We start from the raw sequence: 144,179 nt of genomic DNA on the forward strand, positions 1-144,179 counted from the left end.
CAGAGAATCTCTTTATCTAAGGCAGAAGTAAAGCAGTAATACATACCCAAGGAGGGGAATGAGGGTGTGGGCATCCCCCTGAATGAGGAATGTGCCAGAGAGGTGATTTAAATCACTTATATAGGACAGTTCTTCAGGTCTTTGTCTTCCTTTGGCCACTTATCTTGTTTAGTCTTTCACACCTGACCAGTCCCAGGGCCCTCCTCTATCTGTATGCTCATCTTTTGGCCAAGATGAATTCCAAAGCAAGACATGGTAGAAAGGTTATCTAGACTTATTATGGCCTGGTGTCCCCTCCCTTTCTAATCCAGAGGGGGTCTCCCTGTGCATGTGTAGTTGGGGTCTCCCTGACCCAGAGGATGGGAAATATGTGATCTCTTGGTCTTTTCCCCAAGCAAGGCTTAGCCCCTCTTTTGATGCTGCCATTATCATTGTTTAACAAGTTCACAGAAGACAAGTGCCAGTTATTTGCCTTGTGCCTATACTCTCTTGAAGTATAGATAGGTGGCTGGTTTTAACTGTTTATCCTGGAGCCCACCTATCTCCTGCCTCAGGAAGTATAAACAAGAGATTAGTTGCACCTATCTCCAGCCTCAAGAAATGTAAACAAGAGGCTAGGTGTACCTATGTCCTGCCTCAAGAAGTGTAAACAAGAGGCCAGTTATAAATGTCTATCTTGGAGCTCACCTATCTCCTATCTCACTAGTGACTTTTTTCTTTTTTTCTTTTTCTTTTTTATTTGTGTGTTTTTAGGACCTCACCCATAGCATATGGAGGTTCCCAGGCTAGAGGTTGAATTGGAGCTGTAGCTGCTGGCCTATGCCACAGCCGCAGCAACACCATATTCAAGCAGAGTCTGCAACCTATAGCACAGCTCACAGCAACACCAGATCCTTAACCCACTGAGTGAGGCCAGGGATCGAATCTTTGTCCCCATAGATACTAGTCAGATTCGTTTCCGCTGAGCCACGATGGGAAATCCATTAGTGACTTTTTTTTTACTTGAAGTCTAAGGCATTCATAACATGCATGTTTGTATGCAAGTCACACCTGAGAACAAAATTAAAGTAATAATTTTAAAATCCACAGCTATAAAATTGAATTTCTGCTGATGATTTAAATCTGGAAGAAGCATTTTTTATAATAGCTAACAACTGGTTAACAAAGGGTAGCTCTAAATTTCGTCTTAGCAAATGTCAATGCCCTTCAGCCAAAACCCACCAGAAACCTGCAGCTGATGGAGTACTTGCTACAGCTCAGGAAAACAAATACTGTAGGAAAACATTGGCAGCTCAGTAAAAGAGTATTATAAAGATCCTATTATAGGATTTGGGCTTCGGTTGGGTAAATTTGAGAAGGGCCTAAGGAAGAAGAGGTTTGCTTTATCTTGGCTTCTGTCAGGAAACAGGGCAATTTTATGATTGGGTACCTACATAAATTGTAACTATAGAGATGGTAGACTGAAGCAGGGATAAAGCTGAAATTGGTAGTATTCACTCATTTAATATTATGTGTTGCACCGTGAACTTGTCTGACCTTGAAGTTCTATGAGACTGCATATTCCCACAGGAGGACAGCATGCTTAAAACTGTGTCAGATTAATTTGAAATAACATTGATACTTAGCTATGAACATGAGATCAACATCGGATCAGTTTCTCCAATGTGAGAAACTTTTTTTTTTCTTTCTTGTATTTTTAGGACCTCACCCACAGCATTTAGGACCTGGAGGTCCCAGGCTAGGGGTTAAATCGGAGCTATAGCTTCAGGCCCTGGCCACAGTCACAACAACTATCCGAGGCGAGTATGTGACCTACACCACAGCTCACAGCAATGCCCGATCCTTAACCCACTGAGCGAGGCCAGGGATCGAACCAGAATCCTCATGGATATTAGTCAGGTTCGTTAACTCCTAAGCCACGAGGGGAACTCTTTTTTTTTTTTTTTTTTTCCCCTCACAAATTAACAAATGCTTCTTTTCCTAGAGTAGTTCTGCTAGTAAAAAACGTGTTTGTTGGGAGTTCCTGCTGTGGCTCAGCAGTAACAAACCTAATATCTGCATCTGAGGACGCAGGTTTGATCCCTGGCCTCATTCAGTGGGTTAAGGATCCGGTGTTGCTATGAGCTGTGTGGTTTAGGCTGGCAGCTGCAGCTTCAATTCGACCCCTAACCTCGGAGCTTCCATATACTCCAGATGTGGCCCTGAAAAAAAAAAAAATTGTTGGCTATAATGCCAAAATTATAGGCACCAAGTGAAAAAAATACATTAATTGGACTTTATCAAAATTAAAAACGTGTATGCATCAAAGGACACTATCAGCAGAATGAAAAGGCAACCTACAGAATGGGAGAAAATACCTGCAAATAATGTATCTGCAGGAGTTAATATTCAGAATATATAAAGAACACCTACAACTCCGTGACTAAAAATATTTTTTATGAGCAAAGGACTTAAATATACCTTTCTGCATGGCCATAGCACATGAAAAAACGCTCAACATCACTAATTATTAGGGAAATGCAACTCAAAACTACAATGAAGAGTTCCTATTATGGCTCAGCAGTAACGAACCTGACTAGTATCAATGAGAATGAGTGTTCAATCCCTAACCTTGCTCAGTGGGTTAAGGATCTGGCATGGCCATAAGCTGCGGTGTAGGTCATAGAGGAGGCTCGGATCTGGTGTTGCTGTGGCTGTGGCATAGATTGGCAGCTGCAGCTCCAATTTGACCCGTAGCCTGGGAACCTCCATATGCTGCCCCTTCGGCCCTTAAAAAAAAGAGAGCGAGAAGAACTAGACAAGAGAGAATTTCCATGACATTCCACCTATTTTTTTCTTCTCTGTATTGGTTATACATTGCTGGATAATATGTATCCCCAAACCTAACGAATTAAAACATTTATTATCCCACAGTTTCTGTGGATCAGAAATTTAAAAGCAGCTTAGCCGAGTAGCTCTGGCTCACAGAACTCTCATGTAATTTCTCATGTAACTGAAAATCAGATGTCAACAAGGACTGCAGTCATCTGAAGGCTTAACTGAGGCTGGAGGATTAATTTCTTTTTCTTTTTTCTTTTTCTTTTTCTTTCTTTTTTTTTGTCTTTTGTGTTTTTAGGGCTGCACCCATGCATATGGAGGTTCCCAGGATAGGGGTCCAATTGGAGCTGTAGCTGCAGGCTTACACCACAGCCACAGCAATGCCAGATCCCAGCCTCCTTAGCGACCTACAGCACAGCTCATGGCAACGCCGGATCCTTAACCCACTGAGCAAGGCCAGGGATCGAACCTGCGTCCTCATGGATACTAATCAGGTTCATTTCCACTGAGCCACGAGGGGAACTCCTAGAGGGTTAACTTTCAAATGGCTCACTCACATGGCTGTTGGCAGAACAGTTTCTTTATGGCTTTTTCCAGGAAACCTATTTCTTGCTTCATGTTCCCCTCCGTAGACTGCTTGTCTTAATGACATGGCAGTGATTCCCCTAGAATGAGGTATTCTAGAGATACAGTAAGGAGGAAATTAAAATATCTTTTACAACCTAGTCTCCAAGATCACAAATTATCACTCTGCCTTAGTCACTGGAAGAAAGTCACATTATGGTATTGATGGACTTTTTTTTTTTTTTTTTTTTACAGTCATACCTGTAGCACATGTAAGTTACTAGGTTAGGGGTCAAATTGGAACTGCAGCTGCCGGCCTACACCACAGCCAAAAGGGATCCGAGCTGCCTCTGCAATCTATACACTTAACCCACTGAAGAAGGCCAGGGATCAAACCACATCCTCACAGATACTATTCAGATTAGTTTCTGATGCCCCACAACAAGAACTCCAGTTAATTTTACTTATTTAATTTTCTTGATTGATTGTATTTTTAGGGCCATGCTCTCACAGCTTATGGAAGCTCCTAGGCTAGGGGTCAAATCTGAGCAGTAGCCGCCCGCTTATGCCACAGTCACATCTGTAAACTGCACTGCAGCTTGTGGCAACACCGGTTCCTTACCCCACTGATGGAGGCCAGAGATCAAGAATCCCATACGAGTCGGGTTCTTTCTTTTCTTTTCTTTTTTGCTTTGTAGGGCCGTACCCGCGGCATATGGAGCTTCCAGGGCTAGGGGTTGAATCGGAGCTACGGCTGCCAGCCTACACCACAGCCACAGCAACACAGGATCCAAGCCATGTCTGTGACCTACACCACAGCTCATGGCAACACCAGATCCTTAACCCACTGAGCTAGGCCAGGGATCGAACCTGCATCCTCATGGATCCTAGTCGGTTTGTTAATCATTGAGCCGAGAAGGGAACTCCACTAGTCGGGTTCTTAACCCACAGAGCCACAACCAGAACTTGTGTGATGGTTAATTTTATATGTCATTTTGACTGGGCCAAGGAATACCCACATTAAATGTTATTTTTAGGTGTGTCCCTGAGGGTGTTTCTGGATTAGATTAGCATTTTAACTGGTGGACTCAGTACACTGCCCTCCCAAAAGTGGGTGGGCATTATCCAATCAATGGAGAGCCTTAATAGAACAAGAAGGCACAGGAAAGGGAAATTCACCCCTTTTGCTTCCTGCCTGGCTGCTTAAACTGGGAAATTGGTCTTCTAACCTTGGACTGGGATTTTTAGCATTAGCTCTCCTGGTTCTTAAACTTGGACTGGAATTACACGACCAGCTCTCCAGCTTGCAGACAGCAGATGGTGAGACTTCTCAGCCTTCATATCACGTGAGCAATCCATAGTAATTCTCTTCCTATATACATCCCGTTCCTTTCGTTTCTCTGGAGAACCCTAATATACACATATAATCAAATACTATGCAGACACTAGGAAGAACAAACTGTTTTTACATGCAACAATACTGATAATCTCATAGACACAACACTGAACAAAAAAGTCAGCCAGAAATGAGTATATATATATATACATAATTCCATTTATATAACTTTCCAAAATAGACAAAATATGTGCTAGTGGAGCTCTGAACAGAGGTTATCCTTGGTCTGGGTTGGAAAGGGTAGAGTGGCAGAATTATTGGGTGGGGAAGAATGGAGTGATAAATTATTGGGTGAGGGCTTGAGGGGATCTTCCAGGATGCTGATATTGCTTAATGTCTTTTTTTCTTTTCTTTTCTTTTCTTTTTTATATTTTTAGGGCTGTACCTGCTACATATGGAAGTTCCCAGGCTAGGGATCCAATCAGAGATGAGCCACCACCTATGCCACAGTCACAGCAATGCCAGATCCAAGACGCATCTGCGACCTACACCACAGCTCATGGCAATGCTAGATCTTTAACCCACTATGAGAGGCCAGGGATCAAACTCGAGTCCTCCTGGATATTAGTCGGGTTTGTTAACTGCTGAGCCATGACGGGTACTCCTCAATGTCTTAATCTACTAGAGATTACTCATGTATGTTCACTTTGTAAAAATGTATGGAGCTATACTTATGGTTTATGAATATATGTTAAACCTTCATTTTAAAATCCTTACCCTTAGGAGTTCTTATCATAGTTCAGCAGGTTAAGAACCCGACTAGTAGCCATGAGAATGTGGGTTTGGTCTCTGGCTTTGCTCAGTGGGTTAAGGATCTGGCATTGCCATGAATTGCAGTGAAGTTTGCAGCCACCGCTCGGATCTGGCATTGCTGTGGCTGTAGCATAGGCTGGCAGTTGCAGTTCCTATTCAACCCGTGGTCTGGGAACCAACCTATGATCTGGGTGTGGCCCTAAAAAGAAAAAAAAAATCCTTATCCTTAAAGAAAGCATGCAAGGATTTTCCTTGTGGCATAGTGGGTTAGGGATTCAGTGTTGTCACTGCAGTGCCTTGGGTCACCGCTATGGCATAGGTTTGATCCCTGATCTGGGAACTTCCACATTCGTGTGACATCACCTCTCAAAAAAAGAAAATATTGGTAACTAGTAACATCATAGCAATCTTGTGTCTGCTTATGGTGTAGAATGGTCACACAAACTAATTATGCAAATAATTACCTTTTAACGGGATATGTGGCCAAGTTAATTTTCCATCAAAATGTCTTTTCTTATTTCTGGACACATGCCAATGTTACATTTCTCAGTATCTTATAATTGGGTTTGGCCCTGTGATTAGGTTCTGATGGAATTAAAGCCAAAGTGGCTCAGGCTACTACTTCTTTCCTTTTCCTGTCATCTGAAACTCAATGTAATACATTCTAATCGTGCAATGTCAGGAGTTCCCACTGTGGTGCTATGGCACGAGTGGATTGGGATAAGCAGGCATCTTGGGAGCACTGCAACACAGGTTTGATCCCCACCTAGCACAGTGGTTAAGGATCCAACATGTGGCCAGCTGCGGCTTAGGTAGAAACTGTGGCTTGGATCTGATCCCTGGCCTGGGAGGGAATTCCATATGCCTCCAGGGGAGGGGTCCAAAAAGGAAAAAAAAAATTATGCAACATCAAAGCCCTAGAGTATATTGGAATTACATATAAGACACTCAAGGTCCTGACTGACTATATGAAGTAGAGCCTCTGACCTGGCCCTTTCACCTCAGATCTATTATGTAAGAAAGAAAGAAATTCTCTGTTCTTTAAGTCACCATATTGTTGGAGATAACAATACCTCCTTTTCCTTGCAACAGCTTCCTTCCTGGAACAATACATCCATGTCAAATCTATTTCAGAAAATTTGGGATCTCACAGACCAATGAAATTTCAACATATTTGGGCCCCAGCCAAGAACACTGATTTTTCATTTGTCCAAGCAGGACATCCACAGAAAGAAAAAAACTACCATATTCTATAAAATTTATTTCATAAAAGGATAAGACCACTAAGAAAAAATAACAATGAAAACAAATGAAACATTTCTTGGAGTTCCCATCGTGGCTCAGCAGAATGAATCTGACTAGTATCCATGAGGACAGAGGTTTGATACCTGGCCTCTCTCAGTGGTTTAAGGTTCTGGCGTTGCCGTGAACTGTGCTGTAGGTTGCAGATGCAGCTCAGATCTGGCGTTGCTGTGGCTGTGGCATAGGCCAGCAGCTACAGCCCTGATTGGACCCCTAGGCTGGGAACCTCCATATGCCGTTGGTGCGACCCTAAAGAGACAAAATAAAAACTTAAGAAAACAGTATTGAAAACTTTGTCATGGTTCAGCCCACCAATCCTTGAATTAATGTTTGTAATGCTGCTTCAAAACTTCTCTCAAGAATCTCCTAAAATCTGACCATATATTATATCTAAGTGCTTATTAATATTTTACTATAAAATAATTCTTGGAGTTTCTGCTATGGCACAACAGATTAAAGATCCTGTGGTTTTTTTCTGCCAGCTCAGTGCTTAAGGATCTAGCATTACTGCAGCTGCGGCAATAGGTCACAGCTGCAACTCAGATTCAATCCCTGGCCTGGGAATTTCCATATGCTTCAGGTACAACCCCAAAAAAAACCCCAAAAAATTCTTCAGTGACTTCATATATAAGTCTATTTCTATAGGCAAATGGTAGTATATCCTAGGACAAGATATAGTAACGTTTTCTTTGTGCACCTCAAAATGTTAACTTATAGTATAATGATCTGTAATATATCCTCAAAAATGTCTCTGGCTGAATGAATGAGAAAGAGGGAAAATACACCAATGTCACAGCAATGTCACTCCCACATTACCTCTACCGGTAAGTAGAAATCTAAAAATGTGTATATCATAGTTAAATGAAAATATATTCTGAAGGAAAATGAACAAAAATTAAACAAACCAATCCCAAAGAAATCTTAACATAATCCTTATAATAAATCAGATCTCCTCCCTCCCTTGGCCATGCCCGCAGCACGTGGAAGCTCCCTGGCCAGGGATCAAACCTTAGCCACAGTAGCAACCCCAGCCACTGCAGTGACAATGCCAGATCCTTAACCTGCTGTGCCACAAGGGAACTCCTAAATCAGATCTTTTAAGGTATTGTAGAATTGCCCTCCTCACTGCAAAGTGTAAAACCACACAACATACAAAGAGTATGTTGTTGCTCTCCTACAAGGAAGGCAATGGCTTAAAAGTGGCAGGGACCGTCCTCTCAGTTTTATAGTTACGTAAGGACCCTTAAGTGTACACCTGCCAAGCTGTTGTTGATAATTACTAATTTACCTAACGAAAATGAGTGAAAATTTTAAGCGATTATAACTTATGTTCTTTTCATACAATAATACAATCTAAGACTTCTTAGGGTGGTTCCTTTAAAAGACACCCACCTTCTATCTCCAGATTGCCAGACTGGATTGCCCGATTGATTGCCTTGATTGCCGATGACTTCACCAAAAAGCAGGGGGAATTAATTCTAACATAATCTAGAGATTCTTAATCTCTTAAAACGTTAAATAACAGTAGGTGTCCTACTTCCCCTAAAGAACATTGGATTTGGAGTCAGACGTGCTTTGGTATTTAGGAACCACTAAGCTTCAATTTCTTTACCCACTAAAATAATAACCTATACATAGGGACTGCAGGTTGGAACCCTGGTCTCATTCAGTGGGGTAAGGATCCTGTGCTGCCACTTGCTGCACAGGTCACAAACGTGGCTCCAATGCTGTATTGTGGTGGCTGTGGCAGAGGCCTCAGCTACAGATGCCATTCGACCTTTGGCTTGGGAACTTCCATATGCGGCAAACAAAAACAACAACAAAACAATAATAAAGAGGTCCAATGCTCTTTGTAATTTTCTTCTTTCCTCATGTAGTGTTTTGTTCACTTCCGTGTTTTTTTTTCCCCTTTTGGCCACACCCCCGAATGCAGAAGTTCCCGGGCCAGGGGCCGAACCTGGTCCACAGCAGCAACTCAAGCGCAGCAGTGACCATGCCAGGTCCTTAACCTGCAGAGCCACAGAGGAACTCCTCACTTTTTCTTTTCGTTTGTTTGTTTGTTTTCTTTTTAGGGCCTCAGTGCAGCATATGGAAGTTCTCAGGCTAGGGGTCAAATGTGAGCTACAGCTGCCGGCCTAGAACACAGCCACAGCAAAGTGCCAGATCCTAGACACACCTACGACCTACACAGCAGGTATTGGCAACTCCCCATCCTTAACCCAGTGAGCGCAGCCAGGGATAGAACCCGCATCCTCATGGATGCTAGTGGGGTTCTTTTCTGCTGAGCCACAGCGGGAACTCCCACTTCTGTTTTTTAAGACTTGTGTCATAGCCATTAACTGGAAGCTGACCTGGAAGCTTCTTGGAGATAGGGTCTCCTTCCCAATACCCTGGCAGAGGATCAATAAATGTTAATTAAAAGAGGCACTTCATTTCACCAACGAGGTGAACAATGATTGGTTACAAACATTCCCAGGCAGCTTACAAATAAAGCTTTAAGCTACCGATACACCAGGAATTTAACAAGCACCAAAATCCAAGAACTCTAGGGAGGGGGAGGTGACGCAGGCAAGGGATCACCAGGAGACGAGGTCCGCCGAGCCGTGACGTACTTCCGGCGCGACGCTTTCCCTCCACGCCGGGACTAGGTGGTGGGGGGAGGGAGGCGGTTAGTGGGCTTTAGCGCCTTTTCTGGAGGCGGTAGATTTGAAGCGCTTTAAAGAACCGGACCCCGGGAAGAGGAGACCATACTGGTGCAAGTAGGTGGCTGCGGGCCCATATTGTTTCGGTGGCGTCCTTTGCAGCAGTTCTGGCGTACGAGAGCGGGAAGGGCCCGAGGAGGGGCGGAGCCGCCGCGGTAGGCCCGGGTGGATTTAACTGTCTTCCCCTCGAGGTATCGAGGCTGCCAGGCTCCAGCAGAAGCCCTTAAGGACTGTGGCGGGGTCTTTGCAACTGTTGGGGCTGGAGGAGGCTTCCAGCCGCGCCTCTAGGGCCTGGAAAACGGCCCTCCTCCTGCCAGCCCCCGCCCTCTCGGCTCGGGCGCACACCTCCCTCCCTGACGCATTTTGCCGCACAAGCTATAATATGGCGGCAGCGACGGCGGCCTGAACTCTAGGGAGCCAGGGTGATTTTGATGCTTCATAATCGTAAGACTAAGCACGGATGCGGGGTAGGAGGGAGGATAGGTGGGGAAGCGGGAGGCGTTACCTGCCATCTTGTCAGATTAGGGTTGGAGACTGGCAGGCGAGGAGCCTGGATCACAGGGGTTAAGATTAGACTGAAGACAGGCTTTCCCCCTACTCCGACCTTTTCCTCTCACAGGGCTATCCTGCGTGGTGAAGTAGCACAGGCCACTTAGTTAAGCATTCTCCTGTTTCTCAAATCCAGGATGTTCCCTTCTCATCCCAGAGCTGACTCCAAGTTCTCCCACGTTTCTGAGGAGCTGTGAGCAGCGCAGGCCTTTCAGGCGATAATTACTCTTTAGAAGGAAAGCGATGGCTTAGAAGCTCCATATGCCTTGGAGGAAGTGTGAGAATTTGGCTCATCTTTAGTCTTTTAATGTGCTTAGTCGAGGTCTGCGGGAATGGAGAACTTTCAGTCATTTTGGAAATGTAATAGAAGCACCATTTTGTGCAGTGATTTCAGTTTCTTCCTATAACAATACTTTATGCAGGGCCAAGTTTTAGCAATAGTGATCATAAGTAAGTCCAAGGAACAATTTAATGTTGTGGAAATTAGGCTGTTGTTAATTTTCAGTAGCTAAAACCGGATAGAAAAGTATGTGAGTGTGTCTGTCTTATTACCATTTGGCAAAGAAGGGCCAGTAGTTTCCCGGTTTGTAACGATGAAGAGGGGGTGTGTAAAACATTTTTTAAATGGAGGCGTAAAGGTACAGATATCTAGAATGGCTGTTTCTCTCATTCGTATTTTTTGTGTATCTGAGAATTTCCCCGTTTAATCTCCCCCCCTTTAAAAATTGTTAACCCTTTGAGATGGGATTATTCCTATAAAAAATTAACGTACTTCTGCTTTAAACAGAGCTCATTTTACATTGTTTAACGTTTTATGATTCAGGATTATTGATACTCTAAGGTCTTAATGGGCCTTGTAGTAGGAGGCTGTGCTTTTTTTTTTTTTTTTTTAATTTTGTTTACTTTTTCAAGTTTTTGTATTTACAGGCTATTGTCAGTTGCCTTCCTCTGCTGTCAGGAGTATGCAGACTTACTAGGTTAGAAACTTTGGATTTGTTTCTGGCGCAGCTCTCTTTCTGAACTTCATTTTTTTTTTTTTTCCTTTCATGTATGAAATGATACTTTGATTTCAGACTATCATCAGCTGTGGGCTTCAAAAATAAATATTCAAGTTTGTTAAAATTCTGTGTAAAATAAGTTTTCAGTAAGAACTCAGCTGAGTGAAGTGAAGAGCATACATTACATTTATTGTGACTTATTAAAGGCCTTTCGTTTTTGGTGCTTGTTGCAGTATTGGTGGCCTCTAAGTAAAGTCTTTGTGCTTTTGATATTTTGCATATTTTAAATTAGATTTTCTGCCAGGCAGCATCCATTCTTTATGCAGAGGGAAACTGGTAGCCATTCATAGTAGGATGAAATAGTTCTATTAGTTATCAGGACACCATCTGCAATGCTTCAAGTGTTGCTCTTTTTCTTTAAGAAATACATGTTGATGTTTTCCCTTATTTTTTACTTATAGGATATTTCATTAGAATTATGTTACCTATTTTCTGTATCCTTATGTACTAAGGTATCTTGTTATATGTAGTTAGAATCCATATATAATTAATTCAAGTGATTTGAAGAGTTTGTTGCAAGTCTCTCTGCTAGAGAGTGATATTGCTCTTTTTTTTTCTTTGTCTTTATTATTTGCACCAAGTTTAATTTTCATTTAAGTGTCAATGGTTTTGACCTGTTTTAATGCATATGTGGTCTTCATAAGAGCTCCGTGTATTTTTATTTCTATAGGGCAGATCTTGCATCTTGAAGTTTACTACTGGCAGTATTATAAATACTCAGACAACTGCTGTAGCTGGGACTTTGTACTTTTACTGCCAGACAGGAAATCTTTTGCACTTTGTTTCAGTTTTAGTGGTGGCTTAAAATGACCACCAGCTTGTTCTCGAAATTTAACTACAGCCTACTTATAAATATAGGTATCAATTTTTGATACTAATTTTTTTTTTTTTTTTTGGTGATGCCCACTGCTTTTGGTAGTTTCAAGTGACATTGCCAAGTCTTTAATCTCTGTGCCACCAGGGGACTCTAAAATGGTTATTTTAAAAACAGGAACAGGGAGTTCCTGTCATGGCGCAGTGGTTACCGAATCTGACTAGGAACCATGAGGTTGAGGGTTCGATCCCTGGCCTTGCTCAGTGGGTTAAGGATCCAGCGTTGCTGTGAGCTGTGGTGTAGGTTGCAGACTCGGCTCGGATCCCGAGCTGCTGTGGCTCTGGCGTAGGCTGGCGGCTGCAGCTCCAATTGGACCCCTGGCCTGGGAACCTCCATATGCTGGGGGAGCAGCCCAAGAAATAGCAAAAAGACAAAAAAAATAAAATAAAATAAAAACAGGAACAGTTCTCTACCTTGTTGATTTTTAAATTGCACAACGCCTATTTGTTTATGTATTAAGCTATGTATTAATTGTGCTTAAGTTTTAGTTTAAAATTTATTCATAATTAAATCATTGTGATACTGTCATAAGGTGGAAAATTATGTAAGCCATTATTAGAATATTTGTTAATAAGCTAATTTCTCCGGTGAAGCTGTAGTCTTAACCAGAAAACTCTTGCTTTTTTCCACTTGTGACTTGGAGGCAGTCACTTCAGTTCTCTAGTCCTCTTGTTCTCAGCCTATAAAATCAGAAGATTGGACCAGATTATCTGTTTGCTTCAAACCTCAAAGGTTCATTTTTTTTTTTTTCCCCCCTTTTCTAGGGCCGTTCCCGAGGCATAGTGAGGTTCCCAGACTAGGGGTCTAATCGGAGCTGCAGCCGCCGGCCTATGCCAGAACTACAGCAGCGTGGGATCTGAGCTGTGTCTGCAACCTACACCATAGCTCAGTGCTGGATCCTTAACCCACTGAGCAAGGCCAGGGATCGAACCCGAAACCTCATGATTCCTACTTGGATTCGTTAACCACTGTGCGGTGACAGGAACTCCAAAGGTTCATGATTTTTATCTAAGAGTCACTTGGTTGAATATCACATTCCTAGGGTTATATGAGTTGCCCTCTGGAGAATGCGGGGTAAATTTAATCACTATAAGAGCTTAGATAGTTGCAGGTACAATATTAGGAATATTAGCAGAGATTTCCCAGTTAGTATATGATTTTTAATTTGGTACTAGCATAGTTGTAGTACATTTTTATATCTCTTAGGTTGTATGTACAAAAAGTTATTTAATACTGAACTTGGCAACAATACAGTTTTTCTCTTTAGTTTTAATTAGTTTAATTTTTTGTTTTTTTGTTTTTGTTTTTTTGGGGTTTTTTTGCTTTTTAGGGCTGCACTCAAAGCATATGAAGGTTCCCAGGCTAGGGGTCGAATCGGAGCTGCAGTTGCCGGCCTACACCACAGCCACAGCAATGCAGGATCCAAGCTGCACCTGCGACTTCCACCATAGCTCGTGACAACACCAGATCCTTAACGAGGCTGCAGTGGAACCTGTCAACTCATGGTTTCTAGCCAGATTCGTTTCCACTGGGCCACAACAGGAACTCCTAAAACATTTTTAAATGTTTTAATGTTTTTCCCACCATTTTTATCAAATTTTTTTTGTTTTGTTTTCTAGGAGCAAGAGGATTGTATCAGTTGTCCTTGATTTTTCCCTATTTAAAGGTAATGTGCATGTTTAGTTTCCTCATTATATAGACTTAACACAATTTTCTGTTTGGGTTGGCAGTCTATTTGGTTGTTAAAATAGAGGTTTTATTATGTAATGGCTAAACCTTTTATGTCTTTTCTAATTGCCTCACAAAGTACAATCTAATCTCTAAAAGAAAGAAATAAGAAATAATCTATGTGATTTGTGTCATGGAGGTAAATATTAAATTCAGACTATATTTCTCATTTATGTTCCACAGAGTTTTGGTTTGGGGTTTTTTTTTTTTTCCAGGTATTTGTTAAAAAATCTTTGTTCTTTTTAGTCTGTTTGCCTGAAACTGTATTTTATTCATAGATTGAAGTATTAAACCATGGGAATAAAGGTTCAGCGTCCTCGATGTTTTTTTGACATCGCCATTAATAATCAACCTGGTAAGGAAATTAATGTTCCTGTTTAACATTTATACATGAGTATTTAATATTTTAAATTAGTAAAGAAATTTAAACCGACTACCTTCTTTTTCAGCTGGAAGAGTTGTCTTTGAATTATTTTCTGATGTGTGCCCTAAAACATGCGAGAACTTTCGTTGTCTTTGTACAGGTTTGTTGACATTTTTAGTTGCTCTAATAGTAGTCCCATTTCACATCAGTTTGATTTAATTTTTTATTTAACATGTTTTAGATTTTTTCATACATATTACTGCCTTCCTTTAGTATGTTGAGTATGCAACATTGACCAGGATGTGGAAGTTATTCTTAGAAATATTAGTTGTGATGGATTACTACACTCATTAGAAAAGCATGAGTGCTTTAAAATGAATTTTTTAATTTTTTCAAATAGGCAAGAAATAGATTAATTAAGACAGGACGCTTGTGACAGATGCAAGCAGGCAGGCAAAGGGAATTTGCCTTAAATTTTTAAGAGGAGCGAAAATTCTGTAGTTTGAAGTCTGTAGGTTAAGAGAGGTATATTTTACTGAGCAAAAGCTTTCATCATTAAATATTTTTTAACTTTAAAAATGTTTATTTTAGGGAGTTCCTTTAGTGGCTCAGTGGTAATGAACCCGACTAGGATCCATGAGGATGTGGGTTCCATCCCTGGCCTGGCTCAGTGGGTTAAGGATCCGGCATTGTTGTAAGCTGTGGTGTAGGTCGCAGACAAGGCTCGGATCCCTACTTGGCTGTGGTGAAGGCCGGCAGCTATAGCTCCAGTTCGACCCCTGGCCTGGGAACTTGCGTATGCCGTGTATGCCGTGGGTGTAGCCCCAAAATGCAAAAAAAGAAATAAATAGAATAAAAATATTTATTTTAGGGCGTTCCCGTTGTGGCTCAGTGGTAACAAACTTGTCTAGGATCCATTAGGACTGGGATCCGTTAGGGTTCGATCCCTGGCCTTGCTAAGTGAGTTAAACATCTGATGTTGCCATGAGCTGTGGTGTAGATCACAGACATGGCTCAGATCCAGCGTTGCTATGGCTGTGGTGTTGGCCGGCGGCTACAGCTCCAATTCAGCCCCTAGCCTGGGAACTTCCATATGCCGCAGGTGCAGCCCTAAAAGACAAAAAAAGAAATGAAACTATTTATTTTACTTAAATTTTTCTTCCAGTTTCATTGAGATGTATTTGACATATAGCACTGTATAAGTTTGATATATAGCATATTGATTTTATTGACTTACATACATTTTAAAGGTATTATCACCAAAAGCTTAGTGAACATCTATCATCTCATATAGGTACAAAATTAAAGAAGTGGGGAACAATTTCTTTTTCCTTGTGATTTCATCATTAATTTTGCTTTAATACTATTTTCTTAATTTCTTTTCTATTGAATGGGCTACAATTTTTCTTCTCCTTAGGTGAAAAGGGGACAGGGAAATCAACTCAGAAGCCATTACATTATAAAAGTTGTCTCTTTCACAGAGTTGTCAAAGATTTTATGGTTCAAGGTGGTGACTTCAGTGAAGGTAAGACTTCGATTGCCACAAAAGAAAGAAATATATTTATTTTTTTGCTAAACACATGATCTCAAAGTTAGATAAGTCTCTCGGAGTACTAATCCAGTTTTCTTCTCAGCCCACTTATCTAGGTCAGAACAATTAGAAGTGCTCATAGGAATAGATAAAAAGAGAGAAACATAGGAAATAATTTCCTCTTTGATGTAATTAATTTTAGACATTTGCTTCTGGATAAAAAACAAAACACCATTCATCTTCTAGTCGCCTATCAGTGTTCATGTTTGATTTTGTCACAGCCAGTAATCCTTTACTACAATATAATTTTTACCTCTACTTATTGTAAAAACATTGAAACTGTATTTATAAAGACCCCTTGAAAAGGTATTAGTAATTTCTGTTAAAAGACCTACATAATCATTATTAGAGTCTGAACATTCTTGGGAGTTCCTGTTGTGGCTCAGTGGAAACGAATCTGACTAGCATCCATGAGGATGCAGGTTCCATCCCTGGCCTTGCTTAGTGGGTTAAGGATCCAGTGTTGCTGTGAGCTGTGGTGTAGGTCGAAGTCACGGCTTGGATCCCGAGTTGTTGTGGTTGTGGCATAGGCAAGCAGCTGTAGCTCCAATTAGACCCCTAGCCTTGGAACTTCCATGTGCCGTGGGTGCAGCCCTAAAAAGACAAAAAAAAGATTGTGAACATTCTTTTTTCTACGTGTCTTAAAAGGCTTTGTCACATTCTTATTGTTGCATCATAGGAAAAAGAAAGTAACTTGAAGTCTTGTCAGTATTGACTTTAAGTTAATTTCCATTATGATTTGCTAGAACCTTTGAGTACAGTTGATTCAAAGTCATTTGTGGGGAGTTCCTGTCATCGCTTAGCAGTAACGAACCCAGTTAGTATCCTTGAGGATGCAGTTTCGATCCCTGGCCCTGCTCAGTGAGTTAAAGGATCTGGCGTCATTGTGAGCTATAGTGTAGGTCACAGATGCGGCTTGGATCCCACATTGCTGTGGCTGTGGTGTAAGCTGGCAGCTACAGCTCCAATTTGATGACCCCTAGCCTGGGAACCTCCCTATGCTTCGGGTATGGCCCTAAGAAAGAGACAATAAATAAACCAGACCTAGGACCCACCTTCCCTGGGGAAAAAAAGTGTAAAAAACAACAACAACTAAAAAACAAAGTCATTTGTGTACCTGTTTTGTTAGAAGCGTTTTGTTTTGGTAACACCTTCAAGGAAATTACTGTTTTAACAGTTCTTATGATTTTTATTCTTAGGAAATGGACGAGGAGGGGAATCCATTTATGGAGGATTTTTTGAAGGTAAAAATGTTAACATTTAAATTCTTTTTAATGTTTTCTAGTATTTTATTAATTTGATCTTTTTTAATCAATAAGATTATTGATGTATTAATATCCAGCTACCTTCAACTAATCGGGAAGTTAATTTTCTTATGGAAAATTTTATGTGATAGACTTTTTATAAAAGTAGACATTTTTGTGTGTTTAGGACATTTGTACATCATATTATTTGAAGGTTTTCAATGATCTGTAATAAACTTACAGAATTGTAGTGTCATAATAGGAACTTCCATACCTTGATATTAATCTTTTTTCAAAGTGATTCACCTGTATTTCTTAGTAACAATATCAACATTTTTAGTGCATCCTTTTTTCTATGAGGATACATTTTTTTAATCCTTTTTATTCTAAATTTGGCTGTAATATTTTTCCCAAATCTAAGCTTTTCCTCTGGAATTTTTTATTGATGTGAAGATCGTTTTAAAAACTATAAATATGTGAGTGTGGAATCGATTTCATATTTCTCATCTTTCACATTTGAGAGTGAAATTTTGTTTCATGTTCCACTTGCTTTTTTCTCATTCTAATCCAAAATTGGAAGGCAAGTTGCTCTTTTTTCAGTGAGTGATATTGTGGCAGAGATTAAGTTAATAAGTGTCTTTTAGTACTAAGTATAATATTGAAAGGGGGTTGATATAGTATTTTGATTTTATAGCAAGAGATTGAAGATTAGAAATTTATCTGAAAAGATAGTAGAGGGAATTGGTTAATATTGGATTCTCTCTTCTATTAGCCTGACTTGTATCTAAATTTTGTCTGGCACTAAAGAGCACATGAGGGAGTTCCCGTCGTGGCACAGCAGAAACGAATCCGACTAGGAACCACGAGGTTGCGGATTCGATCCCTGGCCTTGCTCAGTGGGTTCAGGATCTGATGTTGCTGTGAGCTGTGGTGTAGATCGCAGACGCGGCTCAGATCCTCCATTGCTGTGGCTCTGGCATAGGCCCTCGGCTACAGCTCTGGTTAGACCCCTAGTGTGAGAACCTCCATGTGCTGAGGGTGCGGCCCTAAAAGGACAAAAAGACAAACAACAAAAAAAAAGAGCACACGATACGTACAGAAGGTAAAAAAGAAATGAAAATGAATTTTGGGGGGAGATTATACCCTTATGATAACTGAAAACTTTGCTTCTCTGTAGATGAGAGCTTTGCTGTTAAACACAATAAAGAATTTCTCTTATCAATGGCCAACAGAGGGAAGGATACAAATGGTTCGCAGTTCTTCATGTAAGAATTTATTATTCGATGATTTAAAATATCCCTTTTTTGGTTTGTCATTTCTCCGTGTGCCTGTCACTGATAACTAATAAATAGGAACGGGATCTATAAAGGAAGAATTTTTGAAGGAGGAAGAGCAAAGAATTGTTGAAAGGAGAGTTGAACCGTACTGGTAAAATTTTCAAATGATGAAGACTTTGTCAAGAAAACACAGGAGCCACCTTGAAGGAATGGGGTTCCCACAGGCCAAATTAGAACAAATTGAGCATTGATTATTTTGGAAATAAATAATGATGATATTCAGATTATCAAATAAAATAGAAATCCAGGAGTCCATTAAGATATAAATAATACATGAATAAATAACAAGGGAGAAAGAAAAGCTATTATTTAGTAGAATGCAGTTAATAAATGCAAAAAGAATTACAGGGTTAGAGATGTCCCTGTTTTGGAGTTGCTGTTATGGCTCAGTGGTTAACCAATCTGACTAGAACCATGAGGATGCAGGGTCGATCCCTGGCCTTGCTCAGTGGGTTGAAGATCCGGCATTGCTGTGACCTGTGGTATAGGTCACAGTTGGGGCTCGGATCCCGCCTTGCTGTGGCTGTGGCATAGGCCAGCTTCTACAGCTCCAATTAGACCCCTAGCCTGGGAACCTCCATATGCTGCGGGTACGGCCCTAGAAAAAGATAAGAAGACAAAAAGAAAAATGCCCCTGTTTTACAGTCTCTCAGCAATAATTGATTCAGGGAAGAATTATCTATGGATTATAAATTTAGAGTGTAAGTTTAACGAGGAACATAAAATTTCCATAGAGTACCTTTTCATAAATTATTTAATTACGAGGAGTAAAATAGTTATTCCTCATTATTCAAAGATTATATTTGTGAATTTGCCTACTCACTAAACTTATTTGTATCACAAAATCAATGCTGCTAAAGTTTGCTTAGCAGTTCTGACTACAAAAGATTGTTACCAGAGCTCTTGTCAGCAGGTCATATTTTTTATCATGTCCCATGAGTAAAGATTTGCTTTTCAACAACTGTAAATTTTTTTTTGGTCTCAGAAGAACTTAATCTGTAAGCACCATATGGATTAGCCTAGTGGGTTTTATTCTGTATTTGTAGCTCCTTCAACAGTGAAAAATCTATCTCCTATCATGTATAAGATTTCTACTCATTTGTTGAGTCCTTGATTAAAAAATTGCTATCCTATACCACTGTGAAAAGTAATTTATTAACTAGATTTCCCTATTTCTTTATAGTAATTTTTGGTTTTGGGGTGAGAGTATGTAGTTAAATTAACATGTTCAAAAATGACTTGGAGTTCCTATCGAGGCTCAGCAGAAACAAATCTGACTAGCATCCATGAGGACACAGGTTCGATCCCTGGCTTCGCTCAGTGGGTAAAGGATCTGGTATTGCCTTGAGCTGTGGTGTAGGTCACGGTCATGGCTTGGATCCCATGTTGCTATGGCTGTGGTATAGGCCAGCAGCTACAGCTCCGATGCAACGCCTGGCTTGGTAGCCTCCATGTGCTGCAGGTTCGGCTCTCTCTCTCTATGTATGTGACTTAGATTAGGAGTTCCTGTTGTAGCACACGGGGATAGGCAGAGTCTGCAGTACCAGGATGCAGTTTTGCTCCCTGGCCGGCACAGTGGGTCAAAGGATCCAGTGTTGTCAAAGTTGTGGCTTGGAACTCCATATGCTGTGAAGTGGCCAAAAAAAGAAAAAAATATTGACTTGGATTAGTATTTTACGGTGTAAATTTCTTATGGTTTTGTGTTTCAAACTATGTTAGATTCTTAGTTTCTGATCATATTTCGTTTGTTCTCCCTCTCTGGTTTATTTTTTGCCCTGCCCCCTTTTTAAAAAAATTTATGAAAGGTTAACATTATCCCAAGAGTAAGAGCAAAGAGAATGCTCTTGAAGTATCATTCCCACCTAACTCTTTTTATTTTGGGGGGGGCGGGGTTCTTTTTAGGGCCACACTTGTGGCATATGGAGGTTCCCAGGCTAGGGGTCAAATCAGAGCTGTAGCTGCCAGCCACAACCACAGCATTGCAGGATCTGAGCTGCATCTGTGACCTACACCGCAGCTCAGGGCAGTGCTAGATCCTTAACTTGCTGAGCAAGGCCAGGGATCAAACCTCATGGATGCTAGTCAGATTCACTTCCACTGAGCCACAACAGAAACTCTTTTATTTTCCGTTTTTCTTACACAGTGGATAGCATACTACAAATAATAATTTTAGCAAGTTCAAGTGATCAGAGCTGTTACAGTGAAAAAACAAAAGTGGGGAGTTCCCTTGTAGTGGGTTAAGGATCTGGAGTTGTCACTGCTATTGCTCGGTTGCTGCCATGATGCAGGTTCAATCCCTTGCCTGGAAATTTCCACATGGTGAGGTGTGGCCAAAAAGAAAAAAAAAATAACAGTTTATTAGTTTTAAAAATAAGGTAAACTTTTAGAGTTCCCGTCGTGGATCAGTGGTTAACAAACCCAACTAGTATCGACAAGGACTCAGGTACAATCCCTGGCCTTGCTCAGTGGGTTAGGAATCTGGCGTTGCAATGAGCTGTGGTGTAGGTTGCAGATGAGGCTTGGATCTTGGCGTTGTTGTGGCTGCAGCATAGGCTGGCAGCTACAGCTCTGCTTTGACCTCTAGCATGGGAACCTCCATATGCTGCAGGTGCGGCCCTAAGAAGACAAAAGACAAAAAAAAATAATAGTAATAAGGTAAACTTTTAAAAATACATGTATATGTTAGAATTTTTTTAGTAGTTGTGTGTTTCAACCAAAGTTTAGCTGAAATTGTGTTCCTACTTCCAAATTTCTTGATAAGACTTTTTCTTTTCTCAGCTGCACCTGTGGCATATGGAAGTTCGTGGGGCAGGGGTTCTATTGGAGCTGCAGCTTGTGGCCACACCAGATCCTTAAACCCTTAGCAAGGCCAGGGATCAAACTCATATCCTCAGAGACAATATCTGGTCCTTAGCCCACTGGGGCCACAGGAACTCCCAGTAAGTTTTTTTAAAATAATAAATCTTACACAATGCCTGTCTTCAGTCTGTTGTATCAACATATCTTTGTAACTACTCAAATAACAGCTTTCTTGACTACAAAGCTTTAAGCTTGATGTGGAGAAAAAAGGAATTTTTTTTTTAACTACTTTTTGATCATTTTGGGTTTTGTGCAAAGTTTTAATGCAGATCTTTTTTTTCAATGTGAAGTTTACTTCATGTTAAGGGTAACAAACTCCAAGGCCCATAGGTCTTAGACAAATAACATAAGGGAGTAAAGGCTGCTAGGATAGGAAAAACTAAACCATTAATCTTTATATTAGAGAAAAAGGCATACTCACCCTGATCAGTTAATTATTGCATGCAAGGTGCCACGTCTTCTGCTTTTGTAAGGGTCTGGAATCTCGACTTTTATATAGAAGCATCTAAATTTTTAAATGTTGGCAGCTAATATAAAATTTATAAACACCATATGGACCACTTTTGCTCAGGCTCAAGAGAACATGTGTGAGGGCATCACAATATGACCTGGACTTTAACTGTTTAAAATTTTAAGATTGAAAGCACTATTGTTCTCATTGTTGTGCAGTGGAAACAAATCTGACTAGTAATCATGAGGATGCGGGTTTGATCCCTGCACTCGCTCAGTGTGTTAAGGATCTAGCATTCCTGTGAGCTGTGGTGTAGGTCGCAGATGTGGCCCAGATCCCTCACTGCTGTGGCTATAGGCTGGCAGCTGTAGCCCCGATTTCATCCCTAGCCTGGGAGCTTCCTTATTCCGAGAGTGCAACCCTGAAAAAAAAAGGGAAGAAAAACACTGTCGTTAAACCCATAAACTAGTGGAATGATTTGATAAATTATGCCGGACGGTAGAACATTGTACAACCACGAATATTCAGTAAAAACCCAGTCAAGTGCAAAAAAAATCCACATGTAGAAATAACACGAAAATGTCAACTTTAATTTCATGTACGTTTTCAGCCATATTTTATCATCAACACTTTTTTGAAAATACGTTATGTGGAAAGCATCTTGCATTCAATTCTATTTAAGGTTAAGGTAAATGCCATTCTATTATGTTGAGAGAACATGATTTCTTTTTTTGCTACTTTGTTTCCAATGCAGTTATTTTCTTTTCCTTTTTAGAGATGCTAACTTTGTTTTTCTCTGACTTTGTTTTTATTCTTATCCGATGACTTCCAAAAGAACAACAAAACCAACTCCTCATTTAGATGGGTAAAGATTATTTTAATTTATTAAACAATCTACTTTAAATTTATGTTAAAATAAGAAGCTTTTATTTAATCATCTTTGCTTGACTTTTTAGGCATCATGTTGTTTTCGGGCAAGTGATTTCTGGCCAAGAAGTTGTGAGAGAGATAGAAAACCAGAAAACAGATGCAGCTAGCAAACCGTTTGCTGAGGTGCGGATACTCAGTTGTGGAGAGCTAATTCCCAAATCTAAAGGTAAAAAAAATTATATATTTCTGGTAACTCCTGTGCATACAAAACAGAGACACTTAAGAGTTCCTGTCGTGGTGCAGTGGTTAACGAATCCAACTGGGAACCATGAGGTTGTGGGTTCGATCCCTGGCCTTGCTCAGTGGGTTAAGGATCTGGCATTGCTCTGAGCCGTGGTATAGGTCGCAGACGTGGCTCGGATCCCGTGTTGCTGTGGCTCTGGTGTAGGCCGGTGGCTACAGCTCCGATTAGACCCCTAGCCTGGGAACCTCCATATGCTGAGGGAGTGGCTCAAGAAAAGACAAAAAGACAAAAAAAAAAACAACACAGAGACACTCTAATTAGTTGGCAGGAAATTTCCACTAAAGTGAATGTAAATAGGAAGTTTTTATGTTTTTTAAAATGTTTTATCTTACTTCATGCTTTGTTCGTTTATCATGAAACTGCGTGGCTTTCTTTGTCATTAATTTGCTGTAGTTCATTCTTCCACTTCCACTTTAATTTTTTGGTTTTTTTTTTAAGTGTTAGTGGTCTAAATAGCATGGTAAATAATTACTCTTCTAGGAAAAGAGATAGTAGAGGGAGGATGACAATTGAAGAGATTTAACCCAGACTAAGAGACTTTACACGAATAAATTATTTTTCCCTTCATGTATTGCTTAGATTCAGAAGTGTCTAGCATGTTTGAGAAACTTCTGTTACTTAGACAAGAACACTTGAAGTTAACATGACTAGTAGTTGGACATGAATTTACTGAAATGGTAAGAACTTGTTTTAAGTCTTCATGTTATATATGAAATATATAACATTTATTGTTTATTACACATATTGGGTCTGACACTCTGAAAGTAATAGGGTGAGATTACCTTCAGATCTGTGTAGAAAGCAAAAAAATATTAAACTGACCTATTCCTCTTCTTAATTGTCTAGGGAGTAATAAATAATATTAGTACTCATTCTTCATGGTTAACAAATGTGTGAGTCATCTATAATCTTTTCTGATCCTTACAAGAACTGTATAATAAATAATGTTTCCCTCATTTTACAGATATAGTCAAGGAGATTGTTATTTACCATATCAGGAAACTAGGCTTCAAGCCTAAGTTTGCTGGCTCCGGACCTAGAGCTTTTTCTCTTAGGTGTTGCTAACTCATTAAAGTCTTTAATATCCTTCTCAAAAGTGCCCTAAGTAGAACATTCTGTTCTCAAGTTGTAGGTATATCGATATGCTCTGTAACATTTAGAAATAACACATTTTGTTTTGTTCTAGTTTAAAAAGACACAGGATGGTCATGGAGAAGGCTTATTTTAAATTTTCTTTCTTTGCATTCTACTTTAATTGTGGTGATTTCATTTTCTTTTCTGTTATGGCACATATATACCTTGTAAACCACTGCAGGAATATTGCTGCAGTTCATAATGAGACTGTTTAATTAACTTCTTATGGGAGTTCCTGTTGTGGCACATTTGAATCCGACTAGTATCCATGAGAATACTGGTTCGATCTCTGGCCTTGCTCAGTGGGTTAAGGATCCGGAATTGCTGTGAGCTATGGTATAGGTCACAGACATGGCTTGGATCCGGCGTTGTGATTGTGGTGTATTATGGCAACTGTAGCTCCAATTCGAACCCTAGCCTAGGAACTTCCATGTGCCCCAGGTGTGACTCTAAAAAGATGAAAAAAACAAAAAAAACTGCTTATGTTCATGAGTCTGGCTATAAACATATTTACAAACAGCAGTTAAAACATATGCCTTCTGTTCATCATGATTCAGAAAGAATGAGGTGTTGCTGGGTATCTCACATTAAAAAAAAAAAAAAACACTTAAGAAGCAGTCTGTATTAATCCTTGCAAATTTTAGACCCTGAATCTTTAGCTATTTAATTCTTCAAAGTGTTGTGGGTACCATTGGAATGTTTTGGTTTAAGGCATTTATTTCTTCCCACATCACCTAGAAAAATCTTCATCTTTTATTCTGGACTTAAGTGTTCTTTGTTTTTTTCCTTATGTTTTATACACTTTAAGGATATCTCCTTATAAAAGTTAAGGATGCTGTGTGGTTTACATATTTAGAAAAAGATTGAGATAATTAAAAAGCTTACATCTTTAACCGTAAAAATTATCATAAGCCCTCTAATAAATTATTTGTAAAGATTCTTTTGGTACTGAATGGTAAGTGTTTGAATATTTGCTGAAAGGATGAGAAGGTGAATGAATGTCACTCTTTATGTATTATTATGTTTTGTAATGTATTTTCACCTGAAGTGATAAATGCTTATTTTGTCCATTCCCTTGTGGCCAGGAAGTTGTGCTGAAAGTTGATGTAGTGTTCTCGTGTGTGTTCCTCACACATGCTAAGGAAGCATACCTTGCCCTTATCAGTTAGGGAAGATTTGGCCCTTTGTTAGTGTCTGCCCAGGAGTTACTGAAAAGATCAGATTTTTTTTTCAAGCCATTCCTTCTATGCCTGTCCTGTTCTGAGTCACAGTGTGGAAAGAGGGAAAAATCTTTATGTTTGAAATCACACAGTTTGTCACTTGTTACCCTCTAGTCCTTCAGTTACTATTCAGAACATTGGTCAGAACGGATTTTGTCAGCATCTGTATTTTTTTTTTTTTTTAGGCAGAGCTGTGTCTTACATTGCATTTATAAGTTTGATGGCCTTATAGCTTTAAATTGGAAATAGCCAAAAAACTTTGTGCAGCACAGTGGTGTTCATCATCATTATATTTAAAACCTTGTTTGAGAGATAAACACCCCAGTGTAAAAGGAAATAAATACAGAATCTTTTTTTTCTTTTTCTAACTTCCTGAAAGAAAACAAAAAGACTTCTGAAGAGATCTGACTGTCTGGGCCCACCTGTATATGGTCTTGGTGAGTCTGGGCAATCTTCTTGGGCCTTTCTCCCTATGCTCTTGTGAGATTGGAAATTCTAATTTTTGTGGCTATTTATATGTGCCTGAAAAGGTTCAGAGTCAAGGGGAAGATCCTTCCAGCATATGCAGAGGTAGAACATTGGAGGAGGCTAATTAAAACTGCATCCCTGTAGAGGCTACCAAGGAGCAGAGTGGAGGATAGAATACCAACCATGAAACCACTACCTTGATAAGGTGCTTCCTGATTTTTTAGGAGTTAGCATGATCTCAGGTCATGCTGGTCTCTTCAGTGTTCATTGGAGTTGTTAAAGAGAGGTCTGTCCGCTTTAGCCTTGTAGCAAGAGATGGGGCCAATGATATTATGGAGTACATAGAAACATAAGTTCTTGGTTATGGCAACATGGCAATAAATACATAAGCAGAAGTCATGCATATATGTGTTAGAAAGCAGATTACTTGCAATACGGAAAGAAAAGCACAATAGAAGAAGCAACCTGAATCTTGTACTCAGGAGACAGTGGAAAAGCATATCAGGAACTCATTTGTATAGTGACATGATCTCATTTCAACATTCTTATTCTGGAATTAAGAGCCACAGTGATGGCACTTTTAATGGAAAATAACAGGATGTTAAACTTAGAAACTGATTAAAAGAGGAGACCCAGTAATTTAAAATGAAAATATCTAAAAGATATAGTTTTTAGTTTTTTTAGATACAGTTCTACTTATCCAAATCTTATTTTGATGATGGCCTAGAAATTTCCTTCAGTATAAAGATTTCACATCAAATTCATTGTTATAAGATTTATAGCTCTCAAAAAAACTACTAAGGCAACATTTTCTTACCTTATGTTTTTACAAGTAAAATGTTATGGAAGTGGAAGTATGTTTTTTCACCTAAACGTAATACTAGTAAAGTCAGTACCCAGTAGTATTACACCATATCCTAGCTTGCTCCCAGCAAAGGTCAGTGAACAAGGGTTGGGAAATTCTTTTACATTTTGATAAGAGAACTGTATAATCTAAGTAATCTAAAATAAACTGACCAGAAGTGGCCCAAGAGTAAAAAAGTGTTGCTCTTCGTAGTTCCTTTTTATACATTATGATTCCTAACTTGCATTGTGTTTTGCTTTTAGTACTGCTTCATTTTATCTTTAGCATAGTTATATGCTTGTACATGATACTTTGAAATAGATTTTATGTAAATGGTTTAGGCAGGAAGTAGGGGTTTTTGGACAATGGGATGAAAGCAATGTTTTCAGTCTTGGAGGTTTTTTTTTTTTTTTTTTGTCTTTTTGCTATTTCTTTGGGCCGCTCCCACGGCATATGGAGGTTCCCAGGCTAGGGGTCGAATTGGAGCTGTAGCCCCCGGCCTACGCCAGAGCCACAGCAACGTGGGATCCGAGCCGCATCTGCGACCTACACCACAGCTCACGGCAACGCCAGATCATTAACCCAGTGAGCAAGGGCAGGGACCGAACCCGCAACCTCATGGTTCCTAGTCGGATTCGTTAACCACTGTGCCACGATGGGAACTCCACAGTCTTGGAGCTTTTACAATATCTTCAGTTTTTAAATTTAATACATTTCTCTTGTTCAAAATTTAGAAAATGTTAAGGATCATCAGTGAAAAGTCTCTTTCCCATCTCTGTCCATCAGTTCCAATCCCCAAATTATGTATATCGTTCTACATGTATGAATGTTGATCATGCAAGGTGAATTCCTAGAAATAGAATTAACATTAAGAGTTGCCATTGTGGTGCAGCAGAAATGAATCCAGCTGGTATCCATGAGGATGCGGGTGGATCCCTGGCCTTGCTCAGTGGGTTGGGGTCCAGTGTTGCCATGAGATTGCAGACATGGCTTGGATCCCGAATTACTTTGGCTGTGGTGTAGGCTGGCAGCTGCAGCTCCGATTTGACCTCTAGCCTGAGAACTTATATATGCTGAGGGTGCAGCCCTAAAAAGCAAAAAAATAAAAAAAGAATTAACAGATTATAAGGGGTCATTCATTTGTAATGTCCGTAGACTCTGCCATTAAAATATAGGAAAATTAATTTCTCTATACTCTTTGCAAAGCCACATAATAGCAAACGCTAATCTTTGCTAGCCTTACAGTTTTTTTTTTAAGCTAGTATTAATCAGCGTATCTCTAAGGTATTTGATGTTACCACCTCTTTAGAAGCCATTTATTTTTTAAATTTTTTGTCTTTTCTAGGGTTGCTCCCAGGGCATATGGAGGTTCCCAGGCTAGGGGTCTAATCAGAGCTGTTGCCGACGGCCTACTCCAGGGCCACAGCAACGTGGGATCCAAGCCACGTCTGCAACCTACATCACAGCTCACAGCAATGCTGGATCCTTAACTCACTGAGCAAGGCCAGGGATGGAACCCATAACTTCATGGTTCCTAGTCAGATTCCTTTCCACTGAGCCACAATGGGAACTCCCCCTAGAAGCCATTTATTTTTATATGAACCTTTACTTTCCTATTTTTACCCATTCTGTTCTTCCTGTGTGAAATTCCAAGCCTAGTACTGTTGTTTCCTTTTGTTTGGAGAAATTCCTTTAGCCATTTTTTTAAGGGTAGGTCTGCTGGTAACAAACTTAGTTTTTTGAAAAGGTCTATTTCCCTTTTTTCGTGAGGTGTATTCTTTACTGCATTTAGAATTCTGGGTTGGCAGTTCTTTCAGCACATTAAAAAAAGTTTTAGGCCACTTCCTTCTCGCCTCTCTGGTTTTATTTAAATCATTCATTGTTGCCCTGTAAGTTTTAATTTTTCCTCAGCTGCTTTCGGTATTTTTTTTTCCTTTGCTTTTAGTTTTTAGAAGTTTGGTTTTTATGTCTTTGTGTGGATTACTTAGGGTTTATCTTGTTTGAGGTTTGCTTAACGTCTTAAATCTGTAGGTCTGTAGGGCCACATGGGGGAAATTTCATTTAAAAATTATTTTAGTTTCAAATTTTTCTCCGTCTAAGATTCTGGTAACACAGATAGTCGTTAGGTCATTTTTTAAAAAACTATTCTGCAGGTCTCTGAGGCTCTGCAGCTTTTTTTTTTTTTGGCCATGCCTTCAGCATGTGGAAGTTTCTAGGGTAAGGGAGGAACCATCCCTAGTTGAACAGCTTTACAGGGATACGCAAAAATTACACAAACATATACCTACTAAGCTACTGGTTTATCACTTGTGTTATGAACCACGTTTAAGCACAGTCTGCTACTAAAATTTTGCGTCTAATTTCATATCACCCCCCCCTTTCACTACTTTCTAGTAATTCACAAACTGCATTCACTTCCGCAAGCACTCCCCATGGCATTCTCAAAGTAAAGTGCCATATTTATTGTCAGTTATGTATTTCTAAACTATTTAACATGTGTAAAATAGTTCGGCTATTTTTATTAGTTTCCCATCCTCTTAATATGTCACTGATGAGGTTTTTGAACTTTGTGTCCCTAACCTCCCCTTTCCCATAAGCTATGTAGTTTTTACTATGCAGTTTTTTTCATAGTACAGTGATTTATGGAAGTGTGTATATTGTGTAACAGCAGAATTAACTGCTTCTCCAGAGCCTTTTCACTTTACTCTTATCCTTATTCACCGTACTCACCAATAAATCCATATACAATTTATGGTCAGTGTTTCTAAATTTATTATGACAATGTATTTTTTCAGATGCTGTATGCTATTAAATTCATGCTTCTTGGTCCTGCTTTCCAAATAGATAGTAAATTCTTTGAGGATAGTAGTTTCCTATGGAACTTCTCTATATACACACAATTCTTTCTCTTCATGTCCTGGCATTGTGTTGAATATATATCTATGTATTACTCAGTTAAATATACTTGTTGATCTGAGAAGGATAAAATTTCAGTCAGATTCACCATGTGCCTAAGTCTTTTTTTTTTTTTTTTGCCATTTCTTGGGCTGCTCCCGAGGCATATGAAGGTTCCCAGGCTGGGGGGTCGAATCGGAGCTGTAGCTGCTGGCCTATGCCAGAGCCACAGCAACGCCAGATCCAAGCTAGGTCTGCAACCTACACCACAGCTCACGGCAACACCAGATCCTTAACTCACTGAGCAAGGCCAGGGATCGAACCTGCAACCTCATGGTTCCTAGTCAGATTCGTTAACCACTGAGCCACAACGGGAACTACAAAATCATATTTTTAAATACAGGTTTATCCAGATTTTGAAACTCAAGCTACATTCTCTTAGAGCTAATATTGATATTGTCATGCATCTATTTTTTCCTTTTTCCTTTTCTATTTATTTAACTGCTATTTATCAGTCATTTTATCTTTTTTTTTTCTGAGCAGATTCACAGGAAAAAGGGGCATACATTTTACTCAAAAATGGTATTGACAAACATCAAAAGAGGAAACCTTTTCAACTTTAGGGCTTTCTAAAGTTCTCTTGGAATGCATCTTTCCTAAAATATAATTTATTTTCCTTTTATAGTTTATGTCTTCTGATATTTGGGCAGATTATTTTACCATAAAAATAGTTGTAAATCTTTTTCTGGCCTTCCATATTGTTGTGATATCTTGCTTCACTTAAATGCTTAGATGAAAGGTGATGTGAAAACTAGTTCATTGTGCCGCAAGAGAACTCTTTTTTTTGGTCCCTTCAACATTTATATCTTGTTCCCATTCTCCAGTGCAGCAGCATCTCATCAGTGCTTAGAACAACAGTTTTGACAGTGAACCGCAAGTCTTTGGTCAAATACATAGTAACTTCAGCCAGATTCTTACTGTACTGAATTGAGTTAAGAGTTTCAAGAGTAATTTGGCCAACTGCCAAATCCTTGGGTATTCCAGAGGCTAACAGAAAGATTACAAACCAGTTGTTAACCCTTTCAGTTAAGATCTGTAAACAGATAGCTGACAGTCCAAAGATGTATTTCTTTGTCCTCTCCAATTTTTTTAATTGTGGAAAATATTAACATACACAGAAGTGATTGAAATAGTATAACAAAACATCCATGTTCATTACCCAGCTTCCCAGCTTAAATAATTAATTCATGGCCAATCTCATGTTACCTATACTTGACCAGTTCTCCATTTCCTCTTTTTTTTTTTTTTTTTTTGTCTTTTCTAGGGCCAAACCCATGGCACATGGAGGTTCCCAGGCTAGGGGTCTAATCAGAGCTGTAGCTGCCTGCCTACGCCACAGCCACAGCAACTCAGGATCTGAGCCATGCCTGACACCTACACCATAGCTCACGGCAACGCCGGATCCTTAACCCACGGAGCAAGGCCAGGGATCGAACCCGAAATCTCATGGTTCCTAGTCAGATTTCGTTAACCACTGAGCCACGACAGGAACTCCTTCATTTTCTCTAATTTTGAAGCAAATTCTAGGCATGGTGGGGTTTTTTTGGTTTTTTTGTCTTTTTTTTTTTTTTGTCCTTTTAGGGCCAAACCCACGGCATGTGGAGGTTCCCAGGCTAGGGGTCAAATCAGAGCTGTAGCCGCTGGCCTATGCCAGCAACTCGGGATCTGAGCTGCATCTGAGACCTACAACCACAGTTCACGGCAATGCCCGGTCCTTAACCCACTGAGCGAGGCCAGGGATCAAACCTGCAACCCCATGATTCCTAGTTGGATTCGTTTCTGCTGCGCCACTGGAAACTCCTAGGCCTGGTGTTTTATTGATAAATATTTCATTATTTATCTCTAAAAGATGACTTTTTTTAATTAAATTTTTTTTAAGGGCCGCTCCTTTGGCATATGGAAGTTCTCAGACTAGGGGTCAAGTTGGAGCCTATGCCGGAGCCACAGCAATGCTAGATCAAAGCCATGTCTGGGACCTCCACTGCAGCTCACAGTAACATCAAATCCTTAACCCACGGAGTGGAGCCAGGGATCAAACCAGCATCCTCATGGATACTAGTTGGATTCGTTACCACTGAGCCACAGTGGGAACTCCCAAAGATGACTCTTTTAAAAAAATACTGTAATCATATGTAGACATATATATACATATATAGTCCCAAATATAAAAAATTCTTACAGTATTCAAATTTCTAATTTCATTAATGTTATTTATTTATTTTTTTGTCTTTTTAGGGCTACATCAGGGGCATATGGAGGTTCCCAGGCTATGGATCAAATTGGAGTTGTAGCCTCTGGCTACACCACAGCCACAGCAACGCCACATCTGAGCCTTGCCTGCGACCTACACCACAGCTCGAAGCAATGCCGGATCCTTAACCCACTGAGCAAGGCCAGGGGTCAAACCTGGGTTCTCACGGATGCTAGTCAGGTTCGTTTCCTCTGAGCCATGATGGGAATTCCTCATAGTGTTAATTTTTCGATGTTCGAATTTGAATCCAAACCAGGTTCCAGCATTTGAGTTGGTCTTGTAATTTTTTTTAAAAGATTCTCCCACTGTCTCCTTTTATGTTTTCTTGAGATTTATTTGTTGAACAAACTCAGTCATTTGTACTATAGTATTTCCATTATTGCATACACTAAAATTTACTGATTGCATCTTTGTGTCATGTAGTGTGTTCCTCCTATTCTCCTATTTCATATAATTTTGTAGTTAGGTCTAAAAAATTGATAAGGTACAGTTAGGATTTATTAAATTCCTTTTGATGGGTGTAAGAGTCACTTATGATGTGTTGTCTCTGTGCTCTGTAGGGCCATTGGTGGTCATTGCCTCATTAGGATTTGTAAAATAGTGATATTCTTTTTTGTTGTTGTTTTTTAGGGCCACACCCCCAGCATATGGAAGTTCCCAGGATAGGAGTCAAATGAGAGCTATAGCTGCTGGCCTATACCACAGCCACAGCAACACTAGATCCCAGCAACCTCTGTGACCGACGCTACAGCTCATGGCAGCACCGGATCCTTAACCCACTGAGTGAGGCCAGGGATTGAATCCACATCCTCATGGATACTGGTTGGATTCGTTTCCGCTGCACCACAAGGGCAACTCCCAAAATGGCAATATTCTAAATTCCTTCTTCATTTATTCCTGGAGTACTTTTAATAAAGAGCATCTTCCCTTCATCTACTATTTGGTTAGCCAGTGGTATAGTTCATATACAAAAAGGATAAATGCTATGTATTTTATTTACAATATCATTATGAACTGATGGATTTTAATATATTTGATGTGTTCCAGTTTCTTACAGTTACCCATATATCAGTATTGTCCCAGCTTTGTCCTAAATTCACTTACTCACTTTTTTTTTCTTTCTTTTTCGGCTACCTTGTGGCATATGGAGTTCTGGGGGTAGGGATCAGACCTGATCCGTAGTTGCAACCTAAGCTGCAGCTCTTGCAACACAGGGCTCCTCACCCACTGTGCCAGGCCTGGGATTGAACCTGCACTTCCAAGATGCTACTGATCGCATTACACTACAGCAGGAACTCACTTCTTTTTTAATTAAGGCATGGTTGACTTAAAATATTAGTTTCAGGTGCACAACAGTGATTTGATGTTTTTGTTTTTGTTTTGTCTTTTTGCCATTTCTCGGGCCACTCCCACGGCATATGGAGGTTCCAAGGCTAGGGGTCGAATTGGAGCTTTAGCTGCTGGCCTACGCCAGAGCCACAGCAACGCAGGATCCGAGCCCTGTCTTCTACCTACACCACAGCTCACGGCAATGCTGGATCCTTAACAACTTTATGGTTCCTAGTCAGATTCGTTAGCCACTGAGTCATGACGAGAACTCCCAATGTTTTTATACATTACAAAATGATAGCCATAAGTCTAGTTACTCTCTGTCATGATACAGAGTTATTACAGTGTAATTGACTATATTCCATATGCTCTATGCTACATGCCCATGACTTGATTTATAACTGGAAGTTTGAACCTCTTAATCTATAAACTTGTTTCCCACCCCTTTATCTTCCTCCCCTCTAGCAACCACTAGCTTCTTCTCTGTCTCTATGAGTTCTGTTTTGTTATATTTGGGGTTTTTTTTTTGTTTTTCAGATTCAACATGTAAGTGAAATTATACAGTATTTGTCTTTTTCTGTCTGACTTATTTTCACTTAGCCTCCAGTACTCTCTAGGTCCATCCATGTTGTCACAAGGAGTAGGAGGTTCTTCCTTTTCTACGGTTGAGTAATGCTCCATTGTGTGTGGAATGGAACCTGCATCTTTATCCATTCACCTATCAGTGGACACTTAGGTTGCTTCCATATCTTGCTATTCTAAATAATGCTATAGTAAATGTTGAGTTGCGTACACATCTTTTTTTTTTCTTCTCTTGGCTGCATCTACAGCATGTGGAAGTTCCTGGGCCAAGGATCCAACCTTTACCACAGCAGTGACCCTAGCTGTTGCTGTGATAACACCAGATCCTTAGCCTGCCGTGCCACAATTCCTGAATGTATCTTTTAGAAATTAGTGTTTTCATTTTCTTTGGGTAAATATCCAGAAGTAGAATTACCGGGGTGTATGGCACTGGTATTTTCAACTTTTTGAGGTGCCTCCATATTATTTCCCATATTGGCTGTGCCAATTTACATTCCCACGAACAGCACAAGAGTTCCCTTTTCTCCACATCCTCATCAACACTTGTTACGTGTGGTCTTTTTGATAATAGCCATTCTGACATGTGTGAGGTGATATCTCATTGTGGTTTTGATTTTCATTTCTCTGATGATTGGTGATATTGAGCTTTTTTTCATGTGCCTGTTGGCCATCTGTATGTCTTCTTTGGGAAAACGTCTGTTCACTCCTCTGCCCATTTTTTAATTGGATTGTTGAATTCACTTCTTTAAGTTCACCCTGGTTTGAATAGCAATACTGTTAGCTAGGTCAGGCTCTATCCAGTCTGTCAGTTTTCCCCAATTCCTGGTTCACTTCACTTATTTGTGTTAGTTTCCTGGTCCTTAAAGCATTTGTTTTGGGACCTCTTTTAAAATTAAACTTCCTTAACCCAAAATAAAATGTAAATTTGCAGTTATTCTTTGTAGAGACACCCCCCCCCCAGCAGATAGTTCTTAATCATTGGCAAATGACTACCACTACTCCTGGTTGTAAGTCTGCTCTTCAGGTAAGCTAAATTTCTTAATCAGTGGAGGAATGCTCAAGCTTTGAATAAGCCCAATGGATTTGTGGTTCTTAACTTTCCACATTGATGCAAAGTGTTTTTTCCTAGCACTTCCCTCACTTCAGTTCTATTTCCAATCATGGTAATGAGAGAAAAAGTTGAAAACTACAAAAAGATTAGAATCAAGGAATCTTGAATGTTACTTCTGTGCTTTTAAAAAACTCATTCAGGCGTTTCCTAAAATTAACATACTTTAGTATTTTAGACTTAACCTATTATTTCTCCAAAATTCTTTAGCTTAATAGATGTAACTCTGAGCCATGAATCTGCAGATCTGTATTCCAATCCTGACTCTTAACTCCTTTCCTGTACCCCTCAGTTCAAATAGCTGGATGAGCTAAGTGTTAAATACTGGACTTTAAGAATCTGCAGGGGTTCCCATCATGGTTCAGTGGTTAATGAATCTGACTAGGAACCATGAGGATGAAGGTTCGATCCCTGGCCTTGCTCAGTGGGTTAAGGATCTGGTGTTGCCGTGAGCTGTGGTGTAGGTTGCAGACGCGACTCGGATCCCGCATTGCTGTGGCCCTGGCATAGGCCGGTGGCTACAGCTCCGATTCGACCCCTGGCCTTGGAACCTCCATGTGCCTCGGGAGCGGCCCAAGAAATGGCAAAAGACCCCCCCCCCCAAAAAAAAAAGAATCTGCAAAAAATCTAAATTTCCACTTAAAGTATTTGTAAAAAGTGTTGACCAAACCAATTTGCTTTTTATTAAAGCTAAGAAAGAAGAAAAGAAAAGGCACAAATCCTCCTCCTCCTCCTCCTCCTCATCCAGTGAATCAGATAGCTCAAGTGATTCTCAGTCATCTTCTGATTCTTCTGATTCTGAAAGTGCTTCTGAGGAGAAATCAAAAAAGAGAAAGAAAAAACATAGGAAGAATTCTCGTAAACACAAGAAAGAAAAGAAGAAGCGAAAGAAAAGCAAGAAAAGGTATTAATTTACTTTTACAGTACTGGCTTTGTATTCTAATTCCCTGCTGTTTATATATAAATCCATTGGGATTTTCTATCAAATATATGGGAATATGAAAACAGAAATGGTTCATAACATGAAGTATAAGGCCATTCTGATATTCTGTAGTCCACAGATTAAATTTTAGCATATTTTAATTTTCAACAAAACCATTCGGTTACTTTTGTCTGAACTCATTGAACTAATGTTTTGGTTGTATAGGTTTGTATTTTAGGGCAGGAATATGAAATCAGTGTGAATTATAGGGAACCAGTGATTTTCCTTAATTTCTATAGCAGCCTCTTTTGCTATTTTTGTCTTCCCCGCCCCCATATTAGCATAAGGGTAGAAGGCAGATAACGTCAGCCTATTTACTTTCTTTTCTGTTTTTTTCTGAAATAATCTGTATATGCCCATTGCCTCTAACGCAGTTTCTTTGCTTACGTTTATTTTATTTTATTTTTTGTCTTTTCTCTTTTTTAGGGCCGCACCCACAGCATATGGAGGTTCCCAGATTAGGGGTCCAATCAGAGCTATAGCTGCCGGCCTACACCAGAGCTCACAGCAATGCTGGATCCTTAACCCACTGAGCGAGGCCAGGATTGAACCCGAATCTTCATGGATACCAGTTGGGTTGGTTAATGGCTGAGCCATGATGGGAACTCCCTTTGCTTATATATATATTTTTTTTTTGTCTTTTTGTCTTTTTGCCATTTCTAGGACCGCTCCCGCGGCATATGGAGGTTCCCAGGCTAGGGGTCCAATCGGAACTGTAGCCACCAGCCTACACCAGAGCCACAGCAACGAGGGATCCGAGCCACATCTGCAACCTACACCACAGCTCACTGCAAACGCCGGATCCTTAACCCACTGAGCAAGGGCAGGGACCGAACCCGAATCCTCATGGTTCCTAGTCCGATTCGTTAACCACTGCGCCACGATGGGAACTCCCATGCTTATATTTTAAAGAATTATAAATTTATCAGTGTTGCCCATGGAGTATTATATTTTGGTTCTATTTTGTTGGAAAATATTTTGAGAGTGTGATAACAGGGACATTTGGTTGGGGTTTTGGTTGGTTTTGTTTGTCAGAGGAACGAATATTTTCCCCATGTAATTGCATCTTTGATCAGTGATAGTAGACAGGGTGGTGTATATATTGTACATATTATATAGGAAAGAAATATCAACAGTTGGAAAATTGGGGTAGGTACATAGTAACCAAATGGAATTTTTTGTGTGTGTGTTTCTATTAAGCGCATCTAGTGAAAGTGAGGCTGAAAATCTTGAAGCACAACCCCAGTCTACTGTCCGTCCAGAGGAGATCCCTCCAATACCTGAAAACAGATTCCTGATGAGAAAAAGTCCTCCGAAAGCTGATGAAAAAGAAAGGAAAAATAGGGAGAGGGAGAGAGAAAGAGAGAGGTATGTGAATGTGTTTATTTTATAGCGTGGCCTACAACATTCTCTACCACAGAACTTTTCTTTTTCTCCTAAAACCATTTTTTGCTTTAAAATGAGATTTAATTGGTGACCTTGTCCAAGGTTGAAATTTTTTAATAGGGTAATGTTTAGCAAAGTTCCTTTTTGCTAATCACATAGGTGAAAAGATAAATTGATTTAATTAGACACATTTTGAGTAAAAGTTACTCTTAAAAAAAATAAGCACTGCAAGTGGCATTCCAAACAAGTGTTTTACTCTGTTAAATTTGTATATATGAAACTTTTAAGCAAATAAGAAAATGGGGGAAAATGTTATTTTCCTTACCTGGTTTATAATATTGTGGTAATGAAAATTGATAGCGTATTCAAGTACTTTGAAAACTTTTCTGTATAAATTCACATTACTATTAATTCTTTATGAATTATTTTAATAATTATGTCCAGAAATAGAAAAAGTAGATATATTTCTCTTATTTATGATCAGAAATATATTGTTAAAACATAAAAGTGATAAAATCTGAGCATTCCCCCTGTATTTTCACAATACAGTAAAAATATAAAAGTAAGTCTTAGTTACTTAAAACTTGAGGTAATTTTGATGGATTGGATTGAGTTTACTTTTCCTCAGTTATTAGGAAGGGATGTTTCTAAGGGAGTTAGATATTAAGGAGAAAATACTTGAACTACTTTTGAATGCTCTTTTTTTTTTTTCTTTTTTTCTCTTTATATAGCCATACTTGCAGCACATAGAAGTTCCTGGGTTAGGGGTTGAATTGGAGCCTCATCTGTGATCTGTGCTGCATGCCAGATCCCTAACCCACTGAGTGAGGCCAGGGATTGAACCTGCATTCTCACAGAGACAATGTTGGTTCCTTAACCCACTGAGCCAGAGCCAGAACTACTTGAATCACTTTCAAATATAACTTCATGGATTCTTTTGGAGGGGTGGGAGTGGCTCACAACCACAGCATGCGGAAGTTCCTGGGCCAGGGATCAAATGCATGCCACGGGAGCCACCCGAGCCACAGCAGTGACAATGCCAGATCCTTAACCTGCTGAGCCACCAGGGGAACTCCTACATGAATATTGTTAGTGCTAATTAAATATCATATCTTCCCTGGTAGCCTAGTGGGTTAAGGATTTGGTGTTGTCACTGCTGTGGCACAGGTTCAGTCCCTGGCTTGGGAACTTCCACATGCCACTGGCATGGTCAAAAAATAATATTAACTCATGTTATTTGAAAATAAATAGTTTCCCTTTTTGGTATAAAGCATGATAAACATTTTGCTAATTCAGACCATCTTGTCTTTGCTTAATTCACATTAATTATACTTCTCTATAGTTTTAGTACCAGTAAACAACTGCTTGTAGGAAAATAAGTTACTTTAGAATAAGATAGGTTTTTTTTTTTTTTTTTTTGCTATTTCTTTGGGCCGCTTCTGCGGCATATGGAGGTTCCCAGGCTAGGGGTCGAATCGGAGCTGTAGCCGCCGGCCTACGCCAGAGCCACAGCAACGCGCAATCCGAGCCGCATCTGCAACCTACACCACAGCTCACGGCAACGCCGGATCGTTAACCCACTGAGCAAGGCCAGGGACCGATCCCGCAACCTCATGGTTCCTAGTCGGATTCATTAACCACTGCGCCACGACGGGAACTCCAGAATAAGATAATTTTAAAATTGTTTTCTCAACAGCATGTAGTCAGAGTTCTTATGTTCCTTAGTACTATCAAGCTGGCTTCATGTTAGTAACGATCATGTAACAGTGTTCCTCAGCAGAACACAGTGATGTCTGAAGGTAGAATAGTTCTTCATCCTCACACATTACAAGCTAAAGCATTCCTGACTTGTGGCTAATAGGTACCAATAGCACCTCGCCTTTTTTCTAGTCATTGACAGTTGGAAAAAAATGCTCCTGTACTTCTCCAGATACCTACTAGGAAATGACAACATTCCTGATTGAGAACCACTGATTATATGTATGATTTTAAATTTATTAGTTTAGGTTAGTAAAACTATATTCTCCAGATTTATCTTTATAAAATTATATGTTTTAATTTTCCCTTTGCTTCCTTCTAGTAACCTACCTAACTCCCAGCCTGTTTCATACCAGAGGCGACTTTTAGTTACTAGGTCTGGCAGGAAAATTAAAGGAAGAGGACCAAGGGTAGGTAATTTTTTCCCGGAAATCCTAATAGTATTGCATTTATCTTAAGTTTTTTGCTTTTTAGGGCTGCACCCACAACATATGGAAGTTCCCGGGCCAGGGGTCCAATCGGAGCTGTAGCCTACGCCACAGTCACAGCAACAGGGGATCCGAGCCACAGCTGTGACCTGCACCGCAGCTCATGGCAATGCTGGATCCCCAACCCACTGAGCGAGGCCAGCTGTCAGCCTGCATCCTCATAGATACTAGTTGGGTTTGTTACTGCTGAGCCACAACAGAAACTCCTTAAATAATTTTAGAGTGTTTCCTAAGTACTGTTTTACACAAAAGTAGTTAAAATTTAGAATAGATGTGGATATTGAATGACATGTTCTCTTTTCATAGTAACTTCCTCTTTTTATAGTAACTTCTTTGTATTGGTTCTTCCACACTGAAAATCCATGGGATATTAATGGGTTTTATCTGTACATGGTGTAAAATGAGATTGAAGTCTTTCTTATGCCCCCTTGTTACTTCCTAACCACTCTTGTCTCTACTTTTGTTAAAAATTAACCTTATTCTTGGAGTTCTCTAGTGGCTCAGTGGGTTAAGGATCTAGTGTTGTCACTGCTGTGGCACAGGTTCAATCCCTGGCCCAGGAATTTATGCATGCCACGGGTGCAGCCCAAAAATATTAATGATAACCCTATTCTTTTTTTTTTTTTTTTTAATCATTTTGGCTGCCCTGAGGCACATGGAGTTCCCAAGCCAGGGATTGGATCTGAGCTGCAATCATGACCTAAGCCACAGTTGCAGCAATGCTGGATCCCTAACCCCCTGTGCCAGGCTGGGGATCAAACCTTCAACCCAGCATTTTTAAAGACTGTCGATTGTGCCACAGTGGGAACTCCATAACCCTATTCTTATATTTCATATTCTTTCTCTCTCTTCACTGGATTCTTACCAGAATTTAAATATCTTGTGTTTTAAAAACTTTTAACAAATATGACCATACTTAGTATATTATTTCTTTACTTCCTACTCATTTCTCAGGCATTTCAGTTTATCTTTTGCCATTCTGCTGAAAACAGTACTTGCTTTATGGTCTGCTCAATGTTAAAATCCAGTGGATCCTCTTCAGTCTTTCTTTTGTCTTTTTTTTTTTTTTTTTTTTTTTTTTTTTAGGGCCACACCCACAGCATATGGAGGTTCCCAGGCTAGGGGTCAAATTGGAGCTGTAGCTGCTGGCCTACACCACAGCCACAGCAATTCCAGATTCGAGTTGCATCTCTGACCTACACCGTAGCCCACAGCAACAGCAGATCCTTAACCTACTGAGCAAGGCCGGGGGTCGAACCTGCTTCCTCATGGATGCTAGTCAGATATGTTTCCCCTGAGCCACAACAGGAACTGAAGTCCTTTCAGTCTTTCTCTTACTTAACCTTCCTCTTTGTACTACCCTTTCCCCTTTGCTTCCATCATACCTTCTTCCTGTCTCTGGCCAATCTATCTTAAATTTCCAATGCTAATTCATACTCCTCTACCTGATGTTCAAATATTGTAGTACCTCAGGGTTCTAAGTCTTCTCACTCTGAGTATATGCTTTTTGCACAATCTCATCATTCTTTTAGCTTCGCTATGTACCTGTATTCTGATGACTGAAGGGTTTTTTGTTTTTTTGTTTTTGTCTTTTAAGGGCAGCACCCGTGGCACATGGAGGTTCCCAGGCTAGGGGTCGAATTGGAGCTGTAGCTGCCAGTCTGCCACAGCCACAGCAGTGCGGGATCTGAGCCATGTCTGCGACCTACACCACAGCTCACAGCAACACCAGGTTCTTTACCCACTGAGCGATGCCAGAGATAGTGAACTCTTGTTCTCGTGGGTACTAGTTGGGTTTGTTAACCATTGAGTCATGATGGGAACTCCTGATAACTCAGTTTTTCATCTGCTTTTCTGGCACTAAAGACTTATTCAGTGGCCATTCAGGTACCTAATAGGGACTTCAGAGTCAGCATATACTTACATGTTGAGCAAATCACTTCTTCTTCTGACCTGATGCTCCTTTTAGTGTTAGTTCCTAGACTCAGTTGACAGACACCACCACCTGGGCAGTTACTTACACCTGAAGCCCAAGAATCATTTTGTTTCTCCTGTTTCCTACCTTATATAACTTACCCACCACCAGTCCCATCAAACCTTCCAAATACTCTGAAATCTGTCTGCTTCTCCCAAGTTACACTCCCACCGTCCTTAGTTCAGTTCACCATTGTATATTCTCTGAACTGTAAATGGCTTCCTAATTATTCTCACGGAAGTTCTCAAACTTTGTTGCCTTAAGACCTCTTTACTCTTAAAAATGATTGAAGATTCAAAAGAGTTTTGGTTGATGTGGGTTTTATCTGTCAGTATTTACTCTTTTAGAAAATTAAACCCAAGAAATACTTAAAACAAGAATATGTAAGCACACATTTCATTAGCATTGAAAACAAAGATATCAAACCATGTCATGCCTCATTGATTTCCTAACTGAAAATTGGGAAAGAGGGCACACAAATATGAGGCATTTTTTCTTAACCTAGAAATATGTCCACTTTAATAAGTATTGTAATGCTTTTGTATTTTTATGTTAATTGTTTTCCCTCTATTTTTTTTTAAGCGTTATCGAACTCCTTCTAGATCCAGATCAAGGGATCGTTTCAGACGTAGTGAGACTCCTCCACATTGGAGGCAAGAGATGCAGAGAGCTCAAAGAATGAGGGTATCAAGTGGTGAAAGATGGATCAAAGGGGATAAGTAAGATTTAATTTTTATTTTAAATGTAGTAACAAAGTTTTTTTTTAACTATTGTACATAAAGTTACTTTATATAAAGCCATTTCAGTTGTTTCTGAATATCTTAAGGACAATAGAATATCTCGTCAGTTAATGATATACCATTCTTTTCCTAACAAAGTTTCCCCAAAAACTTTTTTCTTCGTTTTTTTTTTTCTTTTAGGAGTGAGTTAAATGAAGTAAAAGAAAATCAAAGAAGCCCAGTTAGAGTAAAAGAGAAAAAAATAACTGATCATAGGCATGTGTCTGAGAGTCCAAACAGAAAAACTGAAAAGGAAAAGAAAGTTAAAGACCATAAATCTAATAGCAAAGAGAGAGACATCAGAAGAAATTCAGAAAAAGATGATAAATATAAAAATAAGGTAAAGAAAAGGGCCAAATCGAAAAGTAGGAGTAAGAGCAAAGAGAAATCCAAAAGTAAAGAAAGGGATACAAAGCATATTAGACATGAAGAAAAGAGGATGAGGTCAAGGAGTAAAGAAAGGGATCATGAGAATGTTAAAGAAAAAGAAAAGGCTGATTCTAAAGCAAAAGATCAGGAAAGGAGTAGAAGTAAAGAGAAGTCCAAACAGTTAGAATCCAAAAGTAATGAGCACGATCATAATAAAAGCAAGGACAAGGACAGACGTGCACAGTCTAGGAGTAGAGAACGAGATGTAACTAAAGGCAAACACAGTTACAATAGCAGAACAAGGGAACGAAGCAGAAGTAGGGACAGGAGCAGAAGAGTGAGGTCTCGAAGTCATGACCGAGATCGCAGCAGAAGCAAGGAGTATCATAGATACAGAGAGCAGGAGTACAGGAGAAGAGGAAGGTCACGGAGCCGAGAGAGAAGAGCAACACCAGGACGATCAAGAAGTAAAGATAGAAGGAGGAGGAGGAGAGATTCTCGGAGCTCAGAAAGAGAAGAAAGTCAAAGCAGAAACAAAGAAAAATACAGAAACCAAGAAGGTAAAAGTTCACACAGAAAAGAAAATTCCGAAGGTGAGAAGAGAATGTACTCTAAAAATCGTGATCATAGTAGCTCAAATAGTAACAGGGAAAAAAAGGCTGATAGAGATCCAAGTCCATTCTCAAAAATGAAACAAAGTAGTCAGGACAATGAATTAAAGTTCTCTACTTTGAAAAATAAGGAGGATGAAAAGACCAGATCCTCAATGGAAGAAGAAAACCAAAAATCAAAGGGTCAAGAAAATGACCACACACATGATAAAAATAAAAAATTTGATCATGAATCAAGCCCTGGAACAGATGAAGACAAAAGTGGATGAGTGAGTTACATAAACTTATTTCCATTCTGTCTCAAATTTTAAGTTTTAGAGACTTGCTGATGAATCTCTTTTATGTTGTTTTCTTCTCTTCATTGTTTTGGGGTTATGTTTGTCTTTTTTTTTTTTTCAATGTGGACTTTATTGAGTTGATCTTTTGATAATCTGCAACCTGGATAATTTGTACTGCTAAAGTTTTAATAAACTTGAAATGAGAAAAACATTTTGGTGTAATATTGTGTGCTGTGTGTTTAACTATTTCATGTATGCATTTTTGTGTTGCAACAATCAGCTAATAGCAAACATGCTACACCCTAATTTGTCTGATCAGCCAGTTGGAAACAAGCATAACTGATTGTTGGAATACATTGTTACAAAAGCTTGTGTTACTCATGATTAAAATAACTTTGGAAGCCACTAGATAAAAGAAATCTTGTATAGGTTTTTCAATTACATTTATAATAGACGCTTGCAGCAGCAGCTTTTAAGTACATGGAAGTGGGACCCTAATAACTTGATATTAAGTCATCACTTTGATTTTATAGTAATTTGTGCTTTAAAATAAATATTTAGTTATTTATATTGTACTTCGTATGTTCTTCTTAGTTTTACTGGTAGCTTGTTTCATATTAATATTTTTCCTGCCTAGTTTTGTTTTATTTAACTGTCTATAAATATAGTTGAGTATTTTTTTTTCAGCTAATGTACTGATTGGGCCGGGCTTGCTGTTATACAGCATCTGACAAGAACTATACCTTGAAAATCAGATTGTAATTTTCAATTCTATGTTGCTTTTGGTCTGAAGAGATTAAATTGTTGCTTTGGGGGAATGTTTTATCATCATCATTACCCTTCTCTAAAATGAAAAAAATACTTTTCTCACTAAAACATACCGCTTGTGCAGATTTTTAAGTTAGATTCTAAAAATGGTTAGTATTGACATATTAACTTCTGAGATTTCTCTTTTTTGGCCACTGACCTATATACAGTGTTAACTGTGCATGGTTGTCATTTTTTTTTTTTTTTTTACTTGAACTGACTTCTTTAATTCTCATAGCTGTGAATTTCAAATGGCAAGAAAATGCATCTTTATATAAAGGCTGTAGCATGTTTATCACTCGGGTTTCTTTCTACTCTGGTGGCTTTATACCATAACTTATCATTATTTTAACTTGGCTTGTATAATATTGCCACGTAGAGTAGAGGTGAAAATTGTGAAATTTGATATCTTACAGAGTTAAACACTAAAGATATCCAAAGTTTATTTAGAATTTTGTGTTGCTTATTGCTATTTTAGGAATGTGTGGCCTTTTAAATATTAAACATCCAGTAAACACAAAACCTGCCTCATTTGAAAAGAAATTTCAGAATTCCAATTAGTAGTTGCCCCCTAGCGTGTTTTGTACTTTAATATTTGTCAATGTAGTGTCTACTCTGTTACCAGGTAACTCCCTGGTAGGCCCCATAGCTACTCAGTGCTATTTCTACTGAGCAAAAGCAGTGCTTATTAACATAATACTTAATAATGATTAATACACTAATGATACATTTGGCATTGTGGTAGCCATTTACATAATAGGGTAATAATTGTAAGATTGTTTAGTTTTTTTTTTTTTTTTTGTCTTTTTAGGGTTGCATTCGCAGCACATGGAAGTTCCCAGGTTTTCGTGGTTGAATTGGAGCTGCAGCTGCCAGCCTACACCACAGCCGCAGCAACAAGGGATCTGAGTCATGTCTGCGACCTACACCACAGCCCACAACAACGCCCGTTCCTTAACCCACTGAGCAGTGATCAAACCTAAGTCCTCATGAATACTAGTCAGGTTCGTTACAGCTGAGCCGTGATGGGAACTCCTGTTTAGAATATCTTGAAACAGGAGTTCCCGTCGTGACGCAGTGGACTAGGAACCATGAGGTTGCGGGTTCGATCCCTGCCCTTGCTCAGTGGGTTAACGATCCGGCGTTGTCGTGAGCTGTGGTGTAGGTCACAGACATGGCCTCGGATCTGGCATTGCTGTGGCTGTGGTGTAGGCAGGCAGTTGTAGCTCCGATTAGACCCATAGCCTGGGAACCACCGTATGCGCAGGTGCAGCCCTCAAAAGACAAAATGAAGGAAAAAAAGAGGATTTCTAGTAACCAATTATATTTTAAGAGAAAACTCATGCTAAGTAAACATACTTCTATGTTTTCTGATCCCCAAGCTTTACCTACTAAGAATTATAGACAAGTAACTATAGGGGGAAAAATTAGTAGTTTCTATAAATAGTATTCTGATGTGGTTATCAAAAAAGCAATTGCATACCCAGGATTTATAGGCCTTTAGAAAAATCTTTGTTTTTACAATAAAATAGATGGTGAAGGAGTTGAGTGAGAGATGACAATCAGCTAGATTTTATTTTAAGAATATAGATAACATTTAGAAATTGATCAGACAGCGTTAACTGAACTTCATCTGATTTTGGCATCTGATTAGCACACTGATCAAACATCCTTTCTTTTGATTACATTTTTAATAGTTGTGACACCTATAGTTTGTTCTTTGAAAAACTTTTCCTAAAAGTCAACTATTCTTCCCTGTCAAATTGATTTAATAGTTATGTTTGAGCTCATAGTTTACCTGAAAGTATCTTTGACTTAATATCCTCTTAAAGATATTTAAATTGGTTTGTTTTTATTGTTTGATTGGCAACATCTGAGAAATTTTTCATGACTATTATTTCATGTGAATTCTTTTTCTGGGTAAACCATATGCCACAGAAATTGGCACTGCAGAGAGATGAATGACACTGCAGAGAAGCGACTAGGTTGCTTTAAATTTTTTTTAGATTTATAGTTAGTGAGTTCATGGAGCATTGTAGTTTCTATGTTTCCTAATCAGATTCCTCACTGAAGTTTCAAAGAATTTGTCTTATAAATCTATCTTTGCACAAGTGTAACATTGATTCATATTAGCTTTGCCTAATGGCCTTTGATTCTTGTGCTCAGTGGAATATATTAAAGTGAAAAGTAAAGATTTCTTAATATGAGGGAAAGGAACACATTGGGCTTCTGGTATTTTGAATAATGGTATTCACTGACAATTCTAATTTATTTTCAAGTTAGTGTATGAAACAAATTAGTATGGTTTTTAGTAGTTAATTTTGCTTCACTCTAGGTGGCAGTTTTTTTTTTTTTTATCACATTTTGAACCTTTATAGTAGATTTCTGTAGAAACTTGTTTACTTTGACCAAAAGGTCTTTTAAATGTATACCACATAGTTGTTACAAAGACACATAAAATGGGTTATTTTTTTGTTTCCTTTGGTTGTATTTACTGTTAATTGTTCAGCTTAGTATTCATACATTTATAGCTGAATAGACTCCCCAAGGATTGTAGGTTTATAACCTAATTATTGTGAAAAGATGTTTTGTTACAGATACTTGTTTAAAAAATAAACTCCAGAAGTGGAACATTGGTTAATAGTGAGCTTTAACTACCTTTAAAAGGATTCAAGCAAATTTAAAACTCTGGCCTTTGGTATGACACAAGAAGTATTAAAGGAAAAGAAAAATCACATAAGTGTTAAAAATTCCATCAGCAGTTTTGGAGGATGGAGTTATTGAGGGATGCTGATTTTATGTACATGAGGGTGTGGTGGGATTGATTTGTGTGTCTGCCCCCTTTTTTTTTCAAGCAAATTTCTATACCAAAAGCACATGGTGTATATTTTGTTCTTTGTGTGTTTATAGTATTTAGAACAATAAATGAATTGGGGATTTGTTAATGGGGGTGTTAAGAGTTGTGGCTGCTCTCTTTGTGGAAGAGAAAAACAAAATGAAGTTAATGCACTTCTTTTCCTAGCTAAAGTCACTGTGATGTATATTTTTTTAATGAAATTTAGGAATAAAGCTGTTGTTGCAATTGTATAATTAGTTTCAAAATGCTGCTTCTCTTATTAGTTTAGTAACTGTTTTCTGCAAATTGCATTTTACAGAATTTAAACTCAAAACTGTATCAACTTTTATAGTTAAACATTGTATTAAATAAACTATACTATAATAAAGTTTGTTTTTGTATTTTTTTAATTATTGTATTAGCTTATTCAGCCTTTATTAAAAACTAAATAATGATAAATCCATTAAAATACTACTTTAATTTTACACATAGGGTTACAGAGTTTGTATTAGGAAAAAACTGAGCAATGAGTTTAACAGTGCTTATCTTCTTTAAGAATTTAGCCAGTAGTGACAATTTCCAGGTTTAGGAATAAGTTCTAGTGTAATTGTTTTAATCATAATGCTTCAGGTTGCAGTGTGTCTTTTGCCTTAGCAAACTTTTAAGGTTATACTTGGAATTTGCATTACTATCTACTGGAATGTTACCCTTTTGCTTTTTAATTCCTCCAAATTTCTCAGCATTGGGAACACTGTATTATATTCTGTGCCTGCCAGTTTTAATATAACACCATTGTAAAGCCATATAAATGTTAATTGAGTTTTGTAAAACAGATTGTCTAGTTTTTGGTTTCTTGTTTTAATTTAAATTAGACCTATTTAGGGAAAATGAACCTAGTTAACTTGAGAGTTAGTCGCTGAAAATATATATGCTTAAGTAAAAATGTTCTGACCATTCAGTGGTTTGTATGTTTTAGGTGATTATTAAACTCTCAAATTCTGGAGTGTTTTTAAATGTTTTATTTAGCCAAGAGAATATGTAAAATGTGAGTGCTTCATATGGACCGTGCCAATTGTGTATTAAAACACTTTTAGTATCAGTTTGCTTTTTTTGTTTTCATTGCTTTCTAAGTTTCTTCCTAAACATTTTGTAACCTAATATGTATTTCTTTCCTAAGTGCTGCTTCATAATTTTTACCTCTCCCTGCCTTACCAAATTCAATGCCCAAAATGTGTTTGTTCTAATTTACATCTTTGCCACAAATTTTAGCTATGTCAAATTAGCAGATTAGAGCAGATGTATACTATTTTTAGGTAGGTACAGGGTTTCCATTTGGAGCAATGAAAAAGTTCTGGAACCAGATGAATGATAATGGTTGTACAATATTCTGAATATACTTAATGTCACTGGATATTACTGTTACTAATTTGCTTTCTAGAGCCGCACCTGTGGCATATGGAAGTTCCCAGGCTAGGGGTTGAATCAGAGCTGTAGCTGCTGGCCTACACCATAGTTGACAGCAATGGCAGATCCTTTAACCCACTGAGCAAGGAAAGGGATCAAACCTGCATCCTCATGGATACTAGTTGGGTTTGTTACTGCTAAGCCAAAACAGGAACTCCAACATTGAATATTCTTATTTTTATTTAATTTATTTTTTGTCTTTTTGCCTTTTCTATCTAGGGCTGCTCAGGCGGCATATGGAGGTTCCCAGGCTAAGGGTCTAATTGGAGCTGTAGCTGCCACCAGCCACAGCCACGGCAACAAGGGATCCGAGCCCCACCTTCGACCTACACCACAGCTCACGGCAATGCCAGATCCTTAATGCACTGAGCAAGGCCAGGGATCGAACCCACAACCTCATGGTTCCTAGTCGGATTCGGTAACCACTGAGCCACGACGGGAACTCCAACACTGAATATTCTTAGATTATTAAAACTATACATTTTGTGTATATCTTCTAACAGAATAAAAAATGTAATCTGATTTAGTCTTGCGTGGCAAAGGATCAATTCGATCAGACATAATGGTACTTAGATGAAAAGCAGCTTTATTAACAAATTGTAAGCATAATCACTTGAATTTGTAGCTCAATATTAGCTACAACTTAGTCTTATTAATCTTAAAAATAAACTTTTTCTACCATGTAAAACCTAGCCTTCCCTTTGACTTTTGAAAATTATTATATTTTGATCCCTGAGAGTTATAAAAAGGGAGCTGCACTCCAGTGATATCATTTGCCTGATAGCTGGGTCTTAATCCACCTCTGTCCACAAAAACTGGTCCATGACCACCTCCAGGTCCTTCCTGTACAGCTTTTACAAGAGGATGCATATATTTGTTTGTTGATTTAGACTCGAGTTCAATTACTTCTCTGGCATAATCCTGAAATTCCTTCTCCTTTTCAGCCATGAGAGCTTCAGTAAGTCTGCAGTCCTCTAATTCTGCTTGTTTTGCTTGCTTTACTTTAAACTTATTTTTGGCCTATTTGGGAAAGAAAGAAAAAATATTTCATATTGGTAAAAAATCTGTTTTCTAAATATTACATAGTATTTGATGTAGGTAGAATGTATATACTCATTGATATTTGACAAGGCTTGATCTAACAATATACTGAAGTTTATTTCAGAAATTCTCCCATGCATATCATGTCAAAGAAGTGTACCTCAATAGCCTTATGTGATGATATACTTTCAAAGGATATAGCATGAAATTTAGATAAATAACCAAGTTTAGAATCCTGTTTCTACCATGTATAAGATATGTACTTTGACAAGTGTGGAACACATACCAGTCACTGTCCCCACCCATCCACTATTCTGGAGGAATGCACCCAAACTCACTACCCCAAATCAGCTAGGTATACCACGTGACCCAGCCACATAAGATTAAATTGGCAACGAACATCTGAATAAAGTTAAACCAATTACATTCTGTTTCCTAAAAATCTGAAGTTGGAACAAGCGTCATTTATTAATGTAGGGTAATCAGGAGTTAAGTTGAATAAAACTCCAAACAAAAGCCAGTTTACTACTATTTCATATATATATGGCAAATGGAGGTTCCCAGGCTAAGTAGGGTTGAATTGGAGCTGTAGCTGCTAGCACACAGCCACAGCAATGTGGGATACGAACCACATCTGTGACCTACACCATGGCTCACAGCAAGCCGGATCCTTAACCCACTGAGCAAGGCCAGGTATCGAACCTGTCCTCACAGATACTAGGTGGATTCATTTCTGCTGAGCCATGACGGGAACTCCCATAATTTTTTTAACTTTATAATTTATAGAAACATTGTTCTTTTAACTACATACTAGGTGACATTAATGGCTTTTTTTTTTTTTTTTGTCTCTTGCCTTTTCTTGAGCTGTTCCCACGGCATATGGAGGTTCCCAGGCTAGGGGTCTAATTGGAGCTGTAGCCACCGGCCTACACCAGAGCCACAGCAACGCGGGATCTGAGCTGCGTCTGCAACCTATGGCACAGCTCACGGCAACGCCAGATCCTTAACCCACTGAGCAAGGCCAGGGATCGAACCCGCAACCTCATGGTTCCTAGTCAGATTCGTTAACCACTGCACCATGACGGGAACTCTGACTTTAATGGCTTTTTAAAAAAATTATGAAGTTTTGGTTGAGAGCTTGTCATTGTGTCTTAGAAGCATTTTAGAAAATGCTGAGTTTATAAAAAATTAAGATTTTTGTTTACTTATATTTAATATTCATGAAAATATTTTTCAAAATCAGTAACTAAAACTTCAGCATTGGAGTTCCCGTCGTGGCGCAGTGGTTAACGAATCCGACTAGGAACCATGAGGTTGCGGGTTCGGTCCCTGCCCTTGCTCAGTGGGTTAACGATCTGGCGTTGCCTTGAGCTGTGGTGTAGGTTGCAGACGTGACTCAGATCCTGCGTTGCTGTGGCTCTGGCGTAGGCCGGTGGCTACAGCTCCGATTGGACCCCTAGCCTGGGAACCTCCATATGCTGCGGGAGCAGCCCAAGACATAGCAAAAAGACAAAAAAAAATAAAAATAAAAAAAAATAAAACTTCAGCATAAAATAGTAGCCCAAACCTGATATCTACCATAGGTTGAAATTTGTAAGGAAATAGAACAAATATATAAACACAAAATATCAAATTCTTATTACTGAGTGCTACACTTCAAAACCAAGGCTTTCATGCTATTTGTTGAATTGGTGATAGAATACCAGGAGTTTGAATAAATGGAAAATGAAATTCAATAAAATGGGGTAAAAAAAACAGAAAAGGCTTTTTTTTTTTTTTTTTGTCTTTTCTAGGCCTGAACCCGAAGCATATGGAGGTTCCCAGGCTAGGGGTCCAATTGGAGCTGTAGCTGCAGGCCTACACCATAGCCACAGCAATGCCCAATCTGAGCCGTGTCTGCGACCTACACCACAGTTCACGGCAACGCCAGATCCTTGACGCACTGAGCAAGGCCAGGGATCGAACCTGCAATCTCATGGTTCCTAGTCGGATTCGTTAACCACTAAGCCACAATTGGGATATATTGGTTTGATAGCGGTTTTGTAGAAAGATATTGATGGAACAGGGAGAAACCATCTGAGGTACAGAAAAGAAGTAAGAATGGAAGGAAGGATAACCATAAAGGATCATATGATTGGTACCTCAAACTTTATATGCGTTAAGCATAAATATAGATTTGTAAGGAAACCTAAAATACTGGTTAAGGAGTTCCTATTGTGGTTCAAGGGTAACGAACCTGACTAGTTTCCATGAGGATGTGGTTTGATCCCTGGCCTCTCTCACTGGGTTAAGAATCCAGTGTTGACAGCAGACAGAGCTGTGGGTGTAGGTTGCAGACACAGCTTAGATCCAGCACTGTGTGGCTTGGCCTAGGCCAGCAGCTGCAGCTCAGATTCAGTTCCTAGCCTGGGAACACCCATATGCCACAAGTGCAGCCCTGAAGAGAAAAGAAAAAAAAAATTGGTCTAAAATTCTAAAAATTGGAGTTCCCACTGTGGTGCAGCAGAATTGGTAGTGTCTCAATTCTGAGACAACGGCATGCAGGTTCAATCGTTGGCCTGGCACAATGGGTTAAAGGATCTGGCCTTGCCACAGCTCTGATTTGGATCTGATCTCTGGCCCAGAAACTCTGTATGTTGCAGGGTGGCTGAAAATGAAAATAAAATCCTAAGAATTATAGCACAGGGGGTAAAATCACAAACAACTTTGGAGGATGCCAGAGAGCTAAGTATTTTGAAAACTGTAAAATATAAAGTGAAAGAATCAAGTACTTATCTTGGCTTTTCTTTAAAAATTGTACTAAAGAGAAACCAATTTCTGGTAATGAAAAGTTCTTTGGGAGTTCCTGTTGTGGCTCAGTGGTTAATGAATCTGACTAGGAACCAAGAGGTTGCAGGTTTGATCCCTGGCCTTGCTCAGTGGGTTAAGGATCCAGCGTTGCCATGAGCTGTGGTGAACCTGAATCTGACCTAGATTTTACATGAAATACAGGGATTCAATCAGACGGTAACAATTCTAAAAGACAGGAAACCCAGTTCCTTTGTCAAATAAATTACAAGATAAACATAATGAAGACAGGGAGGGAGAACATAAGAAGGGAAGATAGGGGTGGAGGAAGAGTTACAGATTAAAAGAAACTTGAAAGGCATATCAACCAAATAGAATAAATGGACCTTATTTGATCCTCATTCAATCAAAAAGCTTTAAAAAACATTTATGAGACAATCTGGGGGAAACTTAAACACTGACTGTTAACTGTTCTGTTTTATATTTTTGAATGTTAATTGTTTTAGATGTGATAATGGAATTGTGATTATGCTAATTTCTAAAGAGTCCCTGAGTTTTAGAGATAGATATGAAATATGCATCGATAAAATGATATATCTGGGACTTGCCTCAAAATGATAATGGCAGACCTTACTTCTGGTAAAGGCTACATGAGGAGGTTGGCCAGTTATCCTCCACAGTAAACAAGTTTATTATTAAAAATTATTAAAACCAGCCATTTCAGAGCACTGGTAAGTGACCATGTATAGGCAACACTGGTAAGTGACCATGTATAGGCAACCACTTGAGAAGTGGTTTTTTTTTCATGAAAAACTGCTACTGAGTCAGAAGGTAATTCTTGTCTGGAGGGCACTGCTATCCCTCCCACTTAGGTGGTGAAAACTTGAAGATTTACTGGACAATGATGCCAGACTCTATTTGGGTTGGGTGGGTAGCAAAACAGCTAGAAATTTAATGGGACGATTCTAGAATGAGACAAAGATGAGCTGGGATGATTAAGCTCTATTAATTGATAAACCACACATTCATACACAAGACCTGGCAAAAAAAAAAAAAGCCCAGAAGAAACTGAATTTGTTGTTCTTTGGACTACCATCCTCAACCTGCACACGGCACAAGGGTAGGAGTAAGAGCATTACTGGCTGATTTGTAGCAGCATGGATGGAAATAGAGACTCTCATACTAAGTGAACTAAGTCAGAGAAAGACAAATACCATATGATATCGCTCATATCTGGAATCTAATATGTGGCACAAATGAACCTATGTACAGAAAATAAACAAACTCATGGATATGGAGAACAGACTTGTGGTTGCTGAGGGGGAGAGAGTGGGATGGATTGGGAGTTTGGGGTTAGTAGATGCAAACTATTGCATTTGGATGGATAAGCAATGCAATCCTGCTGTATAGCACAGGGAACTATATCCAGTCACTTATGATGGAACATGATGGAGGATAATGTGAAAAAAAGGATGTATGTCTGGGTCACTTTGCTGTAGAGCAGAAACTGACAGAACATTATAAATCAACTATAATAAAAAATACAAAAAAAAAGTATTACTGCCTGAAGGCATCTGAACATAAATTCTACCCATATTATTGGATGACTGTCAAACATCAGCACAGCACAGCACCCTAGGGATCCAGGCTTTAAAGAAAGTGAGCAAAGACATCAGAGGCTTCACTACCTACCGCAGTGAAGACAGATTTTATAGCTAACATCCAGGGACAACAATTGCTTACTAAAACAAAAAGCAACAACTTTCAGAAATAAACAGAAATCCCAACAAAACAGAATCTACAACACATTATATAAACTGTCAAGTTTTGAACCAAAATTACTAGACCTGCAAAGAAACAGGAAAGTGTTACATTATTCTCAGGAAAAAAAAGTCCAACAGAAACTAACTTTGAGTGAAACTGCATACTGACTTTAGCAATTACATTTCAAAGCAGCTATTATAAATATACCCAAGGAATTAGAGGGTATATTAATAATGAGTGAATTGGGAATCTAAACAGAAATCGAAACTATTACTTGCACATCCAAGAAGCACTACAAATCCCAAATAGGATAAGCTCAAGGAAAACACATCATAGTCAAACTGTAGGAAGCCAAAAATAAAGAGAAAAGCTTGAAACCAGTAAGAGAAAAATGACACCTCATATACAGGGAACAAACAATATGATTAACAGCTGGTTTCTAGTCATGAACAGTGAAGGCAGGAAGACACCGGGAGAAGATATACTCAAAGGGCTGAAAAAAATGATATCCAATACTTTTATATCCAATGAAATGAAGGCAAGATAAAGATATCTCCAGAAAACCATAAACTGAAAGAATTTGTTGCAAGCCCACTTATGCTATGAAATGTGCTAAATGAACTCTTCAGACTGAATGGAAATGGCCAATAAGCACATGAAAAGATGCTCAACATGACCAATCATAAGGCAAATGCAAATGAAAACCACAATGAGATACCACTTCGAATCCATTATGATAAGCAACAACAAACATAGAAAACAAGTGTTGAGAATTTAGAGAAACTGGATCCCTTGAATATTGCTGGTAGGAGTGTTAAATGGTGCAGCTGCTGTAGAAAACAGTATAGGGTTCTCAAAAAAATTAAACATAGAATTACCATATAATCCAGCAACTCTACTTGTGGGTATATAAACAAAAGAATTAGAAACAGGAACTCAGGAGCTCCCAGTATGGCACAGTGGGCAATGAATCCAACTAGGAACCATGAGGTTGCGGGTTCGATCCCTTGCCTTGCTCAGTGGGTTAAGGATCCGGCGTTGCCATGAGCTGTGGTGTAGGTTGCAGACGGCTCAGATCCTGCGTTGCTGTGGCTCTGGTGTAGGCTGGCGGCTACAGCTCTGATTGGACCCCTAGCCTGGGAACCTCCATGTGCTGCGGGTGCGGTCCTAGAAAAGGCAAAAAGACAAAAAAAACAAAAAAACCCCAAAAAAAACCAGGGACTCAAACAGATATTTGTGTACCAATGTGCACAGAGTATTATTTGTAATAGCCATAGAAGGGAAACAACCCAAATATCCACTAATGGATGTATGGATAAACAAAATGTGGTATATCTGTACAATGGAATGTTATTCATTAATAAGGAATGAAACTCTGACACATGCAGCAACATGAATGAACCTTAAAGACATTATGCCTCAAGAAATAAGACAGACAAAAAAGGACAAATACGGTATGATTCCACTAGTATGAGGTACCTGAAATAAGAAAATTCACTGAGACAGAAAGTAGAACATTGGTTACCAGGAAGAGGGAGGGAGGAAGAGAGAATGGAGAGTTACTATTTAATGGGTAGAGTTTCAGTGCAGGATGATGACAAAGCTAAGGAGATGGACAGTGGTGACAGCTGCACATCAATGTAAAATATGCTTAATGCCCTTGGACTATATAATTAAAAATAGTTCGATGGTAAATTTTATGTTATGTGTTTATCACCACAGTAAAAAAATAAGTGAAAACACAATAAGAAAACAACCCAACTAAATATTTGACAAAAGAGTTCAATAAACACTATACAATATAAGGTACACGAATGGTTAAAAAGTACATGAAAAGATGTTCAGTATCTTTAGTCATTAGGGAAATGCAAAATAACACCATGAGAGAACACTACACTAGAATAGTTCAAAATTAAAGGATTGCAATTAACAAGTATTAGCAAGGACGTAGAGCAACTTGTCTTTGCATACAACTGCTGATAGGAATGGAAAATGGAACACTTATTTTAGAAAAAAAAAATTTTAGACACAAATGATTGGATGCTAAGTCCTCCATACATTTTCTAAAATCTCTGGTACCCCCGCTCACTTCAAATATGAAACTTGTGAGATCCCAGTCAACATATTCTCTGGGTGATAAAGAGGTGAAAAAGTAAAAGATAAGCACCATGGCCTGCTATATGCATTTGTATTTTCTTTTCCTTTTTTAAAAATGGTCATACCCTCATTATATGGAAGTTCCTGGGCAAGGGACTGAATCCAAGCCTCAGCTGCAAGGTGTGCCACAGCTGCAGCAACACTGGATCCTTAACCCACTGTGCCAGGCCAGGGATCGAACCTGTACCTCCACAGCAGCCTGAGCCACTGCAGTCGGATCCTAACCCACTGCACCACACCAGAACTCCTGTATTTTCTCTAATATTTACTAAAACACAATAGAAACTAAAGAAGGATAAATATTTGTGCAAAAGACACAAAAGTTCCTAGTATGGAAACTTAAATATTGACAACAACAAAAACTAACTTCACATTTTTAATGTATTTTATTGTGCCAAAACAATAATGACGATCTGATATTATATGATAAAGAAAATGGCTTTTGGAAAGAGAAAACTATCATGAACTCTATATTACATATTTATTGCTAAAATAAGTATAAACATTTAGGAATAATTACCATTTGCTGAATATGGGCATCTTGAACTTCTCTACGTTCTTTGTCAGCTTTCCGTTTTTTCTCCTTTTCATGCTCCCAGAAAATCTGGTCTGCTTTTAGGATGGCTAGCAATTGTTCTTTAGCCTCTATTTTTCTTCGTCTTTCTTCTTCCTCTTTATTGTTCATCTAGACAATAAAAGCCAGAGGAAAACATTAAAACCACTTTTAGCAACCAGCAAACTCCAAAAAGGTATGAAGTTAGAAAGCTCCAAGCAGCAAGTCAGCCCCAAGAGCAACGGAAAGGCAGAAAACTGTACACACATGGGCTGATTCCCATGTGGTCAGTTTACTTTGATTTTGCTCTATTTCCTTAATATCAAGAAACACAATGAAAACATAAGTAGAATGATAATAGTTTTTAAAAATACAAGATTGTCTCCAATAACAGAAATATTTGTAGGTAAAAAATTGCTACCATGTTTATAAACAATCCAATTTTAATCTTATGACAGTCATGTAGGAGATAAATTCTGAAGGATTAAGATATACAGAAACACAATGGGTAATTTTTACTTGATTTGTCTTAAACATTCAAATGAAAGGTATATTAAATGAATAACTTTTTGCATTTCAGATGGTTCTGAAACTGAAAAGATTATTACTTCGCATCCATAAACATCTCATTTGTAATTGTCATTTCCTCTTCTGTTAATAAACATGGCCTGATTTCAAGAATATAGGAAGATAATTTATATACTGTCTTTAAAATCTCTGCTAATTTTTTGTCAGGGAGACAGAGGGAGTAAATTAGGAGAAACTACAGTGTAAAGGGCTCAGATCTGTGTATTCTTCTCATCACTGCATTGCTTACCACAACAGCTCTATGTTCTGCAATTGCTTTTAATTCTGCTTTGTTTTTTTCATGTTTTTCTCTTTCTCTTTTTTCCCACTCAGCCTCAGCTTCTGCAATATCTCTAGCAATAATCAAATCTTCATTGTCAAATTTCTCTTTCATTAGTTTACTCAGGAAATTATTTATTCTTTCTCTCCGTTCCTCCATTAGCCTGTAACAAAATAACCATCACCTGTTTTCATGAATGGATTTGCTATGAGCCAACATACTTATTTAGAGAGTCAGATATTTTACAGTCTTTTGGGGGGGCTTCTTTTTTTTAAATCTTTTTGCCTTTTTGTTGAGCTGTTCCCATGACATATGGAGGTTCCCAGGCTAGGGGTCTAATTAGAGCTGTAGCCACTGGCCTACACCAGAGCCACAGCAACGCGGGATCTGAGCTGCGTCTGCGACCTATGGCACAGCTCACGGCAACGCTGGATCCTTAACCCACTGAGCAAGAGGCCAGGGATCGAACCCGCAACCTCATGATTCCTAGTCGGATTCGTTAACCACTGCACCACGACCGGAACTCCTTTTTTTGGCTTTTTAGAGCCACACTGGCAACATATGGAAGCTCCCAGGTCAGGTCGAATCGGAGCTGCAGCTGCCAGCCTACATGGATACTAGTCTGATTCATTTCCGCTGCACCACAACGGGAACCCCCTTTTACAGTCTTTTATAAGACTAAAGATTATATTGTTTAAGCAGAAAATTTTTAATACTTTATTGCATACTTCACTTTTATTTATTTATTTTTGTCTTTTTGTCTTTTCTAGGGCCGCACCCGTGGCATATGGACATTCCCAGGCTAGGGGGCTAATCGGAGCTACAGCTGCCGGCCTACACCAGAGCCACAGCAACGCTGGATCCTTAACCCACTGAGCAAGGCCAGGGATCTAACCCAAAACCTCATGGTTCCTAGTCAGATTCGTTAACCACTGAGCCACAACGGGAACTCCTGCATATTTTATCTTTAGAATAAAGTCTATTATTCTAAAAATAATTTATTATTTATTTATTTTAGAATAAAGTCTATTAGGGAATCATGTTTATAGTATGATGTTGTGTATGTGTGTGCATATAGGAAATAAAGTGTAAAATTCTCTACAATGAAAAATATTTTAAAATATTTTATTAGATTATCCTACTTGTTCTAATATTGAAGGCATAGACTACAAAATAAATCAAAGACTTTTCCTTAAATATAACCTCAAAAACAGTAAAAGTTAGAGTTCCCTGGTGGTCTAGTAGGATCTGGTGTTGTCACTGCTATGGCATGTGTCACTGTTGTGACTCAGCTTCAATCCCTGGCCTGGGAACATGGCCCCTAAAAACACAGTAAAATTTATCAAAATCTTGAATAGGTGTTCCCACTGTGGTGCAGTGGTTTAAGGATCTGGTATTGTCTCTGCAGCGGTTCAGGTAGCTGTTGAGGTGCAGGTTCAATCCCCAACCTGGCATAGTGGGTTAAAGATCCAGAGGGACCACAGTTGTGACGCAGACCACAGCTGCGGCTCAGATTCAATCCCTGGCCCAGGAACTTCCGTATGCTATGAGTATGGCCAAAAAAAAAAAAAAATCCTAAATAAATTCATCCTTACTATATAACCTGTCTACAATGCATACATAGCACTTTGACTTCGTCTGTGTATATGAAGATACCTCTCCTTTTACACTACGAGATTCCCAAGGTCAGAGACAGGATAAGTCCTCTCTCTAGTTCAGAGCCAACCATGGTGCCTGGCATATGATCAACAATAACTACATATTTATTAAAGGAATTGGGGTGTTTTCATTTAGGAAATTGGGCAAAAAATATTTTTAAATTTAGATATGACAAATTTACTGATTTACTGAGTGTAGGCTGGCAACTACAGCTCCAATTTGACCCCTAGCCTGGGAACCTCCATATGCTGCAGGTATGGCCCTAAAAAGATAAATAAGGTAGTGGGGGAAGGCCTGAATGAGAAGGCATTATCTGAGTAATGACCTGAAAGAATTAAGAGAGGTGAGCACTCCCCAGAGAGGGTACAGGAGAAGTCCAATGTGAGTTATGGAAGAGGAAAAGAAAGAGAACAGTAAGAGAGAAGGTTTGGGAGAGGAGGCTGGGGTCAGCTGGGAATTAGGATGCGTGTAGACCCTTATGGGCCATAGTCAAGACTCTAAGTGTGATGTAAAGCCATCAAAGAGTTTTGCACAAGTGAAAAGCATGATCAAGACAGAAGCACAATGTATTGTAAATCTCTCATCTCATCCCAAACTGTCCATTAAGGTAAGCAATGACCTCAAAATCTGATAGACCCTTCACTTTTAAAATCTTAGTAATCCCTCTAAGTGCTTTAACAGTGATGACTGCTCTCTTCATTCTGTCTTCTCAGTTTTCCTCCATTCTCTGAAAAGTATTTTTCGGTCTTCGTATTATCTTCATTTTCCATTTGACCTTTAATTATGGATTTCCCTAGGGACTGTGCCACCTTCATTTCTTATCTTTCATCCTAAGCTCACCTGTATCCACAGTGCCAACTCTCACTTGTATATCCATGGCTCACAAAACCATCTCCAGTGCATACCTCTCTCCTAAAGCAGAGATATCCAATATTTCCAACCATCTACCACACAGATGTTGTCAAAATTCCAAGGGAATCCCAACTCACATGCCCCAAGCTAAAATCATCATGTCACTAAACACCCTAGTCATCATATATAAAATGAGACCTTTATTCCTCAAGACTACTCTTTTTTTTTTTTTTTTTTTTAGGGCCGAAGTCATGGCATACGTAGGTTCCCAGGCTAGGGGTCCAATCAGAGGTATAGCTGTTGGCCTACACCACAGCTCACAGCAACGCTGGATCCTTACCCACTGAGTGAGGCCAGGGATCGAACCCACAACCTCTTGGTTCCTAGTTGGATTAATTTATGCTGTGCCAAAACAGGAACTCCTTTTTTTTTTTTCCCTAAAGGCTACTCTTATGATACAATTTCTGATTTATAATAAAATAATTTCAGATACTACTTTATTAATCAAAAAAACTATTTTAAAAGCTTACCTGTGTGTTTCAGCTTCTTTTTCTTTCCCCATTTGTATAAGACGCTTTTTAGCTTTGATAAATTTTCTAATCTTTTCATCTTCCTCCTCTTGCTGCTGCTGTTCTATAGCTTTGATGACATTTTTATCATTCAGATGTTCCTTGGGGGAGAAAATTGTGTATTATCCTATCACAAAGAAAAGTATCTTTCAACTACAGATACCTAACAAGAACCTGTCAAATGGTCATAGCTTCTGAGAGAGTTATTTCTCTCTTGGAAATTTATCCCAAATAGATAATCAAAGCTGTGTATTAAGTTCTGTGCACCATGCACTTCATTCATCTCAAAGTTACTTATAACAGTGAAAAGTTGGAAATAACCTTAAATACTCAATAACAGAGAAATGATTAAATAAATTATACTCTTAAGGACATGGTAAGATACACACAACAATCAGTAAGAGAGGAGAAAAAGAATACAAAACACTACTAGGGTGTATTTTAATTTTGTAAGTATGTGTTAAGTATAAATTTATAATGAATATATAACTGGAAGAAATGTATCAAATGTTAAAAGTAGCTATCTCTAGGGTATGAGATTATATATAGGTGACTTTTACATGTTAACAATTTAAAAAAAAATTTTTGGGGGGTCTTTTTGCCTTTTCTAGGGCCACTCACACGGCATATGGAGGTTCCCAGGCTAGGGGTCCAATTGGAGCTGTAGCCACCGGCCTGCACCACAGCCACAGCCACAGCAACACAGGATCCGAGCCGCGTCTGCAACCTACACCACAGCTCACGGCAACGCCAGATCCTTAACCCACTGAGCAAGGCCAGGGATCGAACCCGCAGCCTCATGGTTCCTAGTCGGATTCGTTAACCACTGCGCCATGATGGGAACTCCTCAAATATCTCATTTCTTTACAAATTTGTCATTTAAAATAATTCTATTTGGGGAAATAACTACTAAAAATAATAATAATTTAAAAATAATTCTATAACCAGAGAAAAAATATCAAATATGTGTAATTTAATGTTTGAATAGTGACTATCATCACATAGTTCACAAATTTAAAATATTTTAAAAATCCGCAGTGTAAAGTGTCTTTCCTATGGCATCTGCTATCATTCTATTCCTAATTCTATTATCCACCAGACTCAATCACTGTGAAACTAGTTCTTGTCCTGGCTTTCTTTTTCTACATATACTGAAAAATATACAGATGTATATATTCTTTTTTTTTTTTTTTTAGGGCTACACCCTTGTAGCATATGGAAGTTCCCAGGCTAGGAGTCAATTCAGAGCTACGGCTGCAGGACTACAGCCACAGCAACTCGGGATCTGTACCATATCTGCAACCTACATCACAGCTCCTGGCAACACCGGATCCTTAAGGCACTGAGCAAGGCCAGGGATCGAAGCTGCATCCTCATGGATTCTAGGCAGATTCGTTTCCGCTGAGCCACAACAGGAGCTCCTACAGATGTGTACTCTAATAAAAAATTTTTAAATAGGTGATGTTTTAAAACAAAAAATAAAAATCTGTTCACATCAGTTTACATTTCATGACAGAACCTGAGTTAGCCATGATAATAATAGGTGCCTTTGGGAATTCCCTTGTCATGCATTGATTGGGTTAAGGATCTGGTGTTGTCACTGCAGCAGCTCAGACTGCTGCCATGATGTGGGTTCCATCCCTGGCTTGGGAACTTCCATATGCCGTGGACGCAGTCCAAAAAAAAAAAGTAGGGAGTTCCTGTCATGGCTCAGTGGTTAACGAACCCAGCTAGTATCCATAAGGATGCAGGTTCGATCCCTGGCCTTATTCTGTGGGTTAAGGATCCAGCGTTGCTGTTAGCTGTGGTGTAGGCTGCAGATATGGATCCCTCATTGCTGTGGCTATGGCGCAGGACGGCAGCTACGGCTCCGATTCATGCCCCAGCCTGGGAACCTCCATATGCCACGGGTGTGGCCCTAAAAAAAGACAAAAAAAAAAAGGTGCCTTTCAACACAACAGCCTGGGTATATGGATATATCAGTGCTTTCTGTTACTATAGGTAGGAATCATTTCAAGGTAAAAGTTATTAGATGTAATATGTAATATTCCAATATATATGTAACTCAAAGTCTACTATGTGCCTAGCACTCAAGTACTCTTCTATTTTTGCTATTACTTTTAAAAGCCTGTCATCTGGCTAGGAGATATATTAGCTGACATGAAAGGTAATGAAATATCAAATATTTTATTTTTTATCCAATATTTTAAAATGATCATTTTGAATTATTTCGTAAAAACTTTATGTTTTTTCTAAGTTTATTGTAATGTTCTATACAGATTTTTTTTTTGGCTACATCCACAGCTTGTCAAAATTCCCAGGCCAGGGATAGAACTTATGCCATAACAGCAACCCAAATCACAGAAGTGACAAAGCTGGATCCTCAACCCTCTGATTCACCAGGGAACACCCTGATTTTTTACAATAGGAAAACAGGGTTAATTAATGCAAAGTTAATTATCATTTTTAAAAATTGAAATCCTCAGCTAAAGGTCACATAACTAGTAAGCAGCAGAGTTAGCATTCAAAACAAGGTCTGTCCTATACCAAAGGGACTAGGAGAGATAAAAATATTACATCCATGAACCAAGAATAATATTTTATGCAAACTTGTTTTCTTTTTTTGGTCTTTTTTTTTTTTGCTATTTCTTTGGGCCGCTCCCGCGGCATATGGAGGTTCCCAGGCTAGGGGTCAAATCGGAGCTGTAGCCGCCGGCCTACACCAGAGCCACAGCAATGCGGGATACGAGCCGTGTCTGCAACCTACACCACAGCTCACGGCAACGCTGGATCCTTAACCCACTGAGCAAGGCCAGGGATCGAACCCGCAACCTCATGGTTCCTAGTCGGATTCGTTAACCACTGCGCCACCACGGGAACTCCCAAACTTGTTTTCTACTCCACTATTATTCATACAACATGTATTAAATAGGCACTGGATTTTGTACATTTTTTTAAAGGCTGCACCTTCAGCATGTGGAAGTTCCTGGGCTAGGGGTTGAATCAGAGCTGGAGCTGCTGGCCTCCACTACAGCCACAGCTGAACCTGAGCTGCATCTGCAACCTACGCCTGATCCTTAACCCACTGAGACAGACCAGGGATCAAACCCACATCCTCGCCAACAGTATGTCAGGTTCTTAACCCACTCAGCCACAACTGTACTTTGTACATTTTTTGAAGAGATGCATTTTTGAAGTATTTTCAACTTACAAAAAAGAGTCTCCTGCTTTCATTGATCTTTTCTTTTTTCATTCCTAGTTTTTTTTTCATTTCTATTTCGTATAATAAACTCTGTTGCTTTATTTCCTCAGCATCCTTTTCTTCCTGTTTTCTCCTCCTTTCTTCTTCTTCTTCATGTTCCTTTATTCTAAAGAAAAAAAAACATAACTGAGAGCAAAGCAGGAAAATAGGATTTTTTTTTCTTTTTAGGGCCGCACCCATGGCATACAGAGGGTCCCAGGCTAGGGGTCGAATCGGAGCTACAGCTGCCAACCTACACAATAGCTACAGCCAGGCCAGATCTGAGCTGTGTCTGTGACCTACACCACAGCTCATGGCAACGCTGGAATACAGTAAGCGAGGCCAGGGACCGAACCCACAACCTCATGGTTCCTAGTCAGATTCTTTTCCATTGTGCCACAATGGGAACTCTAACAGGATATATTTTAAAGAAATTAGATTCTTGCCCAGGATGATTGGAAGCTGTAAAGATGAACTTGTGGATTTCTTTTGGAACAAGAACAGATAAACAAATAGCAGTTATTAAAACCAATCAGGTGAGTTCCCTGATGGTCTAGTGGTTAAGACTCTGTGCTTTCACTGCTGTGGCCCAGGTTCAATCCCTGTCAGGAACTGAGATCCCAGCTGCTTAAGTGGACCAAAAAAAAACCCCAGAAAACCAAAAACCAACAACCAATTCCAATCCTGGTTAGCCCAGGATTGCCCATATTTTCCTTTTTTCAAAATGTGTTTTATTCCTCACCAAAATTTAGTCCTACAATAGATTCAAATATTCCTTTCCTTTAGAAAGAATCAGTTAACTGAATGACAGTATGCTGGATGGCGACATTATTTTACAGAAAAGTCCCAAGTGCTCTTCAACTTCAGCACTGGACAATGTTACCTAGGCTATGGATCTGGCCCCTCAGGAGATAGGGTTCGATGGAAGAAGGGCAACAACTTCATTATCCAACTGGCCACTTCAGCTCTTATTCTTTCTCTAGCCACCGCTGGCTAATGATTGGTGCCTTCTGAGTGGTGAGCCATCGAAGGCTGGTTCTCTCACGGGCTGTGTGTGAGTTCTTCAGAGTTCCCTGAGCAGCCTCCTCACTGCAGAGCTCAGCTCTGCATCTAGCTCCAGCTCTATCTCTAGAACCCACCTCCTCAGCTCAGCCACCTTCACAACCTGGAACTTCTACCATCAGCAGTTTATTGCAGGCTCTGAGCGCCCTCATCTGGCAATCAATCTTCTGCATACTGCAAGTCAGACTCAGGCCCAGGTACTTGCATCTATGCGCCCACCCTTCCAGGTCAGCCATCAAGTGCTGGAGGCAGCTTCCCCAGCCACTTTCTATCTGCTGTTTCTTTCTTTTGTCTTTTATTGCCATTTCTTAGGCCGCTCCCGCAGCATATGGAGGTTCCCAGGCTAGGGGTCTAATCGGAGCTGTAGCCGCCGGCCTACACCAGAGCCACAGCAACTCGGGATCCGAGCCGTGTCTGCAACCTACACCACAGCTCATGGCAACGCCGGATCGTCAACCCACTGAGCAAGGCCAGGGATGGAACCCGCAACTTCATGGATCCTAGTCAGATTCGTTAACCACTGCGCCACGAAGGGAATGCCCCTCTATCTGCTATTTCTAATTGTATTTTTTTCTTCCTGAACAGGTGGGTATGAGGTAGATCAACAACCCACTTAATAGGAAGACTGAGGAATAAACCTTTCTTTCATATGCCCCCAATCAAAACTTTTTTTTTTCTTGGCTTCAGAGGGGGGAAAATTCCCTTCCCCTGTGCCATGGAGGACTATACAGTTAAGTGAGCCAGTAGGTTCACTTTGGTATTATTAAGCCAATTCAGAACAGGAGAGTAAGCAGCCACTTAAGAGTCACAGTCACCCTCTTTAGGAGGAGCTAAAAAAAAAAAAGTCACTGTTGGCCACTGCTAAATCAGCTTTATGATTGCCCTAAAAACAGCTGGTTTTCAATTTTTTGTTTGTTTAGTTTGTTAGAACTATTTAATACTATACCAGTCTCTTAGGAGCAAATTTACAAGTCAATAATTGAGAGTTAAAGGACATTAAGAGAGATGTATCTAATTTTGAGAAAATTATGAAGTTTAAAAATTGCTACTTTAAGGGAAAACAAGATATAAAACATCTGTAATTTTATTTTATTTATTTTATTTTATTTTATTTGCTTTTTAGGGCCACACCCGTGGGATATGGAGGTTCCCAGGCTAGGGGTCTAATCAGAACTGCAGCTGCCGGCCTACGCAAGAGCCACAGCAATGCGGGATCCGAGCTGCATCTTCAAACCAAACCATAGCTCACGGCAATGCCAGATCCTTAACCCACTGATGGAGGCCAAGGATCAAACCTGCAACCTTGTGGTTCCTAGTTGGATTCGTTTCCGCTGTGCCACAACGGTAACTCCAACATTTGCAATTTTAACATTCCTTAGCAAACATTATATCTATGCATGAAATGGATAATTCATTGTTTTGGCAAAGAAATTTCCCTATTCTGAGAGTGGCTAAGAATAAGAAAAAATGTCTAGTGTCAGTGAAGAGGTAATATTGACAGCAACATACATAAATAACATAACTATTAAATAAAGACTGTCAATAAAGACTTTTACCTTAGTATGGGAAGACTACACAACTATCTGCCATAAATTTGGTTTAGTACAAAGTCAACATGCCAAAGGAAATCTGAGTTCCTCTAGTTCAGGGAAGAAATCCACCAAATTCCTATCTTTACTTCCAACACCCTTATTCACAGCAGACATCAATAATCAATGCAAAACAACAGTCAATACAAAAATCTTGGTCCTTCTTAACCCAATACACGGGGCAGCCTCTCCCAAGCAATTATAGTAGAATTTGTCATGAGACCTCCTTGCTATCCCTGATTCACATTCTTTGTTTGTTTGTTTGTTTTTTGGACTTTGCCTTTTCTATGGCTGCTTCTGTGGCATATGGAGGTTCCCAGGCTAGGGGTCTAATCAGAGCTGTAGCCGCCGGCCTACACCAGAGCCACAGCAACACCAGATCTGAGCCATGTTGTGACCCACACCACAGCTCATGGCAACGCTGGATTCTTAACCCACTGCGCAAGGCCAGGGATCGAACCTGCAACCTCATGGTTCCTAGTCGGATTCGTTAACCACTGAGCCACGACGGGAACTCTCCCCGATTCACATTCTGAAGACTCCCAATCTGTATTTATCTAGCCCAGATCTCACTTGATCTTAACATAGATGTTGCACAGTCCTCCTATAAAAGTGGAAGGGGAGTGTCCATCGTGGCTCAGCGGTAACGAATCCCATAGTATCCATGAGGATGCGGGTTCAATCCCTCCCCTTTTTCAGTGGGTTAAGGATCCAGTGTTGACATGAGCTGTGGTGTAAGTTGCAGACGTGGCTCGGATCTAGTGTTGCTGTGGCTGTGGTACAGGCCGGCAGCTGCAGCTCCAACTGGACCCCTGGCCTGGGAACTTCCATGTGCCAGGGGTGTGGCCCTAAAAAGCAAAAAAAAAAAAAAAAAAAGTGCAAGGGACGCCTACCCAAAACCTGGTTCAGATGACACTCCACACACCTAGATAATGTGAGAGAAAGTAGTACTCACTCAGGAGACTAGCTTCCCCAAGAATGCGCAATCCAAGAGAGACGGCAAGGAGGAAGACACAGTGCCTTGTAAACCCTGTATATAATCTCAGGATGTCACACACCATTACTCCAGCTCATTCTATTCTTTGGAAATGAGCTACTATGAATAACAGGCACTCAAGAGGGGACGGAATTAGGCTCTACCTTCTGAAGGGAGGAATATCAAATAATGTGTGAACATATTTTAAAAGGGTGCTACCCATCTGACACCTGGGTAGCACTTAGTTGTACAACTAGTAGAGCCTGGAAAACAGTCTTGCCTCTAAGTATCCTGCAATTTCCATTTCTTAGTGATTAAAAGAATTAATATTTGGTCTCTGCTCAAAGAGGAGAGTTATTCCAAATTCTGGGAGCCCTTAAGACACATGGCCAACAAGGCACATGATGATCTGGCCCTCACCTGTCTCTCTAATCTCATCTTTAACATTGCTTCTTAGTCCTCTATGTTATAGCCATCCTATTTGTAGTTACCAAAATCCACCAAATTCTATCTCACTTCTGGGCCTCACTCACATTATTTCCTCTGCTTAAAGTGTTTCTATATCTTCTATTCTTTGCACAGCTTATTTCTACTCATTCTTCAGAATGAAGTACAAGAGCATTGATCTCTTCTGAAAAGCCTTCTCTAGACTGGATCAGATGTCCATTTGATAAGGACATATATTTGCCAAAATATTTACCACTATATTCTAATTACTTGCTCTATATCTATAGCCTCCTCCCCAGATTGTGAACTTCTTAAGGAAAAAGACTATATTGTATTCATCTTTGTGTTCTCAGTGACTAGAAGAGCAGCTGGAAAATAGAGATTGTTCAGTCCATGTTTGTAACAATGAATAGATGATTAAAGGGATAAACAGCCTACCTTGAAATTTTGTCCCTGAATAAACTCTTATTATTCAAGAAAGGGGGAAAAACCCTTCTCCTTCTCCTCTCTTTTCTACCATATAGTCCTCTGTTTCCACTCAGGTTAATACGAGTGGTACTATTCCAATTCTACTCCTGGCTTAAGAGGCTTTGTATGGACCCATCACCATTCTTAACAGTATTCTAAACTAACATGCATTCTGAGTTGTAGATAACTGACACATGCATCAACATTCAACAAAATTAAATATGGTGATAACTTTGTAAATTCATATACTTAATTTTTCTAATAGTAGACTTGCATTTTCCTTTGCTGTCTTCAATTACAGAATTGAATGTTTCTTAATAAATTTAAGATGTAGGATTTCTGGAACCAAACTGGTAACCAACCCAAGCTCCCATGTCAAACATCCTTCCCTTCCTAATTCCCCACAATGCAGTCAATAGGATGGGGAAAATTCTATGCCACTACTAGAAATTAAAGCAAGCTCTTACCCACATACTTGAATTTTCAAGAGATTTCAGGGGAAAAAAGGGAAATTAAGAATGCAATGAGGATAAGTAACACGTGACCACCATCCACAAGAACTGTGAAGAGTGAGTAAAAGAATTTATGCTGGAGTTCCCGTCGTGGCTCAGAGGAAACCAATCTGACTAGCACCCATGGACACAGGTTTGATCCCCGGCCTTGCTCAGCGGGTTAAGGATCCGGTATTGCCATGAGCTGTGGTGTAGGTTGCATAAAAGGCTCAGATCTGGTGTTGCTATGGCTGTGGCGTAGGCTGGCAACGGCAGCTCAAATTCAACCCCTAGCCTGGGAACCTCCATATGCCACAGGTGTGGCCCTAAAAAGACAAAAAAAAAAAAAAAAGAATTTATGTTGACCTCAGAGCTTGGTAAGTATCTCCTAGACTACATGGAAGATAAGCCAAAGAAACAACTAAAACAAATCCTAAGCCTACCTGAACACCTACCCTATGGCCAAAGATCACATGAAAGGGGCTCCTTCTCCTGCATCTGTCAATACCCTAAGAAATGTTTCCTCCAGGTGCTTGCAGTCCCTTCATCTTGAACCTCAGAATGAGGTCCATCCACATGGAGCAAGATCAGAGACCTCTTCATAGTAACAAGCAAACTCAATCAGTCCTGCAGTTTGAAGAAAAGCTGCCCAGCCAAACCCAAACAATCCATGGATGCATGGGAAATAAATGTTTGTTGAAGGCCAGTACATGGTGTGGTTGGTTGTTATGTTGCATTATTATAATAATTGTAACCAGTATATTATCTCTGGGTAATAGTAATTTTTAACCTCTTTCTTTGTATTTTTTCCACTTACTAGGTATATTAGCATATATCACTTTTTTTTTTTTTGTCTTTTTGCCATTTCCACCGGCCTCCACCAGAGCCACAGCAACACGGGATCTGAGCCGTGTCTGCAACCTACACCACAGCTCACAGCAACGCCAGATCCTTAACCCACTGAGCAAGGCCAGGGATCGAACCCACAACCTCATGGTTCCTAGTTAGATTCGTTAACCACTGAGCCACGATGGGAACTCCTAGCATATATTACTTTCATAATCAGAAAAAAAAGAGCTATATCCATTATGAGAAAAAGAAGAAATAAAAAGGATGACTTATGTATACATACTGTTTTAAATGATCTTTGGCAAGAGCCAGTCTATCTCTGCGTTGCTTTTCTGCTTTTTCTTGTTCTTCTTTAAAACCTTTTTCAATGTTTAGTTTCAACTGTTCCTCCCATTTTTTATCTGATTTTATTTTACTTTTTTGGAATTCAATTTGTGCATCACGTTCCTTCATAACTCTACTAAGAAGAAGTCCTGACTACAAAAAAAAATTGCAATAGTTTAAGAAAATAAAGTTATATATCTATATGTTAAATATAAATATATATAAATACAAGAAAACTCAGGTAGTACATGAAAGTTTTTCACTCTTTCTGTCTGGTAAAATTGATATTGTTTTGCATATTCGATGGCCTTTTTCCTTTCTCCTTGTTTGTATATTGCTTCTTCCACATCAAGAATTTGTCTTTCTGCCTCTATTTCTTCATCACGTTTCTTTTTGGCTTCGAGTTTCTGTTTTTTCATCCCCTGCAAAATGATGAAAGCAGTAGTCTGTTTTTATTTTTCAATCTAAGTGTGCAAAAGTTAACTTTTATAATATGATAATTTGATCCTTCCCTATAAGTCTTTATCATATTTGCATATATCATTAATAAGTATGAGGTTACCCTCATGAGCTAATTTTTAATTGAATTTTTTAGGTAGATTACACATTTACATGGTTCAAAATATTACAAAGGTATACAATGGAACTCTCCCTCTAATCCTAACTTACGTTTGCAATCTCTAAGCCACTATTAGCTTCCTGCATTTACTTCCAAATTTCCTTTCTATATTTAAGAAATAGAAATACTACTTTTGTTCCTTTAAAAAAAAAACGATGGCATATTTTACATGTTCTTCTATACCTCTAGGAGGTAGACAATGTCAGATGAAGTCTTTTTCTCCTTTATGGGTCATACTTTCTATGTCTTAAGAATATCTGTGGTGGCTTAGTGCTTAAGGATTCGGTGTTGTCACTGCTGTGGTTAGGGTTTGATTGCTGGCCTAGGAACTTTTGCATTCCACGGACATGCCCCCATCCTCCCCCCAAAAAAGATATAGGAAAGTGTAGTGGGAGATGGGATCATACTTTCCCAGCATCTTCCCCATGTGAGATAATAAAAAGAATCAGAACACACCTCCCCATTTTGAGGTAGTTTCCCACTCATGTACATGGAACTAAACTGCTGGTTACTGTACCTCTTAGGTAGAGAATCTTGCAGAAACACAAAAAAGGGCACAGCAAAGACATTTGTAGTTCTAGAAAAAGACAGGCAGGAAGACAGACAAATTAGAGGCAGATGAAAAGAAGCTGCCTTGGTTCCTCAAGTTTCAAGTCCTGTCTTTCTGTGCGACCCTCCATCATAACAATAAAGAGCATTACCCTGATACCTAAACCAGACAAAGACATTTCAAGAAAACTATAGTCCAATATCCCTGATGAACACAGATGCAAAAATCAACAATATTTTAACAAACTGAATCTATCAAAAAAATAATACATCATGATAAACAGAGGTCTATCCCAGGAACGCATACTTGGTTCAATATTTGAAAATCAATCAATCTAATTCATCATATAACAAAGTGAAAAAATTAAACATCATGATTATCTCAATAGATATAAACAAAAGGAAAACACTTTAAAAGTCTAACATCCATTCCTGTACAATAAGACAAAAAGAAAAAAAGAAAAGAACTAAAAGGAAGCCACATTGAAAGAAGAAAGCAAAATTGTAAAACCGTTCTTAACTTTCTGACATCATGACTGTCTATGCAGGAAATCTGATGGAATCTATAAAAAAGCTACTAGAACCAATAAGTGAGGTTAGTAGTGTTAAAGGATACAAGATCAACACAGAGGAATTCCCGTTGTGGCTCAGTGGTTAATGAATCTGACTAGCATCCATGAGGATGCAGGTTCGATCCCTGGCCTCGATCAGTGAGTTAAGGATACAGCATTGCTGTGAGCTGTGGTGTAGGTCACAGATGCGGCTCAGATCCCGCGTTGCTGTGGCTGGGGTGTAGGCCAGTGGCTACAGCTCCGATTAGACCCCTAGCCTGGGAACCTCCATATGCCATGGGTGTGGCCCTAGAAAAGACAAAAAAAAAAAAAAAGACAAGATCAACACAGAAAAAAAATTAACTATATTTATATAGCTAACAAAGAATACCAAATTGAAAATTTAAAAACTATTATTTATAATAGCATCAAAAATATTAATTACTTAGGGATGAATACGACAAGAGATGAATAAGACCTATGCCCTAGGAGCTCTCCTGTGGAGTAGCGGGTTAAAGATTTGGCATTGTCACTGCAGTGGCCCAGGTCATGGCTATGGCGTGGGTTCAATCTCTAGCCCTGGAACTTCTGCATGCTGCCAACATGACTGAATAAAAAGAAAAGACCTACACCCTAAAAACTTAAATATACTGCAACCTAAAAATGTTGCTGACAGAAATTAAATAAGAATTATGTAGAAAGACCTTGTGTTCATGGGTCAGAAGACTCAATACTGTCAAAATGCAAATCCTCTCCAAATTGATCTAGAAATTCAACACAACCTCTACCAAAATTGCAGCTAGCGTTTTGGTATACATTGACAAGCTGATTCTAAAATGCATGGAGAAGTGCAAATAGAGTAGCCAGAACAACTCTGAAAAAGGATAAAGTTGGAGGACTAAAAATACCTTATTTCAAAACTTATTATTAAATCTATAATTCTCAAGACAGTGTGTTACTGGAATGAAGGTAGATGAATAGATCAATGGAACAGAATAGACAGCCCAGAAATTCCCCCTGCACATATATGGACAGCTGGATTTTCAATAAAGGTGCAAAGGTAGTTCACTGGGGGAAAGAACAGTCTTTTCAATGAATTGTGCTGAAACAACTGGATATTCATATGCAAAAAAGACCCCCTTCAATTCATACCTTACTTCTAAAAAACAGACCATAGACCTGCATATAAAACCTAAAATTTCAAACTTAAACATAGAAGAAAATGTTTGTGATCTTGGGTTAGGCAAAAATTTCTTAGGTAACTCAAGAAAAGGATGATCTATACAAGAAAAATGGATAAACCTAAGTTCACTAAAGTTAAAAACTGTGCTCTTGGAAACATACTGTAATGGAATAAAAGGCTGATCCAAAAAATACTTTCAAATCAAGTATCTAACAAAGGACTTGTATTCAGAATATATTTTTTAAATTCTTGGGAGTTGCCTGGTAGTGCAGTGGGTTAAAGATCTAGCACTGTCACTGCTGTGGCTCAGGCGGCTGCTGTGGCATAGGTTTGATCCCTGGCCTGGAACTTTCATTTGCCTCAGGTGTGGCCAAAAAAAAAAATTCTCTTGGGAGTTCCTGTCATGGCACATCGGACACAAATCCAACTAGGAACCACGAGGTTTTGGGTTCGATCCCTGGCCTCGCTCAATGGGTTAAGGATCTGGCGTTGCCAAGAGCTGTGCTGTAGGTCACAGACATGGCTCGGATCTGGTGTAGCTGTGGCTCTGGCATAGGCCGGCAGCTGTAGCTCCAATTGGACCCCTGGCCTGGGAACCTCTATATGCCGCAGGAGCAGCCCTAAAAGGACAAAAGCCAAAAAAAAAAAAAAAAATTTCTCTAAACTAAATAATAAGAAAACAAAACCAGCAAAAGATTTGAATAGATTTTTCACCAAAGAAGATTGGATAGAAAATCAGTTCATGAAATGATGTTCAACATCACTGTAATCAGAGAAATTTAAATTATAATAAAATACTACTTCACACTCATAAGAATATCTATAATTAAAAAGATTGACCATAGCAATTCAGCAAATATTTGGAGAAAATCAGAACTCACACACTGCTGGTAGGAATGTAAAATTACAACTACTTTAAAAAAGAAAGCATATGTCTATAAACAGACTTATACATGAATGTTCATAAGCAGCTTTATTTATAATAGCCAAAAACTGGACAACTCAAATGTCAGTATCTGGTTGATGTCAAGCCATTAACAACTAAGCAGATAAACAAATTGTGGTATATCCATACAATGGGATGCCACTCAGCAATAAAAATGAATGAATAATTGATTAAAAAACATGAAAGAATTTCAAAGTAATTGTGCTGAGTGAAATTATAATAGAAAGCAGATCAGTAGTTGCCTGGAATGGGAGGCGGGGTGGGGAAGAATGAAAGGGAGAAAAATGGAACATGAGAAAATTTGTCTAAATTATAATAATGGTCTCACAAGTATATAAATATGTCAAATCTTAAACTGTACACTTTAAATATGTATAGTTTATTTATTTATTTATTTTTGTCTTTTGAGGACCACACCAGTGACATATGGAGGTTCCCAGGCCAGGCGTTGAATTGGAGCTATAACTGCTGGCCTACACCACAGCCACAGTATCACCAGATCTGAGCCACGTCCGTGACCCACATCACAGCTCACAGCAACACTGGATCCTTAACCCTCTGAGCCAGGCCAGGGATCGAACCCACATCCTCATGGATACTAGTCAGGTTTGTTAACTGCTGAGCCACGATGAAAACTCCCATAAGTATGTCTAGCTTATTGTATGTCACTTACATCTAAATAAAGCTGTTAAAAATGTTTCAATGCAATTTAATAATATTTTACATGTAAAAAAATTTTAAAAGTGTACTAAGGCAGTTCCCAGCATAACTCAATGGTAACGAACCTGATTAATATCCACGAGGACTCAGGTTCCATCCCTGACCTTGCTCAGCAGGTTAGGGATCCAGCATTGCTGTGAGCTGTGGTGTAGGTCGCAGACAGGCTTGGATCCCGTGTTGCTGTGGCTGTGGTGTAGACTGGCAGCTACAGCTCTGATTTGACCCCTAGTCTGGGAACTTCCATATGCTGCAAGTTTGGCCCTAAAAAGCAAAAAAAAAAAAAAAAGAAAGAAAAAGAAAAAAAAAGAAATAAGACTTCAATGCATATACACTCCTGGGTGGTTAATACTTACTGCGTATGTATTAGTCCAGTGCTTTACCACTTCTTGGGATCGGAAATGCATTTCTTTCTTTGCCTTTCTTTCTGCACGAAGGTGTGCTGCCTCTCTTGTCAAACTGTCAAGGCTATCTCGAATCCTCTCCCACTCATTGTGTGGAATTATGGTGACCTGCCGGAGATCTACTTTGTCGGGTAGAAGAGGTGGATAGAGAACTTGATCTTCTTCATAGTTCTTTATTTCTAATAAATTTTGTAAAAATGAGAAAGACTTTCAAGAAGAGTTTAAGTGGTATTTTTTTCTCAGACATTTCTATACTGGCATGATATCTGGAAGTTGTTTCACATAATAATTTTATTCTTGTTATCTTAAGAAGAGCTGGGGTTTTTGTTTTTTGGTTTTTTTGGCTGTACCCACAGCATGGGGAACTTCCTGGGTCAGGGACCATATCCACACCACAGCAGCGACCTGGAGCCACAACATAGACAATGCTGGGTCCTTAACCCACTGTACCACCAGGGAACTCCAAGAACAGCTGAGATTAAATGGAAAGTACATAAGACCTTGAAATCACAAGACAGATTTGAGTCTTTGCTTGGTCAATTCTGTGTAAACCTGGGCAAGTCATTCAATGTCTTGGAGCCTCAGTATCAACATCGTTAAAGTTGAGATCAATAATATCTACCCCAACAGGCTGTTCTAAAAGCTTTTTTTTTTTTTTTTTGTCTTTTTAGGGCTGCACCTGCTGCATATGGAGGGTCCCAGGCTAGGGATCTAATCGGAGCTGTAGCCGCCAGCCTACGCCATAGCCACAGCAACGCCAAATCTGAGCTGCATCTGTGACTTACAGCTCATGGCAATGCCATATCCTTAACCCACTGATAGAGGCCAGGGATTGAACCTGCACCCACATGGATCCCAGTCAGATTCATTTCTGCTGAGCCACGATGGGAACTCCTTAAAAGCATTTTTTTCAAGTTAATCAAGTAGCAGTTTATAAATAGATAACTTTGGGAATGTTCATCCTTTGAGTTCATGTTCATCATGACTGACTCTATTCAACCCCTTCCTAAGTGAGTAGCAGAAATGTAAACAGGAGAACTGACTACAGTCCTACTCCCAGTCCCAAGGTAGGCCTCTTTAATTTAAGAATATCTGCATCTCCCTCAACAATAATTATTTCTTTTTTTTTTCTTTTTTCTTTGTCTTTTTGCCATTTCTTGGGCTGCTCCCTCGGCATATGGAGGTTCCCAGGCTAGGGGTCCAATCGGAGCTGTAGCTGCCGGCCTATGACACAGCCACAGCAGTGAGGGATCTGAGCCGCATCTGCGACCTATACCACAGCTCATGGCAACGTCGGATCGTTAACCCACTGAGCAAGGCCAGGGATCGAACCCGCAACCTCATGGTTCCTAGTCGGATTCGTTAACCACTGAGCCACGACAGGAACTCCCATTTTTACTACTTTTAAGAATGAAACAGAAAAAGAGAGAATAGTGAAATAAGAAATCACATGGCTCCAGGAAAGGAGAAAGATACTGAGCGGAAAGCTGTTAGGATCAATTAGAGTCTTCTTGGGGTTGGAATTAAAGTTGATGGGACTGAGAAGTTGGTTGCTAACCTTAAACATGAGCATCCAATCACAGGTACCACCTTGCCTACAATATAGCAAGTTTCATGGGCAGAAGAAAGACAAGCAAAGCTGAGAAGTAGAATAGTATCAGGAATCAAGTTAAAACTAAATTCACAAGCATTTGAACCAAAATATTCCCTTTTGTTTTAACTATAAGGAAGTAGATTAGTCACTTGTAACCAAAGAATCCTGATCAGTACATCCAGATAGCCATGCAACAAATTTCCTTTGCTTTGCCTAAAGTGGCTCAACTAGGTTTGTGTTACTTGAAGTTAGAGGCTAACTAAAGGCCACCAAGTTAAACCACTTGCCTTTTTTTTTTTTTTGTCTTTTTGCCTCCTGTGGCATATGGAGGTTCCCGGGCTAGGGGCCAATCAAAGCCGTAACCACCGGCCTAAGCCAGAGCCACAGCAATACCAGATCCGAGCCGAATCTTCGACCTACACCACAGCTCATGGCAATGCCAAATCCTTAACCCGCTGAGGAAGGCCAGGGATGGAACCCGCAACCTCATGGTTCCTAGTCGGATTTGTTAACCACTGAGCCACGACAGGAACTCCAAACCATTTGCCTTTTGAATAACATATTGTTAGGCATATTAAAATGCTTTTCTTTCTCTGACTAAAGGGTCATTCTAATTCTTTAAGGTGTAAAATAAAATGGAAACAAAGCTATATAGTGCACAATGTGACCCCTCCCCCATGACACCCCAGCCTTCTGGAGAGTAATTGCATTCATGTGATATTTGATTCAAGATCTTTTCATGGACTCTGATGCAAAAAGAGAACCAAGAGAACAACCACAAAAGCAGCAAAGATGAGCAACCACAAAAAATAGGGGAACCCATGGAAAGTTGGGGAAAGGCTTTTTACCATCTCATGCCCCAGAAGTCGGGCCAAGTCCTCTCACATCTTCGAGGATCAGGAGAGGCCTGATTGTCATCAGAGCAATGAGTGATTTCACATACTTGTACTTTAATCCACTGGGTTGACACAGAGTTTAGTTCTCAGAGGGCAACTGTATTTCCACAATTCCTACCTCATAGTGGCTTTCACACAATGCTAGCAGCAACCGTTGGAGAAGTTAAGCAGGCCACAGTCAAAAGAAGTAACAAGAAAGACAGATGGATAGAGAAATAAAGAGACTATAAAGAAGCAAACTCTCAAGCAGTAGAGAGGAGGGGGAAAAGCAGTGGTAAGTGACATGAGAGTGTCTAAAATCATCCATGTGCCTTTCGTCATTGATACTTTTCCACAATTTACAAAATCTTTTTTTAATTGAAATATAATTCACATATCATAAAACTCACCATTGTAAAAGGTAATATTCAGTGATTTTTTAGTCTATTCATAAGGCTGTACAACTATCACCACTACCTAATTTCAGAACATTTTTATCACCCCAAAAAGGAACCGTGTACCCATTAACAGTCATTCCTCCATTCTCCCCTCCCCACAGTCCCTGACATCCACTAAGCTACTTTCTGTCACTATGGATTTGCCTATTCCAGACATTTCGTATATGCAGAATCATATAATATGTGGCCTTTTATGCCTGGCTCCTTTTACTTACATAATGTTTTCTAGGTTCATTCATGTTGTAGCAAGTATCAGTACTTAATTCCTTTTCATAGCTTCATAATATTCTATTGTATAGATGTATTACATTTTATTGACATTTGAGTTGTTTCCACCTTTTGGCTATTATGAAAAATGCTATGAACATTTATGTTTAAGTTTTTGTGTGGAAATATGTCTTCAAATACCTAAGGCATATACCTAGGAGTAGGATTATAATTCCAAGTTTAACATTTAAAAAAAATACCAAAATGTTCTCTAAAGTGGCTCCACCATATTACATTCTCACCAGCAATATGTGAGGGTTCTAATTTTTCCATATCCTAGGCAACATTTGTCTTTCTTTTTTTTTTTTCCCAGCCATCCTAGTGGGTATGGACTGGTATGTTACTGTGGTTTTGCTTTGCATTTCCATGATGCTTAATGATACTGGACATATTTTCATGTATTCATTGGCTATTTGATTTGTTTTGTTTTTTGTCTTTTTAAGGCCACACCCATGGCATATGGAGGTTCCCAGGCTAGGGGTCTAATCGGAGCTGTAGCCACCGGCCTACGCCAGAGCCGCAGCAACTCGGGATCCGAGCCACGTCTGCAACCTACACCACAGCTCACAGCAATTCAGGATCCTTAACCCACTGAGTGAGGCCAGGGACGGAACCCGAAACCTCATGGTTCCTAGTCGGATTCATTTCCACTGCGCCACGATGGGAACTCCCTCATTGGCTATTTGAATACTTTCTTTGGAGAAATGTAGGTTTAAGTCACTTGCCCATTTTTTAAATGGGTTGTCGTTTTTATTATTGAGTTCTAAGAGTTCTAATCTAGACACTAGACCCATACCAGATATATGATTTGCAAATATTTTCCCCTTTTCTGTAGTCCAGCTATTCTCTTTTTAATAACATCCTTCAACATAAAACAGTTTTTAATTTTGATGAATTTTGGAAAGTGTGTGTCTTCTGGTATCATATTTAAGAAATTGTTTTCAAATCCAAAGTCACAAATATTTACATCTAAGATTTTTTTGCTTTTCTTTTTTTTTTTTTTTTGTCTTTTTGCTATTTTTCTTGGGTCACTCCCGCAGCATATGGAGGTTCCCAGGCTAGGGGCTGAATCGGAGCTGCAGCCACCGGCCTATGCCAGAGCCACAGCAATGCTGGATCTGAGCCGCGTCTGCAACCTACACCACAGCTCATGGCAACGCCAGATCGTTAACCCACTGAGCAAGGGTAGGGACCGAACCCACTGAGTGAGGCCAGGGATTAAACCTGAAACCTCATGGCTCCTAGTCGGATTCGTTAACCACTGAGCCACGACGGGAACTCCTCTTTGCTTTTCTTTTTGACTGTACCTGTGGCATGTGAAAGTTCCCAGGCTAGGGGTTAAATCGGAGCTGCAGCTACAGGCCCGTGCCACAGCCACAGCAACACCAGATCTGAGGCTCATCTGAGATCCACACACAGCTTTCAGCCAGATCCTTAATCCACTGAGGGAGGCCAGCAATCGAACCCACGTCCTCAGGGAGAGTATGAAGGATTCTTAACCCACTAAGCCACAGTGGGAACTCCTGTTACTTCTTAAGTCCTTTACTGCATAAATACCCACTAGTGTCTACTGGTAGGAGAATGGCTGGTTCTCACTCTGCATTTGGCAGGAGGGACTCTATTGCTACAGAAGCTCAGGCAATGACAAGATAGTCCAAGTTCCTCAGGTTCTAGTTTTCACCATGACAACACTAACCGGGAATTTACAGACTTAAAAAGCTAAAATCACTGGAATTAATAAAGAGCTCTTTAAATGTTCCACTGGGCTACTTCTATGACAAAATCAAAATTTTATAAAAGGTCATGTGACTTAGAATAAGTTAAGTAGCATTATTTTTACATTCTATAAAAGTATTCGCATTAAGGTGATACCTTACCTTCAGAGTTGAAGAAATTGAGACATTTCCTTCAGACGCTTTCCTAAGAGCACTCAGTAGTTTCACAGCAGACCCAAGACTCTAATGAGGTCACTGATATTTCCAAAATATACTCCAATTCACTCAATGAATAAAAGCTTAAGCGCGAGAGAATTCAGCAAACACCAATTCTTGGAGCTGCAACTGCGCAGCTTGAGGATGTGACCAGATCGTCAATTGGGATTCTCTGACTTCTTTTCTCTACCCTTTTTTCGGTAACCTTTTCCCACCCACCCATTCACTCAAGGGCTAGACTGTTTCAATTTACACAGAGCCCAAGGATGCCCATGGCGCTGCTTTCTACTTGGTGGAGCATTTCAGAAGCTAAGGAAAGCCCTCCCTTGGCACCTCTCGCCCCATGCCTGGGGACCAGAAACAATGCCCGTGCCAAGATGGGCCAGTTTAGCTCACCCGTGATTTCCTTCGCCCGTCCACAGCGCCTTCCGAACCGTACCACCACCTCTGAGGTGCCCATGGCGCTCTCAGGTTGGAAAGGCGATTCCTTCGCGAAAACTCAGCGGACTCCAGGCTGCGGAGTGTTTATCTCAACCGCCCAGTTGCTTAGCAACGCCGCCGGAAGTGACGACAGCCTCCGAAGCTTGGAAGGAACGCGCCGCAATCAACAGGGGCGGGATGGAGGCGCGGGCGGCTGAAGAAGGGAGGCTGCGCCTGCGCGGGCAGTCAAATCCAGGCGTGCGAGTGAAGCAGCGGGAGCTGGCGGGCAAGGGAGCCAGCCTGAAGGCAGGATCAGCGGGAGAGGCTCCGAGGGCAGAACAGTTGCTTTTCCCTGGCCTGGGTCAGTGAGGAGCCCTGGGGACTCCGCCTGCTCCGGCGAGGTGCTCCCATCGGCATCCGAAGTGCGCCTCACAGGAAAGGACACCAGACTAGGTCCCTGCCCCTACCTTCCAGGTACCCGGCAGGTGTGTGGGAGAGCGAGGCCTTCTCGGGGGTGGAAGGTGAAGGGCAATCCCTCCTCTCAACTGTAGAAACCCAGGCATTAATTGACAGAAAATCAGTTTTAAGTACTCTGTTTTCAAGGGTTTAGTTTGTTGTTGATGTTGTTTGGGAGGTTTTTTGTTTTTGTTTTTCGTCTTTTTAGGGCCGTACCCGCGGCTATGGAAGTTCCCAGGCTAGGGGTCTAATCCGAGCTGCAGCTTCCGGCCTACACCACAGCCACAGCAACTCCCGGCCGCATTTGTGACCTACAGCACAATCACAGAAAGGCCAGATCCTTTAACCCATTGAGCAAGGCCGGGGATCGAACACGCGTCCTGGTGGGTACTAGTCGGGTTCATTAGTGTTGAGCCAAGAGGGGAACTTCCTATTTGTTTGTTTTTTTAATCCGAATGTTAAAACTTAGATGTTGTTCCAGAATATTTGTTAGGACTATTTATTTATTTATTTATTTGCCATTTCTAGGGCCGCTCCTACGGCATATGGAGGTTCTCAGGCTAGGGGTCCAATCGGAGCTGTAGCCGCCGGCCTACGCCACAGCCAAAGCAACTCGGGATCCAGCTGCGTCTGCAACCTACACCACAGCTCACGGCAATGCCGGATCCTTAACCCACTGAGCAAAGCCAGGGATCGAACCAACAACCTCATGGTTCCTAGTCAGATTCGTTAACCACTAAGCCACAATGGGAACTCCTGTTAGGACCTTTAAGATATATTTAATTGCTTGATAAGTACAATATAGTAAATTGAATGTGTTGTGGGGAGGGGAGGGGAGGAGTCAATCACACCTCTAAGGACGCAAAAACCTGTTAAGAGTGGATACGGGCTTGGTTTCACAAGATGCTTTTCTAGCACATATAAGTACAAATGATTTCATTACAAGGTAGTTGGCTATGACACTACACATTAGGCATCAAATTGAAATTGCTCAAAATAAAGAGAGGTAAGATCTTTAATCAGTGGAGTTCTAATACATAGTTGTACTGTTTTTCTTTAGGTTTTCTACCAGATGTTCCATTGTAATAATGCTGGTAAGTATGAGAGTGTTAAGAAAAAATTGTTGGCAGAAATTAGTTTTTTCACATACAACATTGGTGGGTTTTTTGCAATCATAGTTTTAAAAATATCAAGAACTAGGAAAAGTCAGAGCTGGTTTTTTTGCCGTCATAGTTTTAAAAATAATCAAGAACTAGGAAAAGTCAGAGATTTTACCCTACTTGAATGCTAAACTTATTCTGCCACAGTTTTGTAAAAGATGCAGACCCCCTAGATCAGTGAGGGCTTTCCTTACCTTCTGAAATGGGCTCCACTAAGTAAAAAAAAAAAAAAAAACTAATAAAACCACACATAGGCTATTGTTAAACTGTGGAAACACTGCAGCATACAAAATATTTACTTCATGCTTCTGAAGAAAACAGTTAATAACTTTTTTGGGTATTTTAATGAGTTAGTTTCAAAACAGATTCTCTAAATCTTTCTGCATATCCTTAATTTTTGGAGACATTTTTATTTCAAGTACAGCACTAAACTTTGAAAGTTTATTGACAACAGAATGTGGTATTTGTCAGTTATTTAACAAGTAAAAAGGAAAATTGGAATCTGGAAATCTCAACACAATCAGCCTATAACGCTTGTGATTTTATCCACTGGGTAAGAACTTACGTTCATATTACATTTCCTGTTTTGTATTTAAGATTTTTGCTCAAACATGATTTTATTTCTCCCATTGACAAAAGGTACTTTTCTTAGGTAAGAGAAAACATAATTTAAAAACATAAATTTTAAAATATCTTAAACACCTTTATTAATTTTAGGAATTAAGAAGTCTCTATTCCTTTGCTTCAAAGCAGAAGACTTTTTCCCCTGCATATAGACTAGGAGTCATGTTGATGAGAAGCTGGCTGGTGTTTAAAACTAAAGATTGTCGTGACTGTTTTTGTTTTTGTTTTGTCTTTTTGCTTTTCCTAGGGCTGCCCCCACGGCATATGGAGGTTCTCAGGCTAGGGGTCGAATCGGAGCTGTAGCCACTGGCCTACGCCAAAGCCACAGCAACGCGGGATCTGAGCCACGTCTGCAACCTACACCACAGCTCACGGCAACACCGGATCCTTAACCCACTGAGCAAGGCCAGGGATCGAACCTGCAACCTCATGGTTCCTAGTCGGATTCGTTAACCACTGCACCACGACAGGAACTCCTGTCGTGACTGTTTAACCTGAGCTCAAAGTAGGATTAATTGTCTTGGAAATACTCAAGTGTGTGAGTATTTTAAATAAAGGTTTATGTTGAGTGGTGGGGAAAAAAAAAAAAGAAAAAGATCTGAATTAAGAAAAGCACCCTTTTAGAAAGAAATTAATAGTCAGCAGTGGATCTAAGTTAACATAATTGGAACTTTGTTAACTTCAGGCTTATAATACATCTTATTCAGAGTTAATAGTGCAGGAATTTTAGTAACTTGTGGCTAATTAAATCTAAGTTTGAATCAGTTTTCAACCAATAATGAGTTACATTTGAAAAAATTTTTAAATTATGTATAAATTTAGAATTCCTAAAAAACATGTTAACTTAAAGTGTGTCTAGGTGCGGTACTAACATGATTTTCAGATGTGCTTCATTGCTATTTATTACATTGTTTCAATGGGAAAGTGAATTCTGCACTTAAATCTCTGGGAGCCAGTCAGAGACACCTACCTGAATTAGATTTAGAGATACAAGGATCCAGAGTATCAGAATATTCTATACCATCTAAATGTCCTCTAGATTATTCTTCAGATACTCTAAATTGAGAGACAAAAAATACCTAACTCTTGTGTGGAAGTTGTGAGCTCTATTCTGTTTCTCCTTTTGGATATCGTTATAAACCAGAGAATACACATAGGTAAATGTCATGTTTTCTTTCTTTCTATTCTTTTTATGGCCACGCCTACAGTATAAGGAAGTTCCCAGGCTAGGGGTCGAATCAGAGCTGCAGCTGCCAGCCTACACCACAGCTTGCATCGAAGCCAGGGATTGAACCCACATCCTCACAGATACTGTGTCAGGTTCTTAGCACCACTGAACCACAATGGGAACTCCTTGTTTTTTTATTTGTAATTGATCTCCTTTTTCTTTTCTCTTCTTTTTTGGGGGGACAGGGTCTTTTTAGGGCTGAAGCATATGAAAGTTCTCAGGCTAGTGGTCCAGTCAGAGCTGCAGCTGCCGGACCTACACCACAGCCACAGCAATGCAGGATCCAAGCTGTATCTGTGACCTACACCACAGCTTGGGGCAACGCCATATCCTTGACACAGATCCTTAACTGAGCAAGTCCAGGAGTCGAACCTGCATCCTCATGGATACCAGTTGGGTTTGTTACTGCTGAGCCATGACGGGAACTCCCAATCTCTTCTTTTCCTTATTGCTGGGGTTCTTCACTTTTCATTTTAGGATTTATTAAAACCAAAGTAGACGACAGTTATGATATTATGGCTAGTGTGTACTTTGAGACTAATGAGTGTTTTAATGTAATTAAACATCTTTTTGTCAAAATGACCTAGTTATTATTTTACTTTTAAACTGATTGATATTCTTTTCTTTTCTTTCCTTTTTTTTTTTTTTGTCGTTTGTCTTTTTTGGGTGGGAGGTGCACCTGCGGCATATGGAGGTTCCCAGGCTAGGGGATGAATAATAGCTGTAGCTGCTGGCCTACACCACAGCCACAGAAATGCCAGATCCAAGCCGAGTCTGTGACCTATATCACAGCTTACGGCAATGCCGGATCCTTAAACCACTAAGTGAGGCCAGGGATCAAACCTGTGTCCTCACAGATGCTAGTCAGATTTGTTTCCACTGAGCCGCAACCGGAACTCCGATGAATATTCGTCAAATATTCTATTTCTCAGGCTCTAGAGTGTATTACTTTGGAGTGGGGCAAACCTGAGTTCAGATTCCAGCTGTGTCATTTAACTAATAATTAACCAACTTAACTAATACTTAAGCTCTGGTTTACATACCTTTAAGGTGAAGATAATAATTCCTATTAAAAGGTTTATGACAGTTAAATGAGATGATGATATTGTAAGGTTCTTAGTCCAGGGTCTGGCATATAGTGTTATCTCTAAAAATATCAGTTCTCTCTCTTTTTTTTTCTTTTTCTTTCTTTATTTTTTTTCAATGGTCACGCCCACGACATATGGAAGTTCTCAGGCCAGGGACTGAATCCAAGCTGCAGCTCTGGTAGCATCAGATCCTTTAATGCACTGCACTGGGCCAGGGATCAAATCATTGCCTTCACGGCAACCCAAACTGCAGCAGTCAGATTCTTAACCCACTGTGCCACAGTGGGAACACCTTAAAATTTTTGTTTGTTTGTTTGACAGACATTAATTATAGCTTTTCCTTGGTATTCTGTATAACCTCTTTTATGTGATAATTTTCATCCATACCATCCGTTGACCAGCTTATTTTGTCCTTTTCTCTTGAGATTTATAATTAATGAGCTTCATTATCTTTTAATGGAAACAGAGACTTGAATAAATGCCATATCAAAAGCAATGTGATTATTCACATGTATTCAGAATATTTGGCGCTCCAGAGCTAAACTATCTAGAGAAAATATAAATAAATGTGAAAATTGTTAACAGAAGTCACTTTTGGTCTGGAAGAATTTAACTGACCTCCAGTTTAAGTAATTTGTTTAGAATTCAAGTATAGCATCAAGCAACCATTTAGTTATAATATTGGCATTGATGATTTCAAGCTAATTTTAAATTTGCTCAGAGTTTTGGTTGGTTCACAGAGTCTTTATTGTATATGACCTATTATTTAGTATGAGAATTACAATGATTTTTTTTTTGTCTTTTTGCCTTTTCTAGGGCTGCGCCCAAGGCATACGGAGGTTCCCAGGCTAGGGGTCTAATTGGAGCTGTAGCCACCAGCCTACGCCATAGCCACAGCAACTCGGGATCCGAGCCGCGTCTACGACCTACATCACAGCTCACGGCAACACCAGATCCTTAACCCACTGAGCAAGGCCAGGGATCAAACCCGCAATCCATGGTTTCTACTCGAATTCGTTAACCACTGCTCCCCAGCGGGAACTCCGAGAATTACTATAAATATTTTAAACTAATAAGTTTGATTGATAATTTAAAGACAATAAGAATGACTAGCCTACCTTTTTTTCTGTCTTATTTTATGCCTTTCCTAAATTAAAATGTAAGGGATCATTGCTCCGTTACTTCTCTCATTGGATTGCTCTATATTTTAATTCTGAATGCTCAAAGAGTCACCCCCACAGAAACACAACAATGCTCTGAGCATCCTTTTTAGATATTCTGTTTTCCATTCATTTAACATACTCAAATGTAAACTTTGCTTCTTAGGAAAAAGTGGTCTTAAATGGTGATTTTAAAATGCTTAATCATTTTAACTTGTTTATATTCACCCTTTGTTTTAGCAGATTATTAACAGCAATGTTTGTAAAATAGATATTATAGCTAGATATGTAAAACAAGAGTATGTTTACAGATTAAAATTTCTTCTTTTCCAGGGTAGCCCAAATCCGTTTCTGGAACCATGAAAATTTTGTTGGTTTTTGACTTTGACAATACAATCATAGATGACAATAGTGACACCTGGGTTATACAGTGTGCTCCAGAGAAAAAGCTTCCTATTGAACTACAGGATTCTTATAAAAAAGGATTTTGGACAGAATTTATGGGTAGAGTCTTTAAGTATTTGGGAGATGAAGGTGTAAGAGAAGACGAAATGAAAAGAGCAATGATGTCAATGCCTTTCACTCCAGGGATGCTGGAACTTTTAAACTTTATAAGAAAGAACAAGGATAAATTTGACTGCATCATTATTTCAGATTCAAATTCTGTCTTCATAGAGTGGGTTTTAGAAGCTACCAGTTTTCATGATGTGTTTGATGAAGTATTTACAAATCCAGCAGCTTTTAATAGCAGTGGTCATCTCACTGTGGAAAATTATCATGCTCATTCTTGCAGTAGGTGCCCTCAAAATCTTTGCAAAAATGTAGTTTTGGTAGAATTTGTAGGTAAACAGTTAAAACAAGGAGTGAATTATGCACATATTGTTTATATAGGTGATGGCGGGAACGATGTCTGCCCAGTAACCTTTTTAAAGAAGAATGATGTTGCCATGCCACGGAAAGGATATACTTTACAGAAAACTCTTTCTAGGATGTCTCAAAATCTTGAGCCTATGGAATCTTCTGTTGTGTCTTGGTCTTCAGGCATTGAAATAATTTCTCATTTACAATTTCTAATAAAAGAGTAATATGCCAACAGTTGAAATGTGTGTCAGTTAAGATTAGATATAGCAGCATAAAACTAAAACTCCAAATAAGGGTGGCTTTTAAAAAAAGAAAAAAGTTTCCCCTTTCACTTAAAAGAATTGTAGAGTTAAGTCTCTCAAGTTTCTTTGTTACTCTTCCAACCTCAACACTTGGCTTCCAACTCATGATCCAAGATTCCTATTCAAGTTCCTATCAACATTCTGGCCAGCAAGGAGAACCATGAGAGAAAAGGTTGCACCTTCATTTAAATTTCATTGGCCAAACTTGGTCACAGTGCTCCTACCTAACTGCAAAGAAGAATGGAAAGTATAGCTTTTGTTCCAGATAGTCATATGCCTGGGAAAAAATGGAAAAAAAAGAGAAGTATAAAATTGAGGTAAGTGCAACTAGTGGTCTCTACCAAAGATGGTTATTAGGTAGAATATGTTTTAAAATTTATTCCCAGAGACAATAGTCCTATATTTTACTTTCTTGGATATTTATTTCCAAAGCATGTCTAGTAGTTACAGATCTTAAAGATAAGCCTAATGTTTAATTCACAAAAGAATTCCCTACTCCCAAATCAGTTAATTTTAAAAATAAGGATGCAGTATTTATGGCCTGTATTTATCAATTTCACACTTTGGTGGAGTTCCTGTTGTGGCTCAGCAGATTAATGACCCGACATTGTGAGGGGCTGTGGGTTCAATCCCTGGCCTCCCTCAGTGGGTTAAAGATCTGGCATTTTTGCAAGCTGCATCATAGATTGAAGATGCGACTCAGATCCAGTGTTGTTGTGGCTGTGGCGTAGGTCTTAGTTGCAGCTCCAATTGCCCCTAGCCTGGGAACTTCCCTATGCCACAGGTACAGTGGTAAAAAGAAGAATATCCACACTTTCCTTTTGAACTGAGATACAAATGAATGTTCTTCAAGTTTGTTTGTTTGTTTTTTGTCTTTTGTCCTTTTTAGGGCCTGACCTGAAGCATATGGAGGTTCCCAGGCTAGGGGTCTAATTGGAGCTGTAGCTGCTGGCCTATGCCACAGCCACAGCAACGTCAGATCTGAGTCACATTTGCAACCTACACCACAGCTCATGACAATGCCAGATCCTTAACCCACTGAGCGAGGCCAGGGATCGAACCTGCAACCTCATGGTTCCTAATCGGATTCATTTCCACTGCGCCATGACGTTGAACTCCTTCAGGTATTTTACATTTATATCACCATCACAGACTGTAATTCCAGAATAATAGTTTAGTCAGTATGTTATTTCTGTTTGGCAATGAAGTATTGAGTGACACAATATTTAATTTGTAAGAATAGCAACATTTAAGAGACTATTTCATATAGGGAGATTAGCAAAATATTGGCTGACATATGTTTTATAATACCATGCTAATTTCTAGGCTTATGTACATTAGGCATAAATATTTATTATGTAGTGTTAGGATTTTTCTTTTCCATTGTGGAAAGCTCCAGAAGTAGAAACATTCAGTGCAATTATATGGGAAAAAATTGGTACTTTCTAATTGATTTTTTTCTAGGTTGAAAAAGTAAATCTTTCTTTTGCTTTAAATTAATAGGTTAGATTGTGTTGAAACATATTTACTCTTATAGATTGTGAATTCTCTGCATGTTGAGGCCAGTAACAAATTATAAATTATGCAAGTTTTTTTTTTTAAGACTTTCAGAGTTCCCATGTGGCTTAATGGGTTAAAGATCTGGTGTTGTCACTGCAGTGGCTCAGGTCACTGCTGTGGGGCAGGTTTGATCCCTAGGAACTTCTATATGCCATGGTGCAGCCAAAAACAAAAAATAAATTAAAAAAGTCTTTCATTTATAGTAGTTATAGACCAAGGAATTTGTATTAGATCTTCTACAGAGTACATCTGGTAAAGCTGATAGTTAAACAAAAATTTTAAAACATCTGCTTAAAGATATAAGAGAGTGACAATAGTAAACAGTTGCGAAGGAAGCACAGAAACTTAGGTAGGTGAGCTGCTTTTCTCTGGAAGTGCTGGCCAATTCTGTAAGTTGTGTAAGATACTGAATGGCTATCTTTTTTTTTTTTTTTTGGCTTTTTGCTATTTCTTGGGCCACTCCCGCGGCATATGGAGGTTCCCAGGCTAGGGGTCCAATCGGAGCTGCAGCCACCAGCCTAGGCCAGAGCCACAGCAACTCGGGATCCGAGCCGCGTCTGCAACCTACACCACAGCTCAGGGCAATGCCGGATCCTTAACCCACTGAGCAAGGGCAGGGACCAAACCCGCAACCTCATGGTTCCTAGTCGGATTCGTTAACCCCTGCGCCACAACGGGAACTCCTGAATGGCTATCTTGACAGTCTTAAAATGGGACCAGGGGCAAGGGGTATTGGAATATGAGGCCTGAAGGGATAAACCTTTCCCCTTTCTTTGAATAAGAATCCAAAATGCTGCTTATCATGAATAAGAATGATTCAGAAGTAAACAGGCTTTCAAAGGGCTGGCACCTCACTTTTTTTTTGTCTTTTTGCTTTTTCTAGGGCCGCTCCCACGGCATATGGAGGTTCCCAGGCTAGGGGTCGAATTGGAGCTGTAGCCACTGGCCTACACCAAAGCCACAGCAACTCAGGATCCAAGCCGTGTCTGCAACCTACACCACAGGTCACGGCAACGCTGGATCCTTAACCCACTGAGCAAGGCCAGGGCTCCAACCCACAACCTCATGGTTCCTAGTCGGATTCATTAACCACTGCACCATGAAGGGAACTCCTGGAAGCTCACTTTTGAATATTCTCAATCTGTGAAATTGGACTGAAGTTATTGAAGATTTTTTAGAGCCCCCAAGTGCTTGGCTAAAGCAAATCTGAATTCTCTTAAGAGGAAGTTAACACCCTAAGTATGGTGGGCAGACTCTAAGGTAACCTCACAAGATCCCTGTAAGCTAGTATTCCGTGTGTGTGTGTGTGTGTGTGTGTGTGTAGGAAGTGACATATGACTTGCTTCTAATTAATGCAGTGCCACAGAGATGATGGGATGTATGTAATTATGTGTATATGATTATATTACATCAGATTCTAATGCCCATCTTGTTAAAGAACCCTCCCTTGTTGAATTTTCTTTTTTGTTAATGCCCATGGCATGCAGAAATCCCCAGGCCAGGGATCAAACCCACACCACAGCTGTGATAATGCTGGACTCTTAATCCACTGACCTACCAAGGCACTCTCTGGTGTTGATTTTAAAGAAGCAAGCTGCCATGTTGTGAACTGACCTTTAAAGAGGGTCACATGATAAGCAACTAAGAGTGGCCTCTAGCCAATAACAAGAAGTAAGTCCTTGATCTGACAGTCTGCAGGGAACTTAATGCTGCAACCCTGTGAGTTTTGAAGTGTATCCTTTCATAGTGGAGTTTCAGCTGAGATCGCAGCTTGTGCTCACATCTTGATTTAGCCTTGTGAAATTCTGAAACAGAAGTCCTTAGAGCTGTGCTTGGACTCCTGACCCAGGGAACCTATAAGGTAATAAATGTGTGTTGTTTGAAGATGCTAAGTTTGTAGTAATACTGTTTGCAGAAATAGAAAATTAATACATTAGGCCTCAAAATCTGTAAACAGTTTTGTGAGTACATTGTAGGGCACACAGTAAAAAGTAGCCACACCTGGAGACATAAATGAACACCAGCAAAAGCTTTCATTTAAATAGATTTCCAGGACCTCCAGGTATTGATATTTTCAGACACAAACTCAAATTATGAGAATTTTGGCAAACTTGAAAATTACGTAAACAATATAGAAATACTAAAAATGAAAATTACTATGACTGAAATTAGAATCTTGGTTTGTTTTTTTCTTTGTGGAGCCACACCTGAGGCATATGGAAGATCCCATATGCTAGGGGTCCAATCAGAGCTACAGCTGCTGGCCTACACCACAAACACAGCAATGCTGGATCCTTAACCCACTGAGCAAGGTCAAGGATCAAACCCTCATCCTCATGGATCCTAGTTGGGTTCATTAACTGCTGAGCCATGACAGGAACTCCCTGAAATTAGAATCTTGATGAATGGATTTGACAATACAACATGCATAGCTGAAAAGAGAGTTAATGAATAAACACAAGTTTAAAAAAAAAAAAATCCAGATCCAGAATAATGTGGAGAAAGATAAAAAAAATGAAAATACAGAAGAGAAATTAAAGCAGAAGATATAGCAAAATCTAACATAGAAAATTGTTCTCCCAGAAAGGATAAAGAAAATGAAACAAGCAATTATTTAAGACAATAACTGAAAACACTACAAAGTTGATGAAGGATATCAAACTGCAGATTCAAGCACCCTAATAAATCCCAAATAGGAAATAAAAAGTAAATCCCATGAAATCACATCATTGTAAAACTATCAATAACCAATGATGGAAAAAGCATAAGGCACCCAGGGAAGAAGATGGACATGACATTGAAAAGAGCAACAATCAACAGCAATTATTATTTATTTCCTAAAGTGTTTGATAGAATTCAACAATAAAGCCATCTAGGCCTAGAATGTTTTTGTTGGAAGGTTTTAGCTACTAATTGAATTTCTTTAATAGATTATAGATTCAGGTTATATGATTTTTCTTGAGTAAGCTTTAGTAGTTTGTGACTGTTATCACTACATAGTAAATTACCTCAGAATTTAATAGTTTAAAACAAAGCATTGGCATTCTCATTGTGGTTTGGCGGTTACTAATCAGAGTAGTATCCATGTGTATGCGTGTTTCATCCCTAGCCTCACTGAGGGGGTTAAGGATCTGACGTTCCGTGAACTGTGGTGTAGGTCACAAATGCGGCTTGGATCCGGTGTAGCTGTGGCTGTGGTGTAGGCCAGCACCTGCAGCTATGGATTTGACCCCTAGCCTGGGAACTCATGTACACTGCATGTGCAGCCCTAAAAAGCAAACCAAAAAAAAAAAAAAAGAAAGAAAGAAAGAAAACAAACAAAAAAACCCCCTAAGCATTAATTATCTCACAGGTCCTGTGGCTCAGGGATTCAGGAGCACTTAACTGGATTGCTCTGGCTCAGGATATCTAATGGGCCAAGATTTTGGCTAGGGCTACAGTCAAAAGCTGAAGGATCTGCTTGCAAGGTGGCTTGCTCACATGGCTTTTGGCAAGAGCCCTCAAGCTCCTCATTGATTTTTTTGTTGTTGTTTTTTGGGTTTTTTTAGGGCTGCATCTTCGGCATATGGAAGTTCCCAGGCTGAGGGTTGAATCACAGCTGCAGCTGCCAGCCTATTCCACAGCAACACCGAATCTGAGCTGTGTCTGCCAACCTTGGCTGAAGCTCAGGGCAACACTGGATCCTGAGCAAGGACAGGGGTATCAAACTCACACATCCTCGTGGATACTAGTCAGATTCTTAACCTGCTGAGCCACAGTGGGAACTCCAGTGTATTTTAGAACAGTCTTTCTTTGAGAAACATGTTAAAATGCAAAGTTTTCAGTAGATCTGGGGTGGGACTTGAGAGTCTGCTTTTCTAACACTCAGGGATGAAATATTTCAGATACTTAGATGCCTCTTGATTGCCTAACCTGCTGAATCTCAGACCATTTCCCAAAAACTAATACCCTATCATTTTATGTTCCCAGATGGTTTTCTTTCTCAGGTGGACAATGTGATAGTTTTCTTTTAGAGAGATTTTTCAATATGCTCTATAAGGGTTATGGAATAATATATTCTAGGCCAAAAAGTTAAATCTGTCTTTCTTGTTTATGTCATACTAACTAATGGCTGTGTGATGATAGTTCATATGAAAACAAAATATTAACATAAATGTTTGCTAACACAGTAACTCTTAGAAACCCCCACTGTTTATGCAAAATGTTACTTAGTAAAAAATTAGTTTGTCTTGTATATTCAAAAAATAAATTTTTTGAATTTAAATATCTAAACAACTAGTAAAAAATATTTACAATTAAACTAAATACCATTTGCCACATAGGATTTTGTAATCTGTGCAAACTGAAAAACTTGCTCATTCACATTGTTTTCTACCATTCTGCAGTCATATTGTGGATTTTGTTACATACCAAAATCTCAAACTCTTTTCACAATGTGGTCCATACAATATCTTGTTATCCTCATTTCAATATGAGAGTCTGTTCTTTCAGGGGTTTATTAACAACTTAGCCCTTTTCAGATTTAAATCCAGCCAGAAAAGTATCCTCTTGCACAATTTGTGGAGATAAAAATACTACAGCAAGCAAATATTTTGGTTGTCTGCTATGTGCCAAAAAAAAAAAAATTAAAATTAAAACCTGTACAAGTATAGGATTATGTCTTACAAAGAATGATGCTCTTTAAAGAGTTTACAATTTGATTGAAGAGGTGGAGCATGTACTGTGTAATCCACAGTTTCCAAGTATGCTTCATAAAGCATCTTGGAAATCAGCATAAACAAAAAAACCCTTGGAGTTCCCTGGTGGCTCATCAGGTTAAAGACCTGGCATTGTCACTGCTGTGGCTTGGTTTCAGTGCCTGGTCAGGAAACTTCTGCATGCTGTGGGCATGGTCAAAAAAGAAAAAAAAAACTGAGGTCAGGAAGGACTAGATGATCATGTAGTATTATGTTTTATACTCAGTTGATTAATTGTGATATAAGAGAAGCTTTATGAAAGAGGTAGACTGAGATCTACACCTTAAAGGATGGAAAGGATTTGGAGAGATACAAAGGACTTGATAGAGCTTCCCAAATGAAGGCACTAACATGAACCAAGATGGGGGTTTGCACAGCATATTCATGAGGCAGTGATGATGTGTCTGGCCTGCTGAAGTGAAGAGTTTAAATTGGGGAGTGGTGGGAGTTCCCACTGTGGTGCAGTGGAAACAAATCTGACTAGTAACCATGAGGTTGTGGATTCGATTCCTGGTCTTGCTCAGTGGGTTAAGGATCCAGCATTACCGTGAGCTGTGGTGTATGTCCTAGACATGGCTCAGATCCTGCATGGCTGTTGGGTACGCCAGCAGTTGTAGCTCTGATTCGACCACTAGCCTGGGAACCTCCATTAGTGTGGCCCATAATAAATAAATAAATAAATAAATAAATAAATAAATAAATAAATAAAGGAGTGGTGGAACAAACCTTTGTAAATGGGATTGGGAACCTCCATTAGTGTGGCCCATAATTAATAAATAAATAAATAAATAAATAAATAAATAAATAAATAAAGGAGTGGTGGAACAAACCTTTGTAAATGGGATTGGGCTAGTTTATGGGCAGTTTTGCAAGCTAATCAACCAGTGAAGTTTTAATTTTTTCCAGGTTCCTCTTGGGAGCACATAAAGGGCAGTGATGTCAAGAAAGTGGTGTTTGAGGAGGATAAAAGGCTTGGGAGGAAGTAGGAGAGACTGACACAGAAAATTCTTGGAGTAAGCCAAGTGAAAAGTGATCAAGACCTGATAAGAGTTCTGTCAGAGAGAATGAAAACGAGGGGATAGATAAACCAGATGCTTTGAATTTGAAAATTAAAAAAAGCACAGAGCATTTAGATCATATCTTCTAGGGCAGTGTCTTAGATTAACTCATTTATATAATTTCTTAGAAAAATTTTCGGATTGATATTGAAAACTTTTCATTATAAATTTAAACATTTGCTGGAGTTCCTGTCGTGACTCAGTGGTTGTTTGATTATCAGTATTGACTTGTTTGTGTATTTTGGAGATTAAAAGAAGGAGTTCCCATTGTGGCGCAGTGGAAACAAATCCAACGAGGAACCATGAGTTTGCAGGTTCAATCCCTGGCCTTGCTCAGTGGGCTAAGGATCCAGCGTTGCCATAAGCTGTGGTATAGGTTGCAGGCACAGCTCAGATCTGGTATTGCTGTGGCTCTGGCATAGGCTGGCAGCAATAGCTCCGATTAGACCCCTAGCCTGGGAACCTCCGTGTGCCTCAGGTGTGGCCCTAAAAAGACAAAAGAAAAAAAAAAGAAAGAAAGAAAATGAAAAATAGACCAATATTTACTTAGTACACTGTAGTTAGAAACACTAGAAATTAAAATGTTTATTTCTTTGTAAAAAACTTAAAAAGAGTAAACGGTTTTTACTTTCCTTTGTAACTTACAATACAGTGTTCATCTTTCTATGCCTTAGTGAATTGTCATACTTCTAAGCTTGGATCAGCTTCCAACATTTTATCCTTTTCACTTTCAGTTTCGTGAGGTATTTCCCCAAGAGTTCCCTTAATACAGAATTTTTTTGCCAGTATCACTTCTTCTAGAACACCTTAATCCTTTTGGTCAACAACTGCTTTCCTCTTTAAGTAACAAAGTTCACCTGCACCAGGTTTGGCTTCTGCATAATCAGAGTCTCTCTGCTGGTGGCAGCATCAGTATTCCTGTGGTCAGCTATTTTGTTTGTTTTGTTTTTTGTTTTTGTTTTTTTATTAGGGCTGCGCCTATGAAATATGGAGTTTCCCATACTAGAGGTCAAATCGGATCTGTAGCCACTGGCCTACACTGCACCTACAGCAACATAGGATCCAAGCCTTGTCTGCGGCCTACACTGCAGCTCATGGCAACACCAGGTCCTTAACCCACTGAGCAAGGCCAGGAATCAAACCTGCACCCTCATTGATGCTAGTCAGATTCGTTTCCACTGAGCCACAATGGGAACTCCCAGCTATTTCTTCTTGAACTTTACGTTCAATTCAAATTCCACTCTTGGAAAATCACTTTTAATTCCTTGCTATATTTAAAAAAATTTTTTTTCATTGGAGTATGGTCGACTTACAAAGTTGTATTAGTTCAGATCACAGCAAAATATATGTTATACATATATCAGTTATACTATATATATAATGTATATATACAGTTTATATAAATTGGATATATACATATATACACACACATATATATATCCATTCCTTTACAGATTCTTTTTCCATATAGGTCATTACACAGTACTGAATAGATTTCCCTATGCTCTACAGTAAGCCCTTGTTACTTTATCTATCTATCTATCTATCTATCTATCTATCTATCTATCTATCTAGTGTATATGTCAATTCCAATTTAGCTCCTAATTTAGCACACACCCTTGCTAAACATTTCCCATTTGGTAACCATAAGTTTGTTTTAGAAATCTTTGAGTCTGTTTCTCTTTTGTAAGTTCTTTTGTAACAGTTCCTTGCTACATTTTCATTGTTGTTGGCCAATGCCTTCTTTCCACCATCTATTTTGTAAAATACCAAGTAGACTTACCACTAGCAGACAGAAGGTAAGACAACTACAAGCATTGCTGTTTGTATGTGAACAGAATAACAATGCACAGTGACGAATCACCAATGACTTTGAAAGAAGAGACATGATTGGTCACTGATCATCATGTTTGTCTGTTATTTGTGTAGTGATTTGTGGACCAAAGAGCTAGAGGGTGAAATTTGTATTTTGTATAATTACTCAAGGTTAACATACCTTACTAATTCAAAGTTGAACCCTTTTGGGGGGCTCTCTTACTTTTCTTTATTAATTTTTAACATATTTTTATTAAAGTGTAGTTGATTTACAATGTTCTGCCAATTGCTGCTGTACAGCAAAGTGACCCAGTCATACATATATATAAATTCCTTTTTTTATATTATCTTCCATCATGAGATATATCTATCCCAAGAGATTAGATATAGTTGCCTGTGTTATAAAGTAGGACCTCATTGCTTATTCATTCTGAATGCAGTAGTTTGCATCTACTAACCCCAAACTACCAGTCCATCCCACTCTCTTCTTGGCAACCACAAGTATGTTCTCTATGTCTGTGAGTCGGCTTCTGTTTTGTAGATAGGTTGGTTCATTTGTGCCATATTTTAGATTTCACATATAAGTGATAGCATATCTCTTTTAGACTCACTTCACGTACTGTGAAAATCTCTAGTTGCATTCATGTTGCTGTAGATGGCATTATTTTGTTCTTTTTTATGGCTATGTTCCATTGTATACACATACCATATCTTCCTTTTCTTTTCTTTTCTTTTCTTTTCTTTTTTGTCGTTTCTAGGGCTGCACCCACGGCACATGGAGGTTCCCACACTAGGGGTTGAATCGGAACTGTAGCCGCTGGCCTATACCAGAGACAACCAACGCCAGATCTGAGCCATGTCTGCAACCTACACCACAGCTCATGGCAGTGCTGGATCCTTAACCCATTGAGCGAGGCCAGGGATCGAATCCACAACCTCAATGGTTCCTGGTTGAATTTGTTAAGCACTGAGCCACGACGGGACCTCCACATACCACATCTTTTTAATCCGTTCATCTTTCAGTGGACATTTAGGTTGTTTCCATGTCTTGGCTATTGTGAATAGTGCTGCAGTGCACATAGGGGTGCATGTATCTTTTGTTTGAAAGCTTTGTCTGGATATACCCCCAGGAGTGGGATTGCTGGATCATATGGTAGTTCTATGTTTAGTTTTCTGAGGAACCTCCATATTGTTTTCCATAGTGGTTGTAGCAATTTACATTCCCACCAACAGTGTTAAAGAGTGTGCCCTGTTCTCCACCTTCTCTCCAGCATTTGTTATTTGTAGACTTAATAATAATTATGGCCATTCTGACCAGTGTGAGGTGGTACTTCATTGTAATTTTGATGTATTTCTCTAATAATTAGTGATATTGAGCATTTTTTCATGTGCCTAATAGTCATCCATATGTTTTCTTTGGAGAAATGTCTATGTAGGTCTTCTGTCCATTTTTCAAGTGGGTTGTTTGATTTTCAATATTGAGTCGTTTGAGTTGTCTGTATATTTTGGAGATGAAGCCCTTAATTGTATCATTTGCAACTGTTTTCTCCCATTCTATAAGTTGTCTTTTCACATTTTGTTTGTTTGTTTGACAGTTTCCTTTGCCTTGGGAGACCGACCTAAGAGTTTTTTGGTGTCATGTCTTATGTTTAGGGATTGGTATTATTATTATTATTACTATTATTTTTATTTTTATTTTTTTGTCTTTTTGCCATTTCTTGGGCCGCTTCCGCGGCATATGGAGGTTCCCAGGCTAGGGGTCGAATCGGAGCTGTAGCCACCAGCCTACGCCAGAGCCACAGCAACAAGGGATCCAAGCCGCGTCTGCAACCTACACCACAGCTCACAGCAACGCCAGATCCTTAACCCACTGAGCAAGGGCAAGGATTGAACCCACAACCTTATGGTTCTTAGTCGGATTCGTTAACCACTGAGCCACGACGGGAACTCCCGGGATTGGTATTATTTAATTAAATGGTGGTAACTGAAATTCATGCATATTGGCAAAGTTCAAATCAAGGATTATCTGTATATTTTTTCCTTTCTTTTATGGAATTCCTGGGCCAGGGATCAGATCTGAGCTGCGTTGCAACCTGTGCCTTAGCCTTTAATCCACTGTGCCAGGCTGGGAATCAAACTTGGATCCTGGCCCTGCAGAGATGCCACTGATCCTGATGTGCTAAAGCCAGAATCCTTGTCTATATATTTTTATACTTGAAAATCTTTTATTAGTTACAGTCTAAGCTTCTCTGCAACAAAAATGTACATAAATTTTAACTGTTTTATGTCCTTGATTCTCAAGTAGTAAAAGTTTTATGGGCTGATTAACATTACAGTTACTATAATTGACCAAATAACATAAATACATTTAAATAAAAGTGAAAATTTATCAAAAACTATCTCAATCTTAGGAATTGAGCTATTTTCTTTTCATTTTGATCATCTATCCTTGGCTGAGTATTGCTACTGCTGACATGAGACAGAGTTTAGGATCAGCTATATTCCTCTTTTTCATGTCTGTAGATATAATCCCTGAGAAAAATTTGCTCACACAGACAAACTAGATGGGAATGAGAGGAATTTTACAATAGCAATGCCGCTAATTTCATAGAGTCTTTCCAAGTTATTTATCAAAAATGTTCCTTGACTTTTGTTGAAAACAATGAATTGAAAACCTCTGACTTGCAAAAGCACTTGTTAGCCAGTCATGAGAATGTTCACTCTCCTTTTCCAGGAAGCATACTAAAAAAGCTTTACCGGAGTTCCCGTCGTGGCGCAGTGGTTAACGAATCCGACTAGGAACCATGAGGTTGCGGGTTCGGTCCCTGCCCTTGCTCAGTGGGTTAACGATCCGGCGTCGCCGTGAGCTGTGGTGTAGGTTGCAGACATGGCTCGGATCCCGTGTTGCTGTGGCTCTGGCGTAGGCCGGTGGCTACAGCTCCGATTGGACCCCTAGCCTGGGAACCTCCATATGCCGCAGGAGCTCCAGGGCAGCCACACAGACCTATGCTAGTTGTATATAGTACAGCTCTTGTGGCGCTCAAGTGGAATGAGCTGGAATTGTGCAGTGTACAACTTACACAGCTGTATGTGTTGGCCTTATAAATTACACCTATTATTTTTTTAGATAGCATGAACTTGTTTTATCCAGTATGTTAAATGACATATACAAAGTTTTTCTGTATATGCTGGGACATTTACTATGCACATTGACAATGATATTACAATTAGCATATCAGACATTTAATGGCATAGCAATACTTGGTGGAGAGATGTACAATAAGGCAAATAAATAAATTTGTTATTTTTAGAAGCCAAGTGTCTTGAAAAGTACAGTGTGATGTCAAAAGGCCTCCAGCTCCATGCCAAGCTCAGTATCTGCCATGAGTCGTTTATGTCTTATCTCCATGGTGGCTCTTTATTTCCCTGAGACTTCGATTCACAGATGACACATTTGTTTTCTTGAACAGTGTCATTAATTTATTTAACTTATGAATGCTAATGATTCTTAGGGCATCAAATCTATTAGCATTTGCAATGGTCTCTTTGATAAAGCACATGGTAAAGAGGAACTACTTCTGCAGATACTCTTTAGCACTTGATCTTCTCTTGGCAGGTTGAAGCAGTCTGATATATATTGATATGCACTTTTTGGGGTCTTTTTTTGAGATGTAATCAACATATAGCTTTTAAGTAATAATTCACAATCAGGGAACTTCAGACAATGGAAGCAAAAGTTGTAATTGGTCTATGCAGTAATCTGAAATAACTGCACAAATGTCAATATAGTGAATTCTGTTCTAGAGTCACTCATTACATGCCATTATGATTTTAGAAGCCCCTTTTCTGAGTTAGGCAGAACCTGTAATATTTACTATACATCAGAATCAGCATCATAGCTACAAACAGCCATCTCCACACTTCAGTGACAACCCTGGAAAGAATGCCCATCTTTTTTTTTTTTTAGGGCTGCACCCGCAGCATATGGATGTTCCCAGGCTAGGGGTCTAATTGGAGCTGTAGCTGCCGGCCTACACCAGAGCCACAGCAACACCAGATCTGAGCTGTGTCTGCAACCTACACCACAGCTCATGGCAACGCCAGACCTCAACCCACTGAGCAAGGCCAGGGATTGAACCTGCAACCTCGTGGTTCCTAGTTGGATTCATTTCCGCTGCACCACAATGGGAACTCCCCGAATGCTCATCTTTAATCAGTCATAGTTGTGTCCTTGAATGACAACACCACCAACAAAATCACTATCAGTTATGAAGGACAAACTGTAGTTACAGTTAACTACAAAGTTTATAATTTTTGAAGAAATATTAATAAACTAATTTCAAAATTGTGGTTGTGATGGAGAATTAAGTGTAAATATCCTTTAATTATAGTAGTTAACATTTCTATACCACGTTGAGTGCTTTCACTTTCATAATTTTGTTTTATCTTTCAAAAACCTTATGTTAGGTTGAGAAAGTACTGATATTTTTTATGTTTTACAGGTCAGAAAACTAAGGATCAGAGAAGTTTAGTTAAGCTACATAACAGATAAGTGGCAGAGATGAATCTTAAGCCCAAAACAAAATCTCATATTTTTCTTCTCTACTAAACTGTTTTTCAGATGTTGAGATAGTAAACCTTTCATTTTTCTGCCATTTTGGGGTTCAACATGTATTCTCCTAATTGTCAAAGGAATCACCTGATCCCTTTGATTAGAATGCAGATTCCTAGGTCTCTACCTCAGGTGGTGGGAGGTTGTGGCATTTGTGGGGTAATGCATACCAGCATCCCACATAATTCAATTGAGATGGTCTGACATGTGGAATTTAAACAAAAAAAATCACTGAAATGAGAGCAAACAGAGGCCATTTATTCAGATATTGCTATAGCAAGAGAATCAGCCACTGTCATTTGAGTTTGATTGAGGCTCAAAGGCAGGTAAGGGAGTAGGAAACCTTTATAAATGTGGGGGGAAAAAGGATGGGAGTTCCCTGGTGGTTAAGGATCCAGCATTGTCACTGCTGTGGTTCTGGTTACTGCTGTGGCTTGGTTTCCATCCCTGGCCCAGGAATTTCTGCATGCCACAAAAAAAGGTGCATGGCCAAAAAAAAGTTATGCTTTGATTGGCGGTTGTTGGCCTGGGAATGTTGGGGGATGGCTACTAGAATCAGGGAGTTTTATGTGATTGGTTTGGGGAGCATACTTGGCTTTCTCTGGTTGGTCCTAAATTGGAAGTAGGGGTAAAAATAGGGAGGTTGGCAGTCTTTGACCACCTCCTGACTGTTCTGGTCTAATTGCTGCAGAGATTGTGATTTGGCTTCCTGGGCTTCTTGTGTGATTGAGAGTTCTGTTGTCATAGCTATACAGTCTAACAATCCTCTGTTTGTATATTGTTTGTCAGACCATATTCTGAGCACACTGGACCTATGGTGGTTCTTCCTGGTCTCCTTCCTCCCTTTAGCTGGCTAGACTGTGAACTCCATGAGAGTTATGGTCTTTCACCACACTATTACCAATGCGTATCCCTAGCGGGCACTCAATAAAATTTTGCAAATGAATGAATGACAGATGAAAATATTTGATATTGGGTTTTGTGGGGACAAGAAAATGAACTTTCTGGTGTAGCATATGGACGTCCTTAAGTGGTTAGACTGGCTGTCACCAGGAAGGAAGACTGGAGAATGTTCCTTCCAGCTACTCTGCTCTAAATACTGTAACCTGAGTCTTTGGCCCTGGTTGCTCCCAGTTTTTCTCAAAGCTCCAGGTTAACCCACAGTTAACTCCCTTCAGAGTGCTCTGCTGGGGGCGGGATGGAGTTCGTGGGAAGGCGGCAGCTGCTTCTGGCAGTTTGAAGGCAGCCTCAACCCGAGACCTTTAGGTTTGCTGCATTCTCTCCACCTCACCCCACCCCACCCCACCCCACCCCGCAATTCCTCCGCCAGCATTAGGGCCTGGGCTAGGGAGAGCTACTGAAGGAGTGAAAAGGGAGACCCCTCCCAGCCTGTAAATCTTAATTTAGAACTTACAAAGTTTGCAGAGAAAACGCTGGGGTGTGTTTGTGTTTGTGTGTGTGTGTGTGTGTGTGTGTGTGTGTTGTGGGGCGGTGGGGGGCGGACAAGTCCAAGGGGAAAGCTAGCTGTGCGGGCGGTCTCCTGGGGGAAGCTGTCCCACCTGATGCAGGGGGTACCCAACGGAGAGGGGCCGCAGCCACGCGCCTGCCTCTGGGCACAGCGCGGCTCCGCCACCCGAGAGTTACCGCGAGTGGCCCCCGCGCCCCAGCCACGCGGGGGGCTGTTCGGTTGGAGGCGGGGAGCAGCCGGGGCACCAAAATAGGAGCCGCTTGTGGGCTGGAGCTGCACTAGCAGGCAGCCTCCGCCGCGCCTCTTCCAAAGATGGTCAGAGGGTCCGGAGGCACCTCCGCCCCCGCTCGCCCCTAGCCCGCGGGCCCGCACTGAGTCCCGTCCCGGAGCCGTCGCCGGAGGTAGGTGCGGGGCGCACCCGCTGCCCGAGGCCAGCGGGCGGGAAGCGAGCGGAGCCGGGCGCTGGGGAGCGAGGCCGCGCCGCCTCCAGAGCCCGCCCGCGGCAGAGACGCGGAGACAATGGCCGCGCGGGCGGCGGGCAGGGCCGAGCGCAGGGCGACCGACGACCTCCGTCCCACACCTGTGCTGCGTCCCGGAACAGAGGGACGCGGGCACCTGGCCCGGCGGGCGGTGTGCGGTGCCCTCAAGGCGAGTCCCTGCGCGAGGCCCCTCGCGGGGGTGACGGTCTCCCCGCCGGGAACGCGGGCCCTGGGGCCCAGACACGCGGCTCACGGAAACCCCTGCAGCGGCGGGAGGAGGGGGTGCGGGGATGAAGGGACCGCCGTCCGGCTGCTTTTCTTTCTGACCTTCTCTGAGCAAAGACGCACAGGGTTTCCCTTTTCCGAGATTTCTTCTAGTTTAATGTTTCGATCTTCCCTTTCCTGGCATCTCAGTGAGACTTGAAAGGGAGACGGAGCTAGGGGAAAAGGTTGAACTGGGGCCGAGCCAAGACGGCCAAGGTCCAGCCTCGAGTGGGGTGACCCCTCGTACACTTGGTTTGCTAAGTGTGGGATCTCTCTAGGACGGACAGCTTGAGGTAGATTGCGGAGATTGGGTGAATGGGGTAGCAAATCAGTATTTCTTCTCCAAAGGACTGCTGAACAGTCCTGGGGCCTCATTTCAGACTCTAAGCTACCCTGAATTTATATTGACCATCATATAAATTATGAAATAGTCTATCCACAATTTCGCATCGTAATTTGAGTGCTGAACTTCATCTAGTTTTGCATATTCAGTGCTTTTCAACCGTTATAATATCAGGAATATTTTGCATTGATTATCTGAGGTAATATGCAAAATTGAAAACACGTTTATTGTTTCATGTTTATTGCAGCCATGGCTCTAAAAGGACAAGAAGATTATATTTACCTTTTCAAGGATTCAGCGCATCCGGTGGATTTTCTGGATGCGTTCAGAACATTTTACTTGGATGGATTATTTACTGATATTACCCTCCAGTGTCCTTCAGGCATAATCTTCCATTGTCACCGAGCTGTTTTAGCTGCTTGCAGCAATTATTTTAAGGCAATGTTCACAGCTGACATGAAAGAAAAATTTAAAAATAAAATAAAAATCTCTGGCATCCACCATGATATCTTGGAAGGCCTTGTAAATTATGCGTACACTTCCCAAATTGAAATAACTAAAAGAAATGTTCAAAGCCTGCTTGAAGCAGCAGATCTGCTACAGTTTCTTTCAGTAAAGAAAGCATGTGAGCAGTTTTTGGTAAGGCACTTGGATATTGATAATTGTATTGGAATGCACTCCTTTGCAGAATTTCACATGTGTACAGAACTAGAGAAGGAATCTCGAAGAATTCTATGCTCAAGGTTTAAGGAAGTATGGCAGCAAGAGGAATTTCTGGAAATCAGCCTTGAAAAGTTTCTCTTTATCTTGTCCAGAAAAAATCTCAGTGTTTGGAAAGACGAAGCTATCATAGAGCCAGTTATTAAGTGGACTGCTCATGATGTAGAAAATCGAATTGAATGCCTATATAATCTCCTAAGCTATGTCAACATAGATATAGATCCAGTGTATTTAAAAACAGCTTTAGGCCTTCACAGAAGCTGCCTGTTAACCGAAAATAAGATCCGATCTCTAATATACAATGCTTTGAATCCCATGCATAAAGAGATTTCCCAGAGGTCCACAGCCACAATGTATATCATTGGAGGCTATTACTGGCATCCCTTATCAGAGGTTCACATATGGGATCCTTTGACAAATGTTTGGATCCAGGGAGCAGAGATACCAGATTACACTAGGGAGAGCTATGGCGTTACATGTTTGGGACCCAACATTTATGTAACTGGGGGTTACAGGACGGATAACATAGAAGCTCTTGACACAGTGTGGATCTATAACAGTGAAAGTGATGAATGGACGGAAGGTTTGCCAATGCTCAATGCCCGGTATTACCACTGTGCAGTCACCTTGGGTGGCTGTGTCTATGCTTTAGGTGGTTACAGAAAAGGGGCTCCAGCAGAAGAGGCCGAGTTCTATGATCCATTAAAAGAAAAATGGATTCCCATTGCAAACATGATTAAAGGTAAGTGCAGATTCTGTATTTTTTAGGTGTTCGAGGTTAGGCCAAGGGACTTACCTCTCTCACAAATAACTTTAAAAAGAATTTATCACTTTGAAATGCTACCTAGGAACTCTGGTGGCTTATACAAATAACATTGCACAGAATGTTCCAAGTGAAAAATAGAGTATAGCAGTCCCCAACTTGACTGAGTGTTATGTGATCAGCATATGCTTCTGAGGCTGGAAAAAAAAATATTTATATAAGAAAATAGTATAATTCACTCTACTCTGTGTTGAATCTTTATTTTTCTTTGAGTCTTGAGAATTTATATTTAGATAAAGGGTTAACAGGAGAGAAAGGTGAGCAGTTTCATTCATGTTAAATTTTTTTTTTTTTTTTTGGCCGTCCCTGAGGTATTCAGAAGTTCCCAGCCAGAGATTGAACCCCAGCCACAGAAGTGACAAGACCAGATCCTTAACCTCGAGGCCACCAGGGAACTCCCTGCTTTTAAATATTGAGCTTTTTTCCCTCTTATCATTGGATCATCTGTCTTTTAAAAGGTCTCCCACTCAAATCTTGTGGTCTTTGTACTGTGTAACTGATTACATTCTCTCAAAAACTAGAGACAGATAGCCTCTGCTCTTTGTGATTCCAGTCTTGTCTTAGAGGATAAAGGAGGGGACCAATCCCCTGCCCTCTGGCCTGGGACCCACACAGCCACATGCACTATTGGGTCTCCGTATCTGCCTGATAAACACCGTGGTTTCTGCTGGGCTTGATACTAGATCAGCCTTGCTGTCTTTCCCTCACACTGAAAAAAAAAGTTAAGCTAGCATCTCATTTATTTCATTACATATATTCTGTGGTGCTGGAAGCTGCGCAAACAACTGGTAGATTGTTACCAAATTTGTGTCATTTTTATACCAGATGTTTCTTCCCAGGCCTTTCTGTTTCTTTTTTAATGCTGGTGAGGGTGTGGGAATCTGACCTGGTCTGGGAATCTGACCTTGTGTGATCCTTAGATGAGAGCAGGAAGCCAAAGAGGCAGAGTGGTCTTGTGACCAGACACTCTGCTTCTGAAGCCAAACTGCCTGGATCCAAATCCCAACTTTCCACTTGCTGGTGAGCTCGGGCAAACGGTTTAATCTCCCTGTGCCCTAGTGTTGCCATCTGTACAATGGGGCGGCACCATTACATAGCTTAGGGTTCTGAGAGAATTAAATGAATTTATGCGTGTGAAGCGCTTATAACAGTGTCTGGCTCAGAGTAAGCACTCAGTAAGAAAGAACTCATTATGGTCATGAATGTCCTTATGGGAGAACATGTCAGCTTTGATAGGGCAGAAATATCCCTCACATTCCATTATTCCACAATCTCCTACAAGCCCGAAGTTTCCATAGAAGTTGGTAGGTGGGGGGAAAAGATGGTTTAATACCCACTGCTGTTGCTGCTCTGATTCTTCACTCTGCCTGAGCCTAACACCCCCCTCTCCCCCCCAGCTGCCTTGCTGTTTCCCTGTCCCTCCCCACTAGTTGCCTCTGAATGTCCTGACTCCTTTCCTACAAAAGAAACAAGGAAAGTTCAAATTTTTTACCAGCTACTGTAAACCTGAATATAGTTCTGCCTCTGTTTCTTAATAAGATCATAGTTTCAGTGGTTTTGTAGTTTAGAATATTTTTCTTTGAGAATTAAATGTATTACTTTACTGGAATGTTTAAAATCATATTTGAAACAATGCTTCCTAAAAAGAAAATGCTGCAACAGTGTATCCCCTGTGAAGAAAGCTACACATGTTCTTGCCTTAGGCAAGAGCAGAATGGAAGACCCTCTATGCTTTTTTTTTTTTCCCCCTGTCTTTTTAGGGCCACACCTGTGGCATATGGAGGTTCCCAGACTAGGGGTTGAATCAGAGCAGTAAGGACTGGCCTACGCCACAGCCACAGCAATGCCAGATCCAGGCTGCATCTGCAACGTACACCACAGCTCACAGCAACATCGGATCCTTAACCCAGTGAGTGAGGCCAGGGATCAAACCTGCGTCCTCATGGATACTAGTCAAATTCATTTCTGCTGAGCCACAACCGGAACTCCTAGAAGACCCTCTGTGCTGAAGTCTGCATCCACCTCCCAGCTGAGTCTGAAATTCCTGAGTTTTATACTTTTAAGTTTTGATTACTGATTATATCAGATCATCCCAGGGAACGGTAAACTTTTGTCAGTTGTATGCGCTTTTGGCCAGTACAGTTCCGATGGGTGAACTCATGCTGAGCTTGGTTTCCAGTTTGTCTCTAGAAAGGATAACACTATGTTCCTCACTTTGCTTTATTTTGTAGTCATGAAGTGAAGCAGCAGCTTTCCCTGGTAATGAGCACCTAAATCGGGCAGAGTCAAATTTCAAATTCATTTCCTTTTTTAGTTTAGGGATGTACAGAGAAGAAATAAATACTTGAAGTTTAGAAACTCCTAACTCCCTCCACCCCTTGTCATAACTGCCCTGCTTCTTAAATCACTTTTGGAGTAGAAATGCACAAGGATTTCTTTCTCACTTCTTTCCCTGCTGAACCGCTTTGCTCCTTATTTTTTTATGGCCTCAGTGTTTCCCAGTTTCCTGAGCTCAGGACCTCAGAATGAGTGTTGTTTGTCTGGGACACAGTCTTCCAGGCCTCTCTATCTTACCTGTGTCTCCTGCCTCGGGACCCTTCCCTTCATGCACAAGGGCCTTCTAAATCAAGCCCTCAGTACTTGGCACCTGGGCCAGCGCCTCGCTCTTTCTGACTCTTGTCCTTCTACTTGTGTAGTCCCACCTGTCCATGTTTTAAAAATCTTAAATATCCTGCTGAATTAAGCCCACATTTCTTACTTAGCCATCAGGATCCTTTGCTATGTGCCTTCAATTTGCCACATTGAGTTTTTTTTTTTTTTCTTTTTAGGGCCACACCTGTGGTATATGGAAGTTCCCAGGCTAGTGATCAAATTGGAGCTGCAGGAGTTCCCTTCATGGCTTAGCAGTTAACAAACCTAAGAACCATGAGGTTGCAGGTTCAATCCCTGACCTTGCTCAGTGGGTTAAGGATCCAGCATTGCCGTGAGCTGTGGTATAGGTCACAGACATGGCTCAGATCCAGCATTGCTGTGGCTGTGGCATAGGCCAGCAGCTGAGGCTCCAATTCAACCCCTACCTTGGGAACCTCTATAATGCTGTGAGCATGGCCCTGAAATAGCAAAAAGGAAAAAAATCAGAGCTGCAGCTGCCAATCTCTACCACAGCCTCAGCAATGTAGGATCCAAGCCACATCTGCAAACTATCCTTGCAGCAACACTAGATCCTTAACCCACTGAGTGAGGCCAGGGATTGAACTCACATCCTCATGGATACTAGTTGGGTTCATTACTACTGAGCCACAAGGTATGGCTCTGCCATGTCAGCTTTAATCCCCTCTTGACAGCTTCAGATGTACCACCTGCCCATTTTCCAGAATCACACTGAGCTACTTGACTTTGCCTAGTAAGCCTTTGCTCTCGCCTTTTCTTTTGCATGTGGCTTCCTCTTACCTCTATTGCCAAAGGGCTCTCTACTGATGCTGCCTGCCATGATTCCCCTAGTAAAAATGATGTCTCCTTGCTCTGAACATTCACAGGAATGCTCTACACTTTTTTCTAATTATATGTGTAAATGTCTCGCTCTCTTTTTTTAAAAAAGTGCAGGGAATCCCTATTCATCCATCCCACTTAGCACCTAGCACAATGCCTTGCATCTGTTATTAATAATAACAAAAACAATAATAAACTTAGTTCAGTATTCAATATTCATTGCAAAAAAGACTGAAAGGCCAATCTGAAGATGTGATTTTAATTAACACACAGGCGTGGGAAATGCTACTGCTTGTGTCTTACATGAAGTTATCTACGTCATTGGTGGCCACTGCGGATACAGAGGAAGCTGCACCTATGACAAGGTCCAGAGCTACAATTCAGATATCAATGAATGGAGCCTCATCACCTCCAGTCCTCATCCAGGTAACACAATGCTGTCTCAAATAGCACTTGCTGTGATCCAGCTTATCAATGTAAGAGGTGGCTGAAAATGAGCTGGAAGTAGAAAGTCCTAAATTTATGACTGCACATGGGTATAATTAAAAGGCTCAGAATATTCATACATTCATCTAACAGTAATCACAACTTATTCCAGTTAGATGACATCTACAAATACTTTCCCTGATGTCTTTACATGGCATATATTTTAAGCCTGTATGGTTTAAAGTGCTAGTTTATGCTTAAACTTTTTTTTAACTTAGATTCTTTTTTGGTGTTTCCTATTCCTTAGTTATATGCTTTCTTTCATTTGCTACTTGCATTATGTAAAATGCAATTTTTATGAACAGTTAAAAAACACTAGCCTATCAAATAGTTGAGAAGGAGATCTGTTGATTCATTTCAGCAGGAGATGATTTTTTAGGATTTTGCATGTGATATTACCTTAAATTTTTTTTTTCATTTTTAGTTTCAGTTTTATTGAGGTATAGTTGATTTACAATGTTGTGACAATTTCTTTTTTCTAATTTTTATTTTTTAATGAATTTTATTACATGTATAGTTATTTGTGATAATTTCTGTTGTACAACAAAGTGATTCAGTTATACATATACACACATCCATTCTTTTTCTTTTTTTTTTTTTTGCTTTTGTCTTTTTTGTTGTTGTTGTTGCTATTTCTTGGGCCGCTCCTGCGGCACATGGAGGTTCCCAGGCTAGGGGTTGAATCGGAGCTGTAGCCACCGGCCTACGCCAGAGCCACAGCAACTCGGGATCCGAGCCGCGTCTGCAACCTACACCACAGCTCACGGCAATGCCGGATCGCCAACCCACTGAGCAAGGGCAGGGACCGAACCCGCAACCTCATGGTTCCTAGTCGGATTCGTTAACCACTGCGCCACGACAGGAACTCCCCCATCCATTCTTTTTTTAACTACTTAATGGATTTTATTACATTTATAGGTGTACAACCAACCTATAAATGTCATCAAAACCAAATTTGACAGCATTTCCATCCCAAAGCCTCAGTGCATCCCCCCACCCCCCAACCTGTCTCATTTGGAAACCATAAGTTTTTCAAAGTCTGTGAGTCAATATCTGTTCTGCAAGAAGTTCATTGTGTCCTCTTTTTAGATTCCACATTTAAGTGATAGCGTTTAAGGTTGGTGTCTCATTGACTGACTGACTTTACTTAGCATGATAATTTCTAGGTCCATCCATGTTGCTGCAAATGCCATTATTTCTTTCCTTTTAATGGCTGAGTAATACTCCATTGTGTACATGTACCATATCTTCTTTATCTACTCCTCTGTCGATGGACATTTAGGTTGTTTCCATGTCTTGAATATTGCAAATAGTGCTGCAGTGAACATTGGAGAACATGTGTCTTTTTGAGTCATGGTTTTCTCTGGAACACACATCCATTCTTTTTCAGATTCTTTTCCCATACAGATTATCACAGAATATTGGGTAGAGTTCCCTGTGCTATACAGCAAGTCCCCATTGGCCAGTCATCCCATTTATTACCTTAAATTCTAACTACAACCCTGTGAGTGGGTATTGCTCACCCCTATTTTACATATTTGAAAATGGAGGCTTAGGATAAGTAGCTTTGCCAAGGCCATACCGTTTGGAAGTGGTGGATCAGGATTCAAACTCAGGTAGTTTGAGACCATAACCTGTGCTGTAACCAATAGCAATCTGCCTCTCCTTAAGGGACCAGACTCCCCTACCTTTGACTACTGCAGCTAGTTCTACCATCCATCGTACATGTCATTGCACAGCTAAGAGGGAGCACACCTGAACCTGGTGCTGTGTCTCCATGTGCTATTGGGCTTGCATGAGAAGAGACTTAAGCCACTTGCTGTCCTGGCTCTGAAAACGTCACTGAGGTAGCCTTCTGTCTCCTAGTTTTTCGGATATTATCCCAGACTCCCTACAACTTTCTGTTATGACCAGTGAAGTTATAATGGAAAATAATAATAACACAGTCACACCTCATTTTATTGTGCTTCACTTGATTGTGCTTTGCAGATATTGCATTTTTTACAAATTGAAGGTTTGTGGCAACCCTGCATTGAGAAAGTCTATTGGTACCATTTTTCCAATAGCATCTGCTCACTTTTTGTCTCTGTCACATTTTGGTAATTCTCACAATATTTCATACTTTTCATTATTATTATATTTATTGTAGTGATCCATGATCAGTGATCTTTGATGTTCTATTGTAACTGAATTGGCACTTTTAGCAATTAAATGTATTTTTTTAAATTAAAGTATAGTTGGTTTACAATGTTGTGCCAATTTCTGCTGTACAACAAGGTGACCCAGTCATACATATATATATACATTCCTTTCTTATATCATCTTCCTCTTGTTGTATTCCAAGAGACTGTATATAGTTCCCTGTACTGTACAGTAGGATCTTGTTGTTTATCCATTCTAAATGTAATATTTTGCATCTATTAAACCCCAAACTCTCAGTCTTTCCCACTCCCTACCCCTACCTTGGCAACCACAGATGTGTTCTCTATGTTTTTGGGTCTCTTTTGTAGATAGGTTCAATGTGCCATATTTTAGATTCCAGATATAAATGATATCATATGGCACTTGTCTTTCTCTTTTTGACTTACTTCACTTAATATGATAATCTCTACTTGCATCCTTGTTGCTGCAAATGGCATTATTTCATTCGTTTAATGGTTTAGTAATATTCTACTGTGTATATGTACCACATCTTCTTAATCCATTCATCTGCTGATGGACATTTAGGTTGTTTCTGTGTCTTGGCTCTCGTGAATAGTGCTGCAGTGAACGTAGTGGTGTGTGTACCTTTTGAATTGTAATTTTGTCCGAATATACCCCCAGGAGTGGGATTGCTGGATCATATGGTAGTTCTATATTTAGTTTTCTGAGGAACCACCATATTGTTTTCCATTGTGGTTGTACCAATTTATCTACACCACAGCTTGAGGCAACAGGGGATTCTTAACCCACTTAGCAAAGCCACAACTTAAACCTCCATCCTCATGGAGACTACACTAGGTCTTTAAACTACCGAGCTACAGCAGGAACTCCTCCTGCTTTTTTTTTTTTTTTTTTCCCTCAGGATTGCTTTGGCAATTCTAGGTCTTTTATGATTACACAAATTTTTGGATTTTTTTTTTTTAGTTCTATGAAAAATGTCATGGGTAATTTGATAGGGATCACATTAAATCTATGGATTGCTTTGGGTAGTATGGACATTTTATTTATTTATTTTTTGCTTTTTAGGGCAGCACCCACAGCATATGGAGGTTCCCAGGCTAGGGGTCCAGTTGGAGCTGCAGCTGGCGGCCTAACCACAGCCACAGCAACATCAGATCCGAGCTGTGTCTGTACTCTACACCACAGCTCACAGCAACGCTGGATCCTTAAGCCACTGAGCGAGGCCAGGGATCGAACCCGCAACGTCATGGTTCCTAGTCGGATTCGTTTCTGCTGCACCACGATGGGAACTCCAATATGGACATTTTAGCAATATTAATTCTTCGAATCCAGGAGCGTGGGGTGTCTTCCTTTCTTTGAATCCCCTTTAATTTCTTTTATTGTTTTATAGTTCTTAACATATAACTCTTTCACCTCCTTGGTCAGATTTATTGCTAGGTATTTTAGCAATAAAATATTTTTAAATCAACGTATGTACTTTTTTTTAGACATAATGCTGTTGCACACTTAGTAATAGACTATAATGTAATATAAGTATAACTTTCATATGTACTGGAAAATTAAAAAAAAACCTTCGTGATGCTTTATTGTGATTTTCACTTTTTTTGTGGTGGTCTGGAACTGAATTCACAATATCTCCAAAGTATACCTGTAGTAGCTACATTTATTCAGTAAGTATGTGCCATGCACTAACTATTCCAATACTTCCACATGTGTTACTCTATTTAAACTTCACAGCAATCCAGTGAGCTAAGTACTTCTATTATTTTATAGGTCACTGGGGCACAAAGAGAGTAAATAAATTACCCACGTTCCACTAGTGCTTGTTGTGAAGTTCCAATCCAGGCATTCTGGCTGGGAGCCCATGCTCTTAAGTATACTGTTATCTCATCTGGTCCTCAGGTTAACCTTATGAGTTCCATACCACTCTGACTTATCTTTACAAAGAAAATCCAGTGTATGAAAAGTCAGACTAACAAATACAAGGGCAGTTATTTACATTGTAGATTTAATATATATTTCATAAAAGGATTCCTTTAAAATGTCTCATAACATACTTAAATTGGATGTCTATCACTTCTTAACTGCTTGAAAGAATTTAAAAGGCCGTGAGACTTAAGCCAAATTATGAAAAGCCATGACAAATTAAAAAATCAATCAGAAATGAATATTAAATTACAGCATGAATCAATAGGGACGTAGCATTCCATTTGTAGTGTTTCGATTTATATTGAACATTTTTCAGACATAGTGTGAGAAACAAAGGTATCAATTTAGCACCTTGCATGGTATTTTTCTGTTTAGCTCCCACAGTGTTCAAAATATTTTTAAATGACTTGTTACCAATATTTAAAATTCAGGAGATTTCAAATAAAAATAATAATTTCTGGCCTTTAGAAAAATTTCAGGATTGGGCAACCTTGGATCATATTCTTTCTGGCAGCAATCACTGGGGCCAAGTAGTGTCTATTCCCTTTGGATGAGGCTTGAATGCTCCATCTCACCACGCTTACTCCTGTTCTCATCACATCATAGACTTATGGGGCCCATGTGTTGTTTTTCTTACCTCTAGCCTGCTTTATTAAGCTAGCCTGTTATATCCTTGGCCCTTGAAGGTCTTATCCTCTAGATATAGAGGATATGTTATAGCAGGATATGTTTCTTATGCATTTTAGGCGCTAAATTTTCAGTCTTCAGTCTCTACCTTGTAGATTTGCAGCTTAGACCTCAAAGAAATGACTACTATTATTTCTGAAAGGTAATGTAAATGTTATATCTGTTTTCTGGAGTTCCCATCGTGGCTCAGCAGTAACGAACCTGACTAGTATCCATGAGGACACAGGTTTAATCCCTGGCCTCGCTCAGTGGTTTAAGGATCCGGTGTTGCCACAAGCTATTGCTCATATCTGGCATTGCTGTGGCTGTGGTGTAGGCCAGCAGCTGTAGCTCCAATTTAACCCTTAGTCTGGGAACCTCCATATGCAGCAGGTGTGGCAGTAAAAAGAAAAGAAAAAGAAATTGAGGGTGGAAAGAACTTTGGTCTAACTAAGGGGAATCTGACAATCATAAAAGATTTCCAGGAGTAGCTTGTTATGATTTAGGCCTTAAAGAATGGCTACAATAAAGGAAGGTAATTTTTGAGGAAAAGTGTTCTGATAGAAAGTTAGCCAATGAAGGAAGACAGAAAGTAAAGTTCCAGGTTTACTCCAGTTCCTAGGAGTAGAAGTATATGAATGAGAAGATGTAAGAGGGTTAGAATGGGAGACTGGCTGGGAGAGTTCAGTTGAAGAACAAATCATGCAGGGCTTTGACCGGCAGTTGGGAAAATTTTTAAGATAGAGAAGAACAAAGTATTCAGAGTAGGAGAATGGTGTATGATCAGTGAAAGTTTTAAGAAGAGAATAACTTTGAGAGTAGACTGGAAGAGAGATGGCAGGGTGATTTGCTAAAGCTATTGTAATAAGCCAGGTGAGAAATACCAAAAGCCCAGAGTGCTAGGAATAGAAGACAGGCAGGTGTAAGGAATGTTATGGATTCAATATTGGTTGAATGGTAGTGATTTCTCCTCTCCCTTGGCTGACTGGACATAGAAGATGAGGATGAGAAAGGAGTTGACAGTCATTTAACTGTCTCTGGCTGTTTGACTTTGCATTGAAGGAGTAGCCAATAGGAGGGGAGAAGAGGAGAGATAGTGAGCTGCTTTGTAGTTAAATGTGAAAGACTATTTAGATAACCCAGAAGCAATGGGAAATGTGGTTCTGAAGCTCAGGAGAAAAAAATGTGGCTAAATACAGAGTTCTGGGAGTTGTTTGCTTAGAGATGATGGCTCTGTGTGGAGGTGAATGAGATACTTTGGGAGGGTGGGACCAACAACACAGCTAGAAGCAGAACTTTGAGAGACATCATTAGTTAAAGATGAGCTGAGAAAGAAGAGTGTGTGAAGAAGCTGGAAGAAGCAGCAAGTGATGAAGAACAATCCGTGGGGAGTTGTGTCCCGTGGGCAGAGCATTCTTTCCTGGCTCTACCATTTATTCACTTCTCTAATCTGGAGCAGCTTAAGCTGTTGGGTTTTATTTTCCAGCAAAATGAGGAAGTTAGTTTAGGTAAGCTTTACAGGTCTTTTCAGTGAGAAACAAATCTTTGGTAAAAATTTTACAGCATTTCAGTGGATATTGAATTCCTGCAAATATTGTGGTTGTCTCTGAATCCCCACATGGCTTTGTTCCTATCACTTATATGACACTGGATACAGACTGCTGTGTATTTATAGTGAGTATTTGTGTGTAAACTCCTTGAGCGGGGACAGATGGTGCCATTCTCATGCTTGATTTGAAATTGTTCAGTCATTTGTTTGTCCAACAGATATTTGCCAAGTACTTCATATAGGTTGTATGCTGAGCTGGGAGCTCAATAAACAAGACAGTCCCTTAGCTTTAGTACCTTTGTAGAGTGGCCAGCAAGAAAAAAGCTGAGGAGGTTTCCGTCAACCAAAACAGAACATTATGTTGTGGATAACAGGTGAAAACTGCCAGGAATCACTTTATTTTTATACTTTTTAAAAATTGAGATAGTTGATGTACAATATTATCTGTTATAAGTGTACAGCATAGTGACTTAGAATTTTAAGGTTATGCTCCATTTATAGTTACTATGAAATATTAGCCATATTCCCTGTGTTATACAATATATCCTTGTAGCTTGTTTATTTTATACATAATAGTTGATACCTCATAACTCCTAGCCTGATCTTGCCCCCCCCCCAGTGATAACTACTAGCTTGTTCTCTATATCTGATATCTGTGAGTCTCTTTCCTTTTTTTGACCACACCAATAGCATGTAGAAGTTCCCAAGTGAGGGATTGAACCTGCACCACACCAGTAACCCAAGCCATTGCAGTGACAACACTGGATGCTTAACCCTCTGAGCCACCAGGGAACTCCTGTGTGCTTTTTTTCAATCTAAAAATTTCTTTATTTTATACAGTTCTTGAAGATTATTTTCCATTTAGAGTTATGAATTTTTTTTTTGTCTTTTGTCTTTTCAGGGCCGCACCCAAGGCATGTGGAGGTTCCCAGGCTAGGGGTCTAATCAGAGCTACAGCTGCTGGCCTATGCCAGAGCCACAGCAATGCCAGATCTGAGTTGTGTCTGCAACCTACACCACAGCTCATGGCAACACTGGATCCTTAACCCACTGAGCAAGGCCAGGGATTGAACCTGTAACCTCATGGTTCCTAGTCGGATTCGTTCCCTCTGAGCCATGATGGGAACTCCTAGAGTTATAAAATATTAACTATATTCCCCATGTTGTACAATACACCCTTGAGCCTATCTTACACCCAATATTTTGTACCTCCCACTCCTTCACCTCTATTTTCCTCCTACCTGCCTTCCCACTGGTAACCACTAGTTTGTTCTATGTATCTGTGAGTCTGATTCTTTTATATTAGATTCAGTAGTTTGTTGTATTTTTTATATTCCACGTGTAAGTGACATCATATAGTATTTTTCTTTCTCTGTCTGACTTACTTCATTTAGCATAATGCCCTGCAGGTCCATTCATGTTATTGCAAGTGGCAAATGATCATTCTTTTTCATAGCTGAGTAGTATTCCATTGTAAATATATACTACATCCTCTTTATCCGTTCATCTATTGACAGGCACTTAGATTGCTTCTGTGTCTTGGAAATTTGTTTATAATGCTACTATGGACACTGAGGTGCATGTATCTTTTTGAATAGTGTTTTCCCAGTAGTGAAAATACCATATCATATGGTAGTTCTATTTTTAACTTTTTGAGAAACTGCCATACTCTTTTCCACAATGTCTACAACAGTTTACCTTCCCACCAACAGTGTATGAAGGTTCCCTTTTCTCCACGTTTTCACCAATATTTGCTGTTTGTGGTCTTTTTGATGATAGCCATTCTGGAAGGTGTAGAGTGATATCTCATTGTGGTATTAATTTGCACTTCCCTGATAATTAGCAATGTTAATCATCTTTTCACATGCCTGTTAGCCATCTGTATGTCTGCTTTGGGAAAATGTCTATTCAGGTCTTCTGCCCATTTTTAATCAGGTTGTTTATTTTTTTGATGTTGAGTTGTAGAGGCTCTTTATGTATTTTTGGTACTCATCGGTCATATCATTAGCAAATATTTTCTTGCATTTATTAAGTTGTCTTTTCATTTTATCAGTGGTTTCCTTTGCTGTGCAAAAGCTTTTAATTCTAATTAGGTCCCATTTGTTTATTTTTGCTTTTATTTCTTTTGCTTTAGAAGGAGAATCCAAAATTACTGCTACAATTTATGTCAGAGTGTTCTACCTATATTTTCTTCTAGGAGTTTTATGGTTTCTTGTCTTACATTTAGGTCTTTTATCTATTTTGAGTTTATTTTTGTATATTGTGTGTAATTTCATTCTCTTACACAAAGCTGTCCAGTTTTCTTAGCACCACTTGTTGAAGAGACTGTCTTTCTCTATTATATACTCTTGCCTCCTTTGACCATAAGGGTACAACTTTAATATACAGAAATTGACCATAAGGATACAACTTTAATATACAGAAATCTGTTGCATTTATTTTATTTTATTTTTATTTTTCATGTATTTTTATTTTTTATTTTTTTCTTGTTTTATTATTTTAATTTTTTCCCACTGTACAGCATGGGGACCGAGTTACTCTTACATGTATACATTTTTCCCCCACCCTTTGTTCTGTTGCAATATAGGTATCTAGACATAGTTCTCGGTGCTACTCAGCAGGATCTCCTTGTAAATCCATTCCAAGTTGTATCCAATTACCCCAAGCTCCCTATCCCTCCCATTTCCTCCCTCTCCCCCCGGGCAGCCACAAGTCTATTCCCCAAGTCCATGATTTTCTTTTCTGTGGAAAGGTTCATTTGTGCTATATATTAGATTCCAGTTATAAGTGATATCATATGGTATTTGTCTTTGTCTTTCTGAATCATTTCACTCAGTATGAGAGTCTCTAGTTTCATCCATGGTGCTGCAAATGGCATTATGTTGTTCTTTTTTATGGCTGAATAGTATTCCATTGTGTATATATACCACATCTTCCTAATCCAATCATCTGTCAATGGACATTTGGGTTGTTTCCATGTCCTGGCTATTGTGAATAGGGCTGCAATGAATGTGCAGGTGCATGTGTCTCTTTTAAGTAGAGTTTTGTCCGGATATATGTCCAAGAGTGGGATTGCAGGGTCATATGGAAGTTCTATGTATGGTTTTCTAAGGTATCTCCAAACTGTTCTCCATAGTGGCTGTACCAGCTTACATTCCCACCAGCAGTGCAGGAGGGTTCCCTTTTCTCCACAGCCCCTCCAGCACTTGTTATTTGTGGACTTATTAATGATGGCCATTCTGACTGGTGTGAGGTGGTATCTCATGGTAGTTTTGATTTGCATTTCTCTTATAATCAGCAATGTTGAGCATTTTTTCATGTGCTTGTTGGCCTTCTGTGTATCTTCCTTGGAGAACAGTCTCTTCAGGTCTTTTGCCCATTTTTCTATTGGGTTGTTGGCTTTTTTGCTGTTGAGTTGTATAAGTTGCCTGTATATTCTAGAGATAAGCCCTTGTCGGTTGCATCATTTGAAACTATTTTCTCCCATTCTGTAAGTTGTCTTTTTGTTTTCTTTTTGGTTTCCTTTGCTGTGCAAAAGCTTTTCAGTTTGATTAGATCCCATTGGTTTATTTTTGCTCTTATTTCTGTTGCTTTGGGAGACTGACCTGAGAAAATATTCATGAGGTTGATGTCAGACAGTTGTTGCATTTCTATAAACTAACAACAAACTATCAGAAAGAGAAATGAGGGCAACAATCCTATTTACCATTGCATCAAAAAGAATAAAATACCTAGGAAAAAAAACCTACTTAAGGAAGTAAAATACCTATACTTAGAAAACTGCAGGGAGTTCCTGTCGTGGCTCAGTGGTTAATGAATCTGACTAGGAACCACGAGGTTGTGGGTTTGATCCCTGGCCTTGCTCAGTGGGTTAAGGATCCGGCATTGCCGTGAGCTGTGGTGTAGGTTGCAGACGCGGCTCGGATCCTACATTGTTGTGGCTGTGGCATAGGCCAGTGGCTATAGCCCCGATTAGATCCCTAGTCTGGGAACCTCCATATGCCGAAGGAGCAGCCCTAGAGAAGGCAATAAGACAAAAAAAAAAAAAAAAAAAACCTGTTAGACACTCATGAAAGAGACTAAAGTCAACACAAATAGATGGAAAAATATACTGTGTTCATGGATTGGAAAAGTTAATATTGTTAAAATGAGCATACTACCCAAGTCAATCTACAGGTTCAGTGCAGTCCCTATCAAAATACCAAGGGAATTTTTTAATGGAACTAGAACAAATAATTTTAAAATTTGGGAATTCCTATTGTTGCTCAGCAGAAACAAATCCAACTAGTGTCCATGAGGATGTGGGTTCAATCCCTGGCTTCAATCAGTGGGTTGAGCCTGAAAACTTCCATATGCCACAGGGTGCAGCCCTATAAAGCAAAAATAAAATAAAATAAAATAAATTTAAATTTGTATGGAAATACCAAAGACCTCAGCTAGTGAACAATCTTGAGAGAGAAGAACAGAGCTGGAGGAATCAAGCTCCCTGGCTTTAGACTACACTACAAAATGACAGTAATCAAAACAGTTTGGCTGGGACCAAAAACAGACATGTAGATCAATGGACCAGAATAGAGAGCCCAGGAATCACTTTTTTTTTTTTTTTTTGGTCTTTTTAGGGCTGCACCCATGGCATATGGAGGTTCTAATCTAAGGGTTGAATCGGAGCTGTTGCTGCCAACCTACACCACAACACAGCAACTCCGCATCCAAGCCACGTCTGCAGCCTACACCACAGCTTATGGCAACACTAGATCCTTAACCCACTGAGCGAGGTCAGGGATCGAACCCTGGTCCTCATGGGTGCTAGTTGGGCGAGGTTCGTTAACCACTGAACCATGACAGGAACTCCCAGGAATCACTTTATTTTAAACACTTATTGCTATAGAAAGATTGAGATACCTCTTTTAACATGAGTCATAAATGGAGGAATTTTTGTAAGTTTTGAATAATTTAAGAAAAGCCTATCAGCTCATTGTTGAATCACTTATACCACCTGATAAAATTTTGGAATTGTCATTAATTTTCACAATAACCATTCGATGGAATGATTCATATAATTTATATATATAAACAATGCATCACAAGTACTTAGAACAACTGAATCCTATAAAAATTCTGCATGTAGGAGTTCCCACTGTGGTGCAGTGGGTTAAGGGTCTGGCATTGCTGCAGCTGTGGCATAGGTCATAAATATGGCTTGGATTCAGTCCCTAGCCTGGGAATTTTCATATATTGTGAGTGCAGCCAAAAAAGAAAAAAAAAATCCTGCATGTATATAACTGGAAAGTAATAAATGGGTTTTTCAAGTGTGGGAGAATTCTTATTTTCTTGAATGTTAGAAACAAGAATGATAATATGTGCACTCAAAGCAGAAATACCAATCTTCTCAGACTTTTTCTTAGACTTTGAAACCTAAATAGCTAGAACTTTACTGTTAAGAATTTGTTTTCCCTATTTAAAGGGGAAATCACATTTTTGATTGTACATTCTTTCTAAAGAAGGGCTTATAAGCTTTTCTTCTACAAAGTAATGGGAATGCATATTTGGTCACAGAGTGCGCAAGATACAGTTCATTCATTGTTCCAGCAAACATCTATTGAGTCCTTACAAGGTGCCAGACACTTGCCGTCCTTCTTCCACTTGGGAGTGGAGTGGTGGGCAGGACATAGTTCCTGCACTGTTAGAAGGAAGAGAGAGATGAGAAACAAGAAACATATCAAGTCATGAGAAGAGCTTCGGAGAGAATTAAAATAGGGTGATGTGGTAGAGATGCCTGACTAGCTCCTTCAGGTTGGATGATCCAGGAAGCCCCTCCAAGGAGGTGACAGTAAGATGAGAACTGAATGACCAGAAGAAGGCAGCTGTGCAAAGACCTGGGGAAGGAAGAGACTTCCAGACAGAACAGCTCAGCAATGGCGAGCTAAATATTCTTTTGTTTCCTGTAATATTCGTGCTACTGACAAATCCTACTCTTCCTTCAGGTCTGCAGCTAAAAGTATTGAAGTGTAATCTTAAGGTTGATGTTCCCAGAGAATGAACTTATAGGCTGGGAGTGATGTTAAAACTGAGGGTGTGGAAGAAACAGGGCTGAGGCCAGGGTGAGGCAAGTGGGACGCTTGAGGCACAGAATTGAAGGAGTCACTTAGAGAGGAAGATCCTCATGTTTTGTGCTCTCGGCACGTGCCTCGCTCTAGTCACAGCCCTGGGAAGAAGGGAGAGGAAGTGAAGTTGCCAAAGATCCCGGTGCCTTGAAGAGACAGCATGTTTGGATGTGGAGGGGGAGATAAAATGGAAAAATCAGGAGTTCCCGTCGTGGCGCAGTGGTTAACGAATCCGACTAGGAACCATGAGGTTGCGGGTTCGGTCCCTGCCCTTGCTCAGTGGGTTAACGATCCGGCGTTGCCGTGAGCTGTGGTGTAGGTTGCAGACGCGGCTCGGATCCCGCGTTGCTGTGGCTCTGGCGTAGGCCGGTGGCTGCAGCTCCGATTCAACCCCTAGCCTGGGAACCTCCATATGCCGCGGGAGCGGCCCAAGAAATAGCAACAACAACAACAACAACAAAGACAAAAAAAAAAAAGGAAAAATCAGAACAGCCTGGAAGGCTGACCCTGGAAAGGTGGACTCCCAGCATCAGGACACAGACCTCACATGGCAGCCCCCTGCCTTTGAGCACCTTTCGCAGCTTCTTAAGATCATAGACTGTTGTCTCCCATCAAACAGCTTGTGTTTCTCTAACTTCCTGTGTCCTTACCTTGAGCAGACGTGTGAGAGAGGCAAGCAAAGTAATCCACATGGCACCTATGGCAGCAGATACTCATAGATTAGCTGCTAAGACCAGAGGGAACCTACGCTGATTACTTAGGACGTCTCCATGGCAGAGGGACTCTACTGCTGCCACCTTTTATATACAGTGTAGAGTGAAAGGAAATTCCCAGAAGGGTAGCCGTCCCAGGATGAGCTCCTTCCAGCGTCCTGCAAAGCCAGCAGCATAAGGATAACCTGAAAGACAGTGGCAGGAACAGGTGATCTGAACCCAGTGATTGGGAATGGATTTGAAGGCTCAGTGTTGTGGTTGGTAAAGTGTGTGCTGGAACAATGTCGAAACTACCCTGTTTTTTTATGCTAAATTGTTCTTTTTTTTTCTCTCTCTTGTGCTGTTTTATGGCCGCACCCATGGCATGTGGAAGTTCCTAGGCCAGGGGTCAAATTGGAGCTGTAGCTGCCGGCCTACGCCATGGCAACACAGGATCTGAGCTGCATCTGTGACCCACACCACAGCTCATGGCATATGCTAGATCCTTAACCCACTGAGCGAGGCCAGGGATCGAACCTGCATCCTCCTGGGTCCTAGTTGGATTCATTCACCTCTGAACCATGAAGGGAACTCCTGTATGCTAAATTGTAAAGCATTATTCCATCACTACCCTAAGGTCTCTTTTGTTTGTTATTCTAATAAAAATGTGCTTTTTTTTTTCTTTTTACTAGAATATGGATTGTGTTCAGTTCCATTTGAAAATAAGCTCTATCTAGTTGGTGGACAAACTACAATCACAGAATGCTATGACCCTGAACAAAATGAATGGAGAGAGATCGCTCCCATGATGGAAAGGAGGATGGAGTGTGGGGCCGTCATCATGAATGGATGTATTTATGTCACTGGGGGGTATTCCTACTCGAAGGGAACATATCTTCAGAGCATTGAGAAATATGATCCAGATCTTAATAAGTGGGAAATAGTGGGTAATCTTCCAAGTGCCATGCGTTCACATGGGTGCGTTTGTGTGTATAATGTCTGATTAAATCCATAGAGATGACCAAGTAGGTAGTCACTGTTTCAGGGTGTAGGAAAAAAAAAAAAGGGAACTGTAGGGTTTGGAGTCTCTTGTTTTTGTGGACTGGCACTTAGGTACATTCCTATTCCTAACCTCCACTCTACACCCCTATCCAGTGATTAATGGTCCAGAAAAATCTTATGTATACTTACAGTTGAATCAGTGGGGTTAAAATCTATAATCTTTGCCTATCAAAGATGATTTGGAACATGAGACACTTGGCAAAAGGTGAATTGCCTTTGTGGTGAATTTTTTTCTCCTAATAGCATCAACACTGGGTGTAGGTCAAAATCATTCTGTAGAATGAAATGTCTCTTATAGCCCTGTAATGTAATAGATAGTGTACATTAAGCTTCTATGAGTAACAAGGAATTTGCAATATAAGGAGGGAATCTTCTCTACCTCTAAAGAATCAATTCTTAAAATTTTTGTCACCTTTAGCATTATTTAGAATGTGGACTTAAATCTAGTTTTTTTTTCCTTTGTAGCGTGTACTATTTATTGTAATTATTCCTTATTTACTGACTACCAGAGATATACAAGATACTGTGCAAAGATTATTACTGTTCAGAGTTTACAGACTAAATTAAAGAGAATGGAAAATCTGAAAAATTGCAGAGAAAATAGTTGAACATTTGCTGATCCTAAAATCTACTTTTAATTTCAGCATTGATGTAAATTGCTGGTTTAGGTGTCTTTAGTTGAAGCATGTTAGAAAAATGTTCTTTATTCATAAGTATGAATACATGTCTGCATATGAAATTGAATTGTAGAGCCAGAAAGCATGTAGAACAGTCGTGATATAGTAAAAAATACATTGAGGAAAAGAAATTTGAATTCATTTGTAACTTTGGATAGAGTCACTTAACCTCTATTCAATTAGAGGTGCCCTTCCCATGTACACTGGCACTTGGGGTCATAGATCTGCCTGGATATGGATCCCCACAACTCTTGGGGTGGCCTGGATGGCTGGAGCTTCTGGGCCAGAAACATGCCTGTCCATTTTCTCCAGTGTACAGACCGTATCACTTTCCATGTTTGCCATAACTTGAGAAAAGTTGGGAAGCATTGCTTAGGTTAATTCATCTGAACTTTGAGTAAATCTGTTAGATCATCTCCCCACCCTCTTCATTTTTTAAAGAGATAGTGATTATTTTTAACTTTGAATATGTAAGTTTAAATTTGCCTGATGCTTCTGGGGTTTTTTGTTTGTTTGTTTGTTTAATTTTAGAAAGAACCTGTCTAATGCATTCATTTCAGAAGGCATTTTTAAAAAATAGATAGAACCCTTCAGGAATACAATATGGTACTACATAGAAAGAGCCACAAAACAATGATATCTTTGCTTCATATTCTACTCCTGAATTTGTAATCTAAAGAATAATATAAAAACAAAACAAACAGAATGGAAAATGAATGAGGTTGTTTATGTCTGCATTATTTATAATAGCAAAAAATTGGAAATAACCTAAATGTCAAAGAAGAAAGTGGGCTAGTAGAAAGAGTGAAGTCTTATACTGCTATTAAAATAATTATTTGGAAGACTGTGTAGAAACATGGACATGTCTGTGATATGATGAGTAAAATAAGCACAATACAAAATGATATGCACACTATCATTGTGACTGTAAAATGCATGTGGAAGGCAGTATGCAGAACTGAAATTCATTGTGTTAGTGTAGGGGTGAATGGGATGATTTTAATTTATTTAAGTGTTTTTCTTTAATATTGCTTTGTATTTTCAGTAAAAATAAAGAAATCGCTGTATACATGGTAAAGCTGCTTGAATTTGGTCCAGTTGAATTGAAGACAGTTGAACTTCTGAATTACTGAAACAAATGAATTATAGACTATTTCAATTTATAATTGAATTATGGACTGTTTTATTGCTCTCAAGGTCAGTTCCATTTAATGCTGAATCAATAGTATGTTACCCAATAGTGCTTCAGAGATCTGTTTTATGAATAGGTAAGAATAGTTGTAATCACCTTCTGCTCCTTTTAGCTTATCTAAGTCCTATAAAATCCTGACTGAAGTCTACCTTCTGGGAATTCTTTCCTGTGTTTCAGCCACAGTAACACTCCCTTCGTCACATATAAAGAATTTGTCATTTGTGTGTGCATATTATGTCTCTTGGTTTGAGATCATGGATCCTATCTTATTCTTAGTATTGTCAAGGTCTACCATTTCATTTGTGTATCTGAAGTTTTTTTTTTTTTTTTTTTTTTAAGGTTGTACCTGCAGCATGTGGAAGTTCCTGGGGCAGGGGTTGAAACTGTGCCACAGCCATAAAGAGAACCACAGCAGTGATAGTGGTGGATTCTTTTTTTTTTTTTTTTTTCCAGGGCCACACTACAGCCTATTAAGGTTCCCAGGCTAGGGGTCTAATGGGAGCTACTGCAGCTGACAGCCTATATCACAGCCACAGCAACTCCAGATCCAAGCCTCATCTGCAACCCACACCACAGCTCATGCCAGTGCCAGATCCTTAACCCACTGAGCAAGGCCAGGGATTGAACCGCATCCTCATGGATACTAGTTGGGTTTGTTACCGCTGAGCCACAGTGGGAACTTCTGACTGTAGACTCTTAACCCGCTGGGCCACAAGGGAGTTCCCCGAATACTTTTTTTTTTCCTTTAAAAAAAAAAAAATTATGGCTACACTTGCAGCATATGGAAATTCCTGGGCCAGGGACTGAATCTGAGCTGCATCCAGGACCTATACCACAGCTGCAGCAATGCTAGATCCTTTAACTTACTGTGCCGGGCTGGGGATTAAACCTGTGCCTCTGCATCAACTTGAGCCACTGCAGGCAGATTCTTTTTTTTATTATTATTATTACTCAAATGAATTTATCACATCTGTAGTTGTATAATGATCATAACAATCCAATTTCACAGGATTTCCATCCCACAGCCCAAGCACATCCCCCACCCCACAAACTGTCTCCTCCAGAGACCATAAGTTTTTCAATGTCTGTGAGTCAGCATCTGTTCTGCAAAGAAGTTCCGTCTGTCCTTTTTTCAGATTCCACATGTCAGTGAAAGCATTTGATGTTGGAGTCTCATTGTATGGCTGACTTCACTTAACATGATAGTTTCTAGGTCCATCCATGTTGCAAAAAATGTTGGTATTTCATTCTTTTTAATGGCTGAGTAATATTCCACTGTGTATATGTACTGCATCTTCTTGATCCACTCCTCTGTCGATGGTCATTTAGGTTGTTCCCATGTCTTAGCTATTGTAAATAGTGCTTCAATGAACATCAGAGTACATGTGTCTTTGCAAGTTGTGGTTTTCTCTGGATAGATGCCCAGGAGTGGGATTGCTGGATCAAATGGTAGTTCTATTTTTAGTTCTCTGAGGAATCTCCATACTGCTCTCCACAGTGGTTGCACCAATTTACAATCCCACCAATAGTGTACTAGGGTTTCTTTTTCTCCACACCCTCTCCAGCACTTATTGTCTGCAGACTTTTTGATGATGGCAGTCCTGGCTGGTGTAAGGTGGTACCTCAAGAGTGGTTTTGATTTGCATTTCTCTAATAATGAGTGATGTTGAACATCTTTTCATGTGTTTCTTGGCCATCTGTATGTCTTTGGAGAACTGTCTGTTTAGATCTTCTGCCCATTTGTTGATGGGGTTGTTTGTTTTTTTGGTATGGAGCTGTATAAGGTGTTTATAAATTTTGGAGATTAATCCCTTGTCAGTTGATTCACTTGCAAAGATTTTCTCCCATTCTGTGGCTTGTCTTTTCATTTTGTTTAGGGTTTCCCCATCTCCTTTTTTAACCCCTTGAAATTTATTTGTTGAAGAAGCTAGATCGTTTATTCTGCTTTCCCAAAGTTAAGATTGTATTGATTGCATTTCTGTTGTGTAATTTAGCATGTTCCTCTGTCCTCTGTGTTTCCTATAAGTTGGTAGTTAGAGCCAGAAGCTTAATCAGCTTCAGGTTTAATTTTTTTTTTTTTTCTCAGAATTACTTCACAGGTTGTGGTGTGTTCGTCAGAAGACATAATTGTCTTTTTCTGATGTTCACAGCCAAAGGTGCTCCATACCCAGATCCTAAATTCATTAGGGATTGTAAAATGGTGATTTCCAGTGCTCTCTCTTCTTGGTGTATTTGTTTTACTTTTTTTTTTTTTTTTTTTTTTTTTGCTTTTTAGGGCTGCACCCATGACATATGGAAGTTCCCAGGTAGGGGTCGAATCAGAGCTACAGCTGCCAGCCTGTGGCACAGCCACAGCAATGCCAGATCTGAGCCAAGTCTGTGACCTACACCACAGCTCATGGCAACACTGGATCCTTAACCATCTGATCAAGGCCAAGGATCAGTCCCGAAACCTCATGGTTCCTAGTCGGATTTGTTTCCACTGCACCATAACAGGAACATCTCTTGGTGTATTTGTTGAAATACTTCTATAAAGAGAAACCTTTCTTAGAGTTCCCATTGTGGCTCAGTGGTAAAAAAAAAAAAAAAACCCCACTAGTATCCATGAAGATTTGAGCTTGATCCCTGGCCTCACTTAGTGGGTTAAGGATCCGGCGTTGCCATGAGCTGTGGTGTAGGTCACAGACTAGGCTCGGATCTGGCATTGCTGTGACTGTGATGTAGACTGGCAGCTCTAACTCTGACTCAACCCTTAGCCTGGGAACTTCCATGTGCTTTAAGTGCAGCCCTAAAAAAAAAGAGAGAGCGACCTTTCTTTACCTACTAGTTGTTTAGCCAGAGGTGATAGCTTGTTAAATACAGGGAGAATAAATGCTTGATTCTTAACTTTATGTCCCAGTTTGCAAAATGAATAGTTGTTAGCATACTTCAAAGGTGATTTATTAGATTTATTGTTTTTTAAATCATTATGAACTCATGAATTTAAATATACTTAGCATCTTTTAATCCATCGCTGTCACTCTTATTGATGTTCCATGTATCATCTTGAGCCCTTGAAAGGCTTTGCAGATTGCTTTCCAATTTCTTTTGGCACAGCCCCAATAGTTTTTGATAGCTTCTTTGTTCTCTAGCTTGACAGCATACTCCTGGCTCATCCTGTACATTTCCCACCTCAGAGCTAGAATCAGATATTTCTCCAAGAACCCTTGATTTCTTTTGGTAAAAAATGGTATTTCAAGACCATAGTCTGGGGAGTTCCCATTGTGGCGCAGTGGAAATGAATCTGACTAGTATCCATGAAGATGTGGATTCCATCCCTGGCCTTGCTCAGCGGGCTGAGGATCCAGCAATGCCATGAGCTGCAGTGTAGGTCAAAAACTCAACTTGGATTCTGTGTTGCTGTGACTGTGGCTGTGGCCAGCGGCTGTAGCTCCGATTCAACCCCTAGCCTGGGAACTTCCATATGCTGCGGTTGTAGCCCTAAAAAAAAAAAAAAAAAAAAGACAGTAGGGATGCTTATTGCTGCTAGATTATTCATTGTTTCTAGTCCTGAAATTAAAATGCATAATAAAAATACTGAAGAAAGGGATACAGTTAAAATATTCTGGAGGGAGTTCCCGCTATGGCACAGAAGGTTAAGAATCTGACTGCAGCAGCTTGGGTCGCTGTGGAGGCTCAGGTTTGATCCCTGGCCCAGTACAGTGGGTTAAAGGATATGGTGTAGCCACAACTGAAGTGGCTTGGATTCAATTCCTGGTCTGGGAACTTTCATATGCTGAGAGTACAGCAATTAAAAAAAAAAAATTAAGTTTCAAATATTGTCACGAAACGGTAAAAGCACCACATGGTATTTACCTAATCTCTTCTATCCCAATATCTGCAGTCTCTTTTCCCGCAGAAAGTATTCTTGTTCTCAGAGACACCAGGGATAATAGAATTACAAAATCACTTTATAACTCACTTGTTTTATTCCACATCTCCCTCTCTCTCATGCACACACACACCATTCTCAGAATAATAATACCAATGAGCAGGGTATAAATTTTTCAATAATTTTGGACTTCTCCACAATTCCAAGAAGAAAGTAGGTGGGAAGATAAGGTTGAAACAGGCCAGCTACCACTTGAGACTACATCAGACAGAAGGAAAGAATGGTGACAGAATCCCAGCCAGGAACTCTAAACATGCGTAAAAATTAGAAAAGTTTTAGAGCATTTTGTTCTTTGTAATTTTTAAAAGTCTTTAAAGTACAGTCCTCGTTAGAGCATCTTTCTGCTTTTCCATCCTCCAATTTCTAGCAAAAGACATTTATTTTTGGAGGCTCACCCAATAGCTTATAAGAGGACTTTTTCAGATAGCATCTACCCCTGTTGGCCTAATGGCAGGTCCAATGAACACAAAAGGCACATTAAATTATTTTCTAGTGTTGTAAAGTAAGTATGGAAACCCAAAGTTAATGGCTTAGTGTGTCTATTGTCTTTTTTTTTTTTGTTTACCTCTGCTTTCAAAAGAATTTAGGAAAGCAAGGTGGTAGAGTCCATAACCTTTGTCTCTCAAACAAGAAGATACTTTTCTGAGAAGGTTTGGGGCAGAAATTGCCCATGGTTCAGAAGCCCCATGTGTCCAGGCATTTCCTTAGTCCCACCAAAATCACAACACATACCTGCTTTATGAAATTGTTAGAAAGTTTCAACCAAAATTTTGTCCAATATAAATTATCTTTATTGTCTTGGCTGGACACAACCTCAGTCTTCCAGTGCATTTTGTGGCTCTGTATTTCCTATTTGCGTTTTTTATCTGCACACCTGTAATATTTCGAAAAGTAGTTCTAACTGGCATTTTTCCATAATGACATCCGCCTTCTGTGAACCTATGTTTTTACTCCATAAGTTATAAATAAAAATGTTCTTGACCATTTCAATGGATAAGCTGAAGCTTTGAAATCTTTTTTCAATGAGGAAGCTCAAAGTTTTATGAGAAAACAACTGCAAAAAGTTAACAAAATATCTGTGGGAACAGCACAGCATCCTGTCTCATAAATCCAGGATCAGAAAATTTCTCATCAGTCACCTCCTTTTTTCTTTCCCCCTCCCTGTCTGTAAAAACCAAACATTTACAAGAATTTAAGTTGAGGGAAAAGAGAGGTGCCCACCAGTTCTCCACTGTCCTAGTCTCTTCAACTTGTACAGGAGCTTTGGTTCAGTTCTTGGAGGAGAGTTTGCACTCAGTTCTATTTAAGAAATGCCTTGCTTGTACTTACCAGGCTTTCCTGATGACCAGATAAATCCCTGCTGACATCAGAAACAATATATTCTACAAGATACTGTGATCATGTCTTTCCTCTATTCAGATCCCAGTGGTGACCCCCCGCCCCCAGTTCATTTAGAGATAAAGTCAAAATCCCTCCAATAGCATGCATGTGTGCTGCTGTAGACAGACACAAAGATGGATAACCACAGGGTCAGGTAAAAGCTCAAAGTCTTCTTTCAAACAGGAGGAAGGGGATACTGGGACCATTAACAGTCTCTGCCAGATACTAAAATGCTATAAAGCTACTATCATTAAAACTCTGGTGTGTTAAAAATAAAAAAAGCAAGGCCAAAATCTGAGATACTGAGGAGTTCCTGCTGTGGTATGTGGGTTAAGCTGCAGCAGATGTGGGTTTGATTCCCTGACTGGTACAGTGGGTTAAAGAATCCAGCATTGCTGCAGCTGTAGCATAGGTCACAGCTGAGGCTCAGGTTTGATCCCAGGCCCTGGGAACTTCCGTAGGCCATAGAAGCGGCCCTAAAACAAACAAAAACCTGAGGTATGAGACATTAATAGAAAAACATAATTGGAAAACCTTTATCTTATATTACATTTTCATATGTGTCCTCATGGATACTGGTCAGATTCATTTCCACTGAGCCACAAACAGGGACTCCTGTACCACACCTTCTTAATCTGTGTATCTGTTGTGGACATTTAGGTTGTTTGCGTGTCTTGGCTATTGCGAATAGTGCTACAATGAACATGAAAAGAACATGCATGTATCTTTGAATGAAAGTTTTGTCTGGATACATGCCCAGGAGTGGCATTGCTGGATTATATGGTAGGTCTATATTTAGTTTTCTTTTCTCTTTCTCTCTCTCTTTCTAAGCTGTACCTGCAGCATATGGAAGTTCACAGGCTAGGGGTCGAATCAGAGCTATAGCTGCCAGCCTGTGCCACAGCAAGGAACTACGCCTCATTGTAGTGTTGATTTGCATTTCTCTAATAATTAGTGATGTTGACCATTTTTTCGTGGGCCTCTTGGCCATCTGTATGTCTTCTTTGGAGAAATGTCTGTTTAGGTCTTCTGCCTATTTTTCTATTGGATTGGTTGTGGGTTTTTTGCTGTTGAGTTGTATGAGTTGTTTGTATATTTTGAAGATTAAGACCTTGTCGGTTGAATCATTTGCGGTTGAATCATTTGCGGTTGAATCATTTGCAACTATTTTCTCCCATTCTTTAAGTTGTCTTTTTTTTTTTATGGTTTCCTTTGCTGTGCAAAAGCTTGTAAGTTTGATTAGGTCCCATTGGTTTATTTTTGTTTTTATTTCTATTGCTTTGGGAGACTGACCTAAGAAAACATTTGTAGGGTTGATGTCAGAGAATATTTTATCTATGACTCTTCTAGGAGTATTATGGTGTCTTATCTTATGTTTAAATCTTTAAGCCATTTTGAGTTTATTTTTGTGCCTGGTGTGAGGAGTTGTTCTAGTTTCATTGATTTACATGCAGCTGTCCAGTTTTCCCAGCACCACTTGCTAAAGAGACTTGTCTTTTTCCCATTTTATATTCTTGCTGCCTTTGTCAAAGATTAATTGACTGTTAACTGCCTGGGTTTATTTCTGGGGTCTCTATTCTGTTCCATTAGTGCATATGTCTGTACCAGTACCACACTGTCTTGATAACTATAGCTTTATAATATTGCCTGAAGTCTGGGAAAGTTATGCCTCCTGCGTTTTTTGTTTTTTTTTTTTTGTCTTTTTGCCATTTCTTGGGCCGCTCCTGCGGCATATGGAGATTCCCAGGCTAGGGGTCTAATCGGAGCTGTAGCTGCCAGCCTACGCCAGAGCCACAGCAGTGCAGGATCCGAGCCTCATCTGTGACCTACACCACAGCTCACGGCAACACTGGATCCTTAACCCACTGAGCAAGGGCAGGGATCGAACCCGCAACCTCATGGTTCCTAGTCGGATTTGTTAATCACTGCGCCACGACGGGAATTCCACTGTGGCCATTTTAATGATATTAATTCTCCCAGTCCAGAAGCATGGGATATCTTTCCATTTCTTTGAATCTTCTTTAATTTCCTTGATTAATGTTTTCTAGTTCTCAGCATGTAAGTCTTTCATCTCCTTGGTGAGGTTTATTCCTAGGTATTTAATTTTAGGGAGGTGCAATTTTAAAAGGTATTATATATCTATATTACTTTTTTAATATTTCATTGTTAGTATACAAAAATGCAACTGATTTCTGCATGTTAATCTTGTATCCTGCTACTTTGCTGAATTCATTCATTGATCAGTTCAAGTAGTTTTTGTGTGGAGTTCTTAGGGCTTTCTTTATATGGTATCATGTCATCTGCATAAAGTGACAATTTTACCTCTTCCCTTCCAATTTGGATACATTTTATTTCTTTTGTTTGTTTGATTGCTGTGGCTGGGACTTCTAATACTGTGTTGAATAAAACTGATGACAGTGGTCATCCTTGTGTTTTTCCAGATTTTAGCAGGAAGGTTTTCAGCTTTTCTCTGTTGAGTATTATTTTGACTGTGGGCTTGTCATAAATCACTTTTATTATGTTAAGATGTGTTCTCTCTAGACCCACTTTGGTAAGAGTTTTTAATCATGAATGGATGTTGGATTTTGTCAAATGCTATTTCTGCATCTATTGAGATGATAAGACCATAGGGTTTTTGACTTTTCTTTTGTTAATGTGTGATGTTGATTGGTTTGTGTATGTTGAACCATCCTTATGAACTTGGGATGAATTCCACTTTGTCATGGTATATGATCTTTTTTACATGTTGTTGGATTTGGTTGGCAAAATTTTCTTGAGAATTTTTGCATCTATAGTTATCAAATATATTGGCCTACAATTTTCTTTTTTGGTAGTGTCTTTGTCTGGTTTTGGTATTAGGGTGATGGTGGCTTCATAGAATGTCTTTGGAAGTGTTCCTTCTTCTTCAACCTTTGGAGAAGTTTAAACAGGATGGATGGATATAAGTTCTTCTCTGTATGTTTGGTAGAATTTGCCTGTGAAGCCATCTGGTCCTAGGCAACAATTTTGTTTACCCTTTCAAAGAATCAGCTCTTGGTTTTATTGATTTTTTTCTATTATTTTTCAATCTCTATTTTATTGATTTCCTCTCTCATCTTTATGTTTTCCTTCCTTCTGCCGATTTTAGATTTTGTTTGTTCTTCTTTTTCTAATTCTTTCAGATGGTAAATTAGGTTATTGATTTGGGATTTTTCTTCTTTTTTGAGGAAGGCCTGTATTGCTACAAACTTCCCTCTAAGAACTGCCTTTGTGGCATCCTGTAGATTTGGAATGGTTATGTTTTCATTGTCATTTGTCTCATGCTATATCTTATTTCCTTTTTGATTTCCTCATTGACCCATTGTTTTTTTAGTAGCATGTTGTTTAGTCTCCATGTAATTGGTGTTTTCTCATTTCTTTTCCTGTGGTGGATTTCTAGTTTCATGCCATTGTGGTCAGAGAAGATGTTGAAATGCTCTCTCTACCCTTAAATTTGTTGAGGTTAGAGAATGTTCCATGTGCATTTGTAAAGAATATATATTCTGGGTTTTTTGGATGTAATGTCCTGAAAATATCAATTAAATCTGTTATATTGTGTCATTTAGGATTCCTGTTGCCTTATTGATTTTCTGTCTAGAGGATCTATCCATTGATGTAAGTGGGGTGTTAAAGTCTTCTACTATTATTGTATTCCCATCAATTTCTCCTTTAATGTCTGTTAATATCTGTTGTATGTATTTGGGTGCTCCTATATTAGGGGCATATATATTGATGAGTGTAATATCCTCTTTTTTTTTTTTTTGGTCTTTTTAGGGTGATGCCAATGGCATATGGAGGTTCCCAGGCTAAGGGTCCAATTGAAGCTGAAGCCGCTGGCCACAGCTACAGCAATGCAGGATCTGAGCCATGTCTGCAACCTACACCACAGCTCACATCAATGCCAGATCCTTAACCCATTGAGCAAGTCCAGGGATCGAACCTGCATCCTTGTGGATACTAATCAGCTTCATTAACCGCTGAACCATAGTGGGAACTCCTATAATATCCTCTTCTTGTATTGATACTTTTATCATTAGTGTCCTTTATCTTTCTTTATGGCCTTTGTTTTTTTATTTTTATTTATTTATTTATTTATTTATTTTTTGTCTTTTTGCCGTTTCTTGGGCCGCTCCTGCAGCATATGGAGTTTCCAAGCTAGGGGTCTACTCGGAGCTGTAGCCACTGGCCTACACCACAGCCACAGCAACGTGGATCCGAGCCGCATCTGCAACCCACACCACAGCTCATGGCAACGCCGGATCCTTAACCCACTAAGCAAGGCTAGGGATTGAACCTGCAACCTCATGGTTCCTAGTTGGATTTGTTAACCACTGAGCCACGACAGGAACTCCTATGGCCTTTGTTTTAAAGTCTATTTTGTCTGATATAGGTATTGTGACTCCCACTTTCCTATCTTTTCCATTAGCATGAAGTATCTTTTCCCATCACCTCACTTTCAATTTATAGGTGTCCTTTACCCTAAGGTGAGTCTCTTGTAGGCAGTGTATTGTAGCTCTTGTTTTGTTATTCAGTCTGCCACTGTGTCTTTGGATTGGAGCATTAAGTTCATTGACATTTAAAGTAATTATTGATAAATATGTATTTATTGCCATTTTAAAGCATGTTTTCCAGTTGATTCTATGTTTCTCCTTGTTTTTTGTTTTGTTTTTGTTTTAAGTCCATACCTATGGTATATAGTATATAGAAGTGCTAGGGGTCGAATTGGAGATATAATTGCCAGCCTCTGCCACAGCCATGGCAATGCCAGATCTGAGCCACATCTGCAAACTACATTGCAGCTTTTAGCAATGCCAGATCCTTAATCCACTGAGTGAGACCAGGAGTTAAAACTGCATCCTTATGGATACTTGTCGGATTCTTAACAAGCTGAGCCATAACAAGAACTCCTATGTTTCTCTTTTGTTCCTTTCTTTTTCTTTTTCTTTTTTTTTTTTTTTTTTTTTGGTTGGATGATTTCCTTTTATTTTATGCTGTGTCTTCTACTTTTTAGTTTTGGTGAGGGTATTTTTTAGTTCTGATTTGTAGTTGCCCTGTTTTTCAAGTATGTTACCCCTTCTGATATCTACTTGCTTAGCCTGATAGTCATATAGGCTCAAACACATTCTTAAAAAAAGAAAAAAAAAAAGAGTCTATGTAGATTTTTTTACTTTCCTTCCCCACATCTTATGATTTTGATGTCCTTTTTTTATATCATTATGTTTATCCTTTTGCTGTTCCTTGTGTTTATCATTGCTTTTACAAATAGGTTTTTTTTTTCTCCCTTTTAGATCTGTATACAGGCTTATTTAAGTGATTGCTTTCCAATCGTGAGTTCCTCTATTCTATATCTTCTTACTTCTTTCCTACTTAGAAGAGACCTTTCAGTATTTCTTTTAGAATGGGTTTAGTATTGCTGTATTCTTTAATTTTTGTTTGAGGGAGAATTTCTTTATTTCTCCTTATATTTTAAATGATAATCTTGCTGGATAGAGTATTCTAGGCTGCACATTTTCGCCTTTAGAACTTTGAATATGTCTTGCCACTCTCTTCTGGCCTGTAGTGTTTCTGTAGAGAAATCAGCTAATAGCCTTATAGGGGTTCCCTTATAATTAACTCTTTGTTTTTCTCTTGCTGCCTTCAGAATCTTCTCCTTGTCTTTAGCTTTTGCCACTTTTATTGTAATATGTCTTGGTTTAGGTCTGTTTAGGTTCAACTTGTTTGGGGCCCTCTGTGCTTCCTGTATCTTGATATCTGTTTCCTTTAGATTTGGAAAGTTTTCAGCCATAATTTCATCAAATGTATTTTCAATACCCTTTTCTTTTTCTTCTCCTTCTGGAATCCCTATTTTGTGTCAATTGGCCTGCTCTATATTATCCCATAGATCTCTTACATTGCTTTCATGTTTTTTGACTTGGTTTTCTGTCTGCTGTCCTGATTGGGTGATTTTCATTATTCTATCTACCAAGTCACTTATTTGTTCCTCTGCATGATTCATTCTGCTCTTCAATGCCTTTAACTCAGCTTGTGTCTCTGCAAATGAATTTTGTAATTTTTCTTGGCTCCTCCTTATAGTTTCTAGTTGTTGTTTTGTTTTTGTTTTTGCTTTTGTTTTTGCCTTTTCTAGGGCCACTCTTGTGGCATATGGAGGTTCTAATCAGAGTTCTAATCTGAGCTGTAGCCACTGGCCTGCACCACAGCCACAGCAATGTGGGATCTGAGCCATGTCTGCAACCTACACCACAGCTCACACCAACACCAGATCCTTAACCCGCTGAATAAGGCCAGGGATCAAACCCACAACCTCATGGTTCCAAGCTGTATTCATTAACCACTGAGCCACGACGGGAACTCCTCTAGTTTCTTTTTAAAGTAATCTGCATTACTGTTCATAACTGCTCTTAATTACTTCAGTATTTTTATTATCTATTTTTTGAACTCAGTGACTGTTAAACTGCAGAGGTCTATTACATTGCTCCTCCAGTGGAATTATCCTGTTCTTTTCACTGGGAATGGTTCCCATGCTTCTTCATCTTGCTTATACTTTTCTTATTCCATGAATTTAGGGAAAACGACCACCTACTGTAGTTTTGGAGGGCTATTTATATGTAAGAGTGCCCCTGGGTAGGTTGTGAGGGGGTTTTTTTGTTTGTTTGTTTGTTTGTTTGTTTGTTTGTTTTGCGTGAGGGCTGCTTTTGATATGGTTGGTTGCTGTTTCTTTCCTCAGTGTGTACAGGCTGTTATCCCCTTGAGAGTGGGTGTGCCAGTGTATGGCCTGCACATGTATGGCCTGCACATGTTTCCAGGGAGATGGAGGCAATAGGCAGGGCCTGTAGCCAGTGCCTGATTGCTGGGCCCTTGGCAGTGGCAAGGACCCACGGGGAGGTGGGGGCACAGGCTGCTCCTGGTTTCAGGGTGCTGGGCAGTGGCAGTGACCTTCAGGGAGGTGGAGGCAGCACCCAGAGCCTTTGTCAGTGGCAACAGCAGGATCTGTGCATTCCCAGGGGAGCGAAGGCAAAGGGTGGTGCTTGGTTGCAGTGCCCTCCTCAGCGGTGACCACTGAGGTGACTGAGGCCACAGGTGGTGCCTGTTCACAAGACCCCTAGTGGTAGTGGGCTGCACCCACCTCTAGAGTCCAAGATGGCTGCAGCAGTTTACACCTGCTGCCCCTAGCCTGTGCAAGAGGTGCCCCTCTGCCCAAAAGCCCACCTGTGCACAGAGAAAGATATTCCTTTGGCAGTCTCCCTCCTCTAGCCCTCCCCAGCAATGGTGTCTTGCTTTTCCTGTGGGCCTAGGCCACCTCCCACACTCTCTGGTCTGTGGTGCTCCTCTCTCAGCCTGTGACCCCCTGCTCCTGTGCCCCCTCAGTCTGTCTCCACACAGCCAACCCGAATCCTCTGACCTCCAAAGCCTGAGTCTCAGCACCCAGCTCCTACCTGAGCATCTCAGGCCGTGGTGTCCCAGATGGTGGTACAGATAGTCTGTGTGACTCTCTCTGCTTTGCCCTCCATAGTCTGGCTGCTGGACTTTTCTCCCAGGTCTTGTGGTTCTCCCTCCATCCCCACTGATCTCCTCATCATTTAGGTGGCCTTCTAGGATGCAGATTCCTTTCCTTTTTCACAGCTCCCTCTCAGAAGTGCTGACCCCATCCTGATTTTTTTTTTCTCTTCTCTCTCTCTCCCTCTTTTCCCTCTTTGTTTTTTTCCCCATTTTGTTCTACACAGTTATTAGGAGGGTTTCTAGCCCTTTTTGGAGGTCTAAGGTCTTCTGCCAGCATTTAGTAGGTGCTCTTTTTAGATTGTTCAACATGGATTTTTTTTTTTGTCTTTTTGCTATTTCTTTGGGCCGCTCCCTCGGCATATGGAGGTTCCCAGGCTAGGGGTCCAATCGGGAGCTGTAGCCGCCGGCCTACGCCAGAGCCACAGCAACGCGGGATCCGAGCCACGTCTGCAACCTACACCACAGCTCACGGCAACGCCGGATTGTTAACCCACTGAGCAAGGGCAGGGACCGAACCCGCCACCTCATGATTCCTAGTCGGATTCGTTAACCACTGCGCCACGACGGGAACTCCTGTTTTTTTGGTTTTTAACGTGTTTGTGGGAGATGGTGAATGCCATATCTTACTCCTCTGCCATTTTTTTTTCTTTTGTCTTTTTAGGGCCGCACCTGTAGCATATGGAGGTTCCCAGGCTAGGAGTCCAGTTGGAGCTGTAGCCACAGCCTATACCAGAGCCACTGCAACATTGGATCCAAGCCACATCTGTCATTTACGCCACAGCTCATGATAACACTGCATCCTTAACCCACTGACTGAGGCCAGGGATCAAACCCTCGTCCTCATGGATGCTAGTCAGATTCATTAATCACTGAGCCACAATGGGAACTCCTCCTCTGCTATTTTGATCCCATTCTTATTTACCTGTTTTGTATATAGAAGTGTATATGTTAATCCTGAACTCCTAATTTATCTCACCACCCCCACCGTCCCCTTTGGTAACCATAAGTTTGTTTTCTATGTCTGTGAATCTATTTCTGTTTTGTAAATAAGTTCATTTGTATCTTTTCTTAGATTTCATATGTATAAGCGATATCATATAATATTTGTCTTTCTCTGATTTACATTGCTTAATGTGATGATCCCAAAGTCTATCTGTGTTGCTGCAAATGGATTGTTTCATTCTTTTTTTAGCTGAATATATATATGTACATATACACACCATATATATACCACATCTTCTTTATCCATTTATCTATCAGTGGACACTTAACGTTGCTTCCATGTATTGACTGTTATAAATAGTGCTGCTATGGAGTTCCTGCCATGGCCCAGTGGTTAACGAATCCAACTAGGAACCATGAGGTTGCGGGTTTGATCCCTGGCCTTGCTCAGTGGGTTGAGGATCTGGTGTTGCTGTGAGCTGTGGTGTAGGTTGCAAATGCGGCTCGGATCCCGCGTTGCTGTGACTCTGGTGTAGGCCAGTAGCTATGGCTCCGATTAGACCCCTAGCCTGGGAATCTCCATATGCTGCAGGAGTGGCCCAGGAAAATGGCAAAAAGACAATAAATAAATAAATAAATAAATAAATAAATAAATAAATAAATTGTGCTGCTATGAACATTGGGGTGCATATATATTTTTGAATTAGAGTTTTCTCCAGATAGGTGCCCAGGAGTGGGACTGCAGGATGGTATGGTAACTCTCTATTTAGTTTTGTAAGGACTCTCCATACTCTTCTCCTGAGTGTCTGTGCCAATTTACATTCTCACCAAGAATAGAAGGGTTCCTTTTTCTCCACACCCTCTCTAGCATTTATTATTTGTAGACTTTTCAATGTAGACTTTTAAAAATTGAAGTATATTCAATTTATGTGTTAATTTCTACTGTACAGCAGAATGATTCAGTTATATATATACATATATATATATACACACATATATGTTCTTTTTTTAAAATATCCTGTTCCATTAGAATATTGAATATCGTTGTCTGTGCTATACAGTAGGACCTTGTTGTTTTCATGAACATGGAGAATAGATTTGTGGTTACCAAGGTGGGAGAGGGTTGAGGGAGGTATGGAGTGGGAGGTTAGCATTCTATATGTAATAGCGTATGAAATCTATTATATATAGAATGGATAAAACAAAGTCCTATTGTGGACTTTTTAATGGTGGTCATTCTGACTGGCGTGAGGTGATACTTCATTATGGTTTTGATTTGCATTTCTCTAGCAATTAGCAATATTGAGCATGTTTTCATATGCCCGTGTGTCTTCTTTGGAAAAATGTCTATTTAGATCTTCTGCCCATTTTTTTGATTGCTTTTTTTAAAAAATGTTTTAAGCTGTATGAGCTCTTGCTATATTTGGGGAATTATTTCCTGGCCAGTAGCATTGTTTGCAAATATTTTCTCCCAGCCTTCAGGTTGTCTTTTCATTTTGTCTTTTCCTTTGTTATACAAAAGCGTTTAAGTTTAATTAGGTCCATTTGTTTATTTTTGCTTTTATTTCCATTACTCTAGGAGACAGATTCAAAAAAATATTGCTACGATTTGTCAAAGAGTGTTCTGCCTATGTTTTCCTCTAGGAGTTTAATAGTATCCAGTCTTACATTTAGGTCTTTAATCCATTTTGAGTTTATTTTTGTGTATGGTGTTAGAGAATGCTCTAATTTCATTCTTTTGCATGTAGTTGTCCAGTTTCCATGGCACCACTTATTAAAGAAACTGTCTTTTCTCCATTGTGTATTCTTGCCTCCTTTGTCCTTTGGGTTAATTGACGATAAGTGTGTGGGTTTATTTCTGTGCTTTCTGTCCTGTTGCATTGATCTATAAATGCAAATCCTTTTCAACCAAAAGAGTTCTTTGTTAGAGTGGGAACACTTTTTTCCCTAGCCTCTTATGTCCTTCTATGAAGAAGTAGCTCTATTAGTTTACCGTCCCCACCTTGCTTCTCCCTGGGGAAGGAGGGATGACTTTCCTTTTTTTGTTGTTCATTTTTTCCCTAATTTTATTGTGATATAAGTGATATACAGTACTGTTTAAGATTAAGGTGTACAGCATAATGGTTTGACTTTTGTACATCATGGAATAATTATCACAATAAATTTAGTGACCATCATCTCATATAGATACAAATTTAAAGAAATTAAAAAAAAACTTCTTTCTTGGTGATGAGAACTCCTATGATTTACTCTCAACGAGTCTCATACATAACATACGGATGTTAATTGTATTTATCATATTACATATTATGTCCCTTAGTCCTTATATTCATTCATTTTATTCCTGGAAGTTTGTACCTTTTTTTTTTTTTTTGGTCTTTTTCTAGGGCCACACCCACAGCACATGGAGGTTCCCAGGCTAGGGGTCTACTCCGAGCTGTAGCCACCGGCCTTCGACAGAGCCACAGCAACGCAGGATCCGAGTCGCGTCTGTGACCTACACCACAGCTCACGGCAACGCTGGATCCTTAACCCACTGAGCAGGGCCAGGGATCAAACCCACAACCTCATGGTTCCTAGTCAATTCGCTAACCACTGAGCCACGACGGGAACTCCTGGAAGTTTGTACCTTTTGATCAGCTTCATCCAATTCCCCCTTCCTCCACCCTATGCCTCTAGTAATTCCAAATTTGTTCTCTTTTTCTACAAGTCTGTTTTTGAAGTATAATTGAGCTACAATACTATGTTACTTCCTGTTATACAACATAGTGATGTTATGTTTATTGACTATCTTCCCTACACTTTATATTTCATGCCTGTGACTCATTTGTTTTTCAGCTAGAAGTTTGTACTTCTTAGTATCCCTCACCTATTTCTTTCCTCCCCACACCTCCCCACTCTGGCAGCCACCTGTTTGTTCTCTGTATCTATAACCATTTCTGTTGTGATTTATTTATTCATTTGTTTATAGATTCCACATAGAAGTGAAAGCATAAAGTCTTTGTCTTTCTGTGATTTATTTCACTTAGCGTAATACCCCCTAGATCCATCCAAGTTGTTGCGTATGGCAACATTTCATTCTTTTATTTATAGCTGAGTAATAATCCATTATATAAATATATACCACATCTTCTTTATCCACTTATCTATTGATTGGAATTTAGGTTGCTTTCATATCTTGGCTGTTGTGAATAATACTGCTATGAACATAAGTGTCATATGTCTTTTCTAATTAGTGGTTTGGTTTTTTTCAGGTAAATTCCCAGGAGCGGAATTGCTAGGTCATATGACAGTTCTGTTTTTAATTTTTTGAGGAATATCATACTATTTTCCATAGTGGCTGCACCAGGATGACTTTTCTAATTATTACATTTGTAAAGAATAAATTGAGAAGGCTCACTTAGCCCCTCTCTTTCTAAAACCTGCTGTGGGAGGCCTATGGTTAACCAGTATTGCCCATGATTAAGTGGAGATAGATTCAGAATAATGAAGCCCTCTTACATGCAAATTTAAGTTACATTCTGCAGCACCAGCTTTTATCATTAATGAAGATCATGCTTTTGGTCATCTATCTACCTAATTCTTTTGTCTTATTTCCCAGTTGGCTCAAAAGCTGGGTGAAGATGAGGAGTGTCAATTATTGCTCTAAGATCTAAAGGCACATCTAGGAATTTATCCTACACATATATTTACATAAGTGTGAAATGACGTGTACATAGTTATTCATTGCAGAATTGCAGAATTGTTCATATCAGGAAAAGACTGAGAACAGTATAAAAGTGAACAGTCTAAAAGTTCATGTAGAATTATTTAAAATAAATTAAGACATTGCTGCACACTGAAGTACCACTCCGGATCCTTAACCCACTGAGCAAGCCAGGGATCGAACCTGCAACCTCATGGTTCCTAGTCAGATTCGTTAACCACTGCTCCACAACGGGACCTCCCTTTAACTGTTGCTTGTTAAAATCACAGAAATAATGGGTAAGTGCAAATTCAAAGCAGAAATCATACATTTCAAAGTAATATACATCTTTCAAATGTTATTTATTTAGTAGATGGGTTATTAATGAATCAATCATTCAGCCAGTCAAAATGCATTTGTTCTTATTTAATCATGTAAATTGAAGCAATTGTTACAGTTTGATTTTTAAAATTTAATTTATGTTTAAATAAATCAGCATGTAATGGAGAACCTAAATGAAATTTTCGAGAAAATAAAATAAAAACATAAGTACATGAAGAGTTGTCCTATCTGGCAAGTTTCATCATGAAAAGTTACTTATCTGCTTATTTTAATTTATTCAGAAACTACTTATCAAGAGCCTCCTCTGTGCCAGGCCCTGCTTTAAATGCTGGGAAGGTAGAGGGGAACAAGACACTGTCCCTGTTCTTCATAGAGCCTCCTGGAACAGGCCAGGCCACACTGGCGAAAAACAACAAGCAGATAGTTTTAAAAAGCCACGTGCTGTAAGAAAGTAAAGCAGAGCTTAAGAGGATGGAGTGACTAAAGTGCAAGAGGAAGTATTATTTTTCCCAAGTTAATTTGGGAGAAACAGATAAAATTTATTCAACACATTTAGTATGCCCCTCTGTGCCAAGCACGTTTTGAGGCACTGATCATAAAGCAGTAAACAGCAGACACTGTTGCTGTTCTCAAAAAGCTTATGACAGGAGTTCTCGTTGTGGCGCAGCGGACACAAATCCGACTAGGAACCGTGAGGTTGTGGGTTCAATCCCTGGCCTTGCTCAGTGGGTTAAAGATCTGGCGTTGCCCTGAGCTGTGGTGTAGGTCGCAGATCTGGCGTTGCTGTTGCCGTAGTGTAGGCTGGCAGCTGTAGCTTCGATTGGACCCCTAGCCTGGGACTCTCCCTATGCCATGGGTGCGGCCCTAAAAGACAAAAAAAAAAAAAAAAAAAAGCTTATGACGTTCCATTAAGGCAGACTGACAATAAGAAATCAAGTCAAAATGTAAATCGCAGAGTCGAATTTACCACGATGCCCCAGGAAGGGCTGAGAATTGCTGAGGGTTGCAGAATGTTCTAGGTGTGCTCCTGACTCAACCCTA

General features: G+C 39.7%; 4 protein-coding genes across 12 annotated transcripts; 3 read left to right on the forward strand and 1 right to left on the reverse strand.

The window, feature by feature from the left end:
• Window positions 1–9,429: 9,429 nt before the first annotated feature.
• Window positions 9,430–43,855, forward strand: PPIG (peptidylprolyl isomerase G). 4 transcript variants are annotated; one of them, XM_047772827.1, is made up of 15 exons: window positions 9,430–9,591; window positions 11,011–11,060; window positions 13,635–13,681; window positions 14,022–14,098; window positions 14,193–14,267; window positions 15,525–15,632; window positions 16,898–16,942; window positions 18,120–18,207; window positions 22,425–22,454; window positions 22,546–22,685; window positions 35,345–35,558; window positions 36,837–37,004; window positions 39,103–39,190; window positions 41,826–41,962; window positions 42,164–43,855. In XM_047772827.1, exons 4-15 carry the CDS (start codon window positions 14,038–14,040, stop codon window positions 43,269–43,271), a joined length of 2,262 nt encoding a protein of 753 aa, XP_047628783.1. In that variant the 5' UTR covers window positions 9,430–9,591; window positions 11,011–11,060; window positions 13,635–13,681; window positions 14,022–14,037; the 3' UTR covers window positions 43,272–43,855. The 4 variants fall into 4 exon arrangements, with proteins under 4 accessions (XP_047628783.1, XP_047628781.1, XP_047628784.1 ...); XM_047772828.1 differs by lacking the exon at window positions 9,430–9,591 and adding an exon at window positions 9,655–9,978; XM_047772825.1 differs by lacking the exon at window positions 11,011–11,060.
• A 5,095-nt stretch (window positions 43,856–48,950) lies between these two features.
• Window positions 48,951–80,728, reverse strand: CFAP210 (cilia and flagella associated protein 210). Of its 4 annotated transcripts, none has more exons than XM_047772829.1 (9): window positions 80,554–80,728; window positions 74,985–75,211; window positions 70,312–70,485; window positions 70,023–70,216; window positions 63,828–63,984; window positions 60,578–60,717; window positions 57,507–57,699; window positions 56,657–56,821; window positions 48,951–49,407 (listed from the first exon to the last, which is right to left on the reverse strand). In XM_047772829.1, exons 1-9 carry the CDS (start codon window positions 80,615–80,617, stop codon window positions 49,063–49,065), a joined length of 1,659 nt encoding a protein of 552 aa, XP_047628785.1. In that variant the 5' UTR covers window positions 80,618–80,728; the 3' UTR covers window positions 48,951–49,062. The 4 variants fall into 4 exon arrangements, with proteins under 4 accessions (XP_047628785.1, XP_047628787.1, XP_047628788.1 ...); XM_047772831.1 differs by having other exon boundaries at window positions 80,104–80,728; XM_047772832.1 differs by lacking the exon at window positions 80,554–80,728 and adding an exon at window positions 71,200–71,259 and having other exon boundaries at window positions 74,985–75,111.
• Window positions 80,729–80,742: 14 nt separating this feature from the next.
• On the forward strand, window positions 80,743–87,388 carry PHOSPHO2 (phosphatase, orphan 2). Of its 3 annotated transcripts, none has more exons than XM_047772834.1 (3): window positions 80,743–81,051; window positions 82,094–82,127; window positions 86,627–87,388. In XM_047772834.1, the coding sequence occupies exon 3, from the start codon at window positions 86,653–86,655 to the stop codon at window positions 87,376–87,378; it is 726 nt and encodes a 241-aa protein (XP_047628790.1). In that variant the 5' UTR covers window positions 80,743–81,051; window positions 82,094–82,127; window positions 86,627–86,652; the 3' UTR covers window positions 87,379–87,388. The 3 variants fall into 3 exon arrangements, 2 of the variants coding, with proteins under 2 accessions (XP_047628790.1, XP_047628791.1); XR_007134017.1 differs by having other exon boundaries at window positions 80,744–81,062; window positions 87,185–87,388; XM_047772835.1 differs by having other exon boundaries at window positions 80,999–81,062.
• A 15,379-nt stretch (window positions 87,389–102,767) lies between these two features.
• Window positions 102,768–125,573, forward strand: KLHL23 (kelch like family member 23). The gene is made up of 4 exons (XM_047772836.1): window positions 102,768–103,106; window positions 104,039–105,253; window positions 109,097–109,249; window positions 123,105–125,573. The coding sequence occupies exons 2-4, from the start codon at window positions 104,041–104,043 to the stop codon at window positions 123,413–123,415; spliced, it is 1,677 nt and encodes a 558-aa protein (XP_047628792.1). The 5' UTR covers window positions 102,768–103,106; window positions 104,039–104,040; the 3' UTR covers window positions 123,416–125,573.
• Window positions 125,574–144,179: the final 18,606 nt, after the last annotated feature.

Source organism: Phacochoerus africanus, chromosome 3 (genome assembly GCF_016906955.1).
Source record: "Phacochoerus africanus isolate WHEZ1 chromosome 3, ROS_Pafr_v1, whole genome shotgun sequence".
In the NCBI taxonomy this organism is placed as follows: domain Eukaryota; kingdom Metazoa; phylum Chordata; class Mammalia; order Artiodactyla; family Suidae; genus Phacochoerus; species Phacochoerus africanus.

Excerpts from the sequence above, each read along its gene's own strand:
- PPIG (XM_047772827.1), top strand. The coding sequence starts at position 14,038 with ATGGGAATAAAGGTTCAGCGTCCTCGATGTTTTTTTGACATCGCCATT. Across the intron at positions 14,099-14,192 it reads CGCCATTAATAATCAACCTG|CTGGAAGAGTTGTCTTTGAA; the intron begins GTAAGGAAATTA and ends CTTCTTTTTCAG. Across the intron at positions 37,005-39,102 it reads AGGGAGAGAGAAAGAGAGAG|TAACCTACCTAACTCCCAGC; the intron begins GTATGTGAATGT and ends GCTTCCTTCTAG.
- CFAP210 (XM_047772829.1), bottom strand. The coding sequence starts at position 80,617 with ATGGGCACCTCAGAGGTGGTGGTACGGTTCGGAAGGCGCTGTGGACGG. Across the intron at positions 75,212-80,553 it reads ACGGGCGAAGGAAATCACGG|AAATAAAGAACTATGAAGAA; the intron begins GTGAGCTAAACT and ends AAAATTTATTAG. Across the intron at positions 70,217-70,311 it reads AAAGAGTGAAAAACTTTCAT|TCAGGACTTCTTCTTAGTAG; the intron begins GTACTACCTGAG and ends TTTTTTTTGTAG.
- KLHL23 (XM_047772836.1), top strand. The coding sequence starts at position 104,041 with ATGGCTCTAAAAGGACAAGAAGATTATATTTACCTTTTCAAGGATTCA. Across the intron at positions 105,254-109,096 it reads CATTGCAAACATGATTAAAG|GCGTGGGAAATGCTACTGCT; the intron begins GTAAGTGCAGAT and ends ATTAACACACAG. Across the intron at positions 109,250-123,104 it reads CACCTCCAGTCCTCATCCAG|AATATGGATTGTGTTCAGTT; the intron begins GTAACACAATGC and ends TCTTTTTACTAG.
- PHOSPHO2 (XM_047772834.1), top strand. The coding sequence starts at position 86,653 with ATGAAAATTTTGTTGGTTTTTGACTTTGACAATACAATCATAGATGAC.